Here is a 144,179-nt window from a genome sequence, read left to right as displayed (position 1 = left end):
TGCCACGAAGGATCCTTGCTTTCTTCAATAATGAATCAGTATTACTTACAGTACCATTAAAAACACAAGTATCTATTTATTCACATATGTTGTCTCAATTAGGTATAACCTCATCTGCTTCCCAACATAGGTACAAGGAGGCCACTGCTGATCAGATGCCAGGAACAATGCAAATTGTACATAGGGGGCAATAATATCACCAGAAACAAACAGATTATTCCTTCCAGGATCACCACATGTCTATGTAGCTAGAGATTTCTCCAGTCCTGCCTGGCCCACAAACAGGACAAAGCTCCCTCACCCACCAGTCTCGCAGCCGCTCAGACTCAACCGAGTAAACACACAGAGACTTATATTGCTTACAAATTGTATGGCCATGGCAGCTTCTTGTTATCTAGTTCTTCTATCTTAAATTAAGCCATTTCTATAAATCTATACCTTGCCACATAGCTTGTGGCTTACCGGTACTTTACATCCTGATCCTCATTGTGGTGGCTGGCAGTGTCTCCTGACTCAGCCTTCCTGTTCCCAGAATTCTCTTCTCTCTTTGTCTCCCCTATACTTCCTTGCTGGCTACTGGCAAATCAGCACTTTATTTATTAACCAATCAGAACAACACATTCATAGCACAGAGAACATCTCACAGCATGTCCAACTGTGCAAGACATTATTACTTGCTTTATCTGGTATCTGTGAAACAAGCAAAAATATGTTGAATTTTGCATTTGAAATCAGAGAAACCATGCTCCTCTCAGCAGCCTGGTGTATCTAAAACATTGTCAATGATAAACCAAATTCTTAAGGATTTCTCAGCCCCAGGCTGAGACACGTAGAGGGTACACACAGAGAGGAAATCCATTTGCTAAATGTAAAGATGGCATCCTCTGGATACTGTTATTATAAAGGCACTTGAGAGCCTTTGCCCATCTCTTACACAATTTTCTTAACTTTTGAAGGGTATCTTCAAATGTTGAACAGCCCAAAGTCATTGTTGCCACTGCAATAGATAAGAATGAAGAAGATGATGTGACAGCCACCATTGTTTAAGCTAGCAATCCAAATTGAGTTCTGCAGAACTAATAATAAAAGCTGGCCTACCTGTATTTTCAGTTATATGTAAGTTCAGAAAGAGCCTGATAAAAGGATTCATCAATGTTTTGATTAATGAATTAGTTAGAACTGGTGATTTCAAATGAAAAACTACTTCATAAAAACTGTTTTGATACCTTAAATAAGCCCCTTTCTGCTCTCCTATTTTTTAAGATCTGGAACAAAATGAGATTTTGGTCAACTCCATCTGCAAAGTACATGGCTATGTGGCCTCTGAGTGCTGTATGTGGTTCTGGGAAAGGTGTATGCCCATACTATGAAGGATGCTGAAGTTCACATTATTTTGCTGGAAAAATGAGGAAACGAATATATGCAGAACCCTAACATTGCCCATTGGCAGTCATCATCTATAGAGTTCTCACAATAGTTCTTTGAAGAAGAAATCACTTGCATTTATTTATTTTGTAACCAAGGCTCATGGAATATTTAGATATGTCTGATACTTCTAAAATTGCAACACAGACAAAAAAGGCTGGAGATCAAATTTGCCTGATCTCAGATCCACAATTCTGAATTTTGACTGTATTGATTAGTAACAGTGGAACTGTCTCCAACAGCTCCATTTGGTTCCATCCAGTCTGTTAGACATAGTCCTGTGCTTTTCCTTCTGAGTCTCCAAGGAGAGCATGGGCTAGCAAAGCATGCCTAGGTTTCAGAATCAGAAAGAAGTGTGTTCCTGTGGTGATATTTTGTTTGTGATCTAACAAATAAATATCATAATGCCTGAAGATCATAGTGTGGAGCTAAACCACTAGTTAGCCATAGAGGCCAGGCAGTGACACCTTTAATCCCAGCACTCGGGAAACAGAGGCACACAAATCTCTGTGAGTTCAAGGCTACCCTGGGCTACACAATATTGACCCAGTTTAAAAGAGAAACAAAACCAGGCAGTGGTGGCACACATCTTTGATCCTAGCTCTTGGGATCTCACACACTTTTAATTCAATTCCAGCACTAGGGAGGTGGATCCAGGAAGTGATATGGCTGGACAAATTGTAGAACATAAGGTAGGAGGAGACAGAAGCTCACTCTCTTTTCAGTCTGAGTGTTCCTAGAGGTAAGAAGTCTCTGTAACGGCTAGCTGCTTTGCTTCTCTGATCTTTCAGAATTTACCCCATTATCTGACTCTGGGTTTTGATTATTAAGATCAATTATGATTCATGTTACAGGTTCCCATCATGTAGAAAGACTCATTGTCAGATTTCAGTTAATAATCCCAACTTCATGTTCCTCATTCATTCCACAGGAAAAAGAATTGCTGCAACTATACCACACCCTTTTTTTGTATAAAGTTAGTATTTCTTTCTCTGTCTTTTGAGCTTAATTCAATGTAGCAAATATCCACTAAGGGTTGTTATGGTATATAAGGACAAGGGTCAGGGCTTGATTATTTTTTAGCTTTAAGGAAACACCAATTTAAGCTATCTGTCATTAGTTGAATGGGAAATGTCTCCCACAGTTCACATGTTCAAAACCTTGGCTCCTAGATGTTGGTGCTATTTTGGAAGTTATGGAACCATGAGGACGTTAACTTGTGAAGGCTGTCCTTGAATGGTAAAATGTGCTGTCTGCTTCCTGACCCTCCACAGTGGCATGCCTTCCTGAGGCTGTAGACTGATCCTTCTGCCATATATTCTTTGCCATGATGGATTAATAACCTCTGAATCCTTGAGCCCACATAACTCATTCCTCACTTAAGCTGCTTCTGTTGTTATTTTTGTCTCGGCAATAAGAAAAGTAACTAATACTCTCATCAAACTCAATCCAAAGGAGTCTTGCTGGAAAATAAAATGAGATCATTCATTGACAAAGTAGGGGGTTAAAGGATCAGTAGTGGGGAGAATAGCAAGGTACAAGTGGTCTAATCTGGAAAATGGGAGTCTAATTAGTGAGAAGTAGGAGAGCTAAATACAGAAGAAGGAAAGAGGAAGATCTTGCAAATAATAGATCAAATGTCTGAAAAAGTTACAAGGAATCATACTATTAACTATCTACCTTAAGAAAAGCAATGCAAATAAGTCTGTGTATAAGCATAAACTTATAGTTTAAATAAAATTTTGTCATTTGGGCTGCCAATGTTCCCTCCAAGAGTCAAAGAGCACCTAACAAAGACCCAACACCAGGCATGGGAAGCTCTCTTTTGAATTGTGGATCAGAAATGTCCAAGAGGATCCCAAAACATTATAGACTATTGCTATGGCTCTTAGTTGCTCCCCAGAGGTAGAAGGTTAAGTTCATATTGCTGTCAATACCATGCACTTCAGACACAGGGCCAGGAGGAACTGACCTGTGCCTCTTTCTTATATTATTTCTTAACAAAGAAACTAATTTAAAAATTCAATTCAGAAAAAAGCCCTACTGTTTACCCCAGGGTGCATTCATTCCCACAATCAGGCTTTCACTGCTTCCTGTTCTCTGCCTCCCACTGACCACCAGCAACCAAAAGGCACCATGTGTGCTTCTAAAGGAGAGAATCAACCAGCAGTCCTACCCAGCAATGATGCCTATAAAATACAACAATGATCAGCCTGGCATGAATTCCCAAAGGGTACAGTAGTAACAGACATACCTTGACAGTAACCAACAGCTCGCTAATTGGACTTAAGACCCACTCAACAAGAGGGAAATCATGTCTGGTACTGGAAACCTAGCCAACTACCAAGGGCTAGTGATGTCATGAGATCTTGGAGGAGAATCTACTTTAGCTAAACAAGTGTAATACCTAACTGCATTCTAAACATTTGTACATATACTTACAGATAAGTGTAGTCTTTACCCCTCACCAAGAAAACTTCTTTTTGCAACAGATAGAGACTATTACACAAAACCATAACCAAATAGAATGCAGAGGTGTGGAGTCCAGTCTCAATGGATACATCTACAAAATAAGGCCCACATCTAAGTCTCGGGTATCATTACATAAAGGGGGCAGAAAGGTTGTAAGATCCAGAGAATCATGGGATTTTTCTCTAAGACTGTGTCTTCTAGTAATGTCAAAAGCTACACCCATCAAGTCTCACCAATATGACTAGCTAAACTTGAACTAAACAAGGACAAGAAGAGGTATGCCAAGTTGGACAGGGGAAGGAACATGAAGCTTCAAGCCTACCCAAAGAACTATAGGCAACTAGAAAATGCTGAGAATGGGGGAAACTGTTTTTCCTGGGGAAAAGCACACCAATTAGTTATCCAGTACCAAACGATCAGCCCTGAAAATACACATACAGCAACATTATACAGATTGAGGTTATATTTAAGATTATACATTTCTATATGCATACACATATATGCATGTAACAACAACTAATGAAAAAAAAAAAGACCTTGAATTTGGAAGAGGTCAAGAAGGGGTATATGGGAGAGTTTGAAGGGAAAAGAGGGAAAAAAGAAATGATGTAATTATAATAAGAAAAATAAAAGAATGATTCTGCTCTGGGATGGTCTTTCTGTATGCTGTGAATTTGTGTTGCTCTGATTGGTTGATTAATAAAGTTGCATTGGCCTATGGCAAGGCAGCTTAGAGGCAGGTGGGAAATCCAAGCAGATATACAGAGAGAAGAAACGAGAGGCAGAGAAAGACACCAATTGCCACCAGAAAAGAAGCAGCAAGATGCCAGCAGAATGGTAATGCCACGGCCACGTGACAACATACAGTTTAATAGGAATTGACTAATTTAAGATGAAAGAGCTAGCTAGCAAGAAGTTGAAAACATAGGCCATACAGTTTATAATTAATATAAGCCTCTGAGTAATTATTTTATAAGCAACTGTGGGATCCATGGGTGGGAGATTCATCCAGATTGTTGGGCAAGGCAGGACCAGAGAAATTTGCAGCTACACAATTCAGAAAAAAAGTTCCTGTTGTTTACTTCAGTATACATTCTTTCCCACAATCAGGCTCTCATGACACTATTTCTCCCCATTTCCTATCTCACAGAACACCAGAAACCTAAGGCTACACCTACTAATTATCCTGAGGTGACATTTTTTGGCTTCACTTTCTTTTGATGTCTATGACTGTATTGGTGTCTGACTGTGCTATTATTTAATCATCAAGGATATGAGCCAGACTTTCCTCTAAAACATCTCAGAAAAGGGCAGTCTGGTGCTCACTGAAAACACACTTACTGAATTCTCCTAAGTAAAGCTGCCCCAGAAAGGGGCTAAACTCTGGAAATGTTGAAGAATCAAACAAATTCCTGTTTTCTATAAAGAAAGTGATTTCAAATGTGTGTTCATTTCCTCTCCTATTGGTTCCTATTGCACAAAGTTTTCTCAGAAAAAAAAAAGAAGCAAATATGAGTAAAAAAATCAAAGTCCATGGCTAGCTGGGATTTCCTCCTTGCTCATCTGCTAGACATAAGCTCACAGAGAATTGACGTACAAACACTGTACCTGAAGTTGCTAACCTATGTGGGTAGTGCTTCCTCTTTGTGCCTGCCTAAATTTTCGTTATTTCTTCTTTCTTAAGAGGACAAGAGCAGGTAGACAGAAAACCAATATCTGCAAATCCCCTCACCATTCTCCATTTTTGAGACAGCTGCCAGGTCCGAGAGAATCCTCCTTCTAAAAGCTTCAAAATCATCCAACTGTTCTCATCATACCGAGGACTCATTAGTGCTGAAAACAGCAGGACTTGAAAATTAACCCTGTAGTGAAGTTGTACAACTACCTTCCCAAACAAATGGCCTGGAGATTTGACTGAATCTTTTTTAACTCATGTCTGGCCATTTGAAGCTGAAATGTATGTTTGCATTTTAATCAATCACTGATAAAGTTTATTGGAATGATTTGGTTTATTAAATTTCCATAGAAATTGAGTCTTTTAATAATTAAACTAAAAGGTTATCTAAAATTAAGTATAGTCAAAACTCAGGAGGAAATAACAATAAATAAGCTATGGAAATTATTAAAGATTTCACCAAGTGACACTTGCTTAGGCTGTGGTATCTTTGTCTTTTGGAGGTGGTAGAGACAGGAACACACTGTCGCTGAGCTCAAAGAATTCCTGTGAAGTGGGGAAAACTCTCCTTGTGTCAGACAATTGCCCTAGAGACATGACCATGGGGTTGCATCTTCTGTAGTTTATCCATGGATTGAAGTAATAGCTTCAGAAAAGTTCAGATATATTGGGTGTGATGACAACATGCTCATGAAAACAACTGCAAGGAAATAGTTATAGAAATGGGGGAGGAAATGGAAAAGGAAAACAGAGTAATCAAGGGCAGTGGATCCCAAGGCCCCAGAGTACAGTCAGCGTGTGATGACGTTTTCACCAGAGGACAGCCGTACATGAGGTCACAAAGACCAGGCAGACAAGCTTAGAAGTCTAAATCCATGGTTCTTTGTTTTCCTAATATTTTGAATTATATTTTAAAGTGTGTAGTCGTCATCCTATTGCCCAAAGAGTAGTGATATTAGATGACACCCCCCCCATTCCCTTCTACAAGAAGGTAAGGCCTCCCCATGGGAGTCAGCAGAGCCTGGTACATTCAGTGGAGGCAGACCCAAGCCCATCCCCCTGCCTCAAGGTTGTGTAGGGTGTTCCACGACAGGTAGTGGACTCCAAAAACTCCATTCACACAATAGGGATGTATCCTGATCTTACTGCCAGGAGGCCCCTTCAGTAGATCAAGCTATGCAACTCTTTCACTTATGCAGAGAGCCTAGTCCAGTCCTGTGGAGGATCCACAGGAAAGATTCAAAGTAAACAAAACACCATACAGGATCCAGACATCTTATGTATTTCCCATCGTTACATGGTCTATTCTTTTTATATTTCTTTACTTTTTCTTTAAAGACTTTACTTTATTATTTTAAAACTATTTATTGTTTCTATGACTGTCTATATCAAATTTCTTTTTTTATCCCACTGGTACTGGGCTATAATCGCTGTTTGCCTTTCCGTGAGAGCTGAGTTTCATGCCCACTGAGCCTAACTGCCTAAGCTCTGTGAAGTTGTTGATCTCACTTTCCAGAGTCCCCCAGAGCAGTAGCTGACTATTGTGATTGCTCATGGAGAGGCCCATGCGGGGACTGAGGCAGTACCAGCTGGCATGTCTTCTCCATCCATGTGGTCATGTCATGCATTGGAGCACTATTGTAGTGACTATTATGAAATGGATACTTCTTATTAATTATGAAACCTTGACCTTTAGCTTAGGCTTGTTCCCAACTAGTTCTTATAACTGAAATTAACCTGTTTCTATTAATCTACTTTCTGCCATGTGACTAGTTATCTATCCTTCATAATGTATGTCCGACTTCCTTAGTGTCTTGCTGGCATCTTCTTTGAATCTCCAATTCTTTCTTAAGTTCCTCTCTCTCCTCAGAAGTCCCACCTATTCTCTCCTGCCTAGCTATTGGTCATTCAGCTTTTTATTAAACCAATCAAAGGAGCTTTTCACACAGTGTGATCAAATATTCTATAGCAGCAAATGAACTAAATAGATAATTCTCCAAAGAAGAAATTCAAATGGCAAACAGATAATTGAAAAAATGCTTAACATTACTATCAGAGAAATTGAAAATGAGACTGCAATGTAGTAATTTCTTCTGTATATATTAGGATATAACTGCAAAAAAAGTGGGGCTGATGAGAATGTTGTGGCTCTGGAAGCCCTGTGCAGTTTGGAGGAGTGTGAGATGTTTTATAAGTGATGGAACATAGTATGGAGGCTCGTCTAAATTAGAAATAGAACTACCACATGATCCAGGCATCCCCTTTATGAATATGCTGCTAAAAGTACTGAAAGAAGAATGTCAGAGAGATAGCCGTGGTCCCCTATTACAGCATCATTCATAATTGCCAACATAGAGAAAGAGTCAAAGTCTTGCTAAAAAAAAAAGTGTGGAGCATGTATACAAGGGAACTTATAAAAGAAGGAAATACTGACTCAGAAAACCAAAAATATACCTGTCATTGGACAAGTTAATGATTGCTTATATGAAGTATCTTTAATGGCCTGGAGGGAACACAGCAGTGATTGACAAGTATTAGACAATGGTATACTCCCATTACACTAAGAGAGTAAACCTAAGACTTCCACTATACCACACAGTTCCCATGGTTAACAACATAGTTATGCAATGAAATGTTTCTTTAAATGTAGATCTAACATTAAAAGTTCTTCCTCAAGAACAAAGACTATAAACAAAAACAAAACATAAGAAGACTTTGGGATGCATTGAGTAGGTCTAGTATATAGGTTATGGTAGTGCAGTTATGAGTGTTTACACATGTCCACATACATTAAATTACAGACATCAGGATGTGCAGGTAATGGAATGTAAATTATACATAAAGGAGATTTGACTTTAAAGAAATAAATACGCTGTACTTTCAAACTGATTTTCTCTGCTTGGAAATCTCCAGCCTGTACTGATAGAAATATCCATGTTCTTATTGTCTAAGAATAAATGTACACTTGGTGATTCTCAGAATCCACTACACAGCTCTTCTTTGAGGAATAAGAGACAAATGGTACCATCCTTCTCCATTCTTTCATTCAGAGGTACACCTCAGCCAACAGAGTACACCCTTGCTGTGGGAATAACTGATAAATCCTTAGTTAGTTGATAAGAAATTTGTCCCTATCATGCCACATCTTACAAGCTTCAAAATATCAATAAAATGAAGATGGCTGTGGATATAGCTAAGTGGTAGAGCAAGGTCTCGAATGTTCAAGGTTCTAGGTTCTATTCCCAGCATGGAAAAGTAAATAAACAATGGAGCAAAACCCAAACATGTTCCTAGTATATTAATCTAGGTGTGAGGGAACACACTTATCAACCACAGTATTCAGCCAGCTGAGACAATAGATCACTGAGGGTATGAGGCCAGGATTTTTAAAAAAGTGAAGAAAACAAAATATTCTACTGAATAGCTACACTAAGTAGAAAAAAAGCTTGGCTTAAAAAATAACTATAATTACTTCTAAAATGAATAGTAGTAGATGGCTATAGATAGACAGTTTTCATAAATTAGCCATATGAACAAAATACCTAAGGTCTTATAATTCAACCATGCCCTGTATTTTGACTCCTTTAACTTTCCTATTAAAAAAATTTTTCAACTGTGTTCAATTTCCCCATTCACAAACATTTCAGCTACTCATGGGAGTAGAAGGAGACAGACAGTCTGGAACATTTGAATCATTTACACTGCTTACCTTGAGCTAGGCTCTGAGCTAAATATCTTTTTAAGGATCTCACATCATTAAGGGAAACATCTAGCACATTAGATATGGTCAGGCCTCTGATGCAGATAAGAAAGCAAATGCCTCAGCAGTTCTCCAGGTCACCAAAGCAGGATGAAGTAGGGGATGTGTCTACATCCAGCATCAATGTCTCCTGCCTAGCAAATAGCCCTGCAAGGCCACTAGCATTTTCTTTCCACCAATTAGCATGTCAACCTGACTCCATGCTTTGCCTGACTTATTTTACTTAAGTGTGGCTTTTAAGAACCCCAAGGAGATTCTATGTATCTAAAAAGCAGCTGATCTTTCTTGAAGACAGAAAATCAGGATGTGATGAGCAGTAATGAAAGAAGAGTAAAAGGTTGTTGTAATATGGAGGAAAGGGACTGAACTAGTACTTGACTCAAGGAGAGGTTTTCCAACATTGGAAAGGAAGACCCATATATGTCAGAATCTGAAGCACAGCCCCACTGTAGTTAAAGAAACCTGCTAGAGAATGAACCTTGCCTCCACTTGACCTTTCTGACATGGTATCAGACAACACGTGTCTTGGGACAAAGAAATAGCTTGGTAAATAAAGACCAGAGTTTGATCTCCAGGATCGAGGGAGAAAAAAGGTGAAGAGGGAGCTCAAGCCTGTAAGTTGTACTATGGCGTATGCATGCAAATCATGGAACATGCGAGCAAGCGCGCGCGCGCGCGCGCGCGCACACACACACACACGTTAATAAATAAATGTTAAAATTAATTAAAAATCACCTGAGTCTCATTGAAAAATGTTTTTTTTTCCATATGGCCATCTTTTCTGGGCACATGTCAGTGGCCCCTCATTTCAATCAATCTGATAATATGTGTCATGTCATATATTATTATACATTTGTAATAACCCAAATCCATAATGTTAACCAGAGAAGCACTTCCATATTTATAAAACCATTTTGCATGGAAAATTTATTTTCTATAGCTCATTTGAATATCCATATTTTTGACTCAAATGGATAGGACAATTACCTACATTTTGAAAGTCATGGTTTTCCTCAGGAACAAATGCCTGGATTCACTTTCTTAATTCAATTCAATACAAGGTCTGTAACTTTGCTCTCTTAAGTCTCTTAGTTTTTTTTTTTTTTAATCTCTAACATAGAGGTAATGATTTGTCTTTTTCAGAGGTTTATTAATCTGAAAATATCATATGGAATCTTTTGACATAACATTTAACACATTGGGTTTATCAATAAATCTCACCTCAATCTAAGACAAACTCTTGGTGGCAAATAAATCTTAAAGCTAAGAATTCCTGGTCATTTTAACACTTGCTTGAATGTTCATGCTGTGTACCCATTTATTCAGAATTGAAACATTCACCCCTGGAAAGAGGAAGAAGGCTCCTAAAACTCAAAAAGCTAGGGAAATTTACAAGCCTCTGGAGTCACAAAAATGTACCATGTACAGGACCCCTCCCAGGGTACAATAAATAGTAAACAATTGCTGCAGGACCATGGGAGAAGAGACTTTCTAAAGGCATGCACTGCATATTTTACTGATTCTATGTGGGCACCACTTTTGTGAGCTATCATGCATGATGGGGTGGGTTTTTAGATAATGCAGCTACCGTTGTAAGCAAGTCCAATCAACTCATTAGTCACGAAACTAACTAACTAACTAACTAACTAACTAACCTTGGATGGAACAATTTCCCTGTATGTTATCAGGGCCTGATCTAGAGTGAATGGACATTTTTCAAGTCTCACTGGTGAAAGTCACACAATAGCCCACCATGCTGGGTTTTTGTTTTTTTGTCAATGTTAATCCAGAAGAATTAAACTTCAGTTCAGATTTACTGCAGACTTGCTAAACCCTCACAGTCTACTATATTACATGTGTACACGTACAACAATGTCACATATTACATTAACATTTATTTGGCTCCTTTTATGTGCTAAGGTATATAGGCAATAAAACTATAAATCAGATACTTGTCCTGTTGCCATGTACTGAGAATCAAGTAATGGAGATAAGAGGCAAAAACCCTCCAGGAAACAATCCTGAAAAAAGATAAACAAACAGACAGACAAATAAATAAATAAATAAAAATAAATAAATAAATAAATAAATACATACATAAATACATAAATAAATAAAAGAAACATAGCTGCAATTTATTGGGAGATCTACCCATATGGGAATTTCTGTTTAGTATTTTGATTTCAAAAGTCAGATTTTATTTGTTGTAAGGAACATTTTTCTCTTCTCCTATATTCCTACCTTGGCCAATAAAAGAGAAATCTTCCCCAATTCTCATATACTCTCAAAAGTAATTGGAGACAGGCCTTTGTGCATGCTAAACAAGCACTCTACCAACTGATCCACATCCCCAGATCCATAAAAGCTATTTTCATTCCACTTCAGTTCATGTTTCCTGTATACTCTGTATATTAAATAATAAAGGTTTGGGTTTTTTCCTTTAAAAAAATAAAAAAGAAAGGTTAAAAAAATAAAATGAGTCAAAGAGGGATTCTGAAACACTGGAAAGAAATTTTGAGCTACTGCGTGTGAATGCCTAAGTATTGGACAGAACACACTGAGGAACTTGAAGATTTTTTAACTGAGATGATGCCATTGTGGTGAATGTGCTAAAGCCCTGGGAAGAATAATAAGTACTTGGAATGATTATAAAGCACTGGGAAAGAAGGATGATAAAGCACTAGAGGGGTTACTGATTCACTGAGTAACCTGAAATTCACTGAAAAACTGGGGAAAATGCTAAGCACTGAGGAGGATGCTAAAGCAATGGGAAAGATGCTGAAGTCATGAATGGAATCACTGGGAAGGATGTGGAAGCATGGGAATGATGAGGACACACTAAGAAGGATACTGAAACACTGGAAAGAGAGATGAGCACAGGAAAGATGCTGAAGTCATGAATGGAATCACTGGGAAGGATGTGGAAGCAATGGGAATGATGAGGACACACTAAGAAGGATACTGAAACACTGGAAAGAGAGATGAGCACAGGAAAGATGCTGAAGTCATGAACAGAAACACTGAGAAGGATGCTGAAAATACTAAGAAATATTTTGAGGAACCACAAGGAGAAATGTTGAAAGAAAAAATATTATTGTAATAAGGGGTGTAGAGGTACTAAGGAAGGTGATGATGTGTGAGACAGGGTTTTGGAGGCCTAATAAGAGTACTAACACTTAGAGGACTGTATTGAAACACTGAAAAAAATGAGAATGTCTCTTAGGGAGAAGACTGAAGTACTGGGGTTAAGGCATATAATTCCATTTTCTACTTAGGTCTCCACATGACTAGGAGATCTAATCATTGGTCTGATATAATTGGCTACTTTGAAAACAAAATTCAGTTTTCCATTTAGGTATTGTCATGGTTAATATCAAGGTTCAATTTGACTGGATTTAGAATTGTCATGGAAACAAACCTCTGGATATGTCATCGAAGAAATTTCTAGAAACATTTAACTGAGCTGGGAAGATCTACCCATATGCTGTCAGTGTTACTTCATAGGCTAGAATCTTGGACTGGTTACATACAGTAACTGAGATTTGTAACCACAATTCATTGCTCTCTGATTCTGCCTGCAGATACAACGTGAGAAGCCTCCTCATGTTCCTTCTCTCATGAGGTCTCCATCATGATAGACTGCATCTTCAAACTGTGAGCCACAGTAAATCCTTCCTTAAGTAACTGCTGTTAGATATGTTACCACATCAATGTAAAGGTGACCAGCTCTAATTCTATTCCTCTTTGCCTTGTGAATGGATAAGAACATAGTGTTCCCCCTTCCCTGTGTGTGATTCCACATGGGACAGACTCAGAACTTGCCTTTCCCCGAACTCTTCCCATCCTTCCCTCTCTGGAACTCTGTTTCAGCCTCTAAGTATTACTTTTTCCAGTAAAATCAGACACCTGTGCACCTATAATATGTGGTCTGTATCCTGCCTTATGATTGTGGACAGCAATCTAAGGGAGAAAAGTGAATTAAAAGTCTCTGTCACCTTCTTTGTTCTTCTATTCAGTGTTTACAAAGTAACAGGAGTTTTCTGCACACACAGTGCCACAGCTGCCCTTCAAGTATCTCCTAGCCTGTACACTTCTCTGAGTCAAATTCTCAAAGGCTCAATTCTCATGGAATTTATTGAAAGTATCCAATGGAATGAGATTCATGAATATGAGGAGAGATACTGGTGAGAAGGGCATGTAAGAAAAGATGAAGAAGGGTGAAATTTTCAATTCTCATCTTATTAAATCATCCTATGAAGTAAATCATCATCAAGAAACTTCTTGTTTCTATACAGAAACATGATGAATGTTTCCATGAAGTGACTGACTCTGTTACATTTCAAGCATTTTCTGAACACCTCCATCATTTCTGACAAAGCCCTCCATATGGTCTAAGCAAACATCAACAGAAAGCATCCTTATATGACTCTTGTCAACCACAAACACTTTGGAGACTGACTTTGACAGAGTTTGTGTCTCATTTCCAATGTTGCATTCTACAGATATATCACTTTGAAAGAGTTAATTTATATTTCTTGATCTTGATTTTATCTGTTCAGTGAACTAAGAACAGTAACAGAAGCTTGTTGTGCATGTTGTCTTGGATTATCAGAAATAATATACACCCAGGAGGACCAGACTTAGTGGTCAGTAAACGATAGCATGGAAGATAATCTCCTATAACAGGATGCAGCTGAACACTCTTCCTTTCTTGTTCAGGATTCTTGAAAGTCGGTTGATTTGAAATTCTGGATACAAATATTCAAAGTAAATAAAGAAGTAGAGATTAACAGATAACAACTCAGCTTTGCGTAACCCTCACCATTTCACTAAACTGTTCTAGACTTAGGATTTTGATCCTCCTTACAATTTGATTAAATCTACAGGATAGAGAATATATTTAAAACTGTTATTCTTAGAGACTCAAAGAGCTGAAGGGCATTTCCCAAGGTCACAGTATTATAATGTAGCAAAACCAGAATTTAAATTGTATTTTAAATCCCGTCATTTCCAACCAAAAAGTCATTCCATTCAAGTCAAATAGAATTTGCAATTTTATTAGTTAGATACTCAGAAAAGTTGTAAACAAAAGCTAATTGGGGGAGAGCATGGAGGATTTCTACAACTTATACTGTAAGGCTTATAGGCTACCATGCATCTTCCTTAGTGGACCTTGTAAAGTCAGCTGTCTAGGCGTAGGATAGGATATGGCCAACAGTACTAACTCTAGACATGAGCAATCAGGCACCTTTTCAGAGCCCAACCATTCTTCTCTTGCATGCTGGGTGTGACTCAGCCTGTGCCCTTGAAGAGAAGATGCTGTTCATCACACAGACAAGAAAAAAATATCTGCCTCCTCATGCCTTACTAACTTGTTTCAACTTTGCACTCTGCTTGTTTCTATTTAGTGTTTGAAATCTCACCCTAGATCAGAAGCACTTATATCACTGGCATATAAAAGCTCTCTTGTATCTTGACACATGTTCTTTGGAAGACTTTTAACCAAAATATGGCCTCCTGGGTTTTGGGTAGAGGGCTGCTTTAGTTATCTGTGAGGTTAGGTTCCTTTTCTCCTTCTTTTTCTTCCGTGTGTGTGTGTGTGTGTGTGTGTGTGTGTGTGTGTGTGTATGTGTGGTGTATGTGTGGTGTATGTTTATATAGTGAATATTAACTTTTCCATATATCCTGTCATGTTCTGTAACAAGAAGATAAGGAATATGCACCCACTTTGAGGTCTTGTTAGCCAATTGAGAAGGACAATACCATCAAAATGATAGTACAGTGTAAGCCGAATAGTATGTTTTCCAACAAGATATATGAAAGCTCAGAAGAGGGAGGCTTCAGGCTCACAGGTGGAGACTAGAATGGTATTCAGTGTAAGAGTGGAGATACAGTGGCAAGTGAGGTGGAATCAGAAGGGCAAAGGAAAGCGAAAGGCACACAGGTGGCCTTGTTCAGATAAAAGAGCTTGTGTGTGAAACAAAGAAGATGCCAGGCATATGCTGGAATGAAGGGCATTGGTGTACTTGTAAAAAAGAACCTGGAGTATAGGTAAGGCAAGTAGCTTGATGGATGTTAGTATGGTTTGGAATAATCCTGATTTAGTTCCTAAGAGTCCCAGTACCTTAAAAGTTATATTATGTCCCTATGCAGTGAAAAATAATTTAAAATGTAGTATTAATACACAGAATGGAAAAAGTTATGCATATGGTAAAACTAAAAATACCTTTCTAGACTTCTAGACTTTTTTCTTAAGTGTAAATTTCCATACAATTTTATTGAATACTATCTTTTATCATTTTTTTTCAGAGTCCCTGCTTACAGATCCCCCAAATCAGCTACTGAATTTCTGTAATGAAAAGGAAGTCTATGCAGGAAGCTCCAGAAAAAAAATGCATCTCCAGTATCACAATTCTTTCCTCAGCCTTGAATGTTGGCTTACGTAGTGACATCTACCTGCAAACGGGAGTTAATGAGCTGGCATGGCTATGCTGTGAGTCTGGAATGACAGCTTAGCTCACACTGGAAGAAGCTTCTGTGGCACCTGTGCATGAGTGTGAAGCACGGGAGGGAACCATCTGAGTACCACTTGCCTCTCTGATCTAAGTTCTGACTTAGTCTTTTCTCCTGAGATGATTCCTTCTGCTTCATAGAGTTCTTGGAAAATGCAGACAGTTAAAGAAAATGGTTTGATGTGGGTGACTCAGCAGGCCACAGGGCACGATCCAAAGAAGAGGAGGAGAGAGCCAGGTCATTGTCTAGGAAAGGGAAAATAAGCAGACTCTCACCTCTCAGTGTGGTTAATTCCCACCTTGCAGTACAGGCCATATTGCATAAGGTCATTGGCAGGGACATCACTATAAATCAAGACCCAGGTAGACCCAGGTGCTTATTCTTTGCACTGTCCAAGAATTCCCCCAACAGAATCAATGGGGCTTTGTCCAGAAGCTCAGTGTCTCTAAATTAGAATTTCTTGGTTTTCTGGCTCTTGTGATAGGACTCAGGAATCTCTCTTTCTTTTGTCTTTGCTATGATGCTGCCCTACAAAATATGTACTTAACCTGCTCATCAGCATTCCCATTTCCACCCTGTACAGAGAAGAACTGAAATCACATGGATGTCTCTTCTGCCTCCTGCTCTGTGACCTTATGAAGTTACTTGCCATGTTTGACTCTACGACTTCAAATCTTTTTACAAGACAATATCCATGATGGGAAGCAGGTCTACGACCAAACTAGACCTTTGTTTCTGCATTTTGAACCCAGAACAGGGTGATTCTGTGTTACCCCCGTACACTTCTTTCATAGCTCATCTCCTCCTCTGTCTTCTAAGTGTACTTTCTAGTCACATTTTGCATTTCTATAAATGAGTCGTACTCTTTCCTGTCTCCTTGGTAATGAATTGGCCATCTTTCCATAGATAATAGCTATTATTTAAATCCCAAATATCACCTCTTCCATGGAGCCCTCTCTGAACTTTCCAGGGCTGGATCAGTTGCTATTGCATTGAATTTTGGTAACCCTGTAATTCTGTCTATTGATAAATTAATGAAATTCTATTTTTTTTCCTATTTATGTTTCTCCCAAGATGACACAAGCTGCTTGCTGGAGGCATAACTTGGTTTTAATACACTTGATGGCAATACACCTCACCAGCTCAATGATGACCTCTTATTCACTTAAAACAAGTATACTATGTGAAATGTGGGCATTGATGATAAATAGCATTCCAATTTTATGGCTTTAAGAGTTAATGTGGAAGCCTGGCAGTGGTGGCATATGCCTTTAATACCAGCACTTGGGAAGCAGAGACAAGCAGATCTGTGACTTTGAGGCCAGCCTGGTCGTATACACAGTGAATTCTGGACAGCCAGGGCTACACAGAGAAACCTTATCTTAGAAAAAAGAAGAAGAAAAGAGCTAATGTGGAATTTTTCCATGGAGCAAATATGATTTGTTTTCTGCATTCTATTCTTAACCCTTTGACAGGAGCAGGACTATCAGAGGACATTCACACTCAACGAATTCCCATGGGCAGCTCCTTCTTTTTTCAGCCCCCAGGAAACTCAATATGCTCTGTCTTCTCGGTGGGAAACAAGTCTAAATGAATCACTCCTAGTGGGAGGCAGTTATAAGCTTTTCCCATCTCTTGTTTGTGTGATGAGAAAAGCAGACCTGGAAGTGGGAGGATTATAAGCAATCAGAAGATGAAATTTCTGCTTCCACATAGACAGCAGGTATAGAACTCTGATGGAAATAGAAAATTAGCATCGTGGGTTCTTCAGGTCACATTCAGACCATCAGCCTTGGCCACCAGTATCCTTACCCCCTGAGTCATCTCTCAGGCCCTAGATTTTTTTTTTTTTATTGTTGCAACTTTTCTTGATGCTGCTATTGTTCATAGTATTCCCTTGTCAATGTCATTGTTATTAACACAAGAGGCCTTATGAGTGATTGCCTGACACTTAAAATAAGAGTGTGAATGGACTTTTTAAGGACAACTGAGTAGGTATGACTAAGCTTTACACTTTGAAAAGGGCTAGGCACAAAGGAAGTTTGCTTTATGAGAGAGAGCATTTTAGACACTTGAACATCAATGCATATGATTCTAGATGATGTCTTCTCTGTGTGCAGTAGAAGGGTCTGAGTTACCAGAAAGAGAAGAAGCTTATCCACATCCATACATATGTAACTTGCTGAATGATAGAATCTAGATTCTGAGCAGTCTCTTGTGAGGAGATCCACACTGATTTCTAGCTTGTCTGTGTGCAAGAGGAGGCTCTGTAAGACCGTAGTTGTCTAGTATGACCTTCTGCATCTAGATCTTCCTGCATGTCTCAGGAATGAGCACCTTAGTCAGGAGCAAAGCTTCCAGATTAACATGCTTTGACCACTGAGCAAGAGGAGTGCAGCTCCATTTCTCCTATGAGTGTTTCATGTCCCTCTATGCCCAACAGCCCACCTTCCTAGTCAGAGACCGTAAACTGGAACAATAATTCTTCAAGTAGTTCCAAAGGAAGTGGTGTCCACTGTAGAGTGTTGTGACTATGTCACCCAGAGGATATGACCAGAGGAGAAAATTTATCTGGCATGACCTCAGTATGACCTTTAGGCATCTCATGAGCCCAAGTCTATATCAACAGTATGGATCAGGTCCAACACTGTAGGAATAGCTCCTTAGAGCCCCAGAGATTTTTTTTCTTCATCCCCACGTGGCTTTGGTTTGAAATAATAATAAACAATTAACAAATATTTGTCACCCAGAGTCTGTTCTAGGCCCTTAGTTACCATCACAACAATTCAAAACAATGCGGGCATTCTTATAAATCTAATGACGTTTTAAGCCCAAGAGAAAACAGATATAAACAACATAATCTAAGCAACATGGAGGTCACAGCCTAAGTATATCGGAGAGGTTAAGAGTTTAAAAGAAGGCTTTGAGTCAGCCATCCTTGATCAAAGCCCAGGCCAATCTCTGATGAGTTGTTTTATCCGGACAATTTAAGCTTGAATGCCTTGTGTGTAAAATGGAAATAGTGTAACAATCTAAAAGCATGATGTTGCTGTGAAAGGAAAGTCATATAACTCATGTAAACTGCCTACAAATGATTATCCCACAACAATCCCTTGGAAAGCAACACCTATTAATTGAATTATTGTTACCAAGTAGTTCAAGGTCCTAACCAGTGATGTGGGATGGGAAGGGTAGTCTGTGTAATCAAAATATTTCCAAAGCAGGGATATTTAACTATAGGGTTAGAAGATGGATTAAGGTGGAGGAAAAGGAGATTGGGGTGCTTTCAAAGCAGCCAGGAAAAAAAGACCAGCCTGAGTAAAGATCACAGCACCAAAAATGCTGATGAAAATAAATGTGTATCAAGGTTGCCTGGAAAATAACTTACTTAGTAAAGCACTTGCTACATAAATATGAGAACCTCTGTTTGGAGCCATAACACCCGTGTAAAGCTGAGTACAGTAGTTAATGCCTGTAATCCCAGTATTTTCTACAGTAAAATGGGAGGCAGAGACAAGAAAACTCTCTGAAGCTTGTGAACCACCAACCCTGGCAAATATAACAGCAAAAAAGCAAAGAGACCCTATCTCAAACACCACACATTTTCCCTGGCACATACACATTAGCATTCATGTACAAGAATGAGAACTAAAACAGCATACACATAGAGGGAAAGATGCACACACACACACACACACACACACACACACACACACACAACTAGACTAGACTACAAGGAAGCAATAGGGTAAAGAATGTAAACAGGATTTGAAGCTCAGTTATGGACCTTGAGATTCATTCTAAGTACTAGGAATGTCTGTCTTACAGCCCTATGCCCTAGTTTCAATAATTCCTATTTCTCCATGACCAAGGGCCCTGGGCTGCATCTTCTTTCACTGATTTCAGCAACGGCCTCCTTAGCTGCTATTTCTGTTCCCCTTACTCACCCCCTCCCAGCAGTTTAATATCCCACACTCAGAGACCAGAGTAATCTCTCTAAAGCATAATCAGATTATGTTATCTGCTGCTTAAGGCTCTAAGCAGTTTCCTTTTCACTTAAAAACAATCCGAATTTTGATGTACACAACGTTACATAACTAGATTATTCTATCTGAATCATTCTGACTCAGTTCGAAAATTCTACTTTGCAGACTTTCTGGCATCTCCAGATCTAAACAGAATGTACACCCCTGCTCTCCACACTGGGATGCACTATAATTTTAAGATGTTGTGTCACACCCTAAACACATCTCCTGTATTGATCTGACATTTTGATGGCTATTATCTCACTCCCTAGAAGACACTTTCCACCAGGCAGCAGAATTCTTCTGCTACATTCACCTCTGTTCCCTAAGCAAACAGAAGAATGTAGGATACTTGGAAGAGAAGATGTTTAGTTTGGTAGCCATCTTAAGGGAGCATTTTTTTTCTTTCAGTTTTATTCCGCCAACATATCAGTCCCTAAGTTGATGTGTGTCCATTCTAATGATACTTTTAAGTTCCCATGATTTTCCACTGAAGCTACACTTATTCAAAGTCCTAGTCAGCTTGCTGGGGGGGGTCTGAATTTCTTTAGCCTATTACTGCTAGTTCTAGCCACCACCATCATCAACTTTCTCACTCTTTATTATCACATTCATGATACCATCCCATGAGAATAGCTGTCTCCTTCGTATACATCACCCAAGGCCCACATGCTTCTCTTTTCTTATGGAAGCCTCAGAATAAGCACAAGTTGACACTATTTTCTTTGCATTTGAGATGGAGAAATGATGGCTTAGCACTCAGAAAGTTTAAATAGCCTGCTAAAAATCACACATCTACTACTCGAAGGAATGAATTTCAAGTCTGGCATTGCTTGATTTGAAATGCTTGATTTTCCAGGGCAAATTTGCTTCTCCCATTCAATTCCAAGTCCTCTTGACTCACACACATTGTCTGTATCTCTAAGGTTCCAGTTCCTGCCATTTGTTAAATTCTTTTTTAACTCAATTCGTTTTATGCCTTCTTCTTGCAACAACCTTAGCCTGGCATTGACTTTTTGAGTCGGCCGACATTGGTCAGTCTGCACAGGTCCAGTACAATCTGTCATTACAAGGTTCTAAACGAAAGGACACCTCAACTCAAGTCTCCTCCCAACTGGACAAATATGAAAATGTAAGCCCGGATTAGTAAACTGAAGCTAATAAACCCACTGGAAGGGTGCTTTCATCATCCCTATGTGATCTCTGTTGTCTGTAGTAAGAAACTTCTGTTTTAATTTTAACATAAAATATTTAAAGCTCAGAGAACCCTAAGGGGTGTGCGCATTTCTTATAGTTCGCATCTTGGCTTGCCAACTCCTTTGCAAAGATTTTTTTAATAGAAACTAAGAGGCTTCCTTAAGATGAGGATGTTGATTGGGTGCTTTGTGTTTGCATAATGTGAGCCACATCAGGGCCCAGGGCACTAACCCCTGCTTCTGGAACTCACTGCTAATAAGACAAAGAGTGGCAGATCCAAGTCCAATCTCTGGCATCTCAAGGGGGGGAAAAGTCAGAAAAACATGCCTCACATTCTCTTTCCCTTGTCAGACAAATTGGTATTCTGCTGATCCTGTTTCTGAAATATCTTGCAATTCAAGCCATTAGAGGGAGAAAACACTTATTTGTCATGACTTCCCTAGGATGAGGAGATGTGCTCTGTCAAAGATGATTTTTCAGACGTAATCCATCCAAGTGCAGATTGCTATTTGTGTTAATTACTATGTGACAACTCAGATTTCTCCAGAGAGCCCCCTAATTTTCATGGCTTATTTAAAGCAAAAGAGGAACATGTCTACCAAGCAGTAAGTAGGATATGGGTCAAACATTTCTTCTGTTGGACCTCTGCCCTAAGTGGTTTTGTAAGATATTTATCTCAGACTGACCAAGTGTTGTTTGGTGTGGTCCAGCTTCTTCCTTGTAGCTTTTTAAAGCTGTCTTTTCTCTATATTGTGAAACCAAAATTGCTTTGAAAAGCGAACTCTTTCATCAGCATCTTTGAGGAGAAAAATGCCTGAACTGCCAAGTCTCTACTTAACTCTTTAGAGTGAAAGTTTCCATTATTTGCTATAGTATTTATGCACTTCCTGTCCCTGGTCAACCAAGTACTAATTTTTTTTTTAATTAAAAACACACATAGAGAGAGAAAAAAATCAAAAAGCATGTGACAGCCAAAAATGTCTTGTATCTGATTATGAAACTGAATTTCTATGCTGATGGTGTGGGGTAGCCTTCATGTAGTTTCATGTCCAGTTTTAGGAATGACCATTTGGAGTTGGATAAGCAGTTGGTCTTCTCTTCCCTGGGAAAATTATTTCTTCCACTCTCAGGAACTCATCATTCCTTGGTTGACTATACTTATGTATTTAGAATTGAGGCTTCCTACCATTCCTCCTTGGCCCACCCCCCAAACCCACATCCACTTGGGCATTACTACTGCTGTTCTTGTTCAACTCAAGTTTAGGCAGTCATGCTCTAGAGACTTTATGGATGTAGGTTCTGGAATTAATGTGAGACCCAGTCTCACAGCAAACTCCTGGTCTTCTGATTCTTATGATCTTTCAACACCCTCTTTTGTAACGTTCCCTGGGCCTTAAGTGTCAGAATTGTATTATCGATAACATCCATTGGAAATAGGCTCCACAACTCTGCATTTAGATTGTTGTAGTTTCCCATAATTGTATCTGGTCATTGCAAAGAGAAGTTTCCTTGATGAGAGGTGAGGACTACACTTACCTTGTTTCTGTGGTTGCTTTATCCATGTCTCCAAACAAGTAATGGATTCAAGTTCTTACTCCCTCTCATACTTATTCTGAGAATCCATCAAGCTGTGATCCAAGTACGGTGAGAAACAAACATTTACACTGATTTTCTTTTTCCTTTGATTATTGAAGGGTGGGTGACAGAAGTTAAGAGTAGATACTAAATATCCAACATTTTTCTTCAGAAGAAAAAAGAACTGAAAATCAGGGTTCAGAAAACTCACACAATTAGTCTAAGAACATGCAGCTTGTAAATTATAGACTTAGAGTTTTAACTTGGGTCCCTCTGACCCAAGAGTCCTTATACCACAAATGCTGAAGTATCTGGGGAACACATTGTCCTCTTCACTTTGTCTCACTCTGTGAATCATTATCAAAGTGGTTTTCAAATAGATAATTAGATATTGTTCCTTTTTACCTATGAATTACTTGGAGAACACAGACATCACCTGCCTAACTGCTTTGCAGAGCCAAGAAATCCTGTGTTGATCTAAGTGTTCGATACACTGTCTTTTCTGTATGACACATCTGCTAATTTTATGCATGTTCCAAAGATATCGTCTCGAACTCATGCCACCTATACAGGAATGTGACTCAATTTTACTTTGAAGTTCACTTTAGTGACTTACTCTCAGGGTAGTGAGCTAACAGGGAGGACTCAGACCTCCTCGGTCAGTTGCTTGAATTTTCCTGTCACTTTTGTCTCTGGCTGTGTGGTCATGGTAGATCTGTCATGAGACATCATGCTTCCAAGAAAGAAAAGGCTGAGTCCCACAGGGAACACTAAGAAGCAAACTGTTCGCCTATAGTTCCTGAGCATGAAATATGAACTTTAGTGTTAACTATTCCCAGAGTTCTCTTGTGGCTTACGTTTTTATTCTATCATATGCAATTAACTCACCTCTATTGATGTCTATTGTATTGATGTATTGTCTCTTGCTTTAGGGAAGCTCGAAGTGAAAATATGCCACAATTAACCCAACAGAATGCCAGCAGAAATTGAGCTGAGGTCAATTTTCTATGGTTTCCTCATTCATTCATTCATCCATTCACTTAGTTTACAAATGGATCTGGAAGCATATCCAGTACCAAGCTCTGTGGTAGTCAACTAGGAAAAATCAATAAACAAATGCTATTGTGTTTCCATGTGATTTAGAGTCCAAAGTAAAGAAGGAAATACGTTCGAATACAAATGCTTCTTGGAGAGATTACATCTTGTTGTATCACTCATATACTAAAAATACTGTAAGCTGTAAATGAATTCTGTCTACCTATCCTACCACACATCACCCTTAGCAATCACAGCATTGTGTAAGTAGTTCACAGTCATGACCGGGTTGGGGATGTACTGGCTGAAAGCTGAAGCACACTGTTACTGTAATGCATTGCAAGAGAGGATCATAAACCACATCTCTGTCTAAAAAAAGATGATCATTCAACTTTCCATCTATAGTTTCTGGTAAGTGCACATCACTTTCATACCCCTGAAAAGTCTAAAGTAGAACAGTGGTAAGTCTAATTATCTTCCATATATGGTACACTACATGGAAATAAAAACACACCAAGATAAAGTGGAAATGAGGAGTGGGAGAGAGCAATTGTTTTAACTAGCACAGTGGGGGAAATCTTCATCAGGCTAGTGACTATCAGCTGGTGCTCCCTGAAGAAATACCAGCCCCAAATGAACACAAACGTCTTTAGTGAGCAGGCCTTTCGAACTTTTAAGAAATAGTAACTAAGCCATGGTGCCAGAATCAAAGGTACCATACGGAGTGACTCATCAGGTGGAATGATGTACCATATGGAATGATGTAAGAAATGTTGTAAGACAGAGTAGATGAGGAGCTTTGCTTAAACTGGAAATGGGCTGGAGAATTTTCAGGAAGATTTGATCAAAGACTGGCATGATGGATGTGAATTAACACTTAATAGAATCACTGGGTTGGCCTTGTTGAGTTTGGCCAATAAAGGAGCCACAGCTGAGTCAAGGATCATGCTTTAGAGAAACTATGGAAATCAAGTTCAGAAATGGTGGTTAGTTTGACAAAGACAATAAGAAGGAATTATATGGATATTAGCAAGTTGAGTCATGAGTGAGGGCAAGCCTTCATATCTCCTCTTCCCTGCATCCACATTAAAACTGATGTTAGTCTTTGTGGGTAACATTTCTGGCAGTGGCCAGGAGTTGGAAGACTCACTATGTGTTTTGTGTTCTTGTTACAGGTCAACATGCCTGAATTAGCTGGCATGAAGGGCAGGCATAAGAGATGTAGAGAGTTGTGTCACCCATGTCACTGAAGGCCGCTAGCTAGGAAGCATGAACGCAGGAAGGACCCCCAGTGAGATGAGAGCCAAGCCAGGCCCTAGAACCAAAGCAGCTCCACTATGCTCTAGATACCTGCAAAACGATGAAGTAGTTTGAAGTAATTTGTTCTATAGCATTTGCTAGCTGACACACATACTATATATAAAAGCCAAGTGGGCAGGTTAGCTACATGTGCATTTCAGAATTTAAAAAAAAAAAAAAAAATCTGTTCTTCTACTTCTGCTTATTACAAAACCAGAAAATAAAGTCAATGACTATGTGACTAACAGTGAAGGCCAGAGAGGAGGTACCAGAATTTGAAGGAGTGAGGAAAAAAAATCCAACCATATAAAGGACACCTGGGAGGACGGGAGGAAAAGGCTAAGGAGGATTCAGCCCTGTCATTTATTGATAGAAAGTCCCAGGTGTTACAGGTGCTTAAGAATGTGAAAGGAGACAAGAGGAGTGGTGAGTGGATGCATTTTTCTTCATGAATGTCTGACTCTATCAGACAAGGAAACCCGTGCCAGAGGCTTTGCTGGGTATAGTAGTGCACAGCTTTAATCCCAGCACAGAGAGACACATGGGTTTTCATTTTGAAAGAAGAAGAGATGGTATGAGGGTGACAGAGTAAATATTTGAGGCTTCTTAAGGCAAAAAATATTTTTGTGACTAAGGAAATCTATCATTATGGCAAAAAAAAAAAAGCCAAAGGTACAAAGGTAGGGTCTAAATGATGGAGGATGGCTCTGTTTTCCAGTAAAACTTAATAAAAACAAGTGTCCTGCACCAGGTCAGGGAGGGGTCTAAGGAAGTGGTTATGACAGATCTTGTAATTATATTTGGGTAAAGAACCAAATCAAGGCATAAAGAATGAATACCCTGTTGCTCATATCAATTTGGTCATGTATGTGTCTACCTGTGTATCTATGTGTAACTGTGTCTATGTATGGTGTGTAGTGATATATGTCTGTTTATGCTTATTTGTTGTGAGGGGTATATGTGTGTCTGTGCATGTCTGTGAGATATATATATATATATACACACACACATATATATCCTGTATGTGTGTTAGAGGCTACAAGTGTATGTATATGTAGTAGTGGGTGTCTATATGTGTCTCTGTGTGTTGTGTGGTATGTGTGTGTCTGTGAGGTGTCTATGGATCTCTGTACATTTGTGCAGTCTATATATGTGTGTATTGTAATGTGTATCAACCTGTGTCTGTGTATGTCAGTGTATGCTGCATAGTATGTGTGTGTCTCTGAGTATCTGTGTATTATATGTTTAATGTATCTCTGCATTATATGTTTGTCTGCATGTGTTGTGTGTACCTCCATATGCCTGTGTTTATCTCTGTTTGTCCATATTAAAACACTATATATTTCTTCAGTGTCACTAGCCAATGCTGGCACTTGTCCCTACTGCTTATCACCATTTCCTTTTTCCAATATAGTAGGAACAAGCTATCCTATACATTTAACTATAATTAGTAATTAATTCTTTGTTAGTGTGAAAATCATCAAAAGCATCTTATGATCATACCAATGCAATATATTTTTTTCTATATAATTTTTCCCACATCCTGGATTCTACCACTGTGTTCATAGCCACCACATCTCTGGAAAGATGGAACTGTACAGAAGCCATGGGCACATGTCCTTGGAAGCCAGCCTTGTGTGAGACGTAGATATGTGATTAACCTGGTGCACTAGCAAACCTTATGTGAAAATCAGATACGTGAACCTGGTGTGCATGCATGGTCTGTTCCTAGCTGTTATGCTGCCCCTGAGTAAGGCAGGTAGGACTTTGTGGCCTGAAACCCATTGTTTCCTAGGGAAGGTTCTTAGAACACAAATGCAATAAGTATCAGAATAGCTCAGGGACATATTAAGACCTACTGCAGTCTATTTATATCTGTGCATATAGGGAGTGAATTCTTTAAAATGCATGGGTCCTGGTACTAATAAAAATACAAAACCACACAGTGGCTTGGATATTCCTTGTATAGCACTGGTTTGCAGACAGGCTTAAGGAAAGAGTCTCTATGCCAGCATGTTGCAGGAACAGAGTGTCTCTTCTTGCCTCTAAAACAAAAAATGTGAATGTGAGCACTTAAAAAGAATTTTAAACAAGAATAATATATTCATGTTGACAGTTACATTATTATTAAAATTATGTACTTCATTTTCTAAAATCTTAAATAAAAAAAACTGACAATAAGAAAATTATTTTACACTGATCTGTATTATACAGTTTTGTGATTATCTGATTTTCTTTGTTTGTTTGTTTTTTTCATGACAGGGTTTCTCTGTGTAGATTTGCCCCTTTCCCGGAACTCACTTTGGAGACCAGGCTGGCCTCGAACTCACAGAGATCCATCTGCCTCTGCCTCCCGAGTGCTGGGATTAAAAGCATGTGCCACCACTGCCCAGCAATTATCTGATTTTGATGTTTGTGCCCCCCCCACACACACACACGCACCATGCCCTATGGGCATTCTCAAAGACTGATGTTTCTGTATTTTCCAAAAGGAACATCTGCAGCAAACAGCTCTAGAACAACATGCTTAAAACCTCAGTGCTCCCTTACTTGATCTTCATTAGGTAGACTCTTCCCCCAACAGTCATTGTTTCACCATATCTATAATTACTGATAAAGTATGCATGTGTCTAAGATGACCCATCATGGATTCCTGCACTTCTCCTATATCAGTGACCTAGTTTATGGAGATAAAAAGAAAAAACTTACACGGTTGAGATACTCTGGTGTCATGCTAGGTTCTAAGATTTGTTCTAAGAACCTTCCTCAAACGAGGTAATAAAAAGAAAAAAGAAAAAACCAACATCTCCGTCTTATAGATGAACATGCCAAGGCACACCAACTCCCAGCGTATTCATTAGTAAACCAAAGTTGTATCTACCCCATAGTGAAAATGGGCACAATTCAATAACAGTCCAAACACCAACTACTTTGCCTGGCCCATGATGCATACTCAGGAAGCATTTACTCCTTTTCTCTCCTCTCGTGTGCTAACAGGTTTATCTCAACTAACACTTCAATTATGTTTACAATCTCCCAATTTTAAAAAAAAAAAAAATCACCACTACTTTGATGAGTTCTCCTATCCTCAGTGAGGAAATGAAGGAATATTTCCTATTCACCATCAATTAAGGGCTATCTCCAGGAGAGATTTCTCCCAGTGTTCTGCCTGTCTCTGCCCTACCTGTAGGTGGATCGTATTCTGGACAGCAAGACCTCAGAGGTAGAGCCCTAAGTCTTTTCAGAAGTAGTCCTGGTTGGGAAAAAAATATGAGTGATGAAGGGATTGAAACAGTGCAGGAATTGCTGTACTAAGAGCAAATGAGAAAGCATCTGGGGTTAAGTGTGCAGACATAAAACATAGCAAGCATGGGACCTTCACTGCATTGCATTATAAATATCATAACAATGTACATATTAAAAACCTCCACACATGCAGGAGAAAAATAACATGAAACTGAGGCACCTGTGACTCACAAGATAGGTGCTGAGGTCTGAAGAAAGGACTCAGCTGTTAGAACACTTGCTGATCTTCAGAAGACTGGAGTCCAGTTCCAAGCATCCACATTGACTGGTTCAGAATCAACTGAAATTCTAGCTCCAGAAGATCTGATGCCCCTTTCTGGGCTCTGCAGGTACACACGCATGCATGCATGCACGCACGCACGCACGCACGCACGCACATGTGTGCACAAATACTTTTTTTTTTTTTTTAAAAAAAAAGAGCATTACTAAGTTTTTGTTCTTGTAAACAGTGTTTTAGATTTGGTACAGGAGGATGGCATGGACATCCAGCCAGGGCCTCACACATGCCAGATAGCTCTCTAACTCTTAGCTACAACACAACCCATCTTGAAATGTTTTGTAAGTAATACATACAATGCTGTTTTGGGGGGGAACAGGATTATATTAAATTATACTATTTTACCACTATTTTCCTATGTAAAGAGCTTCCAAAATGTTTACTAAACTAAGTGAAATATGTTTTGTTTACATATAGAGGGTAAAGTATGTATATATCAAAGTCTCTCCTTTTTATTAATTGTGTTTGTTTCTAGTATAATGAATTTATATGTGAGTTTATAAGACAAGATGATTGATAATGATTTTTAACAGTATAGTTCCTAACATATGGTTCTTCCAATTTCAAATACTTAGCAAAACTCCATAGCATAATAAGGAACAAGTCATGAGAGGATCTCAGAAGGGTCTTTGTAGACCCAAGAAGCAGAAAATCATGATACTTACACAGGAGAGTGCTGACTTGATGAAAGAATGGATGTAAGAACCTTGTGTCTACAGAACATTGGAAAGGAATTCTATTACCAGCTAAGAAGGGAGACAAACAAGCCCCATAAGTTCATGGCTTTTGACAAGGTGGCTTTGCCTGTTAATTTTTTTAATGTATAGCATGGAATTTACCATCTTAACTATTCATCACACTCATCCTTCTTTTCAGATTATGGAGAAATTACTCTTTTAAAATTAGTTTTGACAATTAGATATATGCATAGAATATGTTTTGCTTACATTTATTCCCACTGCTCTGTCTTATCCCTCACCCAACTCGTGCTGACTCAACCTCTTATCTCCATATCTTTTTCTGTGTGTTCAGGTAGCCACAGATGCTGTGTGTTCATGATTTCAACAGCCAGGCCATATGGAAAAGACATTTTGGAGGGCTTCTCTCCACCTTCCAACTCTGACTATGCAGTTCAATTAGGGATAGGTTGGTAGGGTTGGGGCTATGATCAAGGTTACCTAGGACCAGAAACTATGGTGCCTCTTTCCATGATATTTGCATAATTTTGTGGAATATTCACTCTTTCCAGACACCACAGATGATTTATAGGTTAGAGAAACAAATGGAACAAAAATAATCCACACTATAGTGATATTAACATTCTAGTGACAGAGACAATCCGTGAACTGATAACCAATATTACAAGTTTTGAAAAGCTTTGTGATGATGAGAAGACAGGAAAATAGGGAATAACTGATGGGTAAGGTCTTCTTGGCAAGTTATCCCAAGAGTGTGCACAGTCCTTTGTGGTGGTATTGTGTTCCCCAAAATATTGTGTACTCTAATAAATTTATCTGGGGTCAGAGAACAGACAGCCACTAGATACAAAGGCTAGAAAATGGTGGCACTCACACCTTTAATCCTAGCATTCCAGAGATAGAAATCCCTCTGGATCTATGTGAGTTCAAGGCCACATTGGAAATAGCCAAGCATGGTGACACGCCTTTAATCCCAGAAAGCCAGCCTTTAATCCCAGGGAGTGGTGGTAGAAAGCAAAAAGATATATAAGGCGTGAGGACCAGAAACTAGAAGCATTTGGTTGGTTAAGCATTTGGCTGGTTAAGCATGTGGCTGGTTAAGCTTCAGGCTTTTGAGCAGTAATTCAGCTGAGAGCCATTCCGGATGAGGACTCAGAGACCTCCAGTCTGAGGAGACAAGACCAGCTGAGGATCCGGCGAGGTGAGATAGCTGTGGCTTGTTCTGTCTCTCTGATCTACCCAGCATGGACCCCAATAACTCGCCTCAGGTTTGATTTTATCAATAAGAACTTTTAAGATTCATGCTACAGTCCTTGAACTCATCCACAGCACAAAAAAGAACTAGGCATCAGAATATCAGAGAAGGATCCTTCCTCATAAAAGTGGCAAGTCATACCACCAAGACTGGAAAGGGCTGGTTTGATGAATGCACACAGGAGTCATATGTCTACAAATATTGAATAATAATGGGAGTAATAGGGGCAGATGAAGAAGCAGATAGTGTAAGATAATGCAGGTACTCCATCCTACTGTATGTTAAGAAATCCAAGAAAAGTGTTAAAGATTCTAAGTAAAAAAATGCAGTTACACATTTCAATTTTTTCACTTTGAATCCACCACAATGCTAATAATAATGATCATCACTCTGTATGTCAGACCTAGTTTCATATTCACTTATTGTTGATTCACTGATTCATGTTTTACAAAAGAAGTCCAAAGTTCTCCATCAAGTCACACTAACCTTCAACAACAGTTGAGGTTGAAGCCCAGTTCCATCCTCCATGCAAAGACATTGAATGAATGATGGCATGAACAAGTAGACTTATCAGGTCTTGGCTTATCAGAGACCCACCAGTACCCATATGTTCATAACCATAAAGCCTAATACCCCAAGGGTTTCTAAGAGACAAGACTCTTCCCTCTTAACTTAAGAATTTTTCAGCAAGATGGAGACAGGACTAAAATAAGACATGTACCTATCTCTAAGTGACTCAACAAAAATAAAATATAGTTTCAAGTATCAAGTATAAACTCACATAGTTTCACATACCACATTTTCCATCAATAATTACATCTGGATTAGCTGGACATCTGCAGGTCTGTGAACCACTGTGTGTTCTGTATTGGTGCTTGGACCCACTGTGGTCACAAAGAGGCAATTGCTCTCTTCTCAGGAGATAGTCTGAACAAGGAATAACATTTTCTTTCCTGAATGACAGAAGTAAAAATAAACACTCCCAATAGCAGATGACATCAGAGCACACGGTAGCATTATACAAATGTCAGAAGGTAGAGGCAAATGTCAAATGCTCAGAAAGGAAAGATTGTTTTACTGATGTGGAAAACTGTGTTGCCCTGATGTCTGATAAGCTACTAAGCACTTGATTGTATGGAGAAGATCATAGCCTTAGGAAGATGATGTCTGCCTTTCCCTATTGACTTTGTTTTGTTGTTGTTGTTTCTTTGTTTTGGGTTTTTTTGTTGTTGTTGTTTTTTAGAAGAAGAGATGTGTAACCAATTCCATTTTCTTATGAAACTGATGTTTGGACATTGATTAAAAATAGCTGTTTATAAAAAGTGGATGTCTGAATGTTATCAGATTACATTTTCTAAGTTCTTTTGAAGACAGGGTTTCTCTGTATAGTTTTGGTGCCTGTCCTGGATCTCACTCTGTAGACCAAGCTGGCCTTGAACTCACAGAGATCCACCTGGCTCTGCCTCCTGAGTGCTGGGATTAAAGGCATGTACCACTACCACCCGGCTGAGCATTTTGTAAGTTTTATTGGGAAGATAATGTGAAGAGCAAGATAAGGGTTACAATTATATTCTATTTTGTGAAAAATTAAGAAAGAACAATGACTTTTTTGAACCCAATCATCTTCTTTCAACACAGATTATATAATGACACTTTATACCCCATAACTATTATGAATGTGAATTTTTGACAGTAATGTATTGAATTCATTATTCAAGATGTCTTAAGCCTTCTCAAATGTCTATTTTATTGTCACCATGCTGGACACATAGTTCAGTGGTCATTTTTTAACAGAATATGGCATGGTATACTTCCAAGAAGTCTCACTTCAATTTAGTCACATAGACTGATGATGCACAATACCTTTCCCAAGAGTGAAATGCTTCTGTTAGTTAACTGCCCTAAGCATACTACCTAGTGAGCTCTGTGTTATCATGGGATAAACAGTCTTCATGACTTGTCTGTCATATTTCCAAGCATGTAAGTCTGCCATCTCTCTTTCTATTCCCAAGCATCCCTGATACTAAAATCCCATCTAAACATTGGGTCTTATTTGAGCCCCCAAATAGTTGTATTTTATTCAACTTTTGTCAGTGGCAGCTATTTCCTGAGGTTCATTGGGTCATAAATCTCCATTTGTCTCTCTTCTATTTTTCTTCTTCCTTCTCCTCCTCTTCCTTTCCCTCTTCCTCTTCCTCCTCTCTTTCTGTCTCTCTCTATCTTTCCCTTTCACTGCACAATGGTCTGAAGATGGTTTCAAGAGTGAGTGTCTGCAGAAAAGCATCTTGCTTGATGTGGCCCTTAAAGTTTCATAGGTTCACTTCTGCCATATTCTGTTTATCATCAGAGTCATGTAAGCTTCCTAGATTCAAGGCAATAGGACTCATGCTTTCTCCTGGTGCAGACAGCAGGAATCAAAGTAGGGAATGTTTCAAAGTTACCATCTAGGATAACCCATTTACAAAATGCTTTCTCTTTAAAAATGTCCTGTGGCATTAATTTTTCATTTCAGAATTGTTTAAGAAAATAAAGTCTTAAAAATACAGCTGGACAGGCAGTGGTGGTGCACATGTTTAATCACAGCACTCTGGAGGCAGAGGCAGGGGGATCTCTGAGTCATATGTCAGCCTGATCTGCAGAGTGAGTTGAAGAATGGCCTGGTCTACACAGAGAAATGCTGTCTCAAAAAAAAAAAAAAAAAAAAAACCACAGAAAGAAGGAAAGAAAGAAAAAAGAAAGAAAGAAAGAAAGAAAGAAAGAAAGAGAAGAAGGAAAGAGAAGAAGGAAAGAAAGAGAAAGGAAATACATCTGGCCCTGTCCTCCCACCAACATAAATAGTAATTTCTTTAAAGATTTTCTTATCTTTTCTATTTATATATCTTTACATGGTCAATGAATATGATTGCTTTGTATGTTTTTCACGAAAATGTCATCATGATCTCTCTACATCTGGGTACAGACTCACTTCCTCTAGCTTGCTGTAGAGATCATTAGTATCTACTTCCTAATGCTGGGACTATTGGTTGACTGCCTCATGCACTTACATTCATGAGAGTGTGCGAGATTTAAACGCGGGCCCTCCCAGTTTTGCACAGTTTTGCCATAAGTGCTTCAGCCACTCATCCCCTCCTCTGTAATATTCTTATGATGACTTTGATCATGCTGGTACATGCCAGACAAGATTGTACCACTGAACCACATCCCAGACTACTCTGACTCTTTCATAAGGAATGAAACCAATTCATGAGAGCAGAGGACCTCAAGGTCTTACCTAATCATCACCTAAAGGCTCCACCCACTACCAACCAAACTTATATGGGAATAAGTTTTGAAGAAACTCAAACATTCAACATTAGCATCTATGAATACAAATAGATGCATTTTTATTAGACTTACTTATTTGTTTGTGTGTAGACAATTTCTAAACAGTCTTATTAAATAAGAAACACAGAGCCACCTTTAGGGGTGAAAGCCTTAGAGATCAGGGAAATAGTGATAGCCACCAACCTTACAACCTGCAGCTACCAAAAGTGAGATACCTACACCTTTATTGCCTTGCTCTTAACCCACTACCTCACTTCCTTGTCACTGCCTGTCTGTACAGACCTCCAGGTCTCTATGATTGATACTGGGATTGAAGACGTGTGTCACCATGCTTGGCTCTTTCCTAGTGTGTCCTTGAACACACAGAGACCCTGCCTGCCATGTGATTGGATTAAGGGCATGTGCTGCCACTACCTGACTTCTATGTTTGCTTAGAAATGGCTGGACTTTTCCCTTGATCTCCAGGCATGCTTTATTTATTAACATACAAATAAAATATCAACACATTTCAGCACAAATAAAATATCACCACATTTGTGTATGCATGGGTGCACAGATGTCATGACTGTGCATGTAAAAGCCAGAAAACAACTTGTGGGATATGAGTCAACATATCAGCAGTCCCAGGGTGCTGAAGAGCTGGGGAGCAGGGTCTTGGGAGGCTGGGAGTATGACCTGGCCTATGAATGACCTTGGAGACTGGAAGAGGAAAGCTTGTTTATTGGAATGGCAGGGCAGGGGGGAGGGGAGGAAAGAAGTCAAGGGAGGAAGTGGTGTAGCTGGGGATGGGACTCTCCATGCCTATCAGTCAGATTAGTAGACTGCTAGTCACATGATTTCTAAGAAGCCAGTTCTCTTGGGGGAACAGAAGCTTAACTGACTTTATCATGACATGGCCTTTGTCTCTGTGGAAGTGAGTAGGCCCAACCCTGATTCAGGAAGGGAGCAGCCCCACGCCTGCTGTGCTCTCGGAGAGAAGTACCATCCCTCATCTGGCTTGGGAACCCACAGTGGGAATCAGTTTTCTCCTTCCATTGTGTGAAGCTGTGCATGGATGTGTGTTTATATATATTCACATGATGTGGGGGCATGTGGTTATACAAGGTTGCTCTTAAATGTATCTGCAAGTGTCTGTGAAGGATGGAGTCTAGAGTGTATCATCAAGTATCTTCTTCAATCACTTGTTCCCTTACTATTGAGCCAAGGAAGATCTCTTATTAAATCAGGAGCTCTTCAAGTTGACTTGTCTAGCTAGCCAGCTTGCTCTAGAGATTATCTGTCTCCACTTCCCAAATGCTGGGACTATTGGTGGCCTGCCACATCCAGCTGAACTTATGAGGGTGTGGGAAACTCAAACTCAGGTCCTCACATTTTTACAGCAAGTACTTCATCCACTGAACCATCTCTGCTTCTGTATTGATAACTAATCCTCGGAGCAATCACATTGTATTGGCTGTTTTCACTGCTTTAGATTAAAATGGGGGCTTCAGGTTGGCTAGATAACTGATTAAAATGTGAGCTTCAGGTTGGCTAGATAACTGGTTAAAATGTGACCTTCAGGTTGGCTAGATAACTGGTTAAAATGTGAGCTTCAGGTTGGCTAGATAGTTAAATGTACTTCAGGTTGCTAGATAACTGGTTAAAATGTGAGCTTCAGGTTGGCTAGATAACTGGTTAAAATGTGAGCTTCAGGTTGGCTAGATAACTGGCAAAAGTGGCAAATCCAACACTCACGGTCAGGCCCATTATGGTATGCTTAGATCCATCTGGGCATTCTCACCTGCCTAGCATATTAAAGGATGTCCATGAGGGACTGAATGAGTGAAAATTAGATTTTAAATACTTTGTTCTTAAGCAGTCAATATTCTTCAGTGCAACTTACATATCACACATTCTTCTAGGACAGAGACGGTTTTTTATGTTTCTGAATGTTGGCAGGACCCTTTGTTCTATCTGTTCATTCATCTAAGCGTATCTACAACATGACTTTATTTCTGATATACCATGGTCCAGACAATTTCTCAGATGCTAAAAATAAGCAGTAGATGAGCCAGCCCAAGCAGTCCTTGTGACAACAGAGTTTACAGCATTTGAAAACAGAATTGTGGTGTTGGAGGGATGGTTAAGTGGTTAGAGAACTTGTTCTTACACAGGCCCTCCATCTTTGATTGTCAGTACCACATGGTGACTCAACCATCTGTAACTCCAGTTCCAAGAGATCCAATGCCTTCTTCTAGCCGCCATGAGCATGTACATACATTCAGGCAAAATGCTCACATATATAAAATAAATAAATCTAAAAAGAATTAAAAACTTAGAATTTGCCAATGTACTACCGACCAGCCATAAGTAACCTATAGATTATGAACCAAATATATTACAGGAAGTGTCTCTATTGCAGAAAACAACTGTGTTGCCCCTGGCTGGTCTGAGTGGATTTTGCTGATTTTCATGCTACCAAAGTTCATTCATCTGGGGATAGACAGATTCCTTGTCACCTGGGTTTGAAGTACTCCACATAGGTGTTTTCTTATTGGTCAATTTATTATAACCTTGTAATCATAGTATACAGGTTAATCAATCCAATTGATCATTGTCCCATGCATGGTTTCTCAACCTGGATGTTAGTGACATGAGGTAGAAAAAAATTATTAATGTCCTGTGCCTTGTAAGATATGTGATGTGCAAACTCTTAGGTCTCTACTCACTAGATTCTAGAAGTAGCACCAAAATGACTTTTAAAAATGTCTTGGTATCACCACAGTTTTTCAGGGTCAAAACTGCTCTCAACTCAGAACAATAGAGCTAGAGGCAAACAGATACAGGGACAAACACAGGACTTCTTTATTTTTGACTGTGAGACCTTGAACAAGACACTTACCAGCATCTATCATTACATCATGATATACACAACAAGTTGGTCACAGGATTTTACAAAAGTTTTGATAACTTTAGCCATTCACTGAATGCTTATTATAGTCTAGGTATTTTTTAAATGCTGTTCATGAACTCACAGAATAATCATAGAAATCTTATGAAGCAAGTGTGATTATTAAGCTCCATCTTAGAGATGAGTGAAACAAATAATTCAGGTAACACACCAATGTGACAAAAGTACTAAGTTAAAAATTTCAAAACTGAACTCATAGAGTCTGACTCAATCTCATATTACACACCATCATTTTTCTATTATTGATAAAGTGCTCTGCTGAAAGAACAGCCAACTTTAATCCTGAGTGGATAAGCAGCAGCTCATTGCCATGGGTGATGACTTGACTCATAGGCAAAACCAAAAAATATGGAAAGACATTTAGGACATAATTAAGAGTAACTAAGCAGTGTGGTAGTGGTGCACACCTTGAACCCCAGCACTTGTGGCGGGGCAGAGGCAGCCAGATCTCGGTGAGTTCAAGGCCAGCCTGGTCTACAAAGTGAGTTCTTGGACAGCCAGGACTTTTACACAGAGAAACCCTGTCTCAAAAAAAACAAACAAAAAAGTAATTAAAGAATGTTTGGGGGTTGGTGATAAACTTTGTAAACACAGAGATGAGCCTGATCTGAGATCCATCCTCCAGTGCCTCAAAACTCTCCCTTCTCTAACTAGGAGGACAAAAATAGAAGCTATGGTGCTTGTCCTAAAGCCTCATGGCTAGAGGGAATCACATAGCACAGGGCATGACATGAGGACAGTACAGTCTGAGAAGAGAGCCTGGAAAAGGGATCAACTGCTCCGGAACCTGAGAGGAGACAGGGGGGCTGTGCACAGTGACAATGAATAGCAGAGTATCCTGCAGGCTGGTGGTAGAGGAAGAATGTTTGCTTGTCTCAGTCTCCTTATCACAGAATGGTAACACGGTAGTAGTCACATATCTAGACTCCATAAGAATTGAAGCAAATACATCAGCGAGTACAGGTAACAGGGCAGTGATCAATTATTCCATTCCCTGCAGCCTGTATCACTCTTGCTATAAAGCTCTAAGTAGAGTGGGTCTGAAAACTGTGAGCTTTTTTTTTTTTCTCAATGCCACTCTCCAATGTTTCCTTCTCCCCCTACAGCCCTGAGAATAATGTTATTGCAAACACTGACCTCATAAAAATGCACAGAAAACCCTTTTCATACACTGAAGCAATGCAAGGCAAAACAAAATCCAAAAACGGCAAAACAATTCTCTTTCATGTTTCTCAAGTTCCACTGGGATTTCCCTTCCAAACGAAGATGTTCTATTTCTGTTCGGGGAAATAAAGATATTGAAAATAAGCAAGTTTCCCCTTAAGGTTCACTATTCAGTACCTCAGCAGTTTCTCCATTTTATTTTCTCATTTTCCCATCTATCATCTGACTTACACTCACTCTCCTCTGTTCTCCTGCCAAGAATATGTTGAATACATTTGCAGGGGAAAAAATAGCCTCTCAAACCACAGCATTAAAACCAAAGAAAGATTGTTTGTCTCTTCGATTCTTTCATTCTGTCAATAATCACTGTATGCCTACTAGGTGCTTACCTCCCTTTAGGCACTGAGCAGGTTTTGTTTTGTTTTGTTTCTTTTTAAATCTCTACTCTCATAAAGCTTCTAGTCTAGGAGTGGTGAAGATCAGAAAGATGAAATTAATAATAAATCAACAAGTAAGTAACCGATTTCAAATGAGAGCAAAGGCCGTTAAGAGTTTCTTTTGAAGAGCTCGACAGGAAGGGGGAACTTCCTTTGACTGCGGACAGGACATGGAAGTCCTCTCTGTGGAGATGGGATGGAAAGGTAGACTTAATGACAAATCACGACAAGCAGAGGAACAGCACGTGACAGTTGTGAGGAAGAAGCTGCTGTAGTCCAGCCAGAGAATTCTGGAGACGGGAGAGCAAGGGTAATAGAGATGGAAAGAGTGAAGAAGTTCGGAGGGCAACTCACATGGCACTTCTTGAACCAACATAAAGACTTTGAATAGATGTTTTCCTTGACACTTTCATATCCATGTATGATGCATTCTGGTTCGTGTCCCCCACTCTCACCCCCGTAGCTTTTCTTCCTCCTTACAAACCTAGTTCCCACTTTTACCAGTTCATTTTTTGTTTAGAGTCCTGCAGAGTTTAACTAAGGGTATCTGTGTTACCTCGAGTTTAAAACTAACCATCAGATACCGGTGGGGTCACCAATGGTTATAAAACTGGAAATTATGTCTCTCCCTCTCCCACAACCTGTTAGTTACCAAATGTTTATCCATTTTAAAATTAAATTAGTAGAGGATTTCAAGGGAACCCTAAAAGGTGGTAAAGGGATAGGCTTGGTCGGGTTTATATTTGAAGTTAATAGACGGGCTCAAGTGCCTAATAAACAACTGACATAGACAGACCATGTTTGAGACTAGTGTGCTTGAAGACGGTGTCAGAGTTGCAAGAGCCTGTGCTAAAGTGGTCATAGAATGTTGGGAAGATGTGCTCAGATTTCAAATGACTTAGATTTAGTGGCACAGTCAAAGGATGTACAGTGCAGAGAGCAGACAGATTGGGATAGTCACAGGACAAAAGGAACATGAAATGCTTTTGCCTGAGCAGTCGCATGCATGAGGTGCCATATTCTGAGATATGGAGAATACCAAAGAAGCAAGTTTCCGAGTTACGTGCAGAACACATAACTCAAGATGCCATCTGCAGGTTGGATGGAAAGCCTATGCATGCCCTATAGAGATAGTGACTACTCATTGGGCCGTATCACCTGTGTTCACTGAGATGCAATCTTAGCTTCTTCTCCTGTTGCAGTGATAAACTAGTCTCACAGAAGCAACTTCAGGAAGATGGAGTTTATTGTGATTCACAGTCTACTGTTCCAGACCGTCATAGTGAGGAAGTCAAGGTAGCAGGGGTTTGAAGCAGCTAGTTACCTTGTAATGAACTCTGCTGCTCAAATTCCTTTCTTCTTTTCATATAAGCCAGGATAATAACCCAGGAAGTTGTTCTGCCTATAGTGGGCAGGTACTCCCACCTCTGTTAATATAAGAAAGCTAATCCCCTACATGCATACACAAGCATCCATCTTCTAGTAATTCTAGATCTCATTTCAACAAGTGGGATTAACCTCCAAAGATGTGCAAGATCTCCCTCTGTTTTTCGTGGACCCATGAGCATGTATGGCCATTAAACACCAGATATTCAGCGAGCACAGTGCTTAGTGAAAGTAAATGAGAAACACCCCTGATCTCTGGGAATTCAGTATAGAAAACACAGTCACTCATGGGGTAAGCATAACTAAATGAATTGCTTAAAGAAGTAGAGGTGTCTTGCCACATGGGAAAACACAGAAGGAAGAGGCAAAGGGATCAATTTATAAGACTTTAAGAGACATGGAGAAAGCAAAGTTGGGTCCAAAGGAATGAATATTGGTTTGTTGGTATGAAAAGAAAATGGAAGAGATTATTCCAAAACCAAGAATGGGGGACTAGTTTGGGAGATTTTAGGTTGCCCTGTGTGGGTAGTAGAAAAGACTAGGAGTTAGTTTAGCTTAGGAAGCCCCCAGGCAGTGGAACTGCAACCTGTCCTTGGTGCATGAGCTGGATTTTCGGAACCTAGGGCCTATGCTGAGACACTTTACTCAGCCTTGATGCAGGAGGAAGGGACTGGATCTGCCTCAACTGAATCTACCAGGCTGGGCTGAATCCCCAGGGGAGACCTTGCCTTGGAGGAGGTAGGAATGGGGGGTAGGTTGGGGGAGAAGGTTGGGGAGTGGGAGGAGAGAGGACAGGGGAATCCATGGCTGACATGTAAAATTAAATTAATTATAAAATAAAAATGTTTTTTAAAAAAGAGTAAAAGTTAAAGCAAAAAAAAAAAAGAGTTGGTTTAGTAGTGGACAGTAGAAATGACTAAGGCAGGCTTTGAAGAGTCCCAGGGACCTTAATCTGTGAAACACGAGAAGAAGCCCTTAATGGTCAGAGCTATCCAGGGATATATTATGTAATCTTACCTATCACGAAGGTTGAAAAATCTAAATTCTGCATTATGGGCCATCAAACTTGAGGCTTGGGAGCGCCACAGAGTAAAGGAAGCCAGAAGACTGCCAGATGCAGAACTCACACCTCACTGGTGATGCCTATTTCTTTTATTTATATTCATAATTTTAAGAAATAAATAGAGGCCTATTGCACATTGTGGAGAGTATCTGTTTTACTTCGAGTTTATTTATTTAAACACCAATCTCCTCAAATGATATTCTTCAAATTGAGACACAAGATTCATCATCACAGAGTCAAGCGTAGGATTTGAAAAAACAAAATAGTATTTAAATTTTAATCTTACTAGACTAGTTTAATGAACCTGGAAAACAATAACAATACTAGTCACTTGCTACATGGTTAATCCTAGGAATTATTCATGTTATTATAGCCCATGTAATCCTCATAACAACCCATTCCACAAAGACATGGTGAACTTGACCTTTCCAAGAGCACAAAAATTGGACAGGAGACTGGACAGACTTTGCTCCAGATTTTACACTTTGAAACTAAGCTGTGACTATTTTCCATTTTTTCTATTCAATTTCTCTATCTATAAAAACAGGCATGCTAAATTCTAGTATAGATAGGTGGGCAAAAGTAAGCTAGCAACATGATTGTGGTGGTATGAATGAGAATGTCCCCAAACACTACAGTATTTGCATGTACACATGTGAGCATACACACACACACACACACACACACACACACACACACACACACACGAGAGAGAGAGAGAGAGAGAGAGAGAGAGAGAGAGAGAGAGAGAGAGAGTGTTAGTGGTACTATTTGAAAAGGTGGTACCATCTTGAGGGAGTAAGTATATCACTGTGGGCAGCTTTGAGTACCCATAGCCTTGCTTCACTTCTGGTCCACTCTATCTGCTTTCTGCTTGTTCCTGAGAATGTGCACTCTCAACTTCCTGTTCCTGGCACTTGCTGCCATGTCTCCCTCTGTAATGCATTTTCCTCCTCTGAAATCATAAGCCAAAATAAACTCTTTTTTTCCTTCAGTTGTTAATTCAGTGACAAAAAAAATTGTATATGGTAAATAAACAAACCCTAGGTTCTTCCAAGCACAAGTCCATGACTTTTTCATGCATGTATTCAATCTTCCATACATCTAATCAACACTTACTGGTCCTGATTTCATTAATAGCTAAGATTCCTTCACAGAGTGAAGCTCTGACTTTTGTTACCTTTCATCCCATAGCCTGCATCATGACAAATAATCCAAACATCTCCATGTGACACAGAATGTTTTTAGACATGATCGCACATAGTCAACTCTTCCTTCCCTTGTTCTGCACAATTCTTGACATGAGCAGGGACAAAACAGAACTACCTACCAGTCAGCCAGTGAACATGTGACTGTCACACAGATATTTCAGGCCCATACCATTCATCTGATTTTCCCACAGTCTTCATTGCCACCTTCTCTGACAATTACAGGAACTATACTACAGTTAGAGCAGCAGCTATTATTCTTATTGCTATGGGAATCACTGCTTAGAGTTGTAATCGTAGCTATCATTCATTCATTTAAACACATTTATTGAGCAACTCTTGCTCTTAGTAAGCTAGGGAGCTATGAAGTACTTTGAGAAAAGAGGCGATATTATCTAACTTATATTTCAGAACTAGGATTCTTATAGTTATGCTGTGAACAGGGCAATAAAAAGACAAATCTGAAAGCAGAGGGACCAGTTAGGAGGTTATTGAAATGACCCAGATGGGACAGGAAAGGGTCTCAGACCACTTTGGTACAGTGTAGGTGGCAGGAAGTGGTCAAATCAGCATCTGCTATTAAGAGAGGGGCATGTAAAAGGTCACTGGAACCACTGGAAAAAGAAATATAAAAGCTGAGGATGACTGAAATCTTTGGTCTGAGAAAGCTGCACTTATGCCTAGCTAAATTGGGAGGTATATGAAAAGTAGCCCTTAGCCATCCATATGTGTATCATCAGCTAGACAATAAAATGCACTAGACATTGGACTGAGTATTGGGAAAACAGGAATACAAGATGGCATCCTGTCTTCAGATCCTACCAACAAAGGGGTTAAAGTGATTCTGTTAGATATGTACCCAGGTGGGAGTCCAGGACACAGAGAAAGAACACCTGCGAAGAGAAGAACTCATAAGGGAGCAGTAGCTTCAAAGAATCTTGAAATTCATTGCAAGCCCTTGTAGTCGATAAAAATAGGGCTGCTGCAGTTGGTTAATTAATCAAAAGATTCAGTTAAAGAGAGGTTCATAAAAATGATGCATCTACACTTTAAACATTTTATATTAACTTAAAATTTTAAAATGTGTCTTCATTTGCTGAGGTTGAGATGGTTTGAAGGCCAGGGTTTGAAGATGAGCTCAGATTGATTACAGTTCCCCCTAGTCCTTTTTGCATAAATCACGCTCATAATGTATGGCTTCTGATTTCCTATATGAGCTTATTGAAAGTAGGGTAAAAATGTAAAGACATTTGCAAAGCAACAGGAATATAGCCTTCTGGATATAATTTTTTTTATCTAACAATCTCTTTTTACTGATTATCATATTTTTTAAACCACCCACCTTCATCATGGCTTCTTGAAGCACTGACATTTGCTTTCATAGAAACATACTTCATTGTCCTCACATTTACATTTCATCATTTGCATAGTAATTAATAACGTATACAAATACCAAAAGAACTGTCACAAACTGAAGTAAATGCTTTGCAGGAAGCATCAACTCTCCTCTTGGGAGCAGAGCTAGGCAGTGTAATGAGAACAACCTAAGAACTCAGAACTGTCAAACATATTCCAGACAGTATCAGAATGTTTTATTATGAGTTGCTGGGTTTGTTTATCCAGAGCATGATTGGAAACAATTCATTTCAGAGACAACCTTGGAAATAAACATGACACTAGAAGGTTCTATACAGCCTCTTCTGCCCTCCCCCATCCATCCAGCTACCTATGCACCTTATGTAGACTCTAGTCAAAATGCTCAGCTGAGGAGAGTACATTTTTTAGAGCATGTTCACTGGGTATTATTTGTTTTCTATCTTTTGTTTCAACATAAGAAGCACTCATAGCAGACATTTTTCAAACCGTCATCTGGGTATTAACTTACACAGAGAAAGCAGCATGAACTGGATCCTATTGCTATCTTCATTGGCTTATTTGCTATTTTTCTACGCTGTAAAAAGCTACCATGACCAAGACAACTTACAGGAGAAAGAGATATCTAAGGCTTATGGTTTCAAAGGACTAGAAGCCATGCTCATGATGGCAGATATGGCAGAGGGCATGGCAGCAGACAGGCAGTTGTGGCACTGGAGCAGTAGCTGCTGAGCCCTGACATCTTGATCTACAAGTAGGAAAGGGGAGGGGAATGGCACAAGTCTTATGAAACCGCAAAGCCCTTACCAAGTGACATACATCCTCCAAGAGGTCCATACTCCTAATCTTTCCCAAGCAGTTCTACTCACCGGTGATGAGGTATTCAAACACATGAGCCTATGGGGACCATTCTTACTCAAACCCTCACATTCCACTCCCTTGCCCCCTTAGGCTTACAGCCACATCATAATGAAAAATGCATTCTGTTCAATTCCTAAAGTCCCTTGTAGTCTTTCCCAGTCTTAAAACAGGTTAGAACTTCCAAGTTTCTTCTGACACTCACAGCAATCTCTTTCTGATATCTTTCTGTAAAATAAGAAAGCAAATTGCATACTTCCAACATCCAGTGACACAGAATGTGTGTTACCATTCCAAAGGGAGACGTGGAGGCATAGTGTGGATGTACTGGAATGAAGGGAGACTGAAATCCAGCAGGGCAAATTCTTAATCCTGTAACTGCATGTCTGATATCAAAGGATTCAGCTTTACCGACTGCAACATATTTCTCTCTCCTGGGCTGGTTCCAATGCCTGCGTGCAGCTCTCCTTGGCAGATGTTTCAGGGTTCTGGCATCTTCAACCTTTGGGTCTCCAGTGAAATCCAGGTTTCACATCCGCAGCTTCCTGCAATGGCTTCGCAGGACCTCTCCCCTGCCACACAGCTGCCTGTCCTTATCTGTGGAGCAAGATTCTCTAACTCCTTTACTTGTGTAACCTGCGTGACTCTGAAGCCATAAATGTTTGACAACATTGCCAGGTTCAACTGCCTGGTTGAGGTGGAGCCTGCTCTCCTCTCCCCTTCCCCCCATCCCCATGAAAATCATCACATTTGCAAGAGCTTTCCTCGGTTGCTGTTGCTGTTGTTTAGGAACAAAAAACATTCCTCAAACTGTTCCATTTTACAAGTTGGAAGATTAGCTGGGTGGGGTCCTGAGGGTACTCCTCACTTTATTCCATCCTGAATCAGGCCTTTCTTTTATCTTTGTCTCCCTTTCAGCCCAAGCCTTAGCACCAACATTTTTATATATCCTGGTGCTCTTTTTCTCCTCAAACTGTAGATTTTGTATTTTGTTTTGCTTCACTTGTTCTTTCTCATTGTAGACCTGCATCCCAAACACCCTAATTGTCATGCTAGAAACCCCATCCAACGACTGAGGGATCTGGATGCAGAGATCCACCACTAGGCTCTAGGTGGAGCTCCTGGAGTCTAACTAGCGAGAAAGAGGAGGGTTTATATGAGTGAGAAGTGTTGAAACCAAGGTTGGATAAAGCACAGGGACAAATAACCAAATGAATGAAAACACATGAACTATGAACCAGTGGCTGAAGGGCCCTCTGAATAGGTGAGACAGTTGATTGGCTTGATCTGTTTGGGAGGCATCTAGGCAGTGGTACTAGGTCCTGTGCTCATTGCATGAGTTGGCTGTTTGAAACCTGGGGCTTATGCAGGGTTGCTTGGCTCAGCCTGGGAGGAGGGGCCTGGACCTGCCTGGACTGAGTCTACCAGGTTGATCTCAGTCCTCAGGAGAGGCTTTGCCCTGGAAGAGGTAGGAATGGAGAGTGGGCTGGGGGGAGGGGAAGAGGGCAGGAGGGGGGAGAACAAGGGAATCTGTGGCTGATATGTAGAACTGAATTGTATTGTAAAATAAAATAAAATAAAGTAAGAATGATTACAAATAACCATGTGACAGAGTCAATAGTAAACTGTTTTTGAAGTCTTTTCATCTAGGGAATTAGTCCACTACTTTTCAATTTAGTCTCAGGCAGAGTCTTACAACAAAGCCAGAAAGCAGCCACTTTCTTTGTCAAAATATCATGAGTTGTCTTCATCCTGGTCACGGTTCCCCTCTGACACCCCTTGGGCTGGGCCTGTAGAGTCCTCACTGCTCTCAGCACTACTGTCTTCAAAACTCACAATAGGATGGCTCAAAAAGCTCTACCTCGATATGTTGGGGAACACAATACCACCACATACACACACACACACACACACACACACACACACACACACACACACACAACACACACACATTGTATGTATGTGTATATATGTGTGTATATATTTTCTGAACCATTGAAATAAATGTGAAACTCTGGTTTTGGAAAAAAATTAAAAAAAGCTCTACCTCATTCAACCACTTTCCCTCTCCAAAGTCTCAAATTCTTCCACATTCCTTCAAAATTGGAACATGGCCTGCATGGCAATAGCTACATTTCTTGGTACCAAATTGTCTTAGTTACTTTTCTGTTTCTTTGATAAGTCACATAAATTATAGAAACAAGTTATAAAAGAAAGGGTTTTACTGAGAGATGACAGTTTCAGAGGCAGTGAGTTTCCAACATGGCAGCACACCCGCAGGCAGGTATTAGCTGAGTGTTCACATCTTGATCTGCAAGTAGGAGAGAGAGAGGATAGAGAGATAGATAGAGAGAGAGAGAGAGAGAGAGAGAGAGAGAAGAGAGAGAGAGAGAGAGAGAGGCACTAGATGTGGCATGAGTCTTTTTAAAACTCAAAAACTCAAAGCCTGCCGGGCGGTGGTGGCGCACGCCTTTCAGCACCAGGGGAGAGCGGATCTGTGATCGAGCATCTACAAGTATAGAAGCAAACAACAGAGAAATGCAAAAAAAAAAAAAAAAAAACTAAACTGTGATGCACCACTTTCCACCAACTGGACACCAAGTATTCAATCCTATGAGCCTATGGAGGACATTCTATTTCAACCTACTACAACTGGTCATAAAAGTAAAGCTCCAGATCTTTACTTCTCATTTCCTTTCTTAATTCTCCATTTGCATAGACCAAGCATTCCAGGCCAGGAGTTCTCTTTGCTTTTCTGTACAGGGACAAATAACAAACTGCTTCAGATTTGTGTGGCCCATATAGTTTCTGCCATAGCTTCCCAGCTCTGCTACTGTGTTACACAAACAGCCATAGGTTGAGTATAAACAAATGAGCATGGTTATAATTCAGTAAAACTTCATTCAGAAAAATTGGTGATGGACCAAATATATATCAGGTAACACAGTTGGAGATTCTGGTTTTAAATAAAAAGAAATACCCATAGCCTCTTAATGATTATTGTTTTATATTAATTAAGATAGACTCTAAAATTCTGTGGCTCCTAAAATAAAATTCTTTTTCTTATATGTTGCCCAGAGTGGTTGCTCTGGGAAGGGGCAACACTCTTCCTATCAGGGTTTAGTGAGTGATTTGGCCTTTTTCTCATCTTTTGTTCATATCACCTTTACTAGGCATATTCCAAAGTCATTCAGAAACCAACAAGCATGAGAAATTCCATAGCAAGGCTAAAGATGTGAAGAGTATCCAGCTCTATTAAATGCTATTGTCTAATATGCATCATACAGACTAGAAAGAATTTGATAAAAGATGTAAGTAGGGAATATTTTTTTTTTGTTTTTTTTTTTTTTTTTTAGAGTGACCAAAGATTTTATTTGTTTAAAGAATAACACAAATGTTTATTACCATAATTCATGCAAAAATGTATTTTTGATCATGCATACAGCTCAGAAATGTTAATGTATTTAACCAACAGCAGTTCAGGTCCTGATAAATTGTTCAGATTTTGGTTTGAATGAACAGGTCTCCTGAAACTGGTGCGCTATTCAATGCTAAAAGATGACAATGTCACAGAAACCTGACTTTCTTTGTCGTCCTCCACCTGGTCCGCTGATATTGAGACCATGCTGGTGCCACACAACAGCTCATCTCTAAAAACAAAGTCATGCTTCAGGTTCTCTGGCCAAGCTCTAGCTCTGTAACACGGGCTCAGAGAGAGATCTCCTCATCCCCTCAAAGAGACCCCACATAGACAAGTTTTTTTTTTTCTTTCTTTCTTTCTTTTTTTTTTTTTTTTTTTTTTTTTTTTTTGGTTTTTCGAACAGGTTTCTTGTTAGCTTTGCACTTTTCCTGAGTCACTTGGTAGCCAGGCTGGCTCGAACTCACAGAATCCGCCTGCTCTGCCTCCCGAGTGCTGGGATAAAGCGTGCGCACCACGCCGGCACGTAAGTAGGGAATATTAAAGAATTAAGTGATGAGTGAGAAACAAATGTGGATCTGGATAAGAGGAAGATGTCTAAAGTAGAATATAGAAAATAAACAGTGAATACTAGGACATTGGCACACTTGTGCAAGCCTGTAGAAAACATGAGAATGCTGAAGACTGGAAATATTTTGAACAGTCAACAATGGACAAATAACAACAAACTTTTCACATTGGTTTAGGGGTAACTGGTTCCCCTGGGACAATACAGTATTTGATGAAATTAAGATAATAGTTAGTTGTTTTTCAGGGTCAGGATGCTCCTGTGATTCTGTGGGCTGGAATACAGTTATTTACCTCTTCTTTCTTTCTGAGTAAACAAATAACTCAATCTCATTTAAAAATAAATACTATCTTTATTTTTGACTGCCAAAAAAAATAAATAAATAAAACACAGCATCCATATGAAAAGAATAACATGGAAAGGAGAGGGGAAACCATAAGGATCTCATGTCACAGGTAAGCAGAGTCTGCGAACAAAGATATGATAGAGGAGAAAGAGCATTGAACTTGGAGTCTAAAGCCTAAACATACGTCTTGACTCCACAATAAAGAACTGTCAGTTGGTGTCAATCACTTCTCGCTTAGATCCAGAGTCCTGGTTCTTCACAGGGAGGAGTGAAGAAGCTGGGAGATTCTTCTTGCAGTTCTAGTACTCAAGTGATTGGCAAACATCAAAAACCAACAGGAATCCATGTTAAATCTCTGCCACCTGCAATCTTAGAAAGAGTCTACTTACAATGCAGGAAGGCTCAAGAGGTGACTGGGACCTAAAATGAGAAACCAGTAATTGTTCTACCTGCACATGCCCTGCCATAGCCTGGAAGTAAGAATAAGTATGCTCCTGTAAATGCACCAGGGGGACCCTCCATTTCCACTGATAATAATGTTCATTAATTTATTCAACTTGCTTGCTCTATTTTTTTTCTATTGTCCAGAATCCATCAAATTATTCTGCCTTCCCACAAGAATTGCTGATAGCCACTGATCGATTACTTTGTTTACAAAGGCTTGCAGTGCCCTGGTTTTAAGCTAAAATTAAAATGGAGGGAAAAGAAACCTAAAGTTACCCTGCAGCAATCAGGAAATTAATCGTTGGCTTCCGAAGCATTCTTGAGGGTGAGATTAAAAAGTCTCAGCCCCCGAAGGATCACAGCGAATAAGGGCCTCCATTTACCGCTGGGAAAAAATTATTTCAAGGCTTCCAATGAAAGCAAAGCAAACACTTTTTCCTGGCAACCGCTCTCAAACACAGACTGCGGTGCACTCAGGCAGGACTCTGATGAGCAGCTTAGATGGTGCTTACACAAAACAGAGCTCTTTGGAAGCCATTTTGATAAATGGCACTTTCCTCCAAGCCATGGCTGAACACGCAGGTGATGTCACTTCTAAGTGTATCTAAATTGCCCATCACAATTAAGGTGTCATTTAAGCTCCAGGAATGCTCTGTCTGATTCTGAAAGAGGGAGCTGCTTTTTTTTTTTTTTTTTTTAAATAGGTCTTGTGCAGACATGTAATAGAAGTAAGAGGACATTTCTAGTCACACTTAAATACTTGAATCGACCTCTCTATCTATCACACATATGCCTCCTGAATTGTATCAGCCATTAGAGAAATTGTAAGTATAGAATAAGTCAGAGGAGTCCACCCAGATTTCCTGAGATTTTGGGATTTATTCAGGTTTTTCTGGGATTTGGGATTCTGGGAGTTTTGTATTTGAAAGACAATGTGAATTAGTTTTTTTCTACATCAAAAAAATATAATCTGGAGTGACAACTTTGTTGAAGGCCAGGAGGCTAGGATATCCAAAGAAAAGAGTACAAAATCAATGTTCTTGAGTTGTAGAGGCATAGCAGATTTGCTGTAGCAGAGATATCGGGTGTGTTAGGCTTGAATCCCAGCTCAGCCAGCTTCTAGCTACGTAATCTAAGAAAAGCCCTCTCAATGGACCTCTGAATCCTTCACTCTGTACTGGTGATGAGAATGACATGTCTGCTGTGACATGGAAGCAAGAGGAGTCTTACAGGATCCATCTGTGTCTGGGGCACCATAGAAGCTCTGTGCATTCAATCCTTTGCAGTGATTCTTCTGGCCAACAAAGCTCTGGAGAGTCTGGTTCCTGGGTATCCACTCTCAGTTTCCGCATTTTCTCCATAGATGCATGTCAGGAGTGCTAATTATCACGCACTGGGATCAAGCCTGTGAATTCCCTTACAATCAGCACAGGACCCTGGTCTTAGAGTTAAGAGCATTAATAAGTTATAAAAAGCTAAAGAGCAACAAGGTTTCAGGGAACACTGGAGGTAAGCTCAGTCCAACCTCGGGGAATCTTCATTAAGGGAGGTTTCCTAGTAGTTAAACAAGGCCTAACACAACTTAATCCATAATTAAAACATATGAGCAAAACAAGAAAACCACAAACTTATATACTGTTTCCGGGGAGTGGTAAAAGGTGCATGGCTCTACATGGAGCAAAGGATTGGCTAGTTATAAATTTGGAGAGGAATGTGGATAGAAATACAGAGGAGAATATGTGCTTGATCTGAATATTAGGGAGACAGATCACCAGAAGGAGTAAGGCTGAGGATCATGAAGTGAGGGGTAGAATATGAAATTAGAAAAAAAAGTGTCATAATAATGCATATTTTTATTAGCATTATTATTTTTTATTTTTAGTTACCATAGAAGAAACAGGGTTCATTATGGCATTTTCAAACTCAGCTATCATCAAAGTACCACTTTGGAAAGCAAATTCAACATATCTAATGTTTTCCTAAGATAAAGATTTTAAAAGTGAAGCTAATAAAATCTTTATGACTGATAAGGGGATATAGGATGTGATGTTGATGGTGAGTTAGGCTTCTGTGTGCTTACTGTGTGGTACCAGTTTCAAGATCTTTGTAAATATGATGAATTTATAGGAAAGAACAGGTTTAGAAATAGTGAAAATCTATACTTTGGGTGCGCTGAAAGTCTACGGAAGAATTTTAAAAGAGCTTACATCAACACCCCAAGTGGATTCTGTAAACATCAGAAATCAAGCAAGTTAGAAGAAACACTGAACAATCTCCCTGGCCATGAGACTGAAGACATTGTCCTGTCAATCATCACAGTTTCCAGAACCTCGGAGAGATGAATAGAAACAGTGTTGGGTATAAAAAGTACTACATGAGGCCAAATCAGGAGGATATGGTGATATATTGGAAAAGAGGCATATAGCAGAAACTGGAAACAATGAAGGAGGAAGTACGGTTAGCTGGTAAGACAGCTATGTAGATAGGAGAGCCTAGAATAAGGCTACCCAAGGAGAAGGAAGGATACGGAGCTTTAGCTTAATGTAGAGTCGTTTCCACACCTTAAGCTTTGGCTGCTAATGGTGAATATGGCAACCAAGTGCAAATCTATGCAGAAGTCATATGTAGTCACATAATAACCATCCCCTAGGTTATATCCTTTCAGACTGGACAGCTCTCCTGGGTTTGACAACTGGCCTTGATATTAGAGCTTTCAGCCTGATTGTGTTGTCAGCCTTGACTCACAGTGCTGTCAAAGGACCAGGAAGCTTAGAGCTCAGTGTATGACTCTTCCATGCACAGGGTGATATTTTCTACTGCTTTCAACCACAAATTCTAAATTTATATGACTCCTTTGAATTTTTCTCTCCTGTCTTTCTTCTTATAGCCTATGTGGGCTTCATTGTAGGACTTGAAGGTTTACACTAATTAAGAGTGAATTAGAAATAGTCAAGCCTAGGACAGAAACATGTTTAGATGTAAGCTACAGTTCAAATTATAATATGGGCATCAGTTCAGTATGCATCAGGTGATCAAAAATAAGAAAGTTGAAGGAATGTTAGGGCTTTCTTATTTCTTTATTCCTGTTCTCTTTCCAGATTTTCTGACCCTGACTTCTGTTTTCATCCTCTATCATGTTCTGTGTACTTCTTCAAACCCAATAGAACTAATTTTTTTAGCTCTGGCATCATTTCCCCTGGCATTATATTTCACCCCATGATTTCTGAAAATAAATACCTCACCCATTCAATTCTGGTCTTGAAGATGCTATTGTAGATGCTGGTTGCCATGGTCGGAATTTCTATCTAATCCACTTTAGCACCATAAACCAAATTCATAGGATGTCCCAAAGGACCTGACAAACATGTGGTCAACTCAGGATGTTCCCCACAACCAAGACATAGATCAACAGGTGGTATTTGATTCATGAAAGGAGTACTAGATATGTTATCCATGTCCAATACGAGACCTGCTACCTTGGATGACAAAACCAACAAATTGGCATGAGCAGGAGTCTGACAAACAGCTCGCACAGTTCTGATTCTGGCTGACTGGTTTTCAGTGCTCCAAGTGGAGCAGGACAGAGGCAGAAACACAGGGCATTTATCTTAAATTCAGGCTTTAATTAGCATCTCAGGAAGTGGGAAATGTCCCTGAAGTCATGGGTAGTGAAGAACCTTGGAATCATGAAGAGCATTTGAGTAGACCCTAGTCCTTACTCTACTGACTTGTGTCTATGAGGAAATTCCTTAAATTCTCTGCATTATCAGCTCCTCATTCCAGAAACAGAGAAGGAAATGCTTCTCATTGCTACTGTTATCTCTTATGGCGAGTCTCAGCTCCAGCCATAGTGCTTCTCAAATGTCCATTTGTTTTTAGTCACTATGATATTAAAGGAGGAAGTGTGCTGAAAATTAAACTTTTATGTAATGGGAATGTTTTCTGTAATGAGGAAGATTTACTGCACTTCAAGCAGCTAACTGGACTGGAACTTGGGATATCTAATATTAATATCAATTTTAATATTAATAATTATAATAGCAGGTATGAATTGAATGCTGAACTTTGAAGTTACTCATATAGTTTAATAAGTGATTAACTTTATTCAAAATCAGAGAAAGAAGGCGGAGTGCAATGCTTTAGTCCCCAACCATGCTTTATATATAAAAATGTGCAGTAATTCTTTGCATACGGTTGCAAGCTTCTTACTTTCAACCTACACTGGTAATAGCAGGTGCTTCCCGAAAGCTAAAAGAAAGAAAAGACTTGCTCTCCTCCACCCCTTTCTCTCAACAAGCCATCCTAGTTAACTTAGTTTCTTTGGTGTCCTTTTGGAATCCCTACAGCAAGAATAAAACAATTGCTAACATAGCATTGTTTTTTTTTTCTTCATTTTTATATAAAAGACATCATGCCATGTGACCTGTTTATGAAGACTTTACATTTTAGAAATAACTCCCCATGATATCTGAATTACAAGTACCTGAGCATGGGAGATAGTTGTATAACTGGGTCTGTTTGAGGGGCCCCCGGTAGTGAGTTCAGGATCTATCCCTGGGTGCATGAGATGGCTTTCTGGATCCCATTACCCGTGGTCAGACACTTTTCTCACCCCTGATACAGTGGGGAGGGGCTTGGTCCTGCCTCAACTGAATGTACCAGGCTTAGCTGTGCCCCCATGGGAGAACTTACTCTGTTGGAGGAGGAGGGTAGGAAGCAGGGAGCAGGAGGAAGGATGAGAGGGGGATCTGTGATTGGTATGCAAAATGAATTTAAAAAAATGTTAAAAAGAAAGTCACATAATCCGTTAAATTGTGTCCTATCAATGGGCATTTAAGTAGTTTATCAACTAAAGTTACCAAAAAGGGCGTCCATGAATAATTAGGTGCATAGTCATATACATATGCTCATTTGTGTGATCAGTTTCCTCTCTCAGATAAATTTCCAGAGGTAGAATTTCTGGACAAAAAGTCATGAGAGCTTAGCATTTTTATCAATAATGGCATTCATATGTCATTCATATGTTCATGCTCACATGCTCTCTCTCAAAGGATTGCTCTTACCACTGAAATTTCATTTTCATATACTTTAAAACAAATTATAATTTTTCGTTGTTATCAAGACAATAGGTATAAAAATGTCTTCCATGTAAGTGGTGTTTTTCCTAGGTTGAAGAACCTTTTGAAGTTCTTATTAGTAAGGACTTGTGCATTAGGATTCTTCTTGCTCTACAAAGTGGACTGAAGGTGGTCCCCTTAATTCTAATTTCTACTTAGTAATGGAAAGAATTTAATTTTTATTAATTATTTTTCTAGATATCTAGCAATAAAGATTCTAAGTTAGTTCTTGCACTTTGAGACTTACATTTGGAGAATGGGGAGTGAATGGGGAGCTGAGGCTGGTGGGGAGCAGGAAGAGGAATGGGAGGGGGATCTGTGGTTGGTATGTAAAATGAAGAAAAAATTCTCAAATAAAAAAAAAAGACTTACATTTGGTCTTTTATCAGCCTGGAGTCTTCCATATACCTCCTCAAATGGCCTGAAGTTCCACAACTAAGAAAGTTATTCATCTAAACACTACCTTCTTTTATCTGTCTATGACTGTATTATTTTTTCTTATTTTTTTTCTAATTTAACTTTTAATTTAATGTAAGTTGATACTTTGTGTATTTCACATCATGCATCTCTATCCCACTCATCTCCCCATCCCTTCCCATCCACCTTCTACCCCTGCAACCTTCCTCTGAAAATAAAATAAATAAAATTTAAAAGAAAGGAAAAAAAAAGAAAAGAAAAATCTCATCATGGAAGCTGCAGTGTGACACAGTGAGTCACACAGTATACCCTTTAGTCCACGTATCTTTACTTGCAAGTGTTCATTGCAATGAGTCACCAGCTTGGTTCAAGATCTCTGGTTTCTGCTACACTATTGGTCCTCACTGAGACTCCTCTTGGATATCTTTTTTGTTGTACTGTGTCGTGGAGATCTTGGAACTTTGGATCTGCAGGACCAACTCCTTCACATGTTCCAGCAGATCACAGATGGGGTGGATGTTGGGGTGAACTCACTCATAGCCCTGGTTCTGGGCCTGGGAGGCTGCTGAGTTGGTCAACCTGCTACTCTCCTTCATCCTCAAGACCAGGGTGAGCTCTCCAGCACCACCCTGGCTAGTTCAGGCTATCCAGTAAGCAGCAAGGGGTGGGGCCGATTCTCCTGCTCTCATGGCTCTGGCAGCTCACCCATATCTACACCACTAGGGCCAGCTCTATTGTGTTGCCCAGATAAGGAGCAGGGTCAGTTCTCTTGCCTGCCACAGGTAGTAAGGGGCCAAGAAAGGAGGGCATCTCACCTCTGCACCACATGGCAGACAAGGGGTGCTGTGTTAGTTCTCCCACTCTCCTGACCTCAGTTCAGGCTTACCCATGCCCCAACCAGCAGGGTCAAGCACTACTGTGCTGCCCAGGGCAGGTGCAGAGTCTCCTCTCCCAAGTACAGCAGCTAGTAAGGGGCAGGGCCAGCTTATGACCTCAGTTCTAGCTCTCCCACCTGCCAGAGATAGTGAGGGGCCTGGGAGAGGGCATTCTCCTCCTTGCTCACACCAGCCACCTCATGGAAGATGAGGGGCTGGGTCAGATCTCCCATACTCACATTCTCAGGGCTGGTTCACCTGTACCCCTTCAGCTCTATTGTGCTCCCCAGGCAAGGTGCAGAGCCTGCTCTCCCTGGTGCTGTGGCTGGTGAGGGGCTAAGTCAGCTCTCCCAGCTTGCAGCAGGTGGCTAGGGACGAGGTGGGTAGAGCATATTTTCCCTTGCCCATGCCACCCCATGGCAGATGAGGGGGGCAGAACCAATTCCCCCACTCTCCCGCCCTCAGGGCCAGCTTGCCCACACCCCTGCCAACAGGGTCAGCTGTGTCATGCTGTTCAGATAAGGCGCAGGATTTGCTCTCCAGAGTGCTGCAGCAGGTGATGGGCAGAATCAGTTCTCCCTAGTGTTGCAGCCAGTGAGGGGCGGGCCCAACTCTGTACAGCCCAGTCCTCTGCCTTCGGTGGTAACAGAAGTCATGGACATCAACAGAAACCACAACTGTGGCGGGGCTGTGGACCCAGACACTGCTCTGGGCAGCAGCCCAGACCCTGACATCATCATGGCCCTGGGTGCCAAGCAGGCCACCCACCTCAACTCACCAGCTCACTCCTCACTGCCTTCATCTCTTTGGATCTGCCTCTGTCCACAGGACATGAACCATTCTCTCTCTCTCTCTCTCTCTCTCTCTCTCTCTCTCTCTCTCTCTCTCTCTCTCTCTCTCTCTCTCCCATACCCATACATATTTGCTCACCTTAATAGAACCTGACCACTGGCACCTCAAGGCAGGCCCCTGTTTTCTCCTCCTGGCCTGGTGGCGGACAGCCCTGGGCTGGTATGTGGATCTCTGTCTCCCACTCAGTCTTGCTCAATAGAATTATTTAAAGGTTAACCTATGAATGTGGAGATGGTGCCAGCAGTTATGTGCTAGCCCTGAGAGCACAATGACCTGAGTTTGATTGCCGGAACAGATGTGAAAATGTATGGCATAGTGGAGCCCACTTGCAAGAACAGCACTAAGGATATGGGGACAGGAGGATCACCAGGATAGCACTAGACCAATCTGGCGTACTTGCCCAGCTGTAGGCTAATGAACTAACCTGTCTAAAGAGAACACCATTTCTAAAGATTATACATGCGATTTTTTTCTGGCTACCACACACACATGCACACTCATACCCACACACATGTGTACTCTCCACACAAACACACCCATATATAAAAATTGCACACACATGCAAGCATAAGATAAAGAAACAAAAGTGAACTTGACCCCAAAATACTCAATATTGTCTTTCTCTGCCTCACTTCCAACCACAAAAATCCCTCATCTACTTCATTTATTTGTATTTTATTAATTTTATAATATATGTATTTACTGATTATTTTCTGTCTTTCCTACTACACAATATTTGAAAAGAGTACAGCTGTTTTGTCTGATTCACAACTATACTTCCAGTACTTATAAATACCTGACATATGGTAGGCATTCAGCAAACATTTGTTGAATGAATAATAAAATAATTCTAATACATTAATAGTTTTATTATTTCTATATTTAAATCTTTAATCTTTTATATTTTAAAAACTTTATTTTACTCTTAATTGTGTGTGTGTGTGTGTGTGTGTGAGAGAGAGAGAGAGAGAGAGAGAGAGAGAGAGAGAGAGAGAGAGAGAGAGAGAGAGAATACATGAGCGTAGGTCACCAAAGAAGCCAAAAGTTTCCCTGGATTTACAGGGGTTCTGAGCCACCAAACATGGGAGCTGAAACATGAACTTGGGACCTCTGCAGGAGCAGTACATATTCTTAAATGCTGAGCCATTTTTCAGCCCCTCTTCTAATTTTATAACAGTCTGAAATAAGAATTGCTGATCCAATCTGGAATTCTAGATGTTTCACTGTTTGTTCTAATACTTCTGAACAGTCTGCATTTTCACAACTAATTTAAGAATGACATCTTTGAAAAGAATTGTATGTATTTCAGAACTCCATATATTCCTAATTTATTTAATTTAGTCCTCAGAACAGTCTCAGTAAGTACTCTCATTCTGATTCTACAGATGGGAAGTCTGATTGACTCCCATGCCAGGAAGCAACAGTATCATGAGTAACTTACATCCAGAATTTTAATCCACTATCTAACCTCTGGTGCTAACATGGAAGCTGCCATAACATGGTTAAGACAGTTATGTCCCCTGTGTGTTGCCCTTTTTAGAAACAAGCTGTGGACTGCCTCACATTGCAGATCAATAGAAATACAGAGACATGGAGGATGACCCAGTTACATGCCGGAGAGTCGCAGAAACTACCATTGTTTCTTCCTTAACAGAACAAGATAACTTATGCTTGGTCCTTAGGAGCCAGAATTTTAGCCCATCTGGAAACTAAATTTTATCTAAACATAATGGAAAGCCAAGCTTTTTGGGGATGAAACTCTACAAATTCAAATATTCTTGGTCAGATAATTTCAAGTAAAAGTTCTTTAGACTTTAAGGTTTTCAGCCAAGAAGAAAAGGGTATCCTCCTGTAATTACCGTTCATGTAATGAACACATTTCTGGGATGAATCGCTCACATCTATAAACATAATTACATTCATTGAGAAAAGGCAATGTAGCTCATGGGATTTACATGAAGTACGCTATTATATCCTACTTAAAAATACTAAAGATAGTGATTCCCCTGGAACAGCTGGGGTAGGAAAAGTTGGTGTGATGCCTAACTTGATATGCTTATTGAACTGGAACAAGGGATGATGAGAGGGTTAATAAAATAACATTTCTTAGTCTACAGAGAGATGAGCATTGTGATAAGTAGATTTAATAACGATCAATATCACCCATGCAGGTGAGCATCTGTGAACCCATTAAATGCTCAAATACAACAAAACTGCAGAAATGGTGGATGTGCTTTCTCCTGTTGAACTATTCCTCTTCCCCAGTCCCAGGACTCTGGCCACCTCATGCTCTGGCCTTCAGACTCATTCTGGACTTACACTGTGGACTCCCCATGGCTTTAGACCTTTATATTCAGATTGTAGGTGTACAGATTTCTTTCTTGAGCTTCCAACTTTCGAAGAACTAATGGTGGAATGTGGCCTCCATAGCCCTATGAGCCTCTCTTTCCTTCAAAAAAAAATCTCTCTGTATTCTCCCATATGACCTGCAGGTCCTGTTTCTCTAGAGAATGTTATCTAATACACATGCCCTAGGTCCAGTGCCTCCAGAAGTCTACACAGTTCTCAGTTCAAATCTGAGAGGGGTCAATGCACTGTGTTTTTATCTGTGCATCTATGTGGCTATCCTAGCTGGAGCATCAACACGCTGAGTGGCCTGATGAATTTGGTACCTCGTGACCCATGTTTCTCTTTATTATCTTATTTGCCTTACATTAGTAATCCATAGATGTAGTGCTGTCTTTGCTGTGGGTCCTTTAAGACATTCTAGCCCATTCACCTTCATCTGAGCATGCACTAAAGGCATGTGGTAAAGAATTGTTTGCATCATTACTAATGTTCATTCTTCATCTCTAAGTCTCTTCTCACCACATGCACATCCACCTCTGAGAACTGATGTGGACACCCAGGTGGTTTCCTATATACCAGGACTTGGGACACAGCTTCTGGGAGATATTCCTATGATAAGTGATATTCTTTTAAAACAAAATGTTTCTTTAATAGTCTAATACATGCATACAAAAAATATTGATTGTATTTACCCCACTAATTCTCTTAAATCCTCTGAGATCCACCTCTTACATTCCAAAACTCTTCCCAACTTTATGTGTTCTTTTATAAAATAATCCACTGATTCTAGTTTGTGTTGCCCACACACACATAGGAATAGAGCCCATCTCCCAGAGGATGTACCCTTAAAGAAAACTGATTCTTTTTCTCTAGTGACCATCAACTGTCATAATCTACTCAGCTACGAATGGGGGCCTATCTTTCCCACCCCTTTCCATGCTGGAATGTTCCCTGGCTTGATTTTGAACAGTAACCGCAGCTGTTGTGATTTCTTGAGTATCATAGTCCTGTCATGTGCAGTAGACACCGCTTTTTCTCTAGTTCTCCACATTTTTTTCTAGCTCATACAATTTTACTGTCCCTACTTTCACAATATTCTCTGAGCTTTGGGAGAGGAATGTGATAGAGATATTCCATTCGTGGCTCAGCACGCCAAAGTCACTTATTCTCTGCACTTGGACCAGCTGTGTGTTTCTTTATTAACTGCTACACAAAAACACTTTTCTGGTGAGGACTAAGAGCTGTAGAAATATATGGCTGAAGACATATCTTTAGAGGAAAGTTTGGTACTGTTTCTTTTTAGCATAAACTATTAGTATCAACTTCATCCTTGGGGCCTCTGAACTCCCCAACCATGGGTTCTTGGTCATATTTACAGTACCATGCAGGCATTTCCTCCTGTGGACCAGGACTTAAATCCAGTCAGAAAAGTAGTGCATTGACCCCATAACAGGCCTGCTTCTATTCCCACAGGCCTATCTTATGGAAAAGGGGAATAATGGGGTGGTGGGGTGGTAGGTTTAAGTGGGGAAGAAACTGGGAGGGTATATCATAAGAGGTGTGAGAACAGAGCTAATTAACACTAAAGGTGTTTGAAAAAGCCACGTGGGAACTTACCACTTTATAAGATACACACACACACACACACACACACACACACACATGCACATGCACACGCACATGCATACACACTGAGTTTCATTTGTGTTACCATAAACAGGGTATAATACCCCTCCCATAAGTCACAGGTTGCCCAGTAAAACTTCTAGTGTCGGATGTGGGATACCTCCCATCAAGTAGCTAATCAAAGGTATCCCAGAGATTCCCAAAGGTGTATGCTATTGCTATTGTTCTTGGCTGCCCACCAGAACTTGATGATAAAACCACTTTGCTAAGATTCCATACACTCTGGACACAGGACATGGAGAAAGCAAACTAATATTGTCCAAGAAGTTTCCTTCTTGGCTAGATTTTATGATACTGAAAATGGCTTTGTAGGCTTCTGCAGGAGAAAAGTCATCAATTACTGAGTTATGAACCCTGTGAGCTAGAGTAGGTGATGTTTTAAGTTTGGTCCTCCTCTATTGCTGATTTTGCCTAGTCTCAAATGCTTTCTCAAGATACAGACTTCCAGCCAGTGCCCTCTGCGTCCTGCTTACTAGAAGATAAGATCTAGAGGGGGGCCTGAGTCAGAAAAACATTCTTTTTCTTTGCTAATTCTGATCTCATTCTCCTCTGATCTTTCTTAACACAAGAAGCCTATTTCTACTGAATATCCTCTAATGATTCCTATTTTAGAGGCATTTTGATCAGACCCTGCAATTCTACTCTATATTCTTTATCCTTCAGTCTCAGGCACTTTTCTTCTCACTCTCTTCGATCCCATTGGCTTTCTTCCAATGCCATACTATCGCAAAGTTCTCACTTACTATCTGCTCCATGATTCTTCTTTCCAGTTCTCAGTGAACTTTTCTTAGAATAAATAATTAAAGATTGAAAGCCTTTAATCATCTTCATGCCCCCTTTCCTCTTTAATGTTTCATAACATTTTAATATCTGATGATGGAGACATTCACATATGAAATTATTTTTATTATCGTCCTTACCTTTGCAATAGACTATTAATTCTATAAAGGTATGAATTGTGTCCCCTATGCAATCTGTACCTCCAATGATACCTGGCATACGTTATATACTCAGTAAATAATTGCTGAAAAAATGAATGACCGATATGATGGACAGGATAAGAAATCAAAATATAGCAGGATATCTTCTCAGATTCCATGCATTGGATTGATACTGAACCAGTTCAATGAGGTTTTAGTGATCAGATTTTGAATTGTAATCTTGACGTGTTTGTATATATTGTTCTATAATGAATTTGTATTAAAAAAAAAAAAAACTTCAGTCGGGCGGTGGTGGCGCACGCCTTTAATCCCAGCACTCGGGAGGCAGAGGCAGGCAGATCTTTGTGAGTTCGAGGCCATCCTGGGCTACCAAGTGAGTTCCAGGAAAGGCGCAAAGCTACACAGAGAAACCCTGTCTCGAAAAACCAAAAAAAAAAAAAAAAAAAAAAAAAAAAAAAAAAAAACTTCTACCTCATTTGGTTGATCAGAAAATAACCATGATTCTCCACGTGTACTGTTTTTCTGGTGCTAAGATAGAATAACATGACCACAGGCAGCTTAAGGAAAAGTTTGCCTCAGCTGACAGTTCTACAGGAATAGAGTCCATAATTGCAGGAAAAGCACAGCATTGCATCAGGAGTGGAAAGTTGAGGGATGACATTTTATCTGCACACAGGAAGCAGAGAGCAAGAAGGAAGCGGGACAATGTTCAGCCTCCTAAAGTTTCTGAAATCTCCCCCTAACAGTACCACCAACTGGATACCGAGTATCCAGAAATTTGTGCCTGTGGGGGACATTCCACATTCAAGATTCACTATATCTTGTCTTTTAAAAAAATGGGCTAGTCTAGGAGAAAACCATCCAGAAATCAAGCCTCAGTAATGTGAATTAAGGGGCATGGTGCAGTAAGTGGCTTTGAAGTCACAGAGTCAAGATTTGAAATCTTACCTGGGTCTGCTAGTTTGAGTATGAGGAAATTGTTCACATTATTTGATCCATAACAGTCTCATCAATAAACGTACAGCAGCAGCAGTTCACAATGCACAGGTGGAATAACGTGGGTTGATCTAAAGTGTTCACCAATGCACAGGTACCGTCAGAAATGCTAATACAATGCTAATGCTTCTGGCTCCATATAAGAAACACAAAATCTTCTGGAAGTGCTAGCTAATGGGACAATTTAAACTGACCTATACCCCATTAAGCAGCAACATATAATCCCACCTGGCAGGAGGCACCTTATAATCTTTATTAATCATACTTGTAAATATTCATAAACTCTGTCAAGAATATCTCTATGCTTGATGGAGGAGTGCTGCTCTGGGTATCTTGGAATCAATGTGTAACATGGCACAATCGTTCTCTAACTAAAAAAGAATGGTAAAGCAGAGGCAGTGCCAAGGATGTAAGATAAGTTATTTTGAGCCTTTATTTTTTTTGTGACCCAGTGCAGTTTTAGTTCGGAATGAAAAGCAGATTGTAAAGTTAAACTTCGTCAGGGTGACACATTATGCTTTAGTGGCAAGAATTTCTTACTTCTAAAATAAACGAAAGTGGTTGTTGCTTCTCCAGATTACCAAGTGAGATGTGTAGCTCCAGAGACCCAGCTTAAAGTGTCTAAATGTGATCACGTGGAATTGAGGTAAGGGTTCAAGTTGAAGGGGTTTTTAACCTAATCAGGTTGACTGGGAAAATGAGACACAAATTTAGAGGATGTACTACCAGACTTAAATAACAGATTCTGCATTTTCTGAGGGAAGCCAGTGATGCTATTGAAGTCTTTTTATGTGATCAGTGCATGCATGTGACAAATCCCTTTGTTCATTAATGATTATATCATGCTTTCACATGCAGCACTAGACTTGGACTTCAAAAGTCAAAAATCTGGATATCAGAGAGGGAGATGAAAACAGACTGATGTCAACTCTTATCTCTGTCCAACAACTCAGGAGGAGGCAAGTTCTATTATTCAGTAGATGGTCTGATAACTTAATTAACAATATAAAAGAGAATGACAGCCAGACTGGGTCACACTGGGAAGACAGCTCATGAAATACAATTCTGTACATCAATCAGCTCAGAGAGTCTTCATTTTAATAGATACTGTTGAAAGTTACATGACCTAGAAATTTAGGAGTAGGGTTTTTGGAGGGCGATGTATAATCTTCACATAAGTATTAGTGGATCCCAGGATATCTCTTAAGTTTAAAATTTAATAGTGCAACCATCTTTTTGGCCCATAATTCTCAATATGGGAAGATACCAGCAACCCGAGTCAATCAATTTGAAAAATGAGTTTGGGAGGAGAGTCCTCCATAAATCCAAATACCTGGGTCCAGGATAACCTCAGCGCTGAAGATATGAGGATACAGGATTGCTGTCAACAAGAGTTCAGTTATCAAGGAAGCTAGAAAATAAGGCCACTAAAAGAAAAATGGAACTTTTTTGTTGCTTGATTGTTTGTTTTTTGTTTTTGCGGGGAAAGGAGAGGAGTTCCTTAGTTAATCAGAGTGCCCTAAGCAATAAGAATAAAACATTCCCTTCCCTGCTCTTGGAAAGGTGTGAGGCAGGAGACACAGCAGAGCAATCAGTAACCCTTTAAGTCCCTTCCTCTTAGTTTGTACTAGCAGGAAGTGAGCTCAACCTCTTCCTACTTAAGCTGGCCTCATTGTTACCTTCTACTATCATCCCCTTTGCTGGAACTCTTTGGATTTCTGAGGCACACAATTGCCCTTATTCTATTGGCTGTCCCCTCAGTGCATCACAGCATACTCTATTGTAATTGAGACTTCTATCCATGTATTACTAGATTGCAGTGTATACATTTTTGGAGGTCAGGAGATAAGTCATAACATCATAGATCCAGCGACTCCTTTGTGGAAAGAATGGGCTCCCCCAAATTCAGTGCTTTCTGAAGAAGAGAGTACAGACATTGTTATAAGTGTGGCTGTATAGATCTATTAAAGATGCTATAGAAGATGTATTTCAAGCATATAATTTCATATGCTGATGAATAACCATTTCAACATGAAAGCATTTGTTACTGAAATTTTGATGAACTCCTGGCACTCTGGGCATGTGCTCACTGTATACTTGAGATTAAGTTTAGAGTGTCAACATAGGCAGCTGATATAATTTAGATATCTCTTTTTCTCCACTTTCTTTCTCCTCAAGAATGTGCTAATATACTGGAAGTTAATTCTGCCTCTAAACTTATCCAAGGTACACAAGAGATTTGTTTGTAAGAAATACAGACCACCCTATTCTGCAGTGTGCTATTTAACAAGACTGATTGGACAAACATCATGATATTCTACTGTTCGTTTTAAAATGAAATTCTTTTTGGTTCAGGCAGTCTTTTATTTTCAAGAAGAGAAAGAGTTAAATTGTTCAAGTGTATAGGAAACAAGATCTCTGCCCTCTAGCAAGTGCTGACATGGACGACTCAGCAGAGTAAATAGTCTCTGTGATATATACCTGGTGTGTATTGAGTGTTCCATCAACACTAATGCAAAAAAAAAGAGAAGGAGGGAAAACATTGGATAGAGACTGAAGAGTACTCTTGTGCATCCTATATCTCTTTTAGATCTATTTTTATTATTTGTAAATTGTGTGTAAATGTGTATGTTTGTAGGTATGTGCATGTAAATGTGAATGCCCACTGAATCCAGAAAAAGATGTCATATCCCATGAAGCTGTAGTTACTGATGGTTATGAGCCACCAAACATGGGTACAGGGAATCAAACATGGGTACTCTGAAAAAGTAATAGTACATTCTTTTAACAACTCAGCCATCACTCCAGCCCCAATGCCTAGTATCTTACATTTTATTAAAATTTTCCTAATCCTCATTATATACTTTGAAACTGGAAAAAAAAAGCCTGAAAAACTGAGATATAAACACGGTATATTTTTCCCAAGCCTACTGAGTATGCCAGAAAATGATCAAAAGTATATGGTCATATTAAAAAAAATATATAATTAATGTACTTGCAGTTGAATTTAAGCGATGCAAACTTGAATCAGTTAAAATGTTGCTTTGGAGCTCAGAGTCTTTATATACCCCATGGGATTCATGTTATCTATCCTATGGATGGTGTGAGAAATAGGTTTGTTGGTATTTGTAATACACTAAGCACAGAGAACAGCAGAAAGGAAGTGTTCAACTTACAGCACTATTTTCTTTTGCGGTATTGGATCTGTTTATGATGTTATTTTTAGGATTGTTGTTCTTATTGCAGCTGGCCAACTTAAATCCTTTTAGGACAGGTGCCAGGCATGAACCAAAAATGAATGATGCTCCAACATAAAACCTGGCAGGAGGAAGAATGACTAAGAAATGCTTATGGCACCTGTTCTTGTAGCTAGAAGACAGAGCTAAGCAGACTTCCGACAGCAATAAATCACTGCTTAAATGTATCCGACAAGGTGGGAACCATAATTGTTTCCTTTGTTGCTCACAATTGTTCATTACAGCTTGGAAAGGACCCCAGATCATAGGAGAAACATCTGATGTAAAAATATTATTAGCCTCAGTGCAGTTTTCGTTTAAGTAAAAGACTGATACTCAAGGCATAGAAAGTTACAAATTCTTTCTCATTATTTCTTCTCTTTAGTTTACTCTTCTTGTGGTACTGAGAAAATGCTTGGCAATAAGTTGTCTAGTGTCACAGAAGTTCTTCATAGCACCCTAAACAAGTGAATAGAAGACCTCTAATTTTTTTTTAATTTTATACATTGATGGGACATTTACCCATTCTCCATCTTCTAGCAAGTTCTGTCTCCATATCTACTATCACACCAGGAGACATGTTCATCTGGGCCTCTCACTAATCCCCTTCCCTTCTCATCCCATGTCACTGATAGTTAAATGTTCAATTATGACAATGTAAGTCTGGCAATCCATACTCTTTTACTTTGAGATAGATTAGAAGGATAAGGTTCTTGCACATCCTAAGCTTTATACCCTGAAAAGCCAATTTTGGAGTTGGGTTCACCAACCTGGAAGCTCAAGGATCTCCCCTCCCTCCCTATGGCATGGTCTTCATTGTTGCTGGAGGGCTTCTCTCCAGGTTCCACTAAGCCCTGCAGTCTCACAATCCATGTATAAAATAATCACTCAGACGCTTATATGACTTATAAACTGTATGGCCATGGCAGGCTTCTTACTAACTGTTCTTATATCTTAAATTAACCCATTTCTATAAATCTATACCTTGCCATGTGGCTGGTGACTTACTGGCATCTTTACATGTTGCTTGTCCTGGCGGTGGCTGCAGTGTCTCTCTCCCCTTCTTCCTGTTTCCCCAATTCTCCTCTCTCCTTGTCCCGCCTATACTTCCTGTCTGGTCACTGGCCATCAGTGTTTTATTTATATAGAATGATATCCACGGCACTTCATTATATAATAACATGGGATATGTCTGTTCAAATGTCACAGCATCAATAATAGCAACATAAGGAAAACAATAAGAATATTAAAGACTAGGTATGTCGGTCTATGTAAGCATAACAAAAATAATACAGACAGATCAAATAACTGAGTCACCAGAAGTTAAGACACTTTGCTTTGGCTACACATCCAATCATTTATAAGTCTAATCAGTATTGACCATATACACTTAGGTGTAGACACTTGGACATGAACAACTTATCATGGGGATTGCCTCTCAAAGGAAAAAAAAAAAACTAATTGTAGCTCCCTCAGAAGCCATTCATGGGTTGTAGCTCTTTAACTGGGAGTGGGACCTTGTAATCCCTTCTCCCATCTGTGCTGGAATGTTGACAGGTGTGATCTTCAGTAGGTATGACACAGACGGCCATGGCTGTTGAGAGTTCATGGGCACAACCCCTCTCATGTCCAGCAACTCTGTACTTTATACATCTTATTCTTTGGGTTTAGACCTCTTGACTGTTTCTCTTCCTAACTTGTCTGCATGCTTACTGTCACCATTCTCTTCTGTTCTAGCTCATTTCTCATAGCCCTTATGCTTTCTACAGAATAATCTCACATTATTCTCTAGAGCTCCTACTGAGATTTGCATTATAACTGAACATTACAATCTCTAAGAATTCATTTGTGTGTGTGTGTGTGTGTGTGTGTGTGTGTGTGTGTGTGTGTGTTTCTGATTCTTATATTTATCTGGGCTTGATTTTTTGTTTGTTTATGAATTTGTTCCATCTCTTGTGTTATTATTAGTATTATTTTTTAACTCTTATGATTCTTTTTCTTGATGTTATCTCTTGAGTCTTTCAGTTAATTTAGGATGTGTTTTATTTGGTACTGATTTTTCTGTCTGATCCTGTGTTTATGCACAGGAAGAAATGGATCTATCTAAAAATCATTAGATTCACTGAAGTAATTGGAGCATCTTGGCTCAGAGACTCATTATAAAGTGATATGGTGGTCCTGTTTCCCTGATGTTATGATTTGGGTCTGAATCATCCCCCAAAAGGCTTCTGTTTTGAAAGTTTGTTACCTAGATGTTGGAGTGGCTTTGAGAAATGATGGACCTAGAAGGAGAATATAGATCAGTAGGGGTAGACTTTTGAATGCTATGCCCAGTCTAGTTCCTTCCTCACTTTCTGTTTCCTACTCCAACAAGATGTGCAGTGTGGACTCCACATTCCAGATTCCGTGGACTGATCAGATCCACTACGCCTTCCCTACCAAGATTGCTGCATGTGCTAAAATAAATCTTTCTGTCTGAACACATCAGATCTCAAAAGTGCATTTTGCCATCTACTGTCTGGAGAGTAATTCCTAGCTGCCAGAACTTTGAGAACTAAATACTTCATGATTACTCAGAGCAACAGAGAGTACAAATGGTGGCTGTCAGAAGCTAGGAGAAAGACACACAGGGAGTTTCTGTCTAGTGACCATAAAGTTTAAGCTTCCCAGAGTGAATACTTTTATTGGTCTGCTATAGGACACCATACCTATAGGCAGCAGAAAGACATTGTAATATATGCTTAAATCATGTAAGAAGTATAGCTCCTATTTCAATGTTCTTATTATATAGCCGTGCACACACACATATACACATATATGTTTACATACAATATATTCCTGATTTTTGTGTTTGTATGTTTGCATATGTACAAACTCATCAAAATGTACACATATGGAGATTTTGCATGAATTATGTCCAATGAAAATATAAAAATCCAACATCTTTGCAAATAAAGGTTGCTTAATTTTACCCAGAGATTTATGAACATGTGCTAGGATATGGAATACTGAGATTGTATGAAGCAACCAGATGTTTTTCTGCGGTCTTGAAGTATTTTAACCTACTAATATATCATGTATGAACCAAAAAAAAGAGTCTAACCAATGAGAAAATAAAAAATATTTACTCAGACAAAAGTCAGTCTTATCATTTTCAACTCAGTGGGTATAAATTAGCAGAAGTAGCACCAACATGAGCGAAAATGTGATGTTTTACCAAAACATGAACATGGCAGTCACTAAGTGCTTTGGCGTTATGCAATGGACTTGTATCTTTTGAAAATTTAATACAAGGAAGTTTATAAAACACGTGGACATGTATCTTTGATTCCCATGTGGTAACTTTCCTAGACTTTCTGAAGCTCAGGTGTAGAAACATGAGTTTGGATTATCCAGCCAGTTTTATCTACTTAAAAAAGAGTTTCTACTCATAGTTCATCTTTGTAGTACTCAGCTCTATATTACTTTAATAAATATACCAGTGACATCAAGTTTTCATTGTAGAGAACTTTTATTTCTTGGTTAAGTTTATTTCCAGATGTATGGATAGAAATGTATAGCTGGGGATAATAGATAGTGTGTGTGTGTGTGTGTGTGTGTGTGTGTGTGTGTGTGTGTGTGTGTTCTGTGAGTGGAAGTTTGTTTTCCTGATTTCTTTTTCAATGTTTGTCATTGTTATACAGCAAAATTACTAACTGTTCTATGTTTTGTATCCTGACACATTGATGAAAGTGTTTACCATCACCAGGGGGTTTTAGGAGAAGTCATTGGGGTCTCTTATGTATAAAATCATATCATCTAAAAATAGGAATATTTTGGCTTTCATTTTCATATTTGTATTAACCCCCCTTCTATTGTATTACTTATATAGTTAAGACTTCAAGCACAATATTATATAGAACTGGGATGTGTGGACAACTTTGTCTTGTGTTGATCTTAGTGAAAATGCTTTGAGGTTTTTTTTCCATTTAGCATGGTATTGGCTATCGGTTATCAGATTACTGTGAGAATCAACCATGCATGGTCTTCATAAGCAATGCAATACTATGTGTATACCAAGGTATTATTTAAACCATTTGCAATGATATTCCATGGTCATTAGAAGGCCCCAGAAGAAACAGTTTGGGTTGTTCAAAGCACTGTTGCCAGGAAATAAACCAATAAATGAACTAATCAATCTTCTGATGAACAGAGGATCCCATGCCATCTGCAGCAGACTACAGACAAGTTTTGTTTTTAAGAATGAAACTAAGGAGTCATGCTTAGAAACTTCATAATGCGTCAAATGAGATCTGGCTTCTGTTTTTCCTCCTATAAATAGGATCATTACCCAAAAACCTAGAAGTTTCTGTGACCTGAAAAATAATGACAGTGGGAGAACTCCAACCCAAAGTTGCCAGGTTCTCCAGCTATGAAAAGCCGCCAGGAAGTATTCAGTCCTCCGAGTTCCCTCCTGATTGCTAATTAATTCAAAGAGAGACCATGATGGATGCATTTCAGTTCCATGAGAGCTTGTCCAGCTGATTTATATCATACAGCAAAAATGGGCATTTGCTCTTCCTGATTTCTCTTAATTGCTATTGAAGGGATGGCATGTAACTGAGGAAATACAGGTAGCCATTCATCAGGTCATGTAGCTTGTGTTCAGAAGGATTGTCATTTAATGAAATTTACATTTCTTGACATCACTGAGGAGAAACTTTTATGTTTCTACATTATCCATACCTTTTAAAGTCTGTCAGAGCATATGCTCAGGCAGATCACTAAAAAGAGAAAGCGACCTCTCTACCCAAGCCACCTGGCCCAGCCAGGAAGCTTCCTTCTGCTCTGCATTTGAGGAAGGATGATTCTCCATTGTGGGAACTGTTCTGGGCATTGTGGTATATTTTAAAATATTTTTGTCCATTTAGGAAAATAGCAGTAGGTTCACCCCTTGGAACTATGAGCTCTCCTAGCATGGGTTCTTGGCTGTATTTACAGTACCAGACATGTATTTTGTCCTATGGGATGGATTTTAAATTTACTAAGGAAGCAATTGGTTTTCCCCATAATATTCATGCCACTATTGCACTCATGTGCATATCTTATCATGTGAGTCATTATTGTAGTTCACAGGATTTATAGCTGGGTAACAGTGTTGATTTTTTTTTTTTTTATTCCAGCACCCTGTTTGGCACCTTCTGGTACTATGAAAGCTAAAACATAGGGAGAAGCTTTCTGGTAAGTAACAAATTGATGTCATGTTCAATGAACAAAATTTATGTTGTTTTCAGCAATAGGGTCTTACCATCAATTTCCTGTGGACAACAAATAGCAATGACAATAGCCTGGATTATTTGGTAGTCTCCAAGACACCTTGACCAACAACTCAAATGTAGGTATCTCATACCTGACATTGGGCCTTTTATTTAGTAACCAATGGCTTCTGGGAAGAACATTATCTCCTGTGCAGGGTAACTCCAATTAAACTATATATTATATATTTATAGATGGATAGATGATAGATAGCTGTATAGATAGATACATAGATATATACCTACATACATAGATGATAGGTAGACATGAGAGATAGATATGATAGATAGATGATAGTTATAGATAGGTAGATCATTTAGCCACACTTAACATATATGTGTATATGTGTATTAAAATAATATTAAACTATACTCTAAATCTGTATCATTGTACCCATATATTAGTGTAGCTATCAGACATCATCAGAGACTTTTTTTAATGTTGTAAGCAGTGGTTAATGTAGAAATTCAAGACATGTTAAAATGCAGAGAATAAGTGTCTGTGAAATGATCTGCCACAAATAGGACATCTACAAAACACACACACACACACACACACACACACACACACACACAAGACACACACACACAGAAAGAGAGAGAGAGAGAGAGAGAGAGAGAGAGAGAGAGAGAGAGAGAGAGAGAGAAGAGATCGTCTTAGGTGTGCAAAGCTTGTAAGGACCAGAGGGCAAGGAAAGACAGAGTAACACACTGTTTTCTGCATATGACAGAAGCTCTACATTCATGGACTCACAGCAACTTTAATGGCATGCTGATGATCAAGCCACTCAAGTGATGAAGTCACTACTCCAGCATTAAGTGGAATAGAGTTTGACTATAGAGTGAAATAATCAAAATATATCATATGAATTATGACATTCTCAAAGAATTAATAAACTATTATATTAAACAAAGAAAACGGCATCTTTGGCATCTAGCCACCAAATGCCAGTGACAATCACCTTCTTTCCTACAAGTTTTCATAAGCAAAAATGAACTCCAGTGTAGCTGGAGTTTTCCTAGTCCTGCCTGGCCCACAGTCAGGACAATCTTTTTACCCACCAGTCCTGCAGCTGCTTAGACCCAACCAAGTAAACACACAGAGACATATATTGTTTGTAAACTTTATGGCCACAGCAGGGTTCTTGTTATTTAGTTCTTATATCTTAAATAACCCATTTCTATTCATCTATAAGTTGCCACATGGCTTGTGGCTTACCGGTATCTTTACATGTTGCTTGTCATGGCGGTGGCAAGCAGCATCTCTTGCCTCAGCCTTCCACTTCCCAGAATTCTCCTCTATCCTTGTTCTGTCCATACTTCTGCCTGGCTACTGGCCAATCAGTGCTTTATTTATTAATCAATAAGAGCAACACATTTAACATACAGAATATCCCACAGCACTTCCCCTTTTCTTTTCTTCAAAAAGGAAGTTTTTTATTATTATTATTTTATTTTATTTTACAATACTATTCAGTTCTACATAACAGCCACAGATTCCCTTATTCTCCCCCTTTCGGCTCCCCTCCCCTCCCCCCCAGCCCACCCTTCATTCCTACCTCCTCCAGAGCAAGGCCTCCCCCGAGGACTGGGATCAACCTGATAGACTCAGTCCAGGCAAGTCCAGTCTCCTCCTCCCAGATTGAGCCAAGTGTCCCTGCATAAGTCCAAGGTTTCAAACAGCTAACTCATGTAATGAGCCCAGGAGCCTAGATGCCTCCCAAACAGATCAAGCCAATCAACTGTCTCACCTATTCAGAGGGACTGATCCAGTTGGGGGCCCCTCAGCCTTTGGTTCATAGTTCATGTGTTTCCATTCATTTGACTATTTGTCCCTGTGCTTTATCCAACCTTGGTTTCAATAATTCTCGCTCATATAAACACTCCTCTTTCTCGCTAATTAGACTCCCGGTGCTCAAAGTTTTTAACTTTCACATAGTAAAATTACATATAACAAAACAATTATCAAGCAAGAATTACAGTTACAATATCTAGTCAATTTATAATATCTAGTCTATTTGTATTTGGCAAAATTAAAGAAGATATCCTTTCTATCCTATATTTGTGAGTCTAAGGTTTCATATCTATCTTATCTTTTATCATAACTGAGGAAATTATAACTTATCTAGTCTTCAACTACATCAAAGACCTCAGAAGGAGATCATATTACCTGAGAAATTGGAGAAGCATGCAAGCAACTTTCGGGAGTCTTGCAAGAGTAGACAGAGACAGCTGGCAACCTGGACAGTCATCTAAAGTTTCTCTGTAAAGTTGGGGCATCTGTCTTCAGCCCACAGGCTTGGAGTCTCCCAGTACTTCTTTCTGTGTCCTGTAGAATGTCTGGCAGTTTCCTCTGAAAGTAGGAACCTGAAGTACCATTTTGCTAAGCAAAGTTTAGTGGTCACCTTCCTATGGGTCCTGCATGTCCAGTCGATTAAGCAGTCCAGGCAAAAACAGTTTCTTGCCCAAATGGTTATTTTTGCCAAGAAGAAGATAAACTCCATATAGAATGTCTTCAATGCCCATCCCCCTCTCTGAAGTAAATCGGTGTTGCCAGAAGCAGATATGTCTCATTGTCCAGAAAGTCTAAAATTTTAAAACATTTTAAATGCCATATTCTGTAGGTCTTTGAAGTGTGAAGATTACCTGCCTAATTGAATTATATCTTTGTATACAAAGAAAACAGCATGACCATAAGTTTGACTATCATAGAAGACTAATTATTAATCTGTATTTCCATTGTATTATCTATTACAATCTAAATGAGTTAGATAATCATACTACCTCAAATGAGAATAGAAATATATATACAGTATAACAAAATTAAGTTTACACTTGTATCAATAAACTAAAATCCATAGCAATGTAAAACATTTTAAACAAGTTGCTCTTTAAAAGTAGATTCAGTAATCTACCCTTTCATCCTATCATATCTATATCATATCCCCTTTTCTTCTTTAGAAAGAGATCACATTTATAATCAACCTGATATAAATAAAAATATTGGTTTTTCTCTGTCCCACATCAGAGGGCTCTTCTGATATGGGACAAAAGAATCTCTCAACCTTTTTCCCTTTTTTTGAAGCAAAATGTTTGGGTTTAGAGAAGGAGTAAGCCAATTCCATCTCCAAAACTAGCTTGGTATATTTGGGAATTTGGGTGTAGCTTCTCTTACTACTTCATGCTGGAGGAGTGTGCTATATCTTATGAGGACATAAAGAAAATTTTAGGATTATGGAGTAGTCCGTGAGGGTGTATCATCTGAGCCAGTTGCCTTGAAACCATTCTGGATGTTGGATTATCTGGGCCATGGTGTCATCAAAGACCTTTCAGAGGGTCTTAGCTGGTCAAACCGATGTATCTTAATCTGGAACAAATCCATAGCCTCTGGCTGTCTGTGGAAACAAAAGCAGAGCCTCCTTTCCAAAGCAACATATCCTTAGATCCAAATTTTGAAGTAAAAAAGATATCTTTAAAATATACATATTGGCTTAACTCAACTTTTACAATCAAATATCTTTCTGCAGTTAAGAATATCAAAGACAACATAGTCCAGATTCTCTGTGTGATATCCATCTTTATGTCGCTTATTTTTTATATAATTTTACTGCCTCTTTAAAGACTTTATTTTTAAAACTCTGTATTTCTTTATATAACTGTATATATTACTTATTTTGTCTCTTTCAAGCCTATGTATATTTTACACACATTGTAAACTATTTCATCTGAATCTGTCTTATTGTGAACCTATTGCTTTAAACTGCAGCATTCTAAGACTGCAATGGCACTGTGGCTGCTGGCTCTGCCCACTTCAGCTTCCCAACATGGCAGTGGTACATCTACTGCCAGCTCTGGGAGTCAACAACTCTCAGAAGCAGCGTGTAGCCCAGAAACTTACTTTCTTTCTTACTTTCTTTCTTTCTTTCTTTCTTTCTTTCTTTCTTTCTTTATTTATTTATTTTCTTTCTTTCTTTCTTTCTTTTTTTTTGTACTAGCAAAGGCTAAATACACCACACAGTGTAATGTGCCGCTTGTAGATGCCTCATTCCTGCCACACTGCAGGTCAACTGCAAATGCCAGGAACCCACCATAGTAGCTCAAACCCACAGGCTGCTGCTAACTTGAGAGAGAGAGACAACTAGGAAGCTGTTTTAGCATCTTTTTCTTAGGTTTTAGGTAGAAACTCTTGCCAACCTGTTGGGTACCATTTTTAGCTAGAGTTTTTCTGCAGTTACTGCCCCCTCAAAAAAACAAACAAACAAAAAAACTTGAGCTGCACTCGAGTCATTTCTAATGTGGCATGGGAGAAAAATGCCTTGCACCCTGAACCAGGCTGAGAATCACTGGCATCCAGGGACTAGGAAACATGTAGTTATCTGCCTGAATGGGTCATTCACTCTAAAATAAAGTAACCTTTTTCAGAACTTTAGAGTATGTATCTTTAAGTCATGTTACAAACTTTTGTAGTGGGTAGCCATTCCAACTTTGGTCTGGAAGTTCCAACCCCCATTGAGGCTTTGGTAACTATCATGCCTACAATGCTGGGCCAAGGGAGGGCCCTGAAGATCCAAGATCAGGACTCTGCACTCTCTTGCTACTGGGAGCCCAGATGCTAGAGGTGGAACTGAGGAGAGTTCTCCAGAGAATACTGCTGGACTATGCTGCATCTTTCCCAGAACTCTCAACCTACCTATCCCTTCATTTGTAAGTTACGCCATTAAATAAATCTCCTTTTAACTACATAGAGTGACTTTAATAATTTCACCTATAAATATTGAAGATAGTAATTCATTTGTGTATTTACTGAATTTCCCTACACAAAGGGGAGTAAGAATGATCAAGACCACACACTGACAATTACTTCAATGTAAACTTTGTAATTGTAGGAGCTTCTACCAGCATAGGTCCTTCTCTAGGAAAGAAACTTCAATCAGACATATACGAAAGCCTCAAATACCTTGTGCCAATCAAATAGATATTCAAATCCAGTCCATTCAAAGCAGCACCAGTCTCTCATTTCATAGTGTCAAAGGGCTTCTTATTTGTGTAACCAACCTTGCTCAGTATGGGAGAGCAAGTATGCTTATGTATGTGGGTTGTGACTGAGGAATGAGATATGAAATATGTATCTATATATTTGTATAACAAATAAAGTGAGGATGGCTATATGGAATGTTTGCAGGGAAGGTGAAACACAAATGTGCAAGAGACATGTGGTGGAGAAGGAAGTTTGAGGAGCCATCTGTTGTAGTATATAAATGTTTATCCATTGTTTTTTGAATGCATGCAAGGCCTGACTGCAGATAATGTGAGTAGCACAGGTACATTTACATATAGTACAAGTGGATATATTGGTAGGATGTACTATGTAATACTCAATGCCAATTTGATTGCATGTATATTCATAGAGATCTCATCTTGTGTGTGCATTGGGATGTATACTGTCTTAGTTAGGGTTTCTATTGCTGAAAAGAGACACTATGATCATGGCAGCTCTTATTCAGGAAAATATTTAATTAGGTCTGGCTTACAGTTTAAGAGATTTAATCCATTATCTTCATGGTGTCTGTGTGTGTGTATATGTATGTATGTATGTGTACATTTGCACACATCCATATGTGCTCCTGTGTGTGTACATGCATGTGTTTGTCCATGTGTGAATGTGTGTATGTATGTGTGCATTTGTGCATGTGTGTATGTTGTATGTGTATGTGCATATGTGCATCCATGTATGGATGCATATCTAAATGTATTATGTATATGTACAGGTGCAAGTTTGTATATGTATGTGGTGTGTTTGTGCATGTGTGTGTGTGTGTGTGCATGCATCCAAATGTGTGTGTGTATGTGTATGTTTGTGTAAACCACCTCTATTTTGTTTTCAAATGTCTTGTCTAAATTAATGACATAAATGTTAACAAATAGTATCTGGAAACACCTGAAGCAAAGGCAATTTGTAAACACAGAGGACGCTGTCACTGTTGTTTGGGACTCGAACTTAACATTAGATAACTCCAAATTTCCTGGAAAAACATGTGTATAATACATAATTGTCACTCTCATCTGTCCACACTCCTTTATCTCCTCTACCCTGACAAACCCCCTCCAACCTTCTCTGACCAAGTTCACAGCACACAAGTCTTTTTGCTTTTCCTTTTGTTTTGCGCCCCACTGGTTTAAACAGGGCATCCTGTGAGTCTCGATGAGAAGATATCCACTGAAGCATGAACGCACTAGTAGCTACATTACTAAAGACAATGACTTCTTCTCTTCATGTCTTTGAACTGCCATTAGCTTCCCTAGGTGGGGCCTCATAAACCCATTCCCCATCAATGACTGAATGCTTACTGGCTCTGTCTTGTTCAGGCCCCAAGCAGGCAACCACAACCATGGTTACTCTGAGTTCATGAGTATCATTACCATGTTGTGTTCCTAAGACAGCTTCTTATGGCCTCCTCCCCATCTATGGCCAAATGTTTATGGGCTCTGTCTTATGCTGGCCCTGCTGTGTTTTATTATAATTGCATGCTTCTGATTGAATTAAAATATGGTCACCACATAACTTTCATTATGGACTTATTTTTTGTTGCAACTTTTTTTCCTCCTCTCACAGCCGGCAAATGTAAAAGAAAAATGCTGTGAGGATAATTCTTCAAATGAGGAATGATGTCATTGCAAAATGAAAAAGGACCAAAAACTGGTTCTTAAGCTAAACCGAAATCCTGGATGCTCTGAGTGTCATAGTTTTAAGAAGCAATGTGGCTGGTGTGGAGGGACCAGTTCTACTCCAGCCCCTTTAAGGAATCAGTAGGCAACAATTGTTCTGCTCAGTAGGATTAGAATCCTTTGTTGCTCAAACCACTGTAGAATCTACCCTTGCATTCTGATTCCCTTTGTCAGGGGCAGAGATGGGACATTACATCCCTAAACCATTCCAGGAAATGCGGAGGCTGGTAATGATGAGAACACATATGGAGAAGAATTGCTTTGTAGATTCTTAATCTCTCCAAGCCTCTGAAAATATGAATACTCTCAAATCCACATATAAACTTAAAAACAAAACATCTTTCAATATAATTACACCCCACTAAGGTAACCTGAGGTTGCACAGCATGAGTTTAAAGAAGCTATAAAAACGTCCCTGACAACCCTCCCCTTCTCTCACCAGACGATGGGGACAGGTTGCATTATTCCTTTTAAAAAATTGTCACTTTATGTTTTGTTCACCTCCAATCACACTGTATCCCAGTAGTAAAAGGAATTTGTATCTAAGAGAATATTTAGAGAGCAGCATAGCATTGCAGAGAAGAACAGCACCCAATCCAGGTATCATTAACACATTTTGAAAATTAGTCAAATTATATTTACCTAGGTGGTTATTTCTGTCAAATTTTGCCACATGTAATTATCACTTCCACTTTTTAATGTTTGCATTTTTCAAAGATAGTTGTACTCAAGATTAAACTAGCACCATTTTTCAATTATAAAGCTCTCAAATATTATGTACATAGAGCTAATATATTAAAGAACCAAGAATAATAAAGCAATTTCTTTTCTTTTAAATGGAAATAATAATATGTGGCTCAGTGATGGTAATTCTCAGATGACTCTTGGTAATTAAGCATCAACATACAGTAGAAATATACAAATGAAACATGTTGCAAAGAAGGCATCCTGGGTTTATTTGCAGTAACTGCTGTCAGATTTCTAGGATAGATAGAGTACTGTGCTTATAAACTAATTTAGAAATTTACCTGGGAAATATCTGTACTTTGGGAATATCTATAAAAGCTTCAAATATTTGCAACATTCAACTCAAAAATTCTACATTATCAAATTTGTTGATAAGAAGCATATTATGAAATTGAATTACAAAAATAGTGCCTGTGACCTTGTCTGTGAGAATAGAAACTATATCTAACTAAAATGCTTTTCAATAACACTTTATCCACAGAATCAACTACCCAGGGCTCATAAAGACTCATAGAGACTTAAATGGTAATTACAGAGCCTGCATGGGTCTGCGCTGAGTGCTCTGCCTATATATCACGGTTATTCAGTTAGCGATTTTTGTGGGAATCCTAACAGTGGAATTGGGGGAGTCTCTCTGTCTCTTTTGCCTGCTTTTGGAACCCTTTTCCTCCTACTGGATTGCCTCATCCAGCCTTAATATGAGGGCTTGTGCCTGGTCTTACTGCACCTTGTTATGCCACGTTCAATTGATATCCCTGAGACACCTGCTCTTTTCTGACAGGAAATGGAGAAACAGGGGATCTGGTAGAAGCTGTGTGAGGAGAGACTGGGAGAAGTGAAGAGAGAGGAAACTGCAGTCAGGATGTATTATACAAGAGAAGAATAAATAAAAATAAAAATAAAAATAATTAACTCGAGATCATTTGTAGAGTGAAAATGCCTAGAAAGCATGAAATTCATCCCCACAGAATGCTATGGAACAATCTCTGAGATAAAGAGAGAGGGCAGACCTTGGAAAATGAATTCTGTACACAACAGACTTCAAACAGAAGGAAAAGCATAGCACTTACCATCTTATCACTGGTCTAGATGTTGTACAGGAGCAACTAAGGACAAGAAGGACTTACTTAGCTTGATGTTTGGAGTGGATATGCACTCCATCATGATGAGGTAGACACGAGAGACAGAGAACTCCATGGTGACAGAAACTCAAAGAGAAGCTTCTTACATCCTGATAGACCAAGAAACACAAAAAGTACTGGGGATAGTTTCAGGCCACAGCTCAAGGCCTAACCATACAGGTCTATGTCTATCAGCTATATCCAGTGTCCCAGAGGTTCTATATTCTCCTCCAAATGACTAGCAGCTGAGTATCAAGTATAGATACAGAAGCCTGTGGGGAATATTGGAATTCAAAACACAATAGAAAGTGTGCTGAAATATATCTACAGTATAACTACATCTAGATCAGATCTCTCTTTATCTACACTCCATGTCTACCTAAACCCACCACTGCACCCAAATCTTTCTCAAAATAAATACATATAATTACACATAAACCTACACCCACATCTATTTGGACACCTAAGACCACACTATGTCTCAACAAGTCCCTCTATATCTTCACATGCACATACATTCATGTCAATGCCTGCATTTGTCTTTCACAAGAATTTACTAAACTGTATGTATCCAAATCTTATCCATGACTACAACTGTGCTTGTTTCATGTCTATCCTTATAATACTTATCAGTACTGATCACCTATACCTATAGTTACACTTATATTGGAAAGTATGTCTACCTATATGTCTAATCATATCTACATGTGTGCTCATATCTACATAACACATCAATGTCTCTGTCTTACTACACTTGAATCTTCTTATGTACATCTCTACATCTCTAAAAATAGGTGAGTAATTGCTAACAGTATTGATCCCAATAAAAACAAGAATTTGGGGGTAATAGAAGATCAAAGTGAGTATTGTATTGGCTATTATATTTGAGGCATTAGGTAATCATGAGTCTTAATTTTTCATTATCCAGATGCATGCATACACATATTTTCAAATCACTTTCAGATAATCACATGTAAGACCTGACATTTTAAAATAGTATCTTTTACATTTCCTTTTGCTTCTGTATCTGTCTGCCAGCTCAAGACTGGTAATTTTGCCCTCAGTGTGTGTGTGTGTGTGTGTGTGTGTGTGTGTGTGTGTGTGTGTGTGTGTGTGTGTATTAAAATTCCTACAATTTTTTTGAGATTTTACCAATGATTGGCAAGTTTCAGTCTCAGGCCTGTTTTACTCATTTTTCTTTGTAGATATTCCATCAGTTCATAAGATCATTGGTTTCAATATGCTCAACAAGGAAACCAATGTAACATGGAGTGGTGGAGAATAGGTATTAATAACTTCTCAAAAATCATCATACTACATGTTAGAACTTGGGCCAGTCTGAGTCCTAACTCTGCATTATTTCAAATGGCATTGTGTTTGCTGTTGCTGTGTCTTTAGGTTTATATTGAAATACACAACTCATCAAGACCCTAGAATTGGATGATTAAGGAAACTCAAAGGAAGACATTGCTTGCACTTTGTGTGTCTGTCCATCATTCTATTATTTCACAAGTTTTCCATTGGTTCTTCCACCACTCACCCCCCAAAAGTGGCTCTTTCTTCCCCCACCTCAGTTTTAGGAAAGATGAATCAAGACCCAAATGCTGAAGCTGCTTCTTTTGTACCACACGCTATTCAATGACATAGTTCATATTCAAATCCAAATCAGTTTAATTTCATAAATCTGATTGGTGTTTGTCTTATAGTAGCCCAGAATGGAAACTCAAGCTCCCTGAAATGGAGGACAGTGAATATAGATTTTAATTATGCTTGTGAACATGTTCTGAGTTGATACCTCTCCTCTCTCAGGTCTTTTGAAGAGTATCTGAACAGTTATAGAGTTTCTTGTAGTTGAATTTATTAATATGTTTAATTGGCAATAAGCACCACTGTGTCAGTAGGCAATATCTGATACTAGGATATTTCACTATCTCTGGGCCACAGAATTCCAGCATCTTTGAGGGTTTGGCCCAGTTTGTGCTGTTTCAATGTGCCAAAAAGACTTCACATCTGGATGCCACATTTGACTGCAGGGCAGCTCATATCTCACCTGATCCCACCCTTCTGCAACTGTGAGTCTATCAGCACACAGTCTGGACACTTCTTACCTACTCTACTACCTGTAAACTGGAGTGCAAGTGCCTCTAACCAAATGAAGAAAACTCACTTTATTTGTGTTTGTCCCCGGTCTGTTTCTCCTCCTGTCCTCTTAAATTTCTGATGAGACACAATATGGACCCAGCAATTAGGGAAGGGGCACTATTGTTTCTCCTGGTTTTTCTCTCTAGCCAGCCTAGGGATCTTTCCTATGACACTACCCACAGCATGAAGCAGGAGCTTTGCTATCAGGAAACATCCAACAAAAGCATCCACTGTTCTCTAGGTCAGAATTGGGGCTCTGACATCATCTTAATGAGCCAGCTTGAATGAAGCTGAGAGATAAGAGCCAGTTACACAGGACTCGGAGAAGGCAAACGCTGGACCAATAGCACTAAGTGTGTGCTCAGTAATATGTGAACCCAAGAGCTGTCTTCCCATTGACCAAAACAAAATCTAGCCATTCTCAGTGGTGGTTGGCAAAAACTACAAGGTAGCACAGACATCAACATGTGAATAGCCTATGGGTCATCAGCATAATATTCTATTGGTATAAATGGGAAAACATGTAGGAGTCCAAGAGAGAATCAAGCCACTGAGTCATAAGGCGGTATACAAGATGCTGGGCTTCCTTGTGACATTGGTTAGGTACTGAAAGCTACTCCGGAAGAAAATGTTTGTACAACCATGGCCTATTCCTGGTCTACAAAATTTTTCCCAAGATTCCTAGTTCTGTCAAATTTCTGAAGAATATGAGATAGCATCAGGAAAGCTGGGGAAGTCCCCACCCAGCTTTCCACTAACTCTGCCAAATATGGAAACACCAAAGGCTCTGAGGTAACCAATGAGAACTCCTGGGTTAAAGGACAGAAGAGTGACACAGTTGTAACCACTAAAGAACTTAAGTCACCTATCCTCACGTGTCAAAACAGAGTACTGAGCAATGACTGTACTTTACACTTCAGTGGCCTGCATTCATGATCCTGTAGAACTCTATTTCTTTCTACAGAATTTACTTCCTTAGCATAAATCACTATTCATTCCCAATGTTGCTGATAATGCCCCTGTGTTCTGAGACTTGTTTCAGGTTGGGGAATGTATCCATGACATTACTCTTTCTGTAACCAAAGACCCCACAGAAACAGTTTAGAGAAGGCAGGGTTTATGCTGGCTCCCAGTTCAGAGGGATAGTTAATCATGGTGGAAAGGTATGTCTGTGGCAGTGGGAGCTGATGGCACAGCTTTCTCACATCATGGCCGATTAGGAAATAGAGCTTGGGATGCAAGTGGGGCTGGTTTATAATCTTTGCATCTGCTCTCTCTGCTCTATATCACCAGGATTCTGAAAGCAGCCCAAACAGCAGCACCATCTGAGGACCAAACATTTAAGCACATGAGCCTATGGGGAACACTTCACATTCCAGACATAACAGGAAACAAAGTACATTACATTGAATTGAAAATGCATTCAACCCATTAAACTCTTTTTATCACAGATATGGTATTTGTCTAAAATAATTATGTACAAAGTAGAGAAATGTCCAATTATTTGATAACCTTTATATAACAAAAAATTTTAAGTAAAAATAAAACTAAATCTTATCCCTTATTGACTGAATATTTAACAAACTAATTAATGGAATGGTAACAATTCACACATTAATTAGAATATGTGTTTTATAGAAAAATCAGTAATTCTTTATAATTGGCTTACGTTAACAGACTGGGTTACACCCAAATTCAGACAGTTTAATTGTGTGTCCTAATATACAAAACTCAAATCTACAGGAATCCAAGAAGACATTTGAAACACAGAACTTTCAGAAATCCATTGGGATAGATTGACAGCTCATGGTCACATGGTCCCTGAAAGATGTGATCATTGCTTTTATTTAAAGTTGACTGTCTCATAGAGTTTTGTTTTCTTTTTCTTTTTTGTTTATTCTTCTCTTATATATTACATTCCGACCACAGGCCAACTCCCTCCTCCCAGTCCCTTCCCCACCTCCCTTCTTTTCCAGATCCTCTTTCCTCCTTTCCTTTCAGAAAAGGGCAGGCCTCCTGGAGATATCAACCAAACATGTTGTATCAAGGTTAGGCACATTCTCTTATATTTAAGCTGCTCCCACTGTTAGTAGTACCACAGGAACACCAAGCTACATAAATGTAACATATATGCAGACCTAAGTCAGACCCATACAGACTCCCTGATTGTCACTTCAGTCTCTGTGAGCCTTGAGTACCCAGGTTAGTTTATTCGGTGGGTTTTCTTGTGTTGCCCTTGACCCCTCGGGCTCCTACAATCTTTCCTTGTTTTCTGTTGTAGGATTCTCCAAGGTCCACCTAATGTTTGACTGTGGGTCTCTGCATCTGTTTCCATCAGTTGCTAGAAGAAGCTTCTATAGCAGAATGTCACTAGGAATCATTACACTGAATTTTTTTTGATGGTCATGTTTGGTTCTATCCTAGGTCTCTGGGCTATCCAGCCTCTGGTTCCTGGCCCTCCAGCCAATGTCAGATGAGTTCTACCTCTAGCAACATGGATTTCAAAGTTGCACCAGTCACTGGTTGGCCACTCCCACGAAATCTGCACAACTTTTACCACAGCACATCTTGTAGGCAGAACAAATTGTAGATCAAAGACTTTGTGGCTGGGTAGGTATCTCAATCCTTCCACTGGAAGCTTTGCCTGGTTACAAAAGATGGCTAGTTCAGGCTCCACATCCCCATTACTAGGAGTCTTTGCTTCCTGGGAGTTTCCATTTCATTAGGTTTCTACTTCTCCCTGAAATGTCCCCCAATTGCAGTCATCGCTCCCATTACCATCTCCCTCCACACCCTACCTTATCCTTCCTAATCCCATCCCCCCACCACCTCCAGTCCACCAGTGGAATCTATTCTGTTTCATCTTCCTAAGGAGATGCATTGCCACCGTCCCCCCAGCCCTCCTTGTTTCTTAGCCTCTCTGGGTCTATGGATTGTATTATGATTACTCTTTACTTCACAGCTAATGTTCACTTATAAGTGGATACATACCATGTTTGTCTTTCTGGGTCTGGGTTACCTCACTCAGAATGATTTTTTTCTAGTTCCATCCATTTGTGTGCAAATTTCATGATGTCATTGTTTTTAACAACTGAATAATATTCTATCGTGCGAATGCACCACATTTTCTTTATCCATTCTTTGGTTGTGGAGCATCTATATTGTTTCTAAGTTCTGGCTGTTATGAATAAAGCTGCTATGGACATAGTTGAGCAAATGTCCTTTTGGTATGATTGAGCATCTTTTAGGTATGTGCCCAAGAAGAGTGTAGCTGGGTCTTGAGGTAGATCGATCCACAATTTTCTGGGAACTGACATAATGATTTCCAAATGGCTATGTAAGTTTGAATTCCCACCATCAATGGAGGAGTGTTCCCCTTGCTCCACATCCTTTCCAGCATGAACTGTCATTTGTGATTTTGATCTTAGCCATTCTGACAGTTGTAGGATGGAATCTCAGAGTTGTTTTGATTTTGATTTCCTTGAAGATTTAAGGATGTTGAACATTTTCTTGGCCATTTGAGGTTCATCTGTTGAGAATTCTCTATTTAGATCTGTACCACATTTTTAACTAGATTATTTGATTTATTTATATTTTGGATATTAGCCCTATATCTATTAGATGTGGAGTTGGTGAAAATCTTTTCCCATTCTGTAGACTACTGTTTTATCCTCTTGACAGTGTCCTTTGCCTTACTTTTCAGTTAGTTTCATAGGGTCACAAATATTAATTAATGACCTTAGTGCATGCTCTATTGGTGTTCAGGAAGTTATTTGCTAATTATGTCCCATTTTCTTTAATTCACTTGTACTTGAGTTTCATGCAGGGTGAAAGGTATGGGTCTATTTGCATTCTTCTTCATGATGACATCGAGTTATACCAGAACCATTTGTTAAAGATGCTTTCTTCTTTCCACTGTATATTTCTGGCTTCTTTATCAAAAAATCAGATGTCCACAGGTGTGTGGATTTACATCTGTGTTCTTCGATTCCATTGCATTGATCCACCTTTCTGTTTTCAAGCCAATACCAAGTGGTTTTTATTAGTATAGCTCTGTAGTACATCTTGAAATTGGGGATGGTGATACCTCTGGAAGTTCTTTTATTTGTACAAGATCATTTTAGCTATCCTGGGTTTTTTTTTATTTTTCCATATGAAGCTGAGTACTGTTCTTTCAAGGTCTGTGAATAGTTGTGTTGGAATCTTGATGGGGTTTGCATTGAGTCTGAATATTGCTTTTGGTAAGATGGACATTCTTACTACATTAATCCTACCGATCCATGAGCATGGAAGTCTAGGCCATGCTCTCAGACCACCAACACTCATCCAATCACAGGGCTGTCTTCAATTTAATTTGCTAAGTGAAGCCTGTTTTTTGTTTTTAAAATGTTCTCACTGAGTATGGGTTAGCATCCTCCTTGTGTCCCTGTCTCTATTGCCATTATGCCACTTGCAATGCTCTGTAAAAGGCTTTTGGTTTGTTTACTTCATGGCTTCTGTTTTACCAACCCACCACCCACACAGTCCTAAACTTTTTTAAAATTGAACAAACGCTTGTTTGTTTCCAATCCATGACACCAGATTGAGCACATGGTGACTCGCCAAATATTACTGGAAAGGAAATCAGAGGACATGTGCTTGACATGGCATGAGCGCTCGTTCGCACGTGTGTGTGTGTGTGTGCGTGCATGCGTGTGTGTGTGTGTGTGTGTGTGTGTGTGTTCTTCATAAACTAAGGATAAGGATGTCAAATCTGTCAATACTAGTGACTAGAAGAGAGACATGCAAAGACACATAATCCAGACACAGGACTGAGATGTTCCTTTTTCTAAACAGATTGTTATTTAAAATAACTAATGGAATGACAGCCTAGCCCTTCTGAGAGTGATTCAACAGAGAAGCAGCTGTAGCACCTGCTGAGCCCACCTGCTGAGCTACCCCAGCACTACTCAATTATGAGCCACTGAACAATAGAGCAGGGATATTAAAGGAAGGCAGGGTAGGAGGCTGTGATAAGTGATCTAATAAATTCAGGAACACTCTGAGAAGTCCTGCGGTATCAAAAGGTAACATTATTTAAATTAGAATTCCATCTCATCTCTAAGTGCATAGAGTCTGCAGTGTATAGGAATCTATTACCACCTCCTCTAAATGGCTGCACACACAGAAAAGCATTGCTTTGAATGCGACGATCTGTCATCACTTTTTAGAACTGTTCTATCCTTTCTTCTCCATGAAAAGCTTGGCTTTATCTCACCTCTGTGCTCAAAAACTGAAAACTACATCTAAGTCTTGACTTTCTCTAGAGGCCTGTATTGCTATCCTTGAGAGACCCTTGACCTCTTTCTCTATCAAAAGTGGATGTCGGTGGTGTCTCTATAAACCACATTTAGGATCATGTCTACTTCCAAAAGCTGCCACATTTCTTTTTTTACTTACTCACTTATTTACTTATTTCACTTTGTGTTACACACTTCCCAAACACAGCTAATAAACTAAAATCAGTTCTTTTGTTTCTACTGACCACTTGGATGATGATAATTGTTTGGGGCTATAAGCACACCACCATTGCCTGCAAATCAAAGTAGCATTTTAATAAGTTAACCTGAGAACTTCCTATTGGATGCTGGTTGTTAACTAGAAGAGATGTAGACAGGTTGAGGGTATAGACAAACCTGAACTATTGTGAATTTACCATTCATATAGTCTAAATGTTTTTTTTTTCTTAAGGCTCAATCTATAGCTTTGGCCCTTTAAATATAGATCTTTAAATATGATTTCCACCCTGTGAAAACACAGAACAAGATTAAACATGCTAAGTTAGTTTATCAAACAGAATTAAATACATCTGGTATTAGCTCTGGACTATGTTATCTAATATTTATCTCATGCTGGACTGAACTCACCTCTCAAGTACAAACTTTGATTAATAAAAGATAGCCTCATGATCTTGCTGAAAGGATATAGTAGTACTGAGCATGTTCAGCTCCAGGCACTGCATAGATCCCCACTATGTTATGTCTATTCCTTTTATTCTCTGGTACTAATCCCCCCAAAATGCAGGTGGAATGCAAATAATAGTTAATTGAGAAATGGGTAATTATGAACAAATATAATAATGCAAAGAAAACATAATAGCCATTTGAGGTCACACATCCTCTGACCAAGCCCACATGTAAGGCACTAGAAGCCAGTAGGATGAATCTAGAATAGATAAATAGGCACTGACATTGGCACTAAGGTCTTAACATGCAGGAGTCAACTTAAATTTCAATTAGCTGTTTTTTTTAACCCTTTTTTAATATTATCACTATCTTGATTACCCTCTTCCTCATCATCATCACTCTTAATAAACATGCACACACACACACACACACACACACACACACACACACACATCCCTTTTCTCATCTGGTTCTTACAAATCAAAGGATGTGTGCCATCGTTCATTCACAAAGTGAAAATATGAGACTCAAAAGGGTTGACAAACTTCTCAAAGTTACAGAGAAAACCGAGGAAAAATTCTGATTTTGTCACTGCTCTAAGATTTCCTGTCAGATCTTTGCCTCAGTGCTATACCATCCTCAGATCTGCAGTAACCCTGCTTGACCATGAACTCCACTTTAAAATACATCCTCCCTGGGGAATCAACAGCAGCAATTCATCCCTTAATATTGTTTCCAGTTTTCTCTGCAATTTCTGCTTTTATCCTTAAAAGGGTTTCTACAAAGACCCTTTCAATTGCTAAGTAAATTCGCTTTTTAACTTGCTATTAATTACTTGCAAGGACTTTGGCCTATTACAGAGAATCAACACAAGGCGTGGTTTCTGTTAATTTATTTCATTCCTTCATCCTGAATTCCAGCTGATGGGCCCTCTTGGCATTACAAATCCAGAGCAAGTAATTAACAACTACACTTTCAACCCAATTCTCTTTTTTTTTTCTTCTTTTCGAACTACTTGTGCCTTGTTTGATCTGGTTCATTTTCTTAATGAGCTTGTGTGCATGCCAGAGTTGTGTCTTTGGGTCTGAGTAAATTTAGAAGGTTTGAAAGTGTGGGAGAATGAAGCTGACAGCATAGTGAAGGAGTATAAGGATCACAGCCCCCACCACATAACAGAACAGGCACTGAGGAAAAGCAATGTGCAGAATTACCCCAACAACACTGCTGACATTTCCTAAGCAAACCCCAGGCTTTAAGAGCACCACAGCCTTTATCCCCTCTCCTTGTCACCAACCAAAGATGACAGTGTTGTGTCAGTACCACCCTCATTTCAGAGATGGGCCAATTATGCTCAGAGAAGGAAAGGGCTCCTTTAAAGATGCTACTGATAGGAAATAACTCCAAAACTGTTTTCTGCCCTTGTGAGTTGCATGATTAGAGGAATTCAAAGTCTTCCTTCCAGCTCGGACATCAGGGGATCTGAAGCTTCCAGGACCAATGAAGGAAGGGAAAAGGATGGAATATGACATTAGGAAATGGGGATCCCATTTTTTCTACAGATGTGCCCTCTGAGTTAGGTAGATAATACTTTGTAAGAACCCAAATATGGAACTTGGCTCATACTGTGTGACCTTGCTGCAAGAACCGTGAATTACACTCAGTGGGCAAGAGAGACAGAGATAGCAGAATAGGCACCTCTCCATACCCATGAATTCAAGTAGCCCTACATCTTCCATAGATTAGCTCATACATTTGTATGTATTTCAGGGGCTGGAAATGCAGAGACATGACCACTATGTAGTAGGAACAGTCTAGGAAATTACCTGGCTTGAAACTAACTAGAGTGAAATTCTCAGACCCAGGAGAAGGCTGGAGAAACTCAAGAATCTAACATAAGAGCAAGGCTGGCAGCAGAGATTCAAGAAACACATCCAGATTTCCTTGGGTCGAGACCTACAGAAAGATGGGTGGCCAAGTCTCCATGCCCCCAGCTGACAGGACAGAATTGTAGGACATTAGCCAAGACTTTGGCCAGAAATTTCTGCATCTAATCTTGATAGTGCTGCTGAATTCCTGTAATGCATTGTTGAGAAATTAACTAACATTTCTGAGTCATAGCTTTCAGACCTGTAAGCCTAAAATGAGATAACTAAATTAATTATGGAAAGTGAACTATGACAAAACAAGTTAATGTCTTCAGAACACTCAACATGTTGCTTTGTGTAGTCCATACCTTTTGGGCAAGAAGAAACTCATCCCTGTTTTTGTCAGAATTCATTTAAAGATGAGGTGGCTCTGAACTTGAATGTGGCAACTACCTTATTTATTTGTTCACATATCCAGCAAATGAATAAATTCAGGTTGAGATAAGACTAAACCTTGGTAGCATGTCTCATTTCTTGTCTACTTCCCTCATTACCACTATCTAACTCAATGGCTCTTAATATATACTTAATATAGGGTGCTTCTTGATTCACTCCTCAACTCACCTTTCTGGCTCCCTTGAGTGTTTGAGAATATTATTTGCATAATAAAATGGATAGATTCACTTATAAAATTGTTTATATATTCATCTGTCCACATATTGGGTTACTGTGCCCGACAAATTTTATCAGCCTAGACAATTGGTGCCTGGCATAATTATTAAGTGAGTTAGTAAATGAAAGGCCTACCAGGCACAAATTCAAATACATTGGATCTCAGAATGGATTTTGCTCAAAGCGAAAAATAGGTTAATATTGAATTCATGAACAGGTTCATTCATTCATGAATAAGAAGCGTTATACTCTTTTATGCATACAAATCAGGGCCAAACAGAGGACAGAAGGCATCATTTGTGAGCAAAGCTAAAAACTCAAATAACTCAATACCAAACTATTTTTTAGTGGGCAAAAAATATCTTTTAAAATTTCTCAAAAGAACATTTACAACTGGCTATGAGATATATGAAAAGGTGTTTAATATCATTGTTCATTAAGAAATCATAAATTTTGTGTGGTTTAAACTTGTGCATGCTATCACAGTCTCTGTGAACTCAGAAACTGTGTATCAGCCCTGCTCTGTCTGGAAAATGCTATTTCCTTCAAGTCCTCCATTATTTCTGGATCTTACAATCTTTCTGCCTTTATCTTTTGCATAGATCCCTGAGCCTTGGTTTGATAAATACATCCCATTTAGGGATGAATGCTCCAAAGTCTCTCACTAAGTACCCATTGAACAGTTGTGGATATCTTTATTAATGAGGGCTGAATGATGTCCTGATCTATATGTGTAGCAATGAGTTATAAGGCATCACTTTATTGCTATGTTCCATTTGTGGAATAATAGTAATACATTTTCCCCTAGGACCCATACCTATCTAGTCTCAGATTCTTGATCACTTTATCAGTATCAGATATGGACTCCATCTCATGAAGTGGGCCTTAAATCCATCCTTGAAAGTGATTGTTTACTCTGATAACGTTTATAATATTATTGTATCACTATATCTTGTAGGTAGGTTACTCTCATAGGTCACAGGGTTTGTAGCTAGGTGATACTGATGATTACTTTCCTCCTCCCACAGTGTATGAAGTACTTTTAAGCACCATGAACACTAGCAAGGAAGGATGACACTTCTAGTTGGGTACTATCTCCATTTCTCCATGTTCAATGACATAAATAACTTGTGTCTTCAGCAAGAGGGCCTTACCATCAGGTCATGGATAGTGACCAATACCTTTGACAATAGACTATGATATTTAAGGGGAGATGGTCTATTGAACCCCATTAGCCAATGACTCAACAAGACAAAAACCATTCCTGACACTGGAGCTTTTACTTAGTGGTGAAAGATGTCTAGTTGGAGCATTGTCTCCAGCATGGAGAAGGGAAATTGTGCATAAAGTCTCACACCAAACCAAAATATATATGTAATTGATAATGGCTTGGAAATGGAAAATCAGTTTTATCAAATGGAGTGTCACTGGGTGTATCAGCCAAACTCTAAGGTAGATCCCATGCCCAGGCATAGTTGACTAATATAAAATAGACTCCAAGGCTTTGTGTGCTTTGTGTGTATGATTTTTGTTTTACTTTGTTTTAGTAATTTTTATGTTATTTTTTTCCTGTTTGGATCTTTGTTTTTCTGTTGTTATTGTTGTTGGCTGTTGGTTGGTTGGTTAGAGAAAGAGATAGATAGATGATAGATAGATAGATAGATAGATAGGTAGATAGATAGATAGATAGATAGATAGATAGATAGATAGATAGATAGAAGATGAAATTGTATGGGTTGAGAGGTGGAGAGAATCTGCTAGAAGTTGAGAGAGGAAAAAGAATATGATTAAAATATATTTTAGATTAAAAAGCAAAGAAAGCAAAAATAATTATTTGGAAAGAAGAACAGAACTACTAGGAAGGGGAGGATAAAATCATGATGAATATGGTCAAAGTATAGTATATACATGTATAAAAATATAATAAAATTTATTATTTGCACAACATGTAAATGTTAATGATAAAATAACTAGATTTTCAAGAAAACATAAATTTACAACACAGTGACACCTGTTGGGATAATCATTATGATAAAGACAAGATGAATATAAATAAAGTTATATTAAAAATGGAATACTTGCACGTAGTTGATGGGAATGTAAATCAATCCAGACATAATAGAAAATCTTTGAAAGTTAAAAATAGGCTTCCACTAGTGTGGCCGGTCATCTTTGCATATCCTCCCATCATGATCTCGATGTCCTCCACCTGCAGAATCCCTCCTCTCTCTCATCAGTTGGATTTCTGGAGCTCAACCCAGTGCCTGGCCATGGATCTCTGCATTTGCCTCCATCAGTCACTGGACAAAGGCTTCCTGGTGCATGGGCAGGCTTTTGGGTATCCGGTGCCTGTGGTGTGATGCCTTGTGCAGCCTTGGTGCAGTGGGAAGGGGTTTGAACCTGCCTAGGCTCAGTGTGCCAGGCTCTGCTGATTCCCCATGGGCGACCCTGATTTTGAGGATGTGGAGATGCAGGGTGGCTTGGGAGAGAGGGCTGGGAGTAGGAGGAGGGTGGAGGTGGGATCTGTGGGTGGTATGTGGAGTGAGTAGAAAATTTCTTAATAAAGAAAAATGAAAAAAAGAAAGTTAAAAATAAAGCTATCATATGTTCTAGGTATATATCTAAAAAAATCAAAATCACAATCTCAAAGAGATGTTTGTACTACTATATTCACTGCAGCATTAATCACTATACTGCACATAAGAAAAAAACATAAGCTCCCATCAATGGATGAATGTATTAAGAAATTATAATACATTTCACAGATAGTATAATGTTATATCCAGGCTTATGAAAAAACAAGATATTAGTACTTACAATAACATTAATGAATCTGAAAGACATGGTGCTAAGTAAAATAAACCAGATAAGGACCGAAATATATGGTAAGATCTCACCTCCATGCAAAATGACAAAAAACATGAAAGTTCAATAAATAGAAGCATGGAGGAGAACAGGGGTTACCAGTGGCAGGGAAATTGGAGAAAATGAGAGGATGCTAGAAATTACAAATGTGTAATGATGGTAGGGTAATTAAGTCTGGATATGTAATGTCATCCAGCAAGACCAGTTTAATAATCATTTATTGTAAACTAAAACGTTTCTACAAGTTTAGGGACTCTTACAACAAAATATAAAAATAACAATGGAAGATTATGTGTACATTAATTGGCTTCTTAGAAGTCATCATTTTGCTATGTATCTATGTACAAGAAACTATGCTAGTTATTATTATTTTTTATTTATTGTTATTCTTACTTCTTTGACCAAGTCAGGGAAAACAGTGCCATAAAGAAGGGTCCATCTGGGCTCACAATTTGAGAGTACAACATGGGAAGAACAACAAGAAGAGAGTGAGAGCTGAGTTGTATTGTGGGACAGTAAGAGGCTATTGGCCCCTTGTTAGATGAATAGTGGTGCTCATGATTTATTCAGTACGGGACCCCATTCCATGAAGCCTTCCTATCCCAATAAAGCCTTACAGACTTGCCCAGGGATTTGTGTCTTAGGTTGATTCTTAATGCCATCAAGACTCATCATCACAGCTATACAATTTATTGAAATATATGCAATTTATTGAACTATATTCTGTAAATTTTAAATTTATTAAACATACATAGCTGGTCAATGAGGCCACAGCAGTGTTTAATGTTCTGTCAGAATATAATTCTCTCCTCTGTCTCTTTCTACAGTCTTACATGTGTGATATTTAAAAAAATAATAGTTGGGATAGTATAACAGTAATGGATTGTTGGAAAACAGATAGGAGAGAGACAGTGAGAGAGAAGGCAGAGAGATCAAGTTTCGGCATTCATCATCTCTTGTGTGGAGTGTAGCTGGCTGGCCTGTGAGTAGTGGAATTGATGAAGCCAGGGCCCTTCTTCAGTATAAGATTTTCTGAACCACAATAGGACTGAATATCCATCCAGGTACTTCAGAATGAGCTATATAATTTCACTCAGATGAACTTGTGTCTTCTCAGGTCTGCTGAGATGTACATAAATTAGTGGTCTTTTCTTCTTGTGTCCAAGCCATTCTCTGCCTCTGGGTCCATAAAAACAAAGAGGTGGGCATCAACTCTTCTGGTCCTCCACCTTGCTGAGTATTTCTACTCCTGGTGTATGTAGTCCACAATCTTCTACAGATATACATGGTAAGCACAGTAGAAATCGCCGGTGGAGACAAAGCCCCAGAACTCATTTTTTGAGTGTTATCAAATATGTAGTCAAATCTCAACTGACCAGAAGGCCTGGACAGGCAAGGTTATTGAGATAGAAGTGCTCCATGGAGTGAGTATTGATTATGTCCTTAATGGCACTGCAGAGTATTGACTGGGAATTCAATTAGAAGTAATTATGCCCTTTAAACTAATGTGTCCAATTGAAAAGGTTGGAACTTGCCAAGGACCCTAGAATTTCTTGAGTGATGATGGAACGCACCTAAACAGAGGGCAAAACATCAAACTTTGCTGAGGATCACAAGTTCTTCAAGGGTGCTAGCAGAAGAATCACCAGATCTTATTACAGATGTCAGAATTCAAATAGCCTTGTGATAATGGCAGCTAGCCAGGTGCCAATCATGGAAGCATCATTATCTCAATAATAACTATCATTTTATTAAGTATTTTTTATGTTTCCAGACATCGAACTATTTGCATAACAGCTGCTTTAATTCTCAAGACTAGATCCTGGCAAACTATGACCAGGGTTAAATTCAATAAGTAAATATGCTTTTACTGGTCAAAATGGACAAAGTCTTTCATTGCATACATATATATTACCTACAGAGATTTTATCCTTATGGAAAGTTTTAAAGTTTTTTTTTTTTTCAAGTTACTGAATTTTAGAAACTGGATTTAAGGGACAATTGTATCTAATACCTTCTCTATCATCTTTCCAAACTTCCCGTTCCCATGTAGACTTCACTGGTATCTTCTCCAGGAATTTTCAGTGTGCTGCAAAACAAGTACTTTAATGATTATGGGGTTTTGTTTGTTTGTTTTTGTTTTTTGATTTGTTTTTTTGGGGGGGTGTTTTTTTTTTGTTGTTGTTTTTGAGACAGGGTTTCTCTGTAGTTTTGATGCCTGTTCTGGATCTTGCTCTGTAGACCACGCTGGCCTTGAACTCACAGAGATCCACCTGGCTCTGCCTCTTGAGTGTTGAGATTAAAGGCACACACCATCATGGCCCAGCTCATGATTGTGTTTCTTTTTACAAGAAAAATACTCTATCCAGTTTAAAGTATTTCTGGGAAATACTTTCTAAATATGTCAATTTCGTGATATTTAAGCTGTCTTCATCATTTAAGACAAAATTAATTATGCATTTTCCAGGAAATAATAGAATAAAATAGGATGTATATTTGATGGAATAGTAAACAACAAATCAAACCAATAGGATATAATGTTAAATGAATAGGAACAAACACAAACTTGTGTCTTTGAAGTTCAATTCAGTTGTTAGCCAAGATTCAGTGATGGTTCATGTTCTACACCTATACAGTGCTTAATGGACACACTCTCCACAATGGGAGCTTGTTATAATAGAGACACTCTTCACAATGGGAGCTTATCATCAGTGGGGAAGAAAGACCTGGAACATAATCACCCAAGTGATATAATACAATAGGAAAACAGAAGGAGGAAAGAACAGAATATTCACAAAGAGTTTTACTAGAAGGACCTGCACAAGAGTGAGGAAGTTCTGTGAAATGTTTAGGATGTGTTACAGCTCTGGAGCAATGGGCAGCATAGAGTCTTCAAGACAAGAAAATGGGGCAGAGACTGCTCACAGGGTGAAAGCCCCATGGATGTTTGAGAAATTATTAAGAGGAATCCAATATGAAAGGTAGACAATTCCAGGAGGTTCAGGCCTAAAGGAACAAGTTGATCCAAGCTAGACTGTATTAGTAATGCCTATGAGTATTCGAAGCTTTCTACTGAGGTTCAGCAGAAGCAGAAAGAACATGGCCAAGTGGACATTTTAAGAAAAGTTTCTGATTAACTGAAAAGAATGGGTTACAAGCAAGCTAACCTAATTGCAAATGTGACCAATACCAACATTTACTTTTTAAAACAGAAATTCAAATTAGCAAAGGCCAAAACAAGAAATACAGAGGAAGTTCACAAAGCCTTCATCCAGGCTTGGTAGTAAGCATCTCATACAGAATGAAGCTCCTGAGGCTACCTTTGCACTGCCTGTGATGCCTCAGGCCATGCTCTTCACCCTGGGCTTGTCTATGCTCTACATTGTACCAGAGGAAGAGCTTTTGTCATTGATCAAATGCTGCAGCTTGCCGGGAGCCATTAATCAATTTCACCAGCTGTTTATAGCTTTATTTACTACAAAGGAAGCAAGGTAATCCCTGTAAACTCAATAGATCTAAATTAACTGCATGTTCAGGAGCCAGCTTAGAAAGAATTATTGCTCCTTGGCTCAGGGGGACAGAGGGGAAGAATGAGCACAGGACCCTGAGACACGGGCTCTGACTTGTACTCTGGGGTCCAGGATGGTGTTACACCACATAGGATACCTGCTCGATGGGGTCTCTATTAAAAGGTCTCTTGATGTAGTAGGGCACTGCTCTCCTTGTTTAGAATCACTCAATGAAGTCCCTGGCATGCACTGCTGCCTGTCCTTCCACTCTTCTGCCTCAGCTGCCCTTGCCTTCCCTTCCCTTCCCTTCCCTACTGAAGAAGACATTCTTAAAGGGATAGACATTTTCTCCACGTCATTTTTATTAGTGGTCAGGAACATCTTGAATTTGTTAATCTTTGTTGAATTAAATTATTTTCAGCCCAATTTATAGTATATATAATGTAGAACATAGATGAAAGAGACAGATTGATACACAGATAAAATGTACACACATGCCACAACACACGTGGGTGGAGACCAGAGGATTTGGTTCTCTCCTTCTACCACATGGTAGATCAATCTAAGGTCAGCCTTGGCAGCAAATGCCTTTACCTACAGAGCCATCTTGTTGAACCACCATTCCAAATACTGGGTACCATCTTGAAGCCATGTGCCAGATATACTAGTGGGTTTTTTTTCATGCCGACCTTTCTTTTTAATTAGCATACAAAGTACCAGGTTTTCTTGACATTTCATACAATTTTAGTTTTGATTGATCCCCACCCACCCGACCTCCACACACAGTCCTCTCTCCATATTCCTGCCCTCCATTCTAGCTTTTACCCTTCCACACCCTGTAATGCCCCATCTACCTTCAGATTACATGTGAGAAATCCCCACCTTCCCACCTTCCTTAGTACCATCGGACCCTATGGGCCCTTTTCTAATTTCATGACCTCTACTCACACTCACTTTCATTACACATGCAGAAAAGTTAGGAGCTAGGATCCGCATAGGAGATAAAAGACCAAGCATGATATTACAAGCCTGGGTTATCTCGCTTAATATATGTTCCAAAGCCATATTTTTCCTGAAGACTTCATAATTCATTATTCCTTTAAAATTTATTGAGAATCTCATACATGAATATGTGTGTTTTGATCAAATATACCACCTATTTCTTCCCCCATGACTCTTCTCTTATCCCTTCCATCACTTTTCTCTCCTAACTTCTCCTGGGGGATCTACTTACTATGTACATTTGCATAGTGTCATCTACCAGAGCAGAAGAAGCATTATCAGGAATCATATCCTTGAAGAAAACTGACACTCTCCTTCCCCCTTCAGTCAACAATTGTCAATAGCTGCTCAGATGGGGAGGGTTGTTATGAAACACTTGATCTTGTACAGGTCTTGTGTGCAGTAACAGCCACAGCCACTCAGTACTCAGCTCATTTCACAATGACCCAGTTGAGTCCAGAAAACACTTTCACAGCAGTCCTCTCTGGCTCTTAAATCTCAATGGCCCCTTCTCCTCAATGATCTCTGTGCTTTGTGTCTGGGACAAAAAGTAGTATAGATATCCCATTTAGTGCTGAACACTACACAATCCTTCATTCTTTGCATGTTAATCAATGGAAAGTTTTTGTATTAATTACCTTATACTACAAATGAAGCTTTATGATGAGGACTGAGAAATATATTAACTTATTTGTATAAAGATAGGAACATAGGAAATTATATATTACTATCTTCACTCAACAGATTAATAGTGGTTATCCCCTAAGGTCTATGCCATAAGCAGTCATGGATTTGGGTCCAGTTATCAGTGCCAGGCATAAGTTACACTTGTGAAGTTGGCCTTAAATACCAGCAGAAAGTTGTTGGTTACTACCTCCCATGATATTTGTGCCAATATTGCAGCAATGGACGTTTCTTACCAGGCAGTCATTATTATAGCTTATAGCTTTCATATCTGGGTAAGACTGTGAATTGCTCTTCTCTTTCTGTAGTGTTCACAGTACTATGAACTATGAACTATTCATCATGTTCCAGCACTATGAATTCTATGCAGTAGGAACAAAACTTACCAGATTTATTTTGCTATGTTCTATGACTTAAGTGTGTTCTGTGTTCAGCAACAAGAACTTAGTGTCTGGTGTCTGGAGGGTCAATAATAAAAATGACAATAGGATATAATGCTTTGGAGACTACGGAACTCCAATGATCAATAACTCAAATTATACTCTGTTCTTGTATCACACTTTCATTTTCCATTCTTTCCATCTTCCAGTACAATCTTGTAAAAGGAAAACTAATGTTCTTACCTAAAAGATGAGAAGACTGATGCTCATATAAATGACATAAATTTCCTATCTTCACAAAAAAAAAATGGCTAGAGGGGGCCTGTCTGGCTACAGCTTTGTTTGATGTATACTTTCTCTGGAGTCATGGCCCAGGGTGAGTGACACCATGGAGTTGAGCTGAATGAGCTTTCCTTGAAAAAAGTCTCCTCAGATACTGCTTCTCTCCTAGCCTAATGGTTTCTTATTTCTTTTTTTTAAAAGATTTATTTATTTATTTATTTATTTATTTATTTATTTATTTACTATGTATATAGAAGAGGGCACCAGATCTCATTACAGATGATTATGTGGTTGCTGGGAATTGAACTCAGGACTTCTGGAAGAGCAGCCAGTGCTCTTAACCTCTGAGCCATCTCTCCAGCCCCTCTTATTTCTTATTCTTCTTAGTCCGTACTACTACCCATACTTCCATGCATTGCTGACTTACCTCAGAGTGTTTGCAAATACCCAAAGCAAGCTGTACCTTCCCACAAGGCAGTGTTTCTGCATATAATGTTATAACCTCTTTGCTTCCATGAAAAATATCCATGAAGCCTGTCTGTGCACCTTGTTATAAGATTCCTTACACACTTCTTCCCTTTCCTAACACTGCTGTCCTCTGCTCCTCTGATTCTTGTTCATGCTGAAAGCACCTCACCTGTCACTCTGCTACATTTGTCATTAGGTCCCCAACATGTAGCAAAAATGACTACCACAGAGTCTATGTTCTGTCACAGTGTTGAAGCCATTAGATTAAAAAAGAAAAGAAGACCTTACCCCTCGAACACATTGGAGAGACAATGCTTAAGCACATATAAACCATATATAATAAATACATGTGTATATATATATATGTGTGTGTGTGTGTGTGTGTGTGTGTGTGTGACATATATATTAAAAACAAATTCATATCATTACAAACTTACATACAAATGTATTCTGTTTTCCAAGGATGGGAACAGCAACAAGCAATTATTGAGCAGAGGTCCTATGGTTTTCCCTCATTTTGTGTTCCATGCATACTTGTATTTTCTGGCAAGCCAAACATCAGCAGATGGATTACATAGCACCCCATGCCTCTCCCAAAGTCAGATTCCAGCGCAGACTTCAATCACAATGTAATTACAGACATTTGCTGTTTTCACATTGCTCCCTCCAAAGCTATAAATGTTCCTGGTCTTATTTCTCTATAGTTCACAACTCTTCACCAGCCTCTGAGGCGAAAGAATCTTTCCACTAACAGATGTTCTTGAGTTTGGTCATCTGTGCTAATCCATAGGAGCTTGTCTGCCAGGGTTCACGGGGAAGCCTAACCTTTCCATGCAGATGCTGTTGAAAGTGTCTAGAGCCCAAGCACAGGGACCTCCCTGGTATTAATTCACTTATTTTCTGAATAGAATTTAGACAAAAAACAGTGGCCCTGACATCTGTTGATCCAAGCTTGACAACAGAGAAGAAATGCAACTTATCCAAAGGAATGATAGTTATGCCCAGAGCTTCACACTTCCACTTTTAGCATGCTTTTGCTATTCAGGTTTCTCAACTCCTCTGAAAATATGAGCTCCTCAATAAACACAAAAGGAAGAAATGTTGCCTAATGCATAGGGATAAAATGTAGAGAATATGACGTCAGTTTGGAGAGAATTCAAACATAAGCCTTGCTGGGTTTTGTCTTCTGTTTGAGATGTTGTCTCATCCTTTTTGTACGTCGAGTTCCCTGGTCTACAGCATCTTCTTCGGGGAGTTAAATAAACCATGATTCTCATAGGTACAGAAGCACCAAGTGTCCAGCATGCAATGAATGATCAGTAGTAACATCAGGTCTCATTGATCTCCTGATCCCTGGGAACAGTGAATGAAAGATGCTTTTAAAGCAAACTGGGTGTTGTAGCTAGTTTTTTGACAATCTGACATAATCTAGAGTCATCTGAGACGAGGTACAACTGAGGAAATTTCCCCATCAGAATGGCCTGTATGCAAGTTTGTGGCACATTTTCTTGACTGATGACTAAGGTGGGAATACTGAGCCCACTGTGGTAGTGCTACCCCCTGGCAGATGGTTCTGGGGTATATAAGAAAGCAAACTTAGCAAACCAGAGGGGAAAAGCCAGTAAGCAGGGTTCTTCCATGGCTTCAGCTTCAGGTCCTGCCTCCAGATTTGTGCTTTGAGTCCCTACCCTGATTTCTTTGAATGATGGACTGTCATTTGGAAGAGTAAGAGAAATAAACCCTTTCTTCTTTTGGTTGTTTTTGGTCATGGTATTTCATCACAGCAATAAAAAACCTTAGTTGAGACACTAGGCAATTCAGCCACAGGATCAGAAGTAAAAAATAAAATAAATAAGAATTCTAAATGAATTTTAAAGTAAATTAATAAAAATAAAATAGAAAATAAATTATAAATAATTAAATTATAAAAATTTGCCATAAGAAAAAAGTCCAACAAAATAGTATGTGGTTTGTTCTGGAATTGCTACTTACAAGAACAAATGTTCTGGGAATGACCAAAAGGCGACACTCATTAAAACTATTAAACATTAACATATTTTTGTTAACTACCTCTCCCTATAATCAACTATCTAAGATAGAAACTATAGAGAGAAAAGATTTATTTGGGCTCAGGAATTGAAAGATTTCAGCCTATGGTTGCTTGTTCTCATTGCCTCTGGCCTGCGTTGATACCAAAACTATGGCAAAGATCAAGGCAGCTGACCCCTTGGTGAACAAGAATCAGAGAACAGAGCTAGTGAAAAGCAGAGATAAGATATACCCTTCAAAGTCACACTCTGGACCACCTCGTCAAGCCAAACTCACCCCTTTGCTTCCATATGCTCTGATGATGCCATCAGGTTATGAGTCTACAAACAGAGTAATAGATGACAGGTATGGTGCTACAATCATTTGGAAAACAGTAAGAGATGTATTTTACTACTTTCCTGAGCATTTCTCAATCCGGAGAGTCTGAAAATTATGATTAGCTATCACAACTTCCATCCAACATTATCTTATGCAAATATTTAGGCAAATATTTGGATAAGTCGAAATTTGGACTGGCAAAATTGCTCAGCTGGTAAAAGTGCTTGCCACCATGCCTGAGGCCTGGAGTTTGATACTTCAGATCCACAGTGCAGAAGGAGAGATCCTATTCCCAAAAGTTGTCCTCATTGTGGCATATGCTTACACACACACACACACACACACACACACACACACACACACACACACACAAATAGATAAAAAGATTGAATATGTAAAACATGAAAATTCATGAGTTTTGGATTAGTGATGTAGAGGGATGTTTTAGTCTTTTTCACTCTTTCTCTCTTGCTGTCAAACTCTCTTAAGCGTGGAAGAACAAAACTAAATTTGACTGATGATTCAGTTGAGACAACGCTATCATCCCTGATTTAGAAGATAGGCTGATCACAGAGTGAGAGCAACAGCCATCCAGCAATTCCAATGGTAAGAGAATCATCTAAAAACAAAGCCCCCTTTCACATGATCATCTGACAACACTGGCTCTATGCATTGCAATCTTCTCTATTTCAGTTCATCCGTGTCCCAGAACAATCCATCTGAAACACATACTATCTGATCAGTCCTAAGCCACAAAACACCTGAGAGGATCTGTCAAACTGTTCCTCTGGTAGATAGCACCCACATGTTCTTCTGATTTTCTCAGTGTTCCCCTACTCCTGAGCTCCCTCCAGGATTGGGTCACACTTTACGTCAATCTTTGGACCTTAACCAATGCAGCTTTTGGCTTCGGCTCTTCTTTCTCAGCTTTCTTTGTTTTTAGGTCTCAAAATTTAGGTATCGGAGCTGAGTACCTTGCTGTTTTATTCTACCTCAGTGGTAGAAAAATTGTGTACTGTTTGCAAGGTTTGTGTTTCAACACCAGAAAGGGAGAACATAGTGTGTTTCAAAGGCAATTCAGAGCTTTCTCTGACATTTCAACATGCCTTCACATATCCCAACACACACACACACACACACACACACACACACACACAAACAGACAACTCACTCATATACAAACTCACAAACACATACACTCACAAACAAACACACTCACACACATACACTCAAGCACACACTCATACACACCCACACATACACATACACTGATACCCACAAGTCCTTTTTAAGTGTTTCCGCTGCTAATTTTTGTTTCAAATAACATTTAAGTGGTATTTGAGTAGTAGAATATATTTCCTAAAACAAGAATCACACTTTTTGTCTTTAGTGTTTTCTTGAATTTTCTTCTTTTCTAATGATCCAGAAGCTTCTAAAAATTCTTATAAGAATTTTAGGATCATTTTCATGACCATGAGAAAAGAGCCATAGTTATGGGATCTCATGGTAGATTCCAAAATATCTCTGCAAATGGCCGTATCTTGCCAAGTATAATATGACAAAGCCTTGCCACCTAGACTAAGAAGCAGACTTCTTACAGTGATTAGCATACTATTTTTCTACTGCTGCCATAAAAATTACTAAGAAGTAAGTGCCCCAAACTGTATAATTTAATGTTATGTTGCTTTTTAAATCTGGACACAGTATGGGTCAATTGAGTAGTTTCCTTAGGATAAAATGTAAAAGACCAAAGGGTAAAAATCCAATCAACAAATGAAGAATGGATTGAACAAAGAGTTCTCAGAATAAAAACTACTACTAATGTACAATAAATACAGGAAAAAATTCAGCATCCACACTCTGCCTTGCACTGCTGAAGTTCAAATCAAAACTACACTGAGAATTCATTCCACTCTAATCAGAATGGTTATCACCACAAAAGAGAGAGACAAGAGAAAGAGAGAAATAAAGAAAGGAGAGAGAGAGAGAGAGAGAGAGAGAGAGAGAGAGAGAGAGAGAGAGAAAGAAAGAAAGAAAGAAAGAAAGAAAGAAAGAAAGAAAGAAAGAAAGAAAGAAAGAAAGAAAGAAGAAAGAAAGAAAGAAAGAAAAAAGAAAGAAAGAAAAGAACAAGTCCTTATAAAGTTAAGCCAGGAATATAAACTAGTCCAGTCACTACATAAATAAGTATGGAGATTCCTCAGAAAATTAAATAAAAGCCTTGCCATATAATCCAGTAATACAACTCCTAAGGACATCAGAAGACATCAAAGTCAGCACAGAAAAGAGACAACAGCACAGCCATGATTATTGTGGCACTGTTCATGTTATACATGTTATGAAATCAGTGTAGGTGTCTAGTCTCTCTCTCTCTCTCTCTCTCTCTCTCTCTCTCTCTCTCTCTCTCTCTCTCTCTCTCTCTCACACACACACACACACACACACACACACACACACACACACACTCAAATTTTTTTTGGAGTTCAAAATAAGCGATTCTATTTTCCAAAATCAAACACAGAGATAGTGTTTTCTCGTGTCTACAACAGTCTTGGACTTCCAGGAATAATGGTGGTCACTCTGCTCAACTATCCTTCTTGCTGAAGTGACAACTTACAAAGGTCTAGTGTCTGTAACCAGGAACAGAAGATCACCCTTTGTGGTTTCATGTCTGTACACTCAAACCCCACAGGCAGCAGACAGGACAGGTCAATTTGCAGAAAAGAATGCTGGCTCCACAGAGGTGGGGAAGCTGGGACATGACCTGGGATGCAGGACTCTGAGACTAAGGTTTCTTTCAAGATCTGTACTTAAAGTTCCAAAATCTAAAAGGATTTTACCCTTTGGCCCTTTACATTTTTTTTTATCTTGTTTCTGATTTTAGCACTTCAGTGTTGAAATGATTTCATTTCTAAAACTCCTTAAGTCTTTTATAAAAAATAGTAATAACCTAATAAATAAACATAGTTAGTGGAAGTTATTTTTCCCTATAAAGACCCAATGCTGTTTTCAAGGCCATCTCATTCAGACTATTTCATTCCTTTCTTAGCAATCTTTAAATGTGGATAAGGAAATTTCTAAAAAGAGTCAAAACACTGAATTCTCTGTCAATTCAGCACACACACAAAAAGCTTAGAGGTAAGCTAGAGGACAAGTGAGGCCATGTATGCAGACTCAGGTCATAACTGCAATGTAAAGACATTCTCAGTGTAAAAGCACATGCCCAGGGGCGTGGCGGTGACTCAGTCAGGAAAGAGTTTGTCACACAAACATGAAGACTTGAGTTCAAATTCCCACAACACACCTAAGAAAGCCAAATACAGAAGAGAATTCCAGCATTGGGGAGGCAGAGACAGGGGTATTCCTAGCACTCACTACCCTGCCAGCCTAGATGAACTAATGGGTTCTAGGTTCAATTAAGAGACTTTTTCTCAAAACCTAAGGGGAAAAATGACTGAACTAGCCACAGAGAGAAGGGGAGAAGGAGAGAAAGAGGGAGAGAGGGAGGGAAGGAGGAAGGGAGGGAGGGAGAGAGGGAGAGAGGGAGGGAGAGAGCAAGGGAGGAGTGAGGGAGGGAGGGAGGGAGAGACAGAGAGACAGAGACAGACAGACAGAGAGAAACATGACATGCTAGATAAGTGATCTATGATGGATGGATAGATGACAGATAGATAGATGATAGATAGGTAGATAGATAGATAGATAGATAGATAGATAGATAGATAGATAGACAGATAGACAGGCAGAACTAGAGACATAGATCTAGATGTCCAGTACATTCCTATGATTATGGATATATTAGCTGTAGAATTCCAGCGGCATCTGGAGACTTTCCTACCTCTTGCTTACCTCAGAGGCTGGATTAGTGTATGGTTTGCTGTGCACATACAAATAGACCAAGGAATGAATGAGATCAATCACTTTTAATCATTTCAGAATGTCACCAAATGATGGAGAAAGGCATGATTTCTCTTCAACTGACTCCCAAACTTAAAAGTCTTGTAGGAGTCCTAAGAGAAGTATAGAGAAAATTCCAACTTTGCTGTGTAAGATTTCCACTTTAGGTTGTCAATACAAACAGTGATGCTGGGAAAATATAGAGGGCAGTCACACAGATGACAGCTGTATCCATTCTAGGCTTTCATACTTCATAACAGTTTTAAAACTTTTCAGAAATATTAATCTAAATAAAAACATGATATTATAAAAGTCTTACAGAACATGCTAACACCCCATGAATATGTTCCCTAACTCTACATATCCACAGACCACAAAGTATAAAACATGAGGCTAGTCCAGGTCCCTTGGCTTCAAAGAAACTGAGTCTGCTTTAAATTTTAAGGTTTATATCCATCCCGTTTCGTTATGAGAGGAAAACATTGTTATCATAAGAAATGATTTCTTTTGCAATGTCACTCAGGTTTTTAGTGGCTGAGAAAATTCTGGAATTTTCCCATATTAAGATTCCTAGTACAGTGCTCTTTTTGACCAAACTGCATGACTGGCAGTCTTCCAAAAGTTGGTCAGTGAATAATGGCGGCTATTAGTAATATATTTGAAGAGTAGACCAGAAAGCACACATCATTGTAACTGGCTCCTGAGTGGCTGGCCCCTGATCTCTGTCACCGACCTTGTCTCTTGCACAGTCCATATAGACAATAGGGATCCAGTGTTCTCCATACCCAGGCAGTGTGGAACCATTGGCTCCAGCTCATTATATGATTCAAGTGCAGAGAATTGCAGAATTTCAGTTCCCTGAGGCACTGTGGCTTGCCTCTGTTTGTAAGGAAAAAAATTGAAGAGTAAGCAAAATTAGAATATTTATTTTATATCAAATACATTTAGAATCATTATGTTGATCAATGAGGGCTGATGTGCACTTCCGTCTCCACACTTATTGCATTTTCAGGATTTGAATGATGCATAACGACATGGATTTAGACTAAGAAAAACAGAATTCAGAGCAGAGATTACTTGGGCAAATGTTGTTTGATAGAAAAGGCAGATAATTTGGTTCTCATGTTTTAGTAAAAGTAAAGCACAACAATGATGGAAACTCCCAGCATGAGTCTTCTCCTTTTATTTTTATGAAACAGCTATCTAAAAGCAGGAGCTTCATTATCAAAGTCAGCATATATTTTTGCATTACATACAAGAACAGAAAGCTGTTTAGTGCCAAAAATTATTAAATGGAAGAAGCAAAGTCCCAGAATGCCCATCTCTTCCTTTTGACATGTACACTAGTCAGGTATTCTCTTCTAAACAAACTTTTTGCTTTGCCTTTCTTGATGAATGAGGACCTGCTTTACTGTGGCATCAAACATCCAGGACCAAAAGCTCAGACATAGTTTCTCAAACCAGTTCCTCCAAGGTAGGTCACCTTGCATGTAACACAATTATCTGCACATCAAATCCCAGTCATCCATCCATCTATCCTTCCATTCACCTATTCCTCTGCAAAGTTTTAGGACCTACCCCATGCTAGGCACAATGTTCGAATCTGGAGAAACAAATAAATATCCACATTCCCCCTTACCTTCTAGAATAATATAGAATAATACCTATCAACTTCCACAGGCATCAGGCTTAGGAGCTTTAGGCACTCAGGGTTCTTTAAGAGGGGAGGTAGATGTAATGTGAGCAATTACAGGGACTTGCTAGAGCCATCAAGCAAGCTGGTGGCTTGTCTGGAGGAGCAGCAGAAACTGTCTTTGGAGAACTAGGGCATATCTAACACAGGAATCAGAGAAACTGAAAAAAAAAAAAAAGGCAATGGATATGGGATACTCACAGTCCTCTACTAGTACTCCACACCATCAGGGTGAGCATATTAGCAACAAGCTATTTAAGACATGGCCTCCCATGCATCCTCCAAATGGATTATAAACAGCTCCTGGTTTCCTAGTATTCCATGGTTTTAATGGTATAAATTATCATAGTCCTGGGCTAACTGAGATGCATGACCATGACCTCATCTAGTTTCCAAGTATCTCCCCGTGGCTCTTACTGGAATCACATAAAAATAGTTTCTGGATGATGTAGCTCACCCTTAACCAGCTGATGTATTAAGCAAACACCATGAAAATTCATGTGTGTCTCTTTTAATACTCTACTATCTGTTAAATTCACAACATTGTCTATTTTATGAAATACAATATAATAAATACATGCATAAAATAAGGTTAAAATGGGAGAAGCTATGAATTCTGGCCCTTACTGTGTTAAATGATCACTACTTAACCAAATCTTTGTCTGCCTTTCTACTTTGAAGAATAAATTTATAACTTCATTTGTTTTTTCTTTGTCCTAGATTGAAAAGGTCTAACCCTTCTTTTTTTTCCTCTTCTGCTGTTCTTTTCCACTGGCTAAATGCAATCTAGAGCAGGAGAGAAAAAGAAACTGAAGTGGTCTTTGGGGGTCAGTTTCCCAGGATACAAATCAAGGCTAGGGAGGGGAGCAGATTAAGGACCTCATACAGAATTTGCTTATTACAGTATGCTTAAAGCAACTTTTCCTAATTTCCATAAGTAAAGAACTATCTTAGCTTATAAGTGGCTGACCCCATTGATTAAGTCTTCCAAATCTTTCATATTCCAATTAGCATGTTCATCTTTGCACAGCCTTCTTCTAATTCCATGATGTTCTCAGATCAAGAGTCCCTTAAAGGGCTCATGACTTTATATCCTGCAAAAATATTCTCTACAAATGAAAAGAAGTCATCATTGCTTATATCCGCATTCAGAATCTAGTTTTGTAACAACATAGCTAATGAAATCATGTAAAATACATTACCAATAATTGTTCTAATTAAACCCCTTGAGCCCAAGACAGCCTGAGAAGGACAGCATGGTGAGGGTGGCAGCCCTGTGTCCAGGTCTGAAAATGTATGGCTTAATTCTACCTGTCCTTTAGTAACACAAGCCCTTGGCAAAGTCATTATGATTCTTCCCATGTTGATTTCCTCTTCTGCTCATATAGGAAAATCATAGTGATTTCTTGGTTTTGCTATGAATTGCAAACAAAAATGAATACAAATGCTCTTGGGGAGTTGCAAGGACTATATGAGGATTTATTGCTCATTGAAATAAATTAATTTATTGCAACTGAATGGCAGGTACTGGGAAGTCTCAAATGCATATTTATGATACGTTGTAAGGAACAAAAGAAATTATAATAATTACCTTCAAATAATTCTTTGAAAATCATGAAGTATATACATCATCTTCATTTTATAATAGCATTATAACATGTATGCATTTAATTTAATAAATACTTTATCATTTTGTTTGTTTGTCTAAGGAGTTGTAAAAAGCACACAGAGATTTTAAATTCTTAAAAATTGATGGATGATAAAACCCAAGGGGTAGGTTGTTAATTGGAGGAGTCAGTACAGAGTGAAGATAACCCAAATTTGTGGATAAATCCATGATACCACATTCACTCTGGGAGAGTGGTATAAAAACTGATCTATTTAGAAGTCAATACTACTTTGCATCTTCAAGGTTAAAGACTTATTTAAATCTCAGTGTCCTAGATTGGGTATGTATATCTGATCATAACCAAACCTACCTGATACAGCTATGAACTTTTTTGTAATTATATAGGTGGGGACACATGGAATACAGTCCTGAAATGTATGAGCAATGATCTATAAGTACTAAATGAATCTAAACCCTTGTTAGTAACAGAAAGATTCCAGACATCTTCCTCAAATCTCTGTCATAAACTTTGTTCTATGTTCTATATTTTATGTTTATTTTTAAAAATTTTTCTAGCCTTAGCCCTCCATACATATTCTTCCTCTTTCATGGGTGGTCAGTATTCATTCATATTCATATTGCATGCATCCTATAAACACTGAATGATAAAGATACTATTCTTAAAACACTAACATGTGCTAAGCACTGTGTTATGTGTTAGTGATCATTATCTAATTTAATTCAAAAATATTGATTTTTTAATCTGGAATTTTAAGTTTCAAGGCATGAGCTCAATTCTTACACATCAACCATTTTAATGCCTCCATTGTGTACACAGTATATTGTTCAAGGCAGCTGGCTTTTTAGAACCTATTCCCATGCTGGGATGCCTAGCCCAGCCTTGATGCAGGGTGAGGAGGTTCAGCCTGCATCAATTCCATATGTCATGCTTTGTTGACTCCTATGGGAGGCCCGCCCCTTTCTGAATGGAAGAGTGGATGTGTGGGGCAGGTAAGACAGGAGGTGGGAAGAGGGAACAGGAAGAGAAGAGGGAGGGGAAACTGCAGCTGGTATGTAAAATAAATGAAAAAAGAAAGAAAATAAATAATAAAACGCACTATGACAGTGGTACTTTGAGCTTCAAAGTCTCTGTCCATGTGTGATAAGAAAGTGATGATGGTGGTAATCATGATGTTTATGGTGATATTATTGGTGACAACAATAATGGTGATGATGATAGTGGTGGTGACAGGTAATAGAGATGGTGCTGATGATGGAGAAGGTAGTGATTATGGTGATAGAGACAATGACGATGGTGAATAATGGTGATAGTGATGATAATGATGATGGTGATTATGACAGTAGTAATGGTGATGATGATGATAATGGTGATATTAATAATGATGGTGATATTAATGTTGATGATGGTGATGGTTGTGATATGTTAATAATAAGTATTATGATAATGTTGCTTCCCATTCATATCTGTGGTCAAACTAACCTTGACAAATAGATTTTTTCCAAACAAATACATATGTTTCAAACAAGTATATATATATATGTGTGTGTATATATATATATATATGTATATATATATATATCACATCTATCATTTTTTAAACATTTTTAGTTTATTTTTTACAATCCATTATTGTCATTGATTGATACTATGTCATATATTTGTTTGACTTGATAATAGATGATCTATCATCTACTAAAATATAATCTACATAGAGACAAGGATATTGTCTGTCTGCTTTGCTCTTTCCTAAACCAGCACTCAGACTAGTACCTGGCACTCAATAAATGGTAATCATCAACTAGTTTATTTTTTTGGAAATTGATCTGCCAGGCACTGTGCTGTCATGGTACATTATGTTATTGAGGTAACCATAGGAAAAAATTAATTACTTTGATACTTTAAAAATTGAGAAATGACCAGGCAGGCACTTGTGGCATGCTCCTTTAATCCCAGCACTCAGAAGGCAGAGGCAGGGGATCTCTAGATTCGAGGCCAGCCTGGTCTACAGAATGAGTTCCAGGACAGGCAGAGCTACACAGAAGGAAAAAGGGTGAAAAATTGAAGCATAGGTGGTGTGAAGGAAACAGTAAACACATCTATTGAAGGGTCAGGAATTTAATCCCAAATTCTCATTCACTCCAATACCCTACTATATAAGTTGATTAAGTAGCATAACTTTTGTGAGACTACTTTTTTTTTCTTCAATGAAATCAAGGAGTGTCTTAGTCACTGTTTAATCACTGTGAAATGACACCATGACCAAGGCAATCCTTATGAAAGAAAGCATTTAACCAGGGGCTGTCATAGGTTAGTACATTATCATCAAAATAGAAAGAAGACACCATGTAAGCAGGCATGGTGCTGGAGAAGTAGATGAGCATTCTAGGTCCTTATCTTCAGACAGGAGAGAGAGAGAGAGAGAGAGAGAGAGAGAGAGAGAGAGAGAGAGAGAGAGAGAGAGAGAGAGAGAGAAACTGGGCTTGGCATGGGCTTTTGAAACCTAAAGCCACCCCCAGTGACACAGTTCCTTCAACAAGGTCACACCTACTCCAACAAGGTCACACTTCTATGAACCTATGGGAGGTCATTCTTATTCAAGCCACTATGTTCCACTTCCTGACTCTCATAGGCTGGTATCCATATCATATGCAAAAACGCACTCAGTTCAACTTCAAAAGTTCCCACAGACTATCACAGTCTCAACATTGTTTTAAAGTCCAAGTTCAAAAGGCAATCTCTTAACTATAACCCCCTGTAACATCAAAATCAAAAAGCAGTTCACATCATACCAAGGCACAGAACATACATTACCATTGCAAAAGGGAGGTAGGGAGCATAGTGGAAATACTGGACCAAAGCAAGACCTAAACCCAGCAGGGCAAACTCCAGATTCTGCATCTCTGTGTCTGATGTCAAAGCGCTCTTCAGATCTTCAACTCCTTTCAGCGTTGTTGACTCCAGCACACTTCTCGCTCCTGAGACAGATCTACAGCCAGTCTGCAGCTTTCTTTGGCATGCATCTCATTACCCCACTATCTCCAATATCTTGGAGTCTCCAACATAACCCAGGCTTACCCTTTACAGCTTCATACAAGAACCTCTCTGAGCCTCCATGCAGGGACACCCCTGATACGTGCCTGGTCTCAGCAACTTTCCTCAGTCAGAGAGGGAGACTCCACAACCCTTTTCTTATATCCTTGACTCTGATGCCAGAACCACACGGCCAAAGCTGTCGATTTCTGCTACTTGATGGGGCTAGAACATGTCCCCCTTTTTCATTAGCATTCTGTCACCTTTAGTTGTGGATGGTTTTCTTCACTGCTGTAGCTTTTATTTATTCCTTTCACAGGTTGGAAGTTTAGCTGGGGAGAAGTTTTCCCCAAGGTCACCACTCTCTTTATTCCATTTAGCATCAGGTTTTTCTTTAAACTTTTTCACCCCCTTGAGTACTAGACTTAGTTCTATTACACTTCCTGGTGCCCTTTTCTCCTCAAACTGAATATTTTGTATGTGTCTTTGCGCCACTTTCTCCTTTTCTTTGTAGACCTGCATGAGAGTGATTACTAATAACCACAAGACAGAGTCAATATTAGGCTGTCTTGAAATCTCTTCTGCCCATGCCATTGATCCAAAACTCTTCAATTTAGCCTCAGGCAGATTTTTTTAGACAAAGACAAACAGTAGCCACATTCTTTGTCAAAATATCACAAGAATGGTCTCTAGACCACTTATTAATATTCTTGCTCTCTGAAACCCTTAAAACCAGGCTGTCACAGTTCATATCACTCTTATCACCATTGTCCACACTCCTACTAGGACGTCCCAGTAAACCCCATTTAAAGCATTCAACTGCTTTTGTAGTCCAAAGTCCATATTCCTCCAACAAACAGCATGGTAAGGGCTGTCATAGCAATGCCCAACTCCTTGGTACCAACTTCATGACAATCCTTATGAAAGGATACATTTAATTAGGGGCTTGCTTACAGCTTTAGAGGTTAGTCCGTTATCTTTATGATGGGGAGCATAGCAATATGCAAGCAGACATGGTGCTGGAGGAGTTGCTGGGAGTTCTACATCCAGAACTGAAGGCAGAAGAAAGAGAAAGAAAAGGGGCCTGGCATGGGCTTTAGAAACCTCATAGTCCACACTCAGTGACACATTTCCTCCAATAAGGCCATATCTACTTCAGCAAAGCCAAGCCTAAATAAGTCTATCTAGGCCATTGTTACTCAAACCACCACAAGGCTGCTGCCTGGTTATTTCAAAGTCCTCGATTACTTAATCCCAGATAAATTCTACTGTCCTCCACTAAACCTAAGATATTATTAAAATAGCAGTAAGCTGTATTTTCAGATTAAATCTTCAGAGCTTTTGTGAACTGAAAATGGACCTCTTAAAGAGACCTAAAAATCATCCAAAATATGGTGAAAACTTATTTCCACTAGAGGATTATCAACTAATCATGAGACAATAACTTCAATGGCTAAGGCTGAAGAAATAAAGTATGTACAGTTTCTAATGAAAGCAGAAATGAATAACTCAGCATTGTTGATCTACCATACTGTTGAGACAGACCAAGTCCCCAATCCTAAATGTTCAACAAAGACAGAGAGCAATGCCTATTACCCTTCTAATCCTCTCCATGAATGCTGATAGTTTTGTTACCTTTTCCATAGTCCATACTAATTTCTTAGAAACTTCCAGGAAATTTATCTCTTACAACAGCAGCAACCACTGTTATAACTATCAAGAAATATATTGATGCTACTTTTAAAGTTTATTTAAAAAATGTGTGTGTGTGTGTGTGTGTGTGTGTGTGTGTGTGTGTGTATGCTCCTGCACCCAAGAAGAGAACATTGGGTGTTCTATCACTCTCCACTTTATTTTCCTGAGACACATCTCTTACTGATGCTGAAGTCAGTCTGGTAGCCAATAATCCCCAGAAATCCTCCTGTCTCCTCCCCTCAAGCACTGGGGTTATGTGCACATATGTGGCCATACCTAGCTTCATATGCAGGTAGCAGAGATTTATACTCAGGTCCTTTGGTTTGTGCAGCAAGTGTTCTTACTCATTAATCCGTATCCCTAGCTCCTTTCTCCTCTTCTTATAACTATAAGAATACCAGAGAAGATCCTTACTCCAATATGACATCTTCTTAACTGCATCTGCAGTGAAAGCCCGTTTTCAAATAAAGTCGCCTTCTAAGGTTACTACACTAACCCATCTTCATGGCAAACACTATGCATCCTACAACAACAGGAAGCTATAAGTATATTGAAATCTGTCTATAATGCCCACAGGTTAACACAGAGATAAACACAGGACACCCAAGGCAAAGCCTCAACAGCTGTAAGATTTTATCTGGAATAGTAGATTTCAGAATTGTCTGCAATGAAATTGTCTGGAGGTCAAGGAAAATAAGCAAGGTCAATCTCAAAAGAATATGAGCCACTGTCAAGTCCAGAGCAAGAAAAATGAGCATATTTAGACTGAGAACTCATTTGTTTGGGGATTTTCTATCTGACAGAGGGTCACATCAGCAGATTTAAAGCGAGAGACCTATCATGTCTAGGAAGCTTAGTCATCTCAGTGAACAGCTCCTCTGCAGTAGGGGCCAGCCATGTTTTAATTTGCAGATCACTCAGGAGAATATTCAACTGTGGGGAAAGCTTCAGCACATGAGCATGGTAGATCAAAAGGCAACATTTAAGCACCACCCTAATTAATCACTTTGGCTGGACAGCCAGTGACCCAAATGCTGGGGCCTCTATCATAACTCCCACGTGCAGTATCTGCAAGCAGAAGAACTTTCAACCCATAGAAATTCTCTTCCCAAGAGAAGCCTGTTGCAGAGCAGATGTTTGCAAATCGTGTAGCCTGTGGGTGATGAATTAGCTTTTAATGGCATTCCCGTGTACTTGTTATAAATCATTAAGCAGCCAACAGACTGTCTCCTCTCTTCACAGCCCTAGTTGACTGGGGTTCTAAGTAGGAAAAATCAAGTCATGGGGCAAGGTTGCTACAATCAGTTGAAACTGCCAGTCCTTCTTTCTCCTCCTTTGTCCTTGAACCCTGTCCATCACAGCAGCCATCACACATTTCTCATATTCTAAGCTCCTCCTTCCCCTCCTGCATCATCTTTTCACTTCCCCATGAATCTGGCCCCTTTTGCGCTTCCCCTCTCTTCACTCTGTTCTTTCTCAACTCCCCCACAACTTCTATTACTCTTATCTTTTCTCCCCTCCACACTCTTCCATGCTTTTTTTCCTTCCCAATCTTTACTTGGCACTAAAAATAAAAGCTGCTTGCTTTCGATAAGCTGAGGGGAAGAGAGAGATTCGTATGCTGACACAGTGTGATTCTTAACACCAATAATAATTCATAGTCAATTTTTACTGGAAATGCAGGAAATTAGAGAGCTGATGTTGAAGGAAGAGAGAGAGAAAAAACACACATGATACACAGAGAAAAAGTGTTCCACGTTTACTGAAGAGCGTTTGGTAAGTACTAACTCTGTAAGGTGCAGCCATCATAAAAATTAAAGGGTCTTCACCTTTCAGAGAATATACATGGATTGTAGACAAGTGGGGTGTTTTAATTATTGATATTTCCCTTGCAAAGGGGGACTCGAGAAACCTCTTCTTTCAGCGTCAGAGTCTGATAAGGCAGATAAAAACACTACGACACAGAATGCTTTTTCAGAAACAAGTTTCCTCTTTAATTTTAGCACTCAGTGGGTAATTACTAAAGGGATGAAAATGACCAACAAGTGAGACAAAATCAAATAATGTTTAAAAAAAACACATACACATTATCTGTGCATCTTGTGACTGCTGCATATATCAGGCATGCACAAGATGCTGGGTTCCAACTGTTTCTGGGCATGAATCACTATTGAATGTTCATAACTCCACTAAAATAAAAACACCAAAAATAAAACAGACCCTTTACTTTAACATTCTCAAGTTAACCAAGGTTTAATCCAAGGCGATAATCACTCTCAGCAAAAATGACCCCCTTGCCCAAGTGTTTATGTTCATCCCCCACCCCTTGAAACTTCTCTTATTTCTACCTTACACCTTCCAGGTCAGTCTTATGTTCTTCTCTGTCACATGCAATATCACTTTCAATCACCATGACTACTGCCCTCTTCTTAGTTAAGACTGTTCTAACAGGTGTTAGGAAATGCTCAGGCTTTTATTGTGAAGGAAACAAGTCCCAATTAAGCTCTGTACTCCCCATACTAAGTGAATCTTCTGCCCTGCTCTTCCTTGGCTCTGTACCCATCTATGATAGATCACACATTCATTTTGTGTCATTGTCCTTTGGCTCCCAGGGCAGTCTCCAACTCAGAGACCTTCTGTGCCTCATCAGAGCTGTACGAGGCAAGTCTTGATTACACAGTCTGGCACCCATAATCCTGCCAACTCTCAGGATCTGCCCTCTCTTTCCTTCCACTTCTAGGCCCCTCTCTCTAACTTCATGTTTATCTGGAAACCTGCACTCATATCTTCTGTATCTATGCACACTACCTCCAGAAACCATCCTCACTCTTCTGCTATAACTTTCCACCATCTGCTATTTATAAACAAATGTCCAACCATGTCCAGCCAATTCTCTCCCCTGAGTTCCAGATTCTGGAATGCCCAACATCTGCTGGGTTGCTCTGTTAGATTGCTTCTCTCAATTTCTAAAGCAATACACTAGAAATAAATTATTTACACCTCTTCCCAAACCTGTTCTCTCTTTGGGTCTCCCAGTCATTAATACTGGCATCATTATTCACTTAGGCATCCTGACTCTACAGACAGTGGATTTTAGGATAATTTGGTCTTCCTTAGTCCTCACACCTATGACTTAGTTCCTTCAGCCCTGGCTTTATAGAAAGTTGAAGGAAGCTCCAACTACACCTCTCTAGTCCTGCTGCTTATTACTAACAACTTGACCTGTCCCCAAAATCCTTTCAGTAATCTTCCCATATTCAGTCTCCCCTCCTTAACTCTAGTCTCACTTTCAGATGCCAAGTATGCTGTAGATGTCCCACAACTCCTGGCAGTGTCAATGAATAAGCCCCAGATCTTCAGCCTCTTACTAAATACCTGAAGCTCTATATTAACTCATCTCTTCACATTTGGAAGGAGGTTAATGTGCTAAGTGACTCTCTCTCTCTCTCTCTCTCTCTCTCTCTCTCTCTTTCTGTGTGTGTGTGTGTGTGTGTGTGTGTGTGTATGTGTGTGTGTGTGTGTGTGTGTGTGTGTGTGTGTGTGTGTGTGTTACATTGTCTGTTAGGTAGTACATGCACATCTTACTGTGGGTTCTCAAAAAGTAGCGGTTTTCAAATTCACATGAAAACACAAAAGACCCAGGCTATCTAAAGCAATCCTTAATAAGAACACTGCTCTATCCATATAATATTACTTGTATATATGTGTGTATATATACATTATATATATAATATTTATATATGTGTGTGTGAGGAATTGCGTTATTTGTATATATTTAGGAGTGTGTGTGTGTGTGTGTGTGTGTGTGTGTGTGTGTGTGTGTGATGAATTTGAAAAAGGGAGGAATTGTGGAGAGGAAAAGGAAGGGGGTATAATGTAATATTACAATCTTAATATTTTAAATAATAAATACTAATGGTAGTATCACCATACCTAATTTCAAATAATACTCTAGAGCCATATTAATTAAAACAGTGTGATACTAGCACAAAAATAGACATATATCAGTAAAGCAGAGGACCTAGATATCAATCTACACAACTGCAGTCACCTGATTATTCACAAACACACCTACAATTCCAGGTTACAGTCCCTCGTTGTAGGCAAGTCAAGATGTCAAGAAGTTGAGGCAGAAAAAGAAAAAAAAAAATGTTTTTCTGGGTGATGGTAGCACACACCTTTAATCCCAGCACTCAGGGGGCAGAGGCAGGTGAACTCGGTGAGTTGGAGGCCAGTCTGGGCTACAGAGTGAGTTCCAGGAAAGGCGCAAAGCTACACAGAGAAACTCTGACCTGAACACCCCCCCCAAAAAAAAAGAAGTTGAGGCAGACAGTCACATCCACAATCAAGAGCAGAGAGAGACTAACTGTATACATGCCTGATAACTAGCTTACCTTCTCCACTTGTATACTGGACTCAAACACCTCAATTAATCAAAATCATACCATGTAGATGTGCCCACAGGACAACCTGGTCTAGACAATCACAGAGATTTCTTACCAGGTGGTTATAAATTTTGTCCAGTTGACAATTAAAATTAAACATCACAAAAAAGAAGCCAAAAACAAAGGCATATCAAAAGACCTACAATTTTAAAATATTGTTAAAATATAACCTAAGAAAAATTTAAATGGGCATACCCTCCATAGATGGACAAGGTTTCTCCCAGAATATATCAGTAATTTAAAATAAAATCTGAGTGCCGGGTACAGGATATCTTACTATAAGATTTCAGTCAGGAAGGCCCCTGAGGTCCCCCCCACCCCACAAATAAGCTGTTTCCACTTGTCACTGTTCTTGACTTCCTATAAGAACTTTCTAGTAAATCCTATTAAAGATGATGGCATATACTTAAGACATGGGGCATATAGAAATCAAGCTGGAGCTGACCTGGATGATACCTTCATATTGGCTAGATTTTACAGTGCCAAAGTATGCTGGGCAGGATCCTGGGGAGAGAAAAGTCATCCATGTTCTTACCCAGTTACAGATAAATAAGGACTTACCAAGGAAGATGTATCCTATAGTTCAATGGTGGCATATTATTGTAGAAACCGTCAGCTTTCTGCTTGTATTTGAGGTCTGCATCACACAACGGAATGTTGCTGGAGGTCTTCTCTCCAGGTTCCACTAAGCCCCACAGTCCCACAACCCACGTATAAAATAATCACTCAGATGCTTATATCACTTACAAACTGTATGGCCGTGGCAGGCTTCTTGCTAACTGTTTTTATATCTTAAATTAACCCATTTCTATAAATCTATACCTTGCCACGTGGCTGGTGGCTTACCGGCGTCTTTACATGCTGCTTGTCCTGGTGGTGGCTGCAGTGTCTCTCCTCCCTTCTTCCTGTTTCCCCAATTCTCCTCCTCCTTGTCCCTCCTATACTTCCTGTCTGGTCACTGGCCATCAGTGTTTTATTTATATAGAACGATATCCACAGCACTTCCCCTTTTCTTCTTTTTGGTACCAGAAGTGGTACCAAAAAGTGGTACCAGAAGTGGTTCAAGCATAAGGCTTGGAAGGTCATAGGCCAGTGATGGAACCTACTACTATGGCTTTCCCAAGTGATCACATTGTCAAACTTCCCTCTAAATATTCATGTCTATGGGATTAGTGCTGTTCCCAGCCTTTATGAGAGAAGTGTCCTGCTGTAGTGGATGGAAATAACACAGAAAACTACAATTGGCCCAAGGAGTATGTAATCTTAAGAGGAATAACCATATCAACACTTGCAATGCTAAAGAAACTGCTTGAAAGATTGTAAGAGCTAGAGAGAGAATGGGAGAGATAATGAAAAAAGGCATCTTCTGGACATGATACAGTCAATACACTCATGAACTCACTGTACAAGATAATCATCAATTGAGTCTGCTAACATTGCATTATGGAAGGGAGATGGTACCATGTATTCCCACACTTCCCTGAGTAACTAATGGCTAATAATGGTTACTGAGAAAGGAATTATCACTTTCTTCAGTGACAAATCCACTGACAAAATGTTCTTGCTCCAGTAAATATCTTCTCACTCACACTCGGGTGAGAAACTGCAGTTAAACTCAGTCACACAGGAAAAGAAAGTAGAAGGGGGCTTGCTGGGAAGAAGGGTATGAGCAGGAGAGGGAAGGGCATGAGAAGCAAAAGGGGGTGAGAAAAGACTGAATTCATATATAAATTACTGAAGTGTCAAATAATTTTAAAGTAGCTGTTTCAGCATTATATTGGTAAACAGAAGTCTTAGTTTCCATTCTATAGGCAATGGACAAGTACATACAATTCATTAAGTAGAGTCAAGGAAACAGCATATGTTTATATCTCTTAGCACAATATTTACTAAGCACATGTTCATTGTTCTGTGGGTATTGGTTATTTTTCCATCCCTATGACTCTAGGTCTAGGTGTGTACAGTTTAAAGGCTGAATGGAAAACCTATGCTTTTATTTAAATTCTTTTTTTAGTCTTCTCTTATATGTCACATCCTGACTGTAGTTTCAGTTTTTCTCTCTCTCCTCCCAGCAGTCTCTCGCAGCCCACCTCCCATCTCCCTTAGATCCATGCTCCTTCCCTCTCCCCTCAGAAAAGAACAGGCTTCCCAGGGACATCAACCAAACACAGCATAATATGCTACTATAAGACCAGGCACATACCATCACATCATGGCTGGACAAGGCAACCCAGTAGAAGATAAAAGGTCCCATAAGTTAGCCAAAGAGTCAATTACCGCCCCAGCTTCCATTGTTAGAAAATTCTCATTAGGCTATTACAGTATCAAATAGTTCACTGTAAAAACCATGTGACACGGAGAAGAGTGTAATGCTACAGGTTTGCAGAGAAAAATCAAGAGTAAGGATAGAAAATTGAGCAGATGGGAAGAAAGACAAGCAGACTTGGAGAACAGGTAACACATATTCTCCCTCAGCATCCACAGGGAACTATCCAGGAGCTAGCTCTGGGTACCCCTACATAAAATGGCATTATATATTTACATAGAGAATCCAATCACATGCTACATATCTCTAGATTACCTCTACTGCCCAATATAATATGAATAGCTGCAACACTTACAGATGATGAATAAGGACATGAATAATGTCCATGAAGTAGTAATATAGATGCATTATTTAATTTATTTTATTTTATTTTCTAATTTTTCTGTTTGAGAATTTTATAAATGCATATGTGTTTTGATGAAATACACTCCCATTCCCTACCCTTCAAAGTTTCCCCTATCCCTAACACCACCACTTTCCCTTCCCAACTTCACATACTCTTTCTTGCCTATGCCCATTGAGCATTTAGTGTTTGATGTACATGTATGGGTGTAGGACTATCTATTGGAGCACTGGAGCCTCTGAGGGGCTATATCCTCCAAGGAAACCAACTCTTCCTCTCCTAGAAGTCATCAATTGCAAATAGTTCCTTATCTAGGGGTGGGTTTTTGTGGCCATCACCCCCATTCATGCTAAGATTTTTGTCTGGTTTGATTTTTCACAATTCATGTGCAGGTAGCCACAGCTACTGTGAGTTCATGTATACCACATCCCTGTCATATTTGGAAAACACTTTTGCTGTCAATCTGTAGTTGGTTAATTATAAGAATACAGAACACAGAGATAGTATGTGTCAACTAACTATATCCATAGAGTTTAATTTCATTCCAGGGTAATCTAACTTTTCTGACCCGAGTATATAAAGTTTCATGTAGCAGGAATCCTAAAAGTTCTTATTAATAAAATCAAACCTGGAGCCAAGTATTGGGGTGAAGCTGGAAGATCAGAGAGACAGAACAAGCCACAGCTAACCTTACCTGGCCAACTTCTCAGCTGGTCTTGTTTCCTCAGACTGGAAGCCTCTGTGTCCTCATATCTGAATGGCTCTCAGCTGAACTGTGCTGCTAGAAGCCTGAAAGTTTAACCAGCCAAATGCTTCTAGTTTCTGGTCCTCACACCCTATATACCTTTCTGCTTTCTACCACCACTCCCTGGGATTAAAGGCGTGAGTCACCATGCCTGGCCATTTCCAATGTTGCCTTGAACTCATAGAGATCCAGAGGGATTTCTACCTCTGGAGTGCTAGGATTAAAGGTGTGAGTGCCACTATTTACTACCCTTTGTATCTAGTGGCTGTTCTGTCTCTGACCCCAGATAAGTTTATAGGGTGCACAATATTTTGGGGAACACAATACCACCGCATTTCCCCTTTTTGTCTAAAATTAAAAAAAAGCTTATAACTAATACAAGAAAAATTATACTCAATAAGTATATACAATATACATAGTCAAGATTACATTAACGATGTCCAGTCCATTAACATTTGACAGATTCAGAGAAAAGACTCCATTAATATATAACAATGTCCAGTCCAGTAACATTTGACAAATTCAGACAAAAAATTTTCATTACTTATCTTATTTAAAATAAGTAATTCTTTTTTAAAAGTATTTTTTCTTTTCATAATAGATTCAGTAATATACCTTTTGTCATTTTTATATCTTCCTTTTTTTCTTTTTAGTGTAGATTCAGTGATCTACCCATTTATCCTATTATTCTTTATCTTTTTTCTCAGAATATATTCAGTGATCTATCTCATATCTATATTCTTTTCTTTTTTCTTTCTTTTTTAAACAAAACCTCTTAATCTAATCTCCATGTTCAGCTTTTTTCCTGACCACTAACAATTAACAACTTGTCACCAACCATCATAAACAATGACAATATCCATAACTCATTAAACAACCAAAAACCTCCCAGCCCACCTCTTAGGAATGTGTGTGTCATTTTCTTAAAATTACTTCCATCCTTAGGGGATCCTGAAAAGAAAATTTTGGGTTAATTGTCAAGTCCTATATCATTTGTTCAGCTGCTGCATAGTGAGAAAGTTCGGGGCTTGTTTCAAGTCCTTGTTCAAGTAGTCTGTCAGGCTGGATCATCTCAGCTAACCATCTCAAAATTGTCCTAAGCAGTTTGTAGTCCAAAGTCCATCTTTTGGTGGTGTTAATCAGCTTAATGGCTTTACCATAGTCCTTGTGGAATCATCATTGTGGAGTCCTGTCGTCTTTTTGAAGATTTCAAAGTCACTGTTAGGTGTGGTCATGGCTCACTGCAGACTTTGTTTGTGGTCATTTGTGTGTGTTCATGGCTCACTGCAGACTTTGTGTGTGTGTGTGTGTGTGTGTGTGTGTGTGTGTGTGTGTGTGTACACGCGCGTGTGCGCGCGTGCCTCCTCTGTGGTTTGGAGTAATCACAGTCTGAAAAATGTCTCTCGGAACCATGAACATTCTTCCCTAGAAGAGAAAATCTTCACAGCAGTTTCTCCCCACCATTTGTCTTGCCAAACTTTTCCAAACTGACCTTTGCTGATGCTTTCTTGTAACACAATGGTCCTGGTAATTCTTCTCTGAACAAGCATCAGCAAACCCTTTTTCCCAGGTAGCAGTATCATTGCAGTCACCAACATGATGAGAAGAAGCTAGCAACTTGAAGCAGCTTTTGCCTCCATGGTCCCACCACTATTTGTGGTTCAGCCTGGGCCGAAGCTTCTCCCAAGCTTCCTAGACCAGCCTCAAACTCGGAATCCTCCTATCTTTGCCTCCTTTAGTAATTCCTACCGGTGTGTGCCACCACAACCAGCCGAGTGTAGCTTTGGCCTGAGCTGGGGGCTTACAAAGCCACAGGCAAGAGGCTTTTTCGTGAATTCATACCACAAACGTTGGGCGCCAGATGTAGCAGAAATCTTAAAAGTTCTTATTAATAAAATCAAACCTGGAGCCAAGTATTGGGGTGAAGCTGGAAGATCAGAGAGACAGAACAAGCCACAGCTAACCTCACCTGGCCAACTGCTCAGCTGGTCTTGTTTCCTCAGACTGGAAGCCTCTGTGTCCTCATATCTGAATGGCTCTCACCTGAACTGTGCTGCTAGAAGCCTGAAAGCTTAACCAGCCAAATGCTTCTAGTTTCTGGTCCTCACACCTTATATATCTTTCTGCTTTCTACCACCACTCCCTGGGATTAAAGGCTTGCTTTCTGGGATTAAAGGCGTGTGTCACCATGGTTTCATTTACTGATTTTATTAATATAATGTTTTAAAACTCCTTTTTGATAGTAATAACTAGCATTCATTGAGCATTTATGCAATGATGCCACATGAATTTCATATTCACACCAGGTCTGTGGTCCTTCTCACTCTGAAAATGAGAAGTAGACACAGTATGTACTAAGTTGCTGATAGAGAACAGTGCTGTACACACTAAGATGTTAGACTCTGTGCTCTTTGAATCTACTACACAGATGTGTTTATATTATAAATGTTACATATCCACATGTATGATAGATACATAAAAGAAAATATCTGTGCATATGTATGTATTCATGTGGGTATTCATGCAATATATGTACATATGTACATATATTGTTTAGGCCAGATTCTGGCACATAGCAACTACCAATTAACATGCTTTAATTTTTTTTCTTTAGGCACATGCATATAAGAATCACTTTTCCAGTTCTAGTTGAGGGTTGTGGTGGGATGACTTTGCTCAGTCAATTATGAATAAACCTAATATGATAATTTCTGATGGAAGTTTTCATAGATAGCTGCTTCTTCTTCTTCTTCTTCTTCTTCTTCTTCTTCTTCTTCTTCTTCTTCTTCTTCTTCTTCTTCTTCTTGCTTTTCTTATACTAATGAAACCAAAAATAACTTAGACAGTAGTTACTATATTCAGTGGTAAAGAGGTGGCCCTATGGGCAGATTACCCAGGAAACCCTGTAAGGAGGAGAAGGGGGGATAAGAAATACAAATTTGCTGTTTGAACAATAAAGTGCCAGAATTGTTTGTTACATCATTAAAATCCTTTATTTCCCAACCAATATTTCATTATTGTCATAGTAGTAGTGGTGACTGCTGTTTCTCCTTGCTATTGTTATATTGTGCCATTTCTACTAGCCATTGTTGGGGGGAAGCAGAAATATCTGCTTGTTGATCCTAAGGTGCATCATGTGTTGAAGGTTCAACTTGCCTTTCCCATATTAGAATCATCTAGATAGCCCCTAATTCAGTAGTTTTCAGCCTTCTTAAAGCTATGAGCCTTTAATACAGTTCCTCATGCTGTGGTGACCCTCCTCCCAACCACAAATTATTTTGTTGCTACTTCATAACTGCAACTTTGCTTCTGTTATGAGTGATCATGTAATTTGGTATGCAGACCCCCAAAAAAAGGGTTTTTAACCCACAGACTGAGAACCCTGTCCTAATGGCTTCAAGTCAAGACCCAGAGGAGAAAGGAGAAGACATGGAGTCAAGGCCAAGCCAATCTAATTACGTGGATTAATTTCAAAGTAAAAGTTGGGTTTACGGCATTGTAAAATGAAGAAGTACTCCCTTGCCTGACTCCTTAGGAGACAGGCCTGAATGTCATTCTTGGTTTATTTCTTTGGGGAATTAACTGCTTGGATTCCTTCAAAGTTTAATTAAATTGTCACATAACACATAAAATAGCAAATAAAACAGGCTTTCCCTGTGTCCTGGTGTTAATTTTATGACATCAAAATTGTCTAGCTTGTTAGCTGCCTAACTCTGTCTGCCCCAGTTACCAATTAAGGGTTCTAACCGAGTGCTTCTCCCCCACTTAAGCACCAGCTCTGGCTGCACTCTTGTTAAGCTTCTCATTTCCTTGGGGTTGCAACTGCTAATTTTTAATGGGTTCTTGATCATTTAAGTTTTATGCTGTGCAGTTCTGACAGGAGAAGAAAATTCAAAAAGTTTGGTTCATATACATATGTGTGTATAAAAAATATATAAACACAATTTGCTAAATCTACCTGTATTACAATAACCAAAGGAAGAGAAGTTATTAATTTGGGAGCGGGGGACATGGGAAGGGTTGAGGAGTGTACACAGGAGGTGCTGGAAGGAAGAAAAGGAAAGGGGAGCAAAATAATTATCTTCTAATCTAAAATGTTAAAAAAAGAAGTAATTTAAAAAAATTGGCTAAGGAAAAACTGTTAGCAATCACAAGTTTTTGGTGAAAGACACTTTATATACTTTCAAACCATGAGGTAATGAGGAAACTGGAGCTTGAAGATATAGAAGATAGATAGATAGATAGATAGATAGATAGATAGATAGATAGATAGAGATGACAGATGATATAGATAAGTAGGTGGGGTGGATTACTCACAGGTATTTATAGCTTTTTATTTTCTTTAGCCTGGTCCTCCCTTCTACTGGGGACATGTTCTGACTGACCCATGGTCATCATATCTTATCCTGCTGATGGCATAATCTTCTCTTATCTAGCCACATGTTTTTCTCCCTTCTTACCTACAGCTCTACTTCCATAATAGTGAGACCCTCATTTTACCCCCTGGAGAGAGCAAAGTCAGTATGGTCTCCTTAGATCATCCAATCCCACCTACTCTCTATTTCTCTCTATGTGAAAGATGATGACCATCTGCTAAGTATCCCTAGGAAGCCTGTCCCATGCTGGACGACATAAGTGAATCGTGGAGCCTTAACTTCCCAGTCTTTCAATTGCACCAGATACTGGAAAGAGAAGATCATAACTTAAGCTCTGATGGCTGGGAAGATGTCTACTTGGTGGATTAGGTTTCACCATATGTGCTGTGTGTTTCTATGTGAGAAGGAAACTGAGAAGTTTCGGCTTAGCTGTCTTCAAGCTGCTTCTGTGAATTTATCTGTCCAGAAGCCCTGAACATTGGTGCAGAATGAGAACTAACATATCCCATCATAAGTGATGTTCTACTTTGAACTTCAAGCCCTTTTCCTAAGTGGTTGAAATCCACTGGGAAAGAGGGGTAAGTGACAAGCATCCACAGATCTCCAATTTAAACCTTGTCGATATCATTCTCAATACTCAGACCCAACACACTTATGGAAGGCTTAAATTCTTCAATATATTCCCAAGGCTTAACTTTTGATGAAGTAAAAAAAAAATTTCAAATACTGGGATAGAAAATTGTGAATTTGGCCTCTTTCATCACCCTGCCAACCTACATCATTGTGTTTCTTCTCAGTGTGTCTTTTAGCCAAAGAGTGTCAGCAGACACTGCGTCTAAAATATTGGGGTTCTGTTAATCTAGTCCCAAAACACATCTCTGTAATAATCTTGTGTCTATACCTGTTCTTTTCATGTGTACACAATTTACTGCTTGGCAAATCCTTACACCCCTTCCAGAATATGCTAAGATGTCAGAATGTCAATTAGAAAGCTAAACTCAAGGAAATGGATTGTCAATGATTTCAGCTAGGTTCAATGAAATAAAGACCACATTTAGGGAATATTAAATTCTTTCAAATTAACACTAGTTGAGGGTTTTGTTTCCTTGGGTGATGCTATTTTGGAAGAAAACAATATTTCCTCCTCTCTATTTCCACTTTCATATCTGGGTCATATTACACCAGGATCTGAATGAGCAATTTCTTTTTTTTAATTCAGTCAAGATTCTATGGGAAAATAGTGGAGTAGAGCCCAGAAAATGCTGTGATTTTGCATCTCTGTTTTTTAACAGGAATAAATAATACTTTGATTGCCATAAGCAAATGTAATTTATCACAATTTCACTTGTTGCTTTTATTCACATGTTCAACTACCACCTGCTTTCTGTTAAATCTTCACTAAGTCCTTGAGGGTCTGATTAGAGTTAAGATACAACTCCACTCTCACAGAGTTCATAAGTTAGAAGAGATGGGTATCAGGCAAATATGGCACAATGGGATGGATTGGTCAAGTTTCTCAGACTAGAAAGTAAAGCAAATTCCACGTTGTGGATTGTAGGTAAGAAATTGTACAAAAGACCTTGAAAGGATGTTGACTCTATATGAACAGGAGACAGCATAATAAATGCAAATTAATGTTGAATGGAAGGTAGCTGGGAAAGGGTGTCCAGAGAGCGCTCTATGATCCAGAAGATCAGGTAAATTGTTCAAAAACCCAGCACTGCACAAATCAACATGAAATATTAGCAAAAGTCCTGAATCTCTAGTGAAAAGAAAGGATTGACCTTTTCAATAGTTACTTTTTTGTAACTCTTATAATAATGATGTCATCAGTTAATATTGGAGATAGTTTTGTTGCTATGCATCAAGCACTCAGCCAAGTATTTTCCATGCATTATCTAATCGAATATTTACAACAGATCTACAGAGTAAATATTCTTATTCAAATAATCATTTCTTATTTAAACCCTTGGTGCAAAGTCAGCAGGTAGTGGGACTGTTGCTAATTAGAAAATTAGTAGTCATTGGAGAATCAGGAGGAGAAACAGAGATCATGTGACTGAAAAAACAGGTGAGGCTGCTTCTGAAGACACAGTTGGCTATGCAGCATGAATGGCTGTTCACATGCACATGAGCAACAGTGAGAGGTACCTGCCAGAGTGACATGGTAGCAGCATGCTAGCTTATTCTACAATGGAATTTTCACACAGGAAGCTCAGCTCATGAGAGACTTTCATTATCATTCTGCAAACTAGAACCAGTTAATAGTGCCTCCAAAGATTTATTTAGTCCCAACTGGTCTCTGGGTGTAAGTCTATTGTTCATTAGAAAAATTCTACCACTACTATGTCCAAACTTCTGACCCTTTTTTGGGGTGAAATATAACCACAGATTTGTGTCCTATAGATCTGTTGTAAATATTCGATTAGATAATTCATGGAAAATACTTGGCTGAGTGCTTGATGCATAGCAAACCCTGTCTCCAATGTTAATTGGTAACACCATCATTATAAGAGTTACAAAAAAGTAATATGAAACAATGTCTGACTTTACAATAATGCTTTAGTTATCAAAAAAAACTACTCTATGGGGGAGATGGTTCAGAGAGTAAAGAATCTGGCTGCTACAATCCTGGTAACCTGAATTTGATCCCAAGAACCAACATAAAGGTAGAAAGAGAGAACTGACACCATAAGGTTGTCTTCTGAACTCCCTATGCACACCATGGTACATGGACCAACATATACACACATCATGCACATACACACCTAACAATAATAAAACTTTTGAAAAAAATTCTACAGAGACTTTAGTCATCATCACAACCCTTAAGACATCAAGCTGGGTCACCATATCACTGACACCACACTGAACAGTCTGGGTAGGTAGGAGGTGGCAAGTATTCTAGGCAGAATAGTAAGTTACAAGTGAGTCACACTCCCAGACTATCTATATGCACTGTCACAGCAAGATCAAACATTCCAGGATATGCCAGGGGATAATACCTAGCATAGATGGGTACTAGAACCATGTAAGCCCATGGCGGAACAGGGATGGCCCTTCCACTATCAATTGAAGAGACCATTTGAACTATCTATTCTGAGTTCTTTGTGTTTTCTAAACTTTAATCCTCTGTTGTATGTATAGCTGGCAAAGGTTTTTTTTCCTCCCATTTAATGAATTACCTATTTATCTGATTGAAATTTCCTTTGCTGTAGAGAGGCATTTTAATGTTTGAGATCCCATTTGTCAATTGTTGGTCTCAGATCCTGCACTACAGGAGTCCTGTTCAGGGAGTCCTTAGCTATGACTGTAAGTTGAAGCATATTTTCTCTATGATTTCTTCTAGGTTGTATGTTGAAGAGCTTGACCCATTTGGTCTTAAGTTTTGTGCAGGTTAGGAGACCAAATTTCGTATTTCATTCCAGTTTACTTTTTCTTTATGTTGAGAACCAGATTTCTCATCATCATTTGAAAAAATGTTATCTTGTCTTCAAAGTATCGTTTTGGCATTGTCACCAAAAATCAGGGAGAGATGTGAAAGCCAACTTCTGCAGAAGCTTCCTAATATATATATATATATATATATATATATATATATATATATATATATTCATATGAACAAACAGTCTAGATGGAGTCACTCTGTAATATGATGACAATGCCTCTCCAAGACACCATAGACTATCAAACAAAAAGTCAATGGCAGGTATTTGTTACCTCATTTTGAGTTGCTAGTCAATGGTGCCCCATGGATTCACAAAACATTACAGAGTATTGGCATTTCCCTTGGTAAACCTCCAGAACTTGATGGTAATAATATTACTAAAGATCCACATAGTTAAGTCATAGAACATGGAGAAATCGTGGTGGTATGTAACTAGAAGCCTCATGCTTCCTGGATAGCTTGCAGAGTTCTGGAAGGTGCTATGCCTACTACTTTCTGTTTTACACATCTGTGAACTCTGAGAACTACAATAATCACTGTTATGGAAAGATACACCACTATGACAATGGTGGCATAAAGGTTATGGGAGTATGCAACAACTTTCTTATTAGATTTAAGGTCCCTCTTCAAAAGATAGACCTCACAACTGGTATCATTAACTGGAACAAGGACTCATAACTAGTTAGGTCATAGGCTCTATGAGAATACACTGCTACTCTGATAAATAGGCATAATGCTACACTGCTCCCTAAGTATATATCCGTATATATTCTGTATATCCCAGATGAGTGCATCTTTTGACACTCATCAGAGAAACTTTTATTTTCAATAGTTGGTGGTTAACAGAGACTCCAAACTAAATGGTAAATCTCTATCATACACAGTGACACCCCACACACAAGGCTCAAGGATCGCAGGGAAATGGTGTTTTCCAGACATCACAGAGCCATTGGACATAGGACTTCAGCAGATGCAACAGCAATCACAAAGCCTGTAAAAATTCCAGCATGAATTTGGAAGGGATTGTCTCAAATTGTAGGAAGGGACACCCCACTACTTTGATAGCTACTGGGTGGAGAGACTTTTTTTTAGGAATATGATCTCTTCTCTAAGAGGCCACCCATGTTCCAGTAGATGGCTCTAACCATGTACACACAGGAAGCAAGAAGTTGACCTTTTTATTTTGTTTTGTTCTGGAGCACAGAAGGTTAGGAGGGAAAAGTGGTTGTGGGAAGATAAGTGAGAAATTAGAGGAACTGGAATGTGGAGTAGATTTCAAGCATGTATGAAGTTATCAAATAAATAAGAAGTATGTGTGTTTTCTGAGCTCCCAACATTTACTCTAAAGGTTTGCCATCCTTTATGGAAGATAACTGAGCAGAAATCTGTGATACCATCTCTCAACTGTGTCATCAATAAACAAGCAGGTAAGAAAAGAAGACTTTGAACTCCTCCATGAAACTGACCTGATTTCCTGGCTTGCTACAGGGTGAGAAGAAAAAATTTACCTTGACTACTTGGTGTTCACTATGGCATCCTTTGACAGTTTTGGATGCTGTAAATGGTGAATTTGAATACCCATGACTTCTTTGGACCTAAGGATTAAGGACTCAGACACTTTGGAGATGAACATCTAAGTCAATAAACAAGCAACTTACAGCATACAGAGTGCTGTCCAATGCAAGGGCAAGTCACCAACAGGCCATAGGGGAGAAAAGAGAAGAGTAAAATGTATGATCACAGGAGCAGTCTAAAAATCAACCAGGTTTGTTAATCCCACCCAAGTCTGTTGAGGATATTGTTTCTGGCCACCACCTTGAAGAAGTAGAGGAAACAAGAACATCTTAGTCTTTCAGAAGCAGAGAAGGAAACCCAGTCAGCATGAGAGAGTAGTAGATTGAAATGGATTAAAAGGAAACTCTGGGCAATTGCTCAGCTGTTACACTTCTGCATATACCCCTACCTCATTTGCCTCCAGGTTTAAGACAAATTCATAGCATCTCATGTCCTTAGTATCTCTGGCTCTCATTCATCTCCGGTTGATAATTAGGCTCTGACTTTCCTCTGATATGACAGCCACTATACCTCCAACAGCACTGTCCATCCCAACTATACCCACGCCTCCCTGCCACTTCTTATTTCAGATAAAAGATCTCACAGGAGATACAGAATTCTGGCTTTCCTGATGGCTGACAGAAAGGGTCAGACAATACCACCTGGAAGTGCAGTTGAGCTGATAGAGTTTAGACCAATAAAAGACAAAGGATGGGAAAGTACTAAGACTTGTTGACCCCTTGTACTTTCTCTGGACTGACAGCTCTGGGATAAAGTGCCTGTCTAAAGAGCCCCTTCAGCTAATTGTATACCTGTGCTCTTGTGAAAGTGCTCAGCTCCATCACCTGCCTCCCTTGTGTCTGCTTTCTTATGTGTCTTTTCCCTCCTTTTTTTGTTTGTTGTTGGGTTTTTGGTTGTTTATTTGTTTAGTCTTTTGGAATTATACCTTTCAATAAAGCCTCAACATGCTATTTCCAACCTCAAGGGTTTTATTGTCATTGTTTGGTTGCTGTTTGGTTGTTTTCTGGCAGAAAAAAAATGTTTGGGTTTTATTGTCATTGTTTGGTTGCTGATCGGTTGTTTTCTGGCAGAAAAAAAATGTTATGATAACCTATTTGAATGTTAGCCTTAAGAGGGTTCTATCCATAGGATATAATCAGAGAGGCAATCCAAGTATTTCACTTCAAAGGCACCCAAGGTATTCTGCATTTTAAACTACTGAGTTCAGGCTAAGCAGAAACATATAAAATCATGCAGAGATCAGCTTAATATGTGTTCCTATTATTTATTTAGCTTAGCCATTTCACTTGTCCATTTTGAAGGTATGTATTCTTGGCTCAAACTTGTGAACAACTATGGCTCTTGACTAGGGTTTGTTAAGAAAGCATATGAAGAACCAGTACACCCGTGAGCAGCCAGTAGGCAGCCAGTGAATATTAGCTTCACTAGTTTGGGGTTCTGACTCATAGGTATGGTAAGATCTATAATTATCTTTATTTCAGACACTCTTAGCTCCTCCTTTCTTCCCAAGTTGTAGACAATTTGAGGACCCGCCCCAGTGGTGGCAGTCAGGGACAACACATTTTAGCAGTGGCTTCTGAGTGGTTTACATTTCTGGCACCGACATGTCCCATTTCCTCCCTTCACACATCTTAAGGACCGTATGTCATTCTTCAGAACAGTCTTGCAGGGGACAGCTCCCATCTGCACCTTCTACTTCTGCTCTCCCTTTAGCAGAAGACACATAAGAAAGTATAATTCATGACCATTTTCACGTAGAACAGGAAAAGCAGCTTGGTATTTAATTTGGCAATGTTGCCCAGTAAACGTCTCCTGAATCTTAGGATCAAGCTCTATGAATAAATTGTCATTTCCAACCTTCTGTGTAGGATCTTCTTTTCTATTGATTCCAGGAATATATCTACATAAATATGAATATCAACATGCAAATGCATGGAAATGAGGCCCCAATGGGGCTAAATATAGGGTTGTAAAAGAAAATTAACTTGTCTATGTGAGCATATAAATGTTCTATATGAGAAAGGCATTTAGTTATTGTTCTCAACATTCATGAAACCTACTCAAAAGGAAATTGCCTACAACAAGAAAGATCTTAATTAAACATGAGGAAGAACAGAGTTTTTCAGAACAGTGAGGCAAGTGGGAAGTAAGTGGAAATCTTACCACTGGGTTACTTCGTGGGACCTTACTAGGGTGGGTGTCTAAGAAAGATCATACCATCTTTGTCCCGTGTATTTTAGCTAAACAGAAAATGTCAGTAATAGTCAGACACAATGATTAGAAAGATGGCTTCACACACAAGATGTCAAGGTAGGCAACAGTCTGAAAAGTAATGAATTTCAGTCTCTTCCTCAATTCTATTGTATATGTGAGCACACTAAGGCTTAGAGGAACTAATAGGTTGCTTGAGGCCTGGACCAGAGTATCACAAAAATAAAGCACACGATGCTTATAGTTTAAGATGAACCATCCCCTTCCCCTGGGACTTCTATCATCCATGATGCAGAGATGTTTCTAGAAACAAAAGCTTGAGTAAAAGCCAGAAAAAAAGAAACAGGTGAGACTTCAGATAAGGAAGCCAGAGATAGTGAAGACACTGTGCTTTAAGGCTTATTGACAATTTCACTCCAGACACACTAAATGTCTTCATCAGAGAAGAGATCACATGTTCATTCCAGGTTGTGACTTATCCTCACCATGCAGAGAGAAATGCCCCATTTTGAAGCTGCACCCTAGAGCTTACCTTATCAAAACACAGCTACTGCTATATCTCATCTTAAGCTTCCACAACTCATGGCAAAGGAACCTGATTACCACTTAGAATGAGATGTACCTAACTACCCCGCTGATGGTAGTGAAATTTCTATAAAGAATGAGGAGCTGTGTCTTATCCATAACACACAGAGAAAGGGGCCTTATTAGCAGGGGGTCTTTAGACAAAGACTGGCACAAACTCCATGATGTCCTCACTTCTCTGTACAGGCTTCTCCGTCTTGACTGAAAGCCAGAACAACATGTCATAGTTGTAAAACAAGATAGCTGATTTTGACAGACATCCTGCCATGTTGGACTAGGGTAACCCAGTGCTGCCTGTCCAAGCAAACACAACCTCTTTCTGTTCCTTCCCATTCTTTGTCATCAATCAGCTAAACTTTCCCAGTGCCCTTGATTTTGTGGTCAACAATGAAGACCTGAATAAGCTCTTGAACCTCAGGCAGTATCTCCCTTCTCTCTTTAGGGGGGAAAAACAGTCATTTAAAGAACGAAAGAAGGGAGGGGTGTTGGAGTAAATGGGATGAGCACACCACACCAAAGGGGCCTCACAAAGAGGATGGGCTCTGGCTACTAAAATTGTTTGGGTGGACACTGAATAGCAAGAAGAGTTTTGGGGGAAGATACTGAGCAGGAAAATAGAAAATGCAGACAAAGACAGGGAGGAGTAAGTCACCATTATATGAAGGAGTATTCCCTGGTCTCCAGAAGAATGTGCCTGGATCTCCTACTTCAAAGGGCTGCTGAGTACAGAGGTATTAGAGCAGGCAACCAGACTGGGCGCTATGCTCCAAGAGGCCTCAGCATCCTCCACCCTCTCATTTACAAGGAACAAGGAAGAGAAGCAGAAGTGATGAATATAGCTTAAAGAAACATGCCTGCCTTTGGACACTTCATTTCAAAGTGGGCTCAAGGTAGAGGAAGAACCAGAAAGAGAAAATACAGCCTCTTGCGCTTACATCAGGGAGATCCAAGCCAGGTTCAGAATCACCAGGCTTTGTCTTGAATTCCAACCAATAGGATGAGTTCTCCGCCCATATCACTGTGGTTGCCAGGAAGTGGGCGGGCTGAGGCCCTGGCAGGAGCAGATGGCTAAGATCCCACTTCCCCCACACTTGGCATCCAACATGAACAATTTTTGTACACAGAAATAATAAAACAAAATAATAGGAGTAATAACTAGTATTTATTGAAACAATGTGGAGGCATGGATTGAAAAGTGCCTAACACATGATACCTAAGTTATAAGTATTCATTTTCACCATCATGAAACTGTGGAATCTGCGTTGTCAGTACCATCTTTGCTTTATGAATGAGGAAAGTGAGGCACAGGAAGTATCCAGAAAAGTATAGAATGTTCTGGAAGCCTTGGAAAGTTGGGGTTGGGGAAGAATAGTGATGATTTTAGTCTCAGTTTGAAGGAAACATAGAAATGAAGTAGGACACGTACCTTCGTTTTCTACTTCTAATATATAAGGAAATTACTTTAGCTCGCTCTCTTCCACATGTCTCCATATTCTGAAGAGGTCACTATCTTTATTTTACTCTTTCACTCTGCTGCCAAGAATCCTCTACCACTCTCACTGGGGAGAGTGATTAAGATCTTGAGCTAGCAATGCAGCTCATTATGAAGTGCTTACCTGGCATGCACAGGGTCCCATGGATTTTATCTCCAGTGTAGAAGGAAAGGGAGAGAGTGAGACAGAGAGAGGAAAAGAGGGGGAGAGGGAGACAGAATATCCTTGAGGCAGCTAGAAGTTCTGCATATATAGACCCAAGCTCTATTTCCTTCTTTAACTTCTTTTTGTTGGAGTTACACATACCTTCTTTTCATCCTCAGAATAGACAAGATACCCTTCTTTTGAGTTTTTGCATGGTCTCTAGGATAACTGCAGTTTTCTAAGACTCCTGATCTTTCCTAGAGCCATCTATTGCTGATACTCTTCCTATATCCCTCTCTAAATGATTTTTTGAAAATTATTCTCCTTAGCAACCACTACTAATACTTACACATTATACTTCAGGTTTCTAGGATGTATTTTTCTCATATCTCCACTTCTTTGCACTCAAGGTATATCTAGCAGTTGATCATGGCTTGATTTCTAAGGAAGAGGCTTCTCTCTGGAGCATAAATATCAGTACCAGTGCCCCGGTGTCATAAGTTCCACCACAGTTCAAGCTGGATGTGTGCTCCCAGCTCAGCAGCTTCTTGTGCTATGAGAATGATCAAACAGAGAAAAAGACCACAAGGTTTACACAGGATGCGTGATTCTGACAATGCAGATGGGACCCCTGCACTGAACCCATGGGTGTCTACTACACCAGTACATTTGGTGGTTTGGAATTTCATTTCATCCTTGTTGGCCCAGGAAACAGCAGGAAGTCTTGCAACTAATTATGTCTGACAGAAAATAATTCTCACTGACTACACACCTCTTTCACTACATACTAAGCTCCACAATAGAGTATGCTTCTTTGAGATGGGTGAGAAGACAAACCGCCCTTTCTGGATTTGGATGCTATGCAGTAATACTTCAATAAATCACTGTTGAGTGGATGGGTGGGTGGGTGAGTGCATGGGTGAGTGGGTGGATGGGTGGATGGATGGATGGGCAAATAAATCTTACTTGGAAATTCAACTATGTAAACTATTGTAACAATCTTCCCTGGAAACCCTAACTACAGGCAACTTTAAAAACACTGCAACATGAGCTGGAGAGATAGCTCAGTGGTTATGAGCACTTGTTGGTTCTTTTTCCGGGACGTGTGTTCAGTTCCCAGCACCCACATGATGGCTCACAGCCATCTATAACTCTGGTTCCAGAGGATCGCACCTTCTCTGGCTTCAGCGGGCACTGCATAGAGGTGATGCACAGATATACACGCAGGTAAAACACATATACACATAAAAAATAAATATCATTAAATTGTCAAAAACACTGCAACAGATTTATTTCATCTTTTGTGTCTTCAGTTATTTAAGAGGTGCATAGTCTTATTCCTTTGTGTACTGGATTGGACCAAATGCAACTCACATGTATTTCTTTTTTTTTTTTTTAACTCGAACCTGCCTCCCAGCTCTGGGAACATACATACACCAAACATCCTCTGGCCTTTCATTTGTACAAACAGCTTTGTACAAGCCCATGTGCTGACAGCAGGTGTCTATTAAACAAAGAGGTAGAAAAGCTGACCTCTGCAGCCTCGTTATTACATTCCTTCTGTCCAGGTGCCCCCTGTCCTATTACAAGACCTCTTTGGTTTGTGAGTCTTTTCCATAGTTCTTCTGTGCCCCTAGCCTCAGACTAAAGCTCATTAACTTGTGTTAAAGGTCCTTTACCCTCTGGCTTCCACTTAACCTTATCAACATCACTTCACATGTCCACCTTCCATTTACTCCCTGTTCTAGAAAAAAAAAAAAAAAAACCTTTCTGGAAACAAACATAAGAAAAATAACTAGCTCTGAAGCCAATTGAATAGGAGACGTGGAGGGAATGACCATCCAAATCAACAACAAAGAAAAAAAATTAAGTGAAATGTGCAGTCACTGGCAGGGCAAAACTCCTCAGAGACAGACGTTTCACCTAAAATCAGTACACACTACCCCTAAAAACATGACTTATAAGACATTTTATAAGTTAGTTATCTTATGTGAGTCACATTAAAATAAAAATATTAACTGCAATGTAACACATGCAACTATGTGCCATGTACCAGACATGTTAGATGACATTTTCCTATATTCATCATATATTTCATAATATTCTAAACATACATACATTGTAAAATAGCTATATGAAATTAATTGATACACACATTACTTTATAGATTTTTTTAAGGTGTGAGTACTTAAAAACCTACTCTCTGAGATGAAGCAATGGCTCAGGGGTTAACAGCACGAGCTGTTTTTTCAAGAACCTGGGTCCAATTCTGAGCACTCATGGGGTGTTTTGCAACCATTGCATTCTGGAGGATCAGACAACTTTAACTGACCTCTGCAAGTAGTGCAAGCCTGTGGTACAGAGACATATATGCATACACTTACCCATGTGAATGGCAAAATACCGTGTACATAAAATAAAATAAATAAATCTTTTTTAAAATGTACTCTCCTGGCAATTTTCAATAATATAATAGTTACATTTTTTTTTTACTAACTGTAGTCACTATATTATAGAATAGTTCTCTTAAACGTATTTGTCTTTTTATAGAGTTTGTGCTATCTAATTTAGTATCATACTACCCTGGAAATTACCACATCATTCCCATTTTACACCAGGTATCTTGAGACACGGATGAAGGCAAGAAAACACAACTTGTTATGCAAAATGGCTATAATAACAAAGACAGGTAGAATTGGGCTGTCCTTTCTCTTTTATGTGCCTGATACAATATCCACACACACTAACTTCAAGTGCAGTTCACAGCAAACAGAATCGAGCGTGGCATCCACACAGAGCCTTTGAACAAGGACTTAAAGTTCCATTCCTCATGGCCATCACTCAAGAGTCACCTTACTTTTACCAGTCATTAGGTGAGCCAATCAAGAAAGGTGCGAGCGTGATTGTGACCAGCTCTCCTCAAATGTTCTCTGTCTGCTCGTACCTGCGGCAAACAGTTATAACCTAATTGGCTCCCTGAACACACATTAGGATGTTTTTGTCTGTAGGTGATTACAAAGAAGAAGAAGAAAAAAAAAGAACCAACAACCTAGAGAGGATCTGAGCAATAAGGAAAACATTCAATTATCTGCTGGAACAGAGTACCAGCGCTTGTGTCCTGGGGTTTAACTGGGTTAGAAAAGACTAAAAGTATTTCTAAGCTTCCTGGCTAGATCTCCCCGGGGCCTTGACCTCCTTTGATTTTGTTGTTGTCTTGCTTATTTTCTACATTACTTAGTTTACAACTGAACATTCAGGTCCCTTTGATAACATTCCTCTTGTGCTAAATGCATTCTCTCTCTCACTTTTTTTTTTTAATTTGAAAATGTAACTTCTTACAGCCTCCCCCCAAGTCTCATTAGGTAGAATTAAGACATAGAGTAAACAAAACTTTAAAAAGGATTGTTTCCCAAGAGGCCAAGGAAGGGCCTCCACACAAAAACCCCACTGGTCAGGCCTGAAACTAAAACCTGAGTCTCCAGAGTGCTCATGGGAAGGAATGTGAGACAAGCTCTAGGAACCTAATCCTCACAGTGAAGAGTCACCACAGATCAGCAGTTTAGCTCTGCAGGCAGCTTTAGTGACCCATTAAGTTGTATTTTGAGACCAATGTTTTAACTCAGAAACAGGAAAGAGACCACCCTGCCTTACAAAGTCAAACACTTCCCATATGCCCTCCTGCAAATGGATGGAAAAAAATTATCTGAAATGTAACTGTTTATGTAGATGCCATTTCACAGAGATTTGACTTAACTGTGAGATTCTCATGTTCAGTCACCATCCAAATCTAGTTCCAGACAGGTTCTATGCAGTCAGGACCAAGCTGAGTACCTACACAGAGCTATCCCTAAACCACAGTCATGACTGGGTAGAATGCCAGGCTTGAGTTGTTTTGCATTGAGACAGGTATCCCTTTCAGGGCAAGAACTTTGCCATGATGACTTCTCCCAGCTTCACTTGATGCCGAACAACAGGCCAATGTTGACACCCACTAGATTCACCAATTCATTGACCAGTGCTGGGTCCTATCTAGATAGACATCAGACACTATTATGAATGATCAGACATGATCTATCTCCTCACAGAGTACAGTATAGCCCTAAGAGGACAGAAGAAGAGAATAAGCAAATAGTAATGTGGTGTTAGGGGTTCCTCCAGGGAGCTGGTGACCTGAAGGAGTGCTAAATCAGAATTTTGGCTAGAAGTTATTAAAGGATCACTTACAAGGTGACATGTAAGTTCAGCTCAGGAGTGTGTATAGAAATCAGTAGGTTAAGAGGGGAGGAAGGTGTGTACCCTAACAAGATGGAGCAAAGACTTGACAGCAAGGATGACCCTGATGTGCGTGAGAAAGTAAAAACAATTCAAACTAGTGGAGGGTGAGGTCCTCATGGGTTTCCAGTAAAACAAGGCAGGCAAGAGTAGAGACTAGTGTTATAGGTGGGGAGAAGAATGAGAGATGGGACTGAGGAAACAGACAAAGACAGGTCATAAGGACTCTGGAAGCCATGTAAAACATGTTTGTTCAAAGGGGGGCTTAGCAAAGGAACATAATTATCAAATTTATGTTTTTACATGTTTATTTGGTGGCAATGCAAACTAAATAAATGGATTAAAGGAGTTAAAGCTTGGTGATACAGAAAGTAATTAAAAGGCTACAAGACTGGCCAGACTAGACATGATGGAGAAAAGTATGAAATCAAAGCAATGCCACCTCCATCTATGTCACTGGCAAGTTTGCTCATTCATCCTCTCCTGCATTCTCTGATAACTCACCAAGCTGCCACTCAGATGCACCTGACACTGCACTAAAGGAGCATCAGTCTCCACCAGTGTCTACCAAGGTTGTAGAGGAATGGAAGGGTCAGATGGGAGAACCAACCATCAAGCTGGAGTTCTCAATGTTTAAGGATAGACTAGTAATATGAGTATTTTATATTTCCTTTCATTCATCCAGCTTGACTTGACTCTCCCACTTCTTCCTGTGTGAAGTAAAAATCTGTCCCTTGACCATGAAGATAGTTCAAATGTGTGCACTATATGAAATCACCAGGGACAGCCAATCGTACATGCCCAAGGTACTGGATACATGTATACTGAAAGAGAAAAAGTTTCTCACCTTCAAGATTCTAGCTTATGAGGATGATAAAGATGGCTTTACTAAGGTCCCATTTCCCTACATATTTAAACATTACACTGGTATTGAAATTGGAGTGTACAGAACTGAGAGGGGAAAACCAGTGTCCTAATTATAACATTTGAACCTTGAAATAATATCCACCATCTCTCTATGCTATTGTGTGAAACAATCCTTCTTTTATAATTATGGAAGTATGAGTTATTTTGCCTCCCTTATATGTATAATGATCTGAATACAAAAAGATTCACGGAACTATAGAAGAGGAACATAATGGATGGTTGTAGAAAAGCAACATATTTTTTAATAAGTAGTGATCCTGGGCTGAATCTTAAGAGTGGGTGGAATGTTCCATGTAGGTTGAAGACGTAGAAGCCAGAGGCAACTCAGACACAAGGAACAGAATATTGGAGACATGAAAGGCTGGAAAATGGAGAGATGTGCTTGAGCCTTTGAGCACTCTAAAATATTTGAATAAATTTTGGTAAGTCCATATGTGTGGGAAGACTAGGATGTGCTGTCTTTGAGGAGCCCATGTCTGGCTATTAGACTTGTCACAGAGTGATACAAATGTGGCAATTAAATTCAACTGACTCTAGGAGCTTTTGGTTGAATTCAACAAGAGCAAATGTGAAATCACTTATTGCAGGTTAGCAGTTTCTGATCCCAGCGGGGTGCAATAAAGGAGTTTAAATAATGGAGAAATCTACTCACAGGAGTTTTGGATCAAGAAGAGAAATGAAGGTATCTGAGTTGACTCACTTTCATACTTCAGCACAATTCCTCAAGTGGCTTGTGATCATGTTCCAATGGAAAACAGGCCACTCATCTTGCTCCAAGTTTGTGAATGATACAACATGGATACATCATTTGAAAGACCAGGTGACTTGCATCTTCTGCAGATGTTTAGGTCAATCGAGTTCAGCTTCTGGATAGTTTGTACCAAAGGGGCTGTACACTGCTGTTCAGAAGGGAAAAGAATAGGAACAGTTGCCATAGCCATAAAGGACTATAAAAATACACACCTTCGAGCCTCAAAGATGTGCTATTGCCTTATGTCCTCTTTTCTACAAGATGAAAAGACATCGGATTCAGGCAAGAGACTAAATAATGATCAGTCAGATCCTAAAGGTGGTACAAACGACTACCAGGCCTGAAACATGAGATCAAGAGGGGTGTCCTTTTGGGCAACTCCCAGAGCCAAGCAGGAGAAGGCAACACAACAAACAAAGGATGAGAAGTCACATTTCATAATGCTGCCCATAAGACAAGTAGGTAGGGGCTGAGCATATGTTACGTTTAACATGCTGGCATGTGTAAATATGTACACATGTGTCTGTGTCTGTGGTTACATATTTTTTGGCTGTAAGCTGAGAGATGTACTGTAGTCCAAGTTCTGGGCCATAACTTTGCCAACTCAGAGATGGGCAAATACAAGTGCTAACATCCCGACACCAACTAAACTAGAGGAGAATTGCTGTGTATTAGTCCACAATCAATATTTAATTTTAGCAACTAGAATCCTCATGTTTCTCATCCAAGACATTCTGCTTCACCAACCTAATAGTGGTTGGTGATAGTGATCAGAAGGCTGCAGAGTAGATCACTTAGGACTCTGTCAGAAGCAAATGGCAGAAATCCTGATCCAAAATGTCATAAGCAATTGTCTCATATGACAGAGTATCTCAGGCACAGTTGGGGCAGAATAAAGCCTGTCTCTTTCTCTCCCTTCTCACCTCAGCCGCCTTTCATGTAGGCTCCTACCTCAGACTAGACTCCCCAGAGACCCGAGCAAGTTGCAGAAGCTGTAGACTTTACGTTCTCTCAAATTCGATACAGCAGATAAGCAGTGCCTCTTTGTCCAAAGACTATAAAAAATGTTTTTGCTTCTGATCCTGTCATGTGCCCATCCTTGAGTCAGAGAAGGTGCCCAGGAAAAAAAAAATAGAAGCTTCCTTTGCTTGGTGCAAGCAAGGACTGGAGAGCCAAGTACTACCTCAACTGCCTGAATAAGTTTAGTAACTCTCTCTAGTGTTGGTGCTGAGGCTGCAGGATGCTCAAGAGTATTGAACACTGAGGCCACTGACATATCATGGATGTACCTTCAAGGAAGGGGCAAGGCCCTGGGCAATCATCTAAAGTGTTTCTCAGCACATTCCCAGCCCTGCACACACATTCATTGTGTATAGGCTTTATGACCAGGGTCATAAAGTACTTCAAATGAATCATCATTCCTTGTGACTTCAGATACAACCAATGCCTTTAATTCTCATAAAGATCACAGGAGTATTGAAGCTATATGATTCTACCCTCTGATAACCCTTGGCATTAAAATTAGACATGTGGAGAACAACATGGGAAGAAAGCAAATCTCTCTCTCTTATTTAGTTAAATATTCATTAGATGCATGGCATATTGCAGAAACTGAAAATATAAAGGCAAGGATCAAAAATGGGTAGGTAAGAAAACAGTTATAGCTAGTTGTAAGAAAACCTTTGAATAAGTTTGGGGATGTCCCATTCTTGTCTTTCCATTTTTTTTTTCTTTCCTTCCCATGAACCTAAGTTTCTCATTATTTCCCAACTCAGTAAAGAATATTTCACTGGAATCAATAATGTATACAGAAAGTCAGAGTCTTCTAGACACAACAGAGAAATTGCATCCAGGAAATCTCAGCAACACAGTTCCCTAAATAAGACTGGCATAATGATCATACAGTTGACATGCCAGTGTAAATGGGGAATATCTCACAGAGCCCAATTCCCAGATGAAGAACTACAAGTAATCAATGGCTGCCAGGAGACAGAGAATACATTTTCTCTGGGTATCCAATCCCAAATGGCAGCTCTAAACACATGTACACAGGAACAACGCTCAATAGGCAGACTCAATAGGAAGTGTGTGTGTGTGTGTGTGTGTGTGTGTGTGTGTGTGTGTGTGTGTGTGTTGTCACAATAACCACCAAAGAAGAAAAAGTCTTCAATTTGAGAGAGGGAGTTGGTAGACCACAGGACTGGAGTTGGAGGAGGAGAAAGGGATGGAAATGATGTGGATACAGTACTGGTGTATGAAATTTTCAAATAAATAAATAAATAGGGAAACAGATATCCAAGAGGAAGTTACAAAGAATTGTGGATCTTGGCCTGAGTGCACAAGTCCTAAGTCTTCCATACAGAGGCCTGCTTCATCAAACTATATCCACTCCCCACCCAGTGGTCTGGTTATATTTGTAAAGAATTTAATTTCTTGACTCTATGACACACTGACTTTGACATGCAAACTAAGTATTCTTCAAAGCAGGGAAACATAATTCAAAAATCAAAATTCATTGCTGTGGGATGGTCTGTATGTCAAATTACTCTGATTGGTCAATAAATAAAACACTGATTGGCCAGTGGCTAGGCAGGAAGTATAGGTGGGACTAACAGAGAGGAGAAAAGAAAGAACAGGAAGGCAAAAGGAGTCACTACCAGCCGCCACCATGACAAGCAGCATGTGACGATGCCGGTAAGCCATGAGCCACATGGCAAGGTATAGATTTATGGAAATGGATTAATTTAAACTTTAAGAACAATTAGCAAGAAGCCTGCTACGGCCATACAGTTTGTAAGCAATATAAGTCTCTGTGTTTACTTGGTTGGGTCTGAGCGGCTGTGGGACTGGCAGGTGACAGATTTGTCCTGACTCTGGGCAAGGCAGGAAAACTCTAGTTACAATTCATTTTAACTAATTGATATGAAATAGAACCATCAAATGGTGGTGCAGTTATTTAGAATATGAACTTGTTTATTTTTATTTTATTTTATTTTTTTTGAGAC

This window comes from Peromyscus leucopus, chromosome 20 (genome assembly GCF_004664715.2).
Source record: "Peromyscus leucopus breed LL Stock chromosome 20, UCI_PerLeu_2.1, whole genome shotgun sequence".
NCBI lineage: Eukaryota > Metazoa > Chordata > Mammalia > Rodentia > Cricetidae > Peromyscus > Peromyscus leucopus.
Note: the sequence above shows the minus strand (reverse complement) of the source record.